The sequence below is a fragment of the Populus trichocarpa genome, chromosome 10 (genome assembly GCF_000002775.5).
Source record: "Populus trichocarpa isolate Nisqually-1 chromosome 10, P.trichocarpa_v4.1, whole genome shotgun sequence".
NCBI lineage: Eukaryota > Viridiplantae > Streptophyta > Magnoliopsida > Malpighiales > Salicaceae > Populus > Populus trichocarpa.
In genome coordinates, this window is record NC_037294.2 from 22,669,203 (window position 1) to 22,799,081 (window position 129,879).

The window sequence follows — 129,879 nt, forward strand, 5'->3', positions numbered from 1 at the left end:
ATCTAGGCAACTTCGTCTCTTCCTTTTTACCTTGTTTCTCTTCTTGATTTTCTTTTTATCACATTCTTGATGCGTTTTGTCTTTAATTTGGGAGAGACTAGGCTTCCAGCAAATGTATAGGCATCAAATAGCCGTTGATAACAAGGAATTTCTGCATCTTCATATGTTCTAGTCTTTAGATCATACCAAATAAACTTTCTTGAATATGTATGCACTTTTAGGAGAAACTCGTGATCACAATCCTTTGAATATGCTGAAGGAGCCATATGTGTAAAAGTGAAGGAGAATGGTCAAGTGACAACAATTTAGCCCATGAATTGTTGATTCCATTTTCTTTCGTCATCTACATGTCCACGCTACTATGGACATGCATAGAAACTAAGCAAAGGCAATGTCCTAGGACACCCAAATTCCTGTAGGAATCAGCAGATCCTCCTAAGCCAGGGAGAGGCCTTGTGCAAAACTCTTCTCTTTGAATATCAAATGCAGCAATATTTGATTCATCCCCTTGTGTTAACGACCATTGAAAAGCATGTGAAGTAGTACATACTGTTGCCTATTCCAGAATCCCTTTTTGTTGATAATATAGTGAAGATAACTAGGCACAACAATTGCCGCCCATGAGTTATCTATAAACCATAACGTGAGGGATACGAGTACCAGATCATCCCTTATAAGATCCTTCTGAGAAATCATCAAAACCTTGTAGTCATCTTGAAGTCAATCATGTCTGAACGCATATTCAACTTCAACACAGTGATCATTCTGAAGCCCTGCAAATTCAATAGGTGCTTTTGATAGGATATGAGATTTTTTGGTTAATGGGTTCCACAACCACAACGCAATCATGGGTAAGATATGGTCTTTGGTGGGGTGTGGATTCTTTGATAGTTCCATACAAAGCAAACCGTTGCAAGAACCCAATATTGTGCTAAACTTGATATATATAATTTTCTTTCTCCTTACCAACTAAGGAATCAAATAGCTGAACTAAGAGAAGGAAATAAAGAACACTTGTAAGGAAAAAAGCCAAGAGTCTCTAGAGGTTTAAAAGACAGAAAAGAAAAAAGACAACTATTATACAGCAAAATTGACGACAGTAGCAAGCAAAATTGTAAATAGCCAAGGCAGCACCGCAGCAGACACTTGAGATCTATGAGCAAGCCTTAGTTGAGAAATTAACAATCTTCCTGATTTCATATAATTGAGCCTTAGATAAGCCTATAACATTTGGATATTTCACCAGCAGATCGGTAGAGACAAACACTGATGATCAGACCTATACTCCAAGCCAACCTTTTGTGAATCCAAATCAAAAAACAATCTTGAATGCAACAACAGATCAATGAACCATCCTTGCAACATAATATATATTTCTTGTATATATACATTCCATATGTGATATAAAACTAAAAGCTTTCACAATGATGAATCGATATAGCCAACAAGAAGTAGAAAAAATCAAATTCTATTTGATTCCATCAAATGTCTTGAAGCTAAAAATGCAGGTGTTTGCTGCCATCTCTGCAAAAAATCTTAATCCTGAACCTATAACTTCTTTCCATAGACAAGAACCTAGAGAAAACACATTGGCCTCCGGTAGCAACGAAGAAGAAGGAAAATCTTGGCTATTTCTTCTCTTCATCTCTTCTCATTGTCTGACTTGTTCTCCAATTCCTGATCCGTATTGCCACTAATTTGGCTGCCATGATTGACTGGGGAAACAAGGCTTCTGTTGAATGTAACAGCTTCAATTATTTTCATCCATAGAAACCTACTTTTGCTTTGTGCTAAGAGACCTTTCCTACTCATCGTCACTAAGGCATATCACCAATCCTCCTCCACGATTGCTTCCTCAAACTATAAACCTTAACCTCAGACTCAAAACTCCTCTTCCCCCACCTCCAAACTGCGCTATCCTAAAAACCTTATAATCATCCCTCACACAATCATAGCCAAATCCAATCACATACACACTACAAGATTTAGTCCCAAAATACCTTTTTCAGATCAATAGGCAAAAAGGAACCACACAATACTTTCTAATTGATGGGTTCCACTCAGCAATATCATCCACAACATTAGAAACACAAAGCAACCCATTAACAGAACCTAAAACTTTGATCCCATGATTATAACACATCAAAGGATGATTCAACTCTTTTAAAGTAAAACAACCACTTGAAACTAAATTTTGATAAAAACCCATGTAGTGAACATGTGAAGTAGTTCTAATGATGATGTACAGATTGGAACTTGTGTCCAAATAGTGCTTTAAATGCAATTCTAATGAAGTTTGGACCATCAATTAAAGCACGCCATGGTTTAGATACAGACCTGAAACAAGGAAGTTTCTGTGCTTGTAATCTGCAGAGGATTTCTGCAATCATTTCAAGAGGGAGACTTGACTTGCTGAGGCTGAGAAAGTCGCTGTTTTTCAAGGCCCTTGACGTGCTCAGTGAGAAAGAAAGTGTGAGCTTCAAGGGTAGTTATTAACGGTAACTTTGACAGTGAAGGGCAGCTTTGTCACTTTAATTTTTGTTAAATGAAGTGTATTTTTTGGTATCTAATGTTTCAGTACTATTACATTTTAGTCCTGTTCTTAAGGAAATGATTCTTGCTCTTTTCCAATAATAATAATAATAATAATAATAATAATAATGAATAGACAGTCACAGCATTCTAAAATTATTAATAATTGTAGTAAATTAACCCTACCTTAAAAAATATTAACAATTTATTTAAATGGGTGTTTAGTTAATCGGTAAAAAATCGCCATTTAACGTTCAAACATATTATGACGAAGTCTCACTTAGATCTCATACAGGAAAAATTAACAGAAACGGAAGGTTATCCTTGTTTTAGTTTTAGTGTTGAGTGTTTGGGAATGTGTTCATTTTTGTCTTTAGACATGTTTTAAAAGTATATTTTATTTAAAAATTTATTAAACTAATAATTTTTAGTATTTTTTTAATGATTTTAATATTTTAATGTTAAAAATATTTTAATATTTTAATGTTAAACTAATAACATGAACAACGCCCATGTTATTTAGCTTATGTGGATTTTTTACATCCACAAATGCTCAAAGTTCAAACATAAGGCGTGACCCAAGGTGCCAGCAAACTTGTGGCTTTTTTATTTAAAAAAATTCAAGGAAGGGACACAACCCCTTAATAATGACACATGTCAATTTGTTACTGGTAGTTAACCTTAAGCCTTTAGATTAATGACAAGTTGATTGATCCACTTGCAAGATGTCCAATACGAAAGCTCACTTTATTATTGCCTAAGGAAGCAGCAACCATCACAAATGGCCCATGATATTACTCTGGAAGCATCTTCTTGACACTTTGCTTAAAGCAGCAGCCTGTAAGTATTGTAGCTAGGCAAAGAAATCGCTTTCCACTTTTGGCATCATTGAGGAAATGGGGGCTTGCCCTAGATAGCAAAAAAAGGCTGAAGCGGGTCTGATGAGTAGTACACAGAGTATTTGTATAAAGAGAGAACCATTCCCTATGGAATGAAATGCGTTCGAAGAAATCTGCAGCATTCGCCAAAAAAAAGCTTGCATTTTGTTCGAACAAGCAATCATTCCATGAATCTTGAACTATTGGGGTTGGCAATTGACATTGTTCAAGTTTGGATTGTCCTTGCATTGATGCTCGAAGAACTGTACACTAAAACCATCTAAGCACATCGAATTAAGCAGCTTGAGAAGGAAGTAACCCAGTTCAATTATAGGACAAAACCAGATGTTTCCCAGAAAGTTCATGATTCCATTTCCACATCACAAGAACAGAATGGTTGCTTCACATCCAGGCCAGTGGATTTGGATCTAATGGTCCTAGTGAGTCCTTTGATATCTTGCTCAAATCCAATAGCCCTAAATTACTTCCCCCAAAATGAATCTACACGGCAAAGTACATGTGAATTGTTATTTCCACAGCAAGTCTCCTGTGAAATGTTCCTATCATGTCCAGTCATCTACCAGATGCCTTGTGAAATTTATAAAGTAATGGTGTTTTTTAAAGTAATTTTTATTTTTTAAAAATTATTTTTAATATTAACATATCAAAATAATAAAAAAAATAAAAAATATTAATTTAAAAAAAAATAAAACACTTGTAAAACGTAAAAACAACAAACCTACCCATAAAGGCCATAACCTTGCAGAAAAAAAACACCATAAATTTATAGGCTAATGACTTCATTTAATCATTTCTGAAAAGTTTCCTACAACTTCAAAAAGTACATAGACTAACTTCTCTGTCTTGAAACACTATACATGAGTTCCAGAGTTTTTCTTGCACCGGTAAGGCATAAAGCATCTGATTTTTCTTATCAGAACGTCCTAAAACCAAATCTAACATTGTATAGTACTTTCAGCATAAGGCACAGTATACACTGCTTGGAGCCTTCTTCTCCACATTTTCTGTTTTCAAATTGGCATGTGTAGTCTTCAGTTTCAACCCTGGGTCCAACAGAAAAGAAAAAAAAGGAGCAAGAATATCTGGCGAAACGGAAGTAGCTATCAGCCCTCTGAAACATGAAAACTTAAATCTAATTGCCTTGATCTTTACATTGCTTAAACCAGACAGCAGAATGAAAGCATTAGTTCAATGGGCCAAGCTAAAAGCTCACCTTCTTCCATTTCGCCTTTGTGCGGCTCTTTCTCTGGTGGTCCTACAACTTCAGCTTGAACCCCACAGACAGGAAATTATCCCTGAGAGACACAAATGACATAAAGTACTAAATCAAAATAAACAAATGACCACATGAAGCCTTTGACGGAACAATACAAAATAAGAATTTAAATTTACACAAACTTGCATAAAAATTATTGCTAGAGAGCCAATCAAAACTGTTATAATGGCTTGTCACCCAAATTGAAAATGTGGACTGACTTTTCATCACTTGCTACTCAAATAAACATAACCTGGAAAAATTATTTAACTTATAAAGAGAGAAAGCAACACCATCCATGAGTCCACGACCATGACTACAAAGTCATTTTTTTGTGAACCAAAATTAAAAACTTAACAGACTACCTATGAACATCACTTGGATTTCTATTTTATTGATGACGATAGGATTAAATGGCTTCAAAAGAATCAAACACATAAAAAAATTCACACTATCTTACCTCTTCTTCCTATCTGCCTTCCTCTTCTCCTCTTCCTCATCTATCTCTTGCTGCTTCTTCCAGCCGTTTCGATCACCATCATTGATCCTAACAAGGCTTTCCACATACATTTCAGAACCATATGAATTCGGTCCACCACGGATCTTTACAACCTTAGCATGCTTATTTTTCCAATCATACCACACAAGCTTTTCATCATTCACTTCCAACAACACCTTACCACCATCCTTAGAATAAATCAAAGGTCTCAAAAACATAAAAGCACCAATCCACTTAATCCCTTGAACAGAAAACATCTTGCACCAAGATTCCTTCATGCCATACTCCCTCATGACCCAAACATCAACACAAACATACTCATAATTACACATTACACACAAATTCCCTTCCAAAACCCCAACATCAACCTGAAAGCTCATACCTTTGCTCTCATAATTGGGTTGCGGTAATTCGAAAAACTTATCGTTCCTAATATCAAACCCAAGAACACAATCTCTAATACCAAGTTGACGCCTTTGAGGGATAATCCAATGCAAAGCATGACCAGCAAAAACACCATACCCTCTCCTATGCAAAACATGAAAAAATTGTTTGCTTAATAACTTGAGACAAATTGGCAAATCCTCAATTTTCTTCCACTTGTCATTCTTCAAACTATAAACCCTAACTTCATATTCACAACCCAAACCACCACCACCATCGCCATAACCTCCGCCTCCGCCACCACCCTCATCTTCTCTAACGAATTGTGCCATCCTCACCACTTTATAATCATCACCAACAGAATCATAACCAAACCCATAATATACATACCCCGTAATCAAATCTCTTCTGGGAGGCTTAATTTCTACCACGAAACATTTCTTCCACTCCCTCGTAGACAAATTATACACCGCAAGATTCCTCTCCGAATGTCTCAAAAACACCAACCCATTAACCGAACCAATCACCTCCGTGCCCCCAGCGGCGTAAAGGGGGTGGTGCTTAACCTCCACAGCGTCTGAAAGGGTGTCAAAATCGACAGTGAAAAGATCCCATTCTTTGAGGATGACACTGTGATTCGATTTAGCGGTGATGGAATGGTATAGATGGAACTTGATGAAATCTGGGCCGTCGATTAAGGAGCAAATCGGCTTTGATAGAGATCTGAACCGGAGGAGAGATTTGACGGGAAGTTGTTGGAAAATATCGGTTATGATTTCGTGTGGAATTTTCGACATTTTCTTAAGGGTTTTTTGAGGTTGGAGAGAAAGAAATTGTTGCCGCGGCGGAGATGTTTGTTGGGCTTCCGCTATCTAGAGGAGATGAGAGAGTGGACAGCTGGAAGGTAAGCAATCACACGTGACAACGTCTTGACGTGTGGCCCTACAAAATCTGTTGTGCTATGGGGCCCATAAAAAAAGGGGCTACATGTATCGATTTATATTTTATATTTTAATTGTTTTTAAAATTTTAATAGTTAAATTATTACATGTTTTGATTTTTTTAAAAGTTATGTTAATAAATATGTTGAAAAGTGACTGAAAATAACGTGTATAATAACAAAAGTGAAAATATTCGATAAATAAAATATTAAATAATATAAAAACCAAATGTTTATATAAAGGAATAAATAATTGGAATAATAATCCTAAACAAGAATAATAGAAAAATAAAACTAATTTTAGCTTGCATATGATTTGATTTCTTCATTTTAATTCTTATTGGATTGGGGGATTCATGAGAAGAAGGATTTTATTCTATTATTTATTCCTTCATTTGTTTTTAACATTTTTAATGTATAATTTCTCATTTATTAATTACTTTTACTTTTTAATTTTGTGCATGTGATTTTCATATATTTTTAACATATTTATTACTGGAATCTGAAAAAATGATGTAAATATAAACATGTAATTAATAGCTCAACTATTAATAAAATAAACTCTTTTGGGGGTGTAAATCTAAATGAGCAATAGTTCAAGGGTTTATTTTGATTTTTTTTTTTTTTTTTTTTTTTGCTATGCTTGTGATTTTCATGTGCTTTTAATGAGTTTATTAATGGAACCTAATAATCTTGGCCACGTGTCCCGTATCAACAAAATCTAAGGTTGTTCGAAGATAATTATTTACGTGGGACACTATTTTTTAATTTTGTAGCATAATTGTTTTAATGTAATATTTATTTAATTATTAATATTTATAAATATTTATTTAATTTATGAATATTAATGTTAATTGGATTCCATTATTTATATAGTTTTCAATAATAATATTTTTTTACAATATTTTAGATTTATGATCGTTGTTTAAGATAATATGATTTACGATTAAGTTTAAGATAATGAATCAAGAAATACTCTATGTGATTAATTAGATAATTAATCTGGATATTCAAGGTTATTGCCAATACTATTTTTCTAATTAATATTGTTATGATAATTGTGGTAGAAAAAACTGTAAAATCAATTGATAAATAAAAAAATATAAAAATCAAGAACGGTCAATCATACAATAGCACCCATTCATATAATTTATACAATTCAGTAATTTAGACCGACTAAATAAATTTACTATGTGAAAATAAAAGATTATATAATTTTTTTTTACCCAAAATCCTAAAATAATCGAAAAATTATTTTTTCTATCCTCTTTATAGCCACAAAAATATAGAAAATAAAAACATTTACAAATAAACCTTGCACTAAAATATAACAGCATTAAAATTTTATATGAACTAATTACATGGCTATTTATTTTCTCCCACTCAAGGACACAATTTATCACAGACCCAACAATAACAGACACGAGTAACAATGTGCCAAGAAAGGAGGCTATTAATGAATTCTACACCAACCACCCTCCATCCAATTTTTTTCGAAGAAATCCTTCCTTCGAAATGTGCCACGTCACCTCTCTCTGCTAATTATTATAGCTGCTTTAGGACGTTGAAATCACTGGTATCCTTGAACGTTTATGCAAGGCATGATTGATGAAGATCAATTCTTTTAAATCATCATCCACATCCTCCCTGCCATGAACGTTCCAGTTTTCCAGGCAAATGCTTGCTAAGAGCCTTGATCACTGGTTTACTAAACAGGGTACTTAGAATTAGGTCATGTTGAGCCATGGATCCTGACTATCTTTTGTGATTCTTAAAAAAACCATTGGTTCCTTAAAGAAAATTACCCGCTATCTGACCACTACTAAGCCAAAGCACTGTCTTGTCCGACCAAAAAAACACGATGATAGATTAACTCTCAAGCAAGACAGCTCCGAGCAGCAACAAGTAAGATAGCATCGTGTCGCTATTAGAATAGACGTTCTTCTTTGTGGTTATTGTTGAGAAGGCAACTAATGCAGAAACAGAGGATAAGAAGGTGATAGAATGGAGGATGATGCGTGGAAAAGAAACCTTTCTCACCTTAGAATAGTGCAGATCATACATGAATATTCCCACCTGGACTTCTATCAACTTAAGCCTTCTTAATTTGGTATATATTCTTTTTGGAAATCAAATCGTAGGTTATCTTTTGATCATCAATGCCAAGAACTACATTTGTGAACAGCATCCTGAACAAAAGACGAGCTTCATAGAGATATCTATCCTCATACGCTGTTGTTGCATGCAAATTCGGAAGCGATGTTCTAACAGAAGTGTGGCTGGAAGAATAATTGATTGTCTGTGTAGTGCTCAAAAGTCTGGGAACTTGCTAATTAACCTGAAAGCCCGCATCCTTTCTCCATACTTGATTATTCCTGAAATAAAGACGGGAATGGCTACTAGCATGATGGCATTCCTGCTCCGTAACCTGAACAAGACATAAGAAGCCACACCGACTTGGACTACTAGCTCAAGAAGGTGCCTTCGCTATAATTCGTTGTCTTCCATAGAATAAGCTGTGACAATTAATCAAGGACCACCAAGCTGAAGAAGCAGGGTTGGAAGCCGAATTATTGGAATCAACTTCGGATTTGCAGAGTTGGCTTGGCTGAGAGCAAGGATACCCAATGATAAAGTTGCCACTGCTGAGGATTGATGATTGTTCAGCTTTTGTAACATGGTTTTAAGTGTTATTTACCCACTGCAAATATGGACGTTATTAGGATAAAACAAATATATTTTGAGGAGTAATAGAAAGATCTCAAGAGTTTTAGATAGTAAAATAATAACTTTTCCAAGAACACTTCAAAGAACTTGTTTAATTTAATGTAAAATGAAGAAAGGAGTTGTTTTAAAACAATGAAGACTTGTTGTATTTATAGTATTGAGTAACCAAAAACTGTTATTTTACCGTTATTTATCAAGAAGGTACAACAATTTCTTCAAAAACCATAATTTTTGGACCAAAAAATATGAAAAAACCACTTTTAAAATCGAAATTTCAGTTAAAATATCAATGTTTGAAACATGTGGTTGAAACTCAACTAGATCTGTTTTTTTATAGACCTTTTGCTTTGCCAAATAATCTGCGACAGATATTTATCCTTTTTTAATCTTATTAACACATCTGGTTGGAGTTTCAACCGTTATGTTATAAAACACAGGTTTGAAAACGTAACTTTTCAAACCTTTCATTCTTCATATATACTTTGTTCTTCAAGCTTTTAAATGATTTTCATTTTGTTTTCTACTTTGTTAGTATTACAATCTAACCCTTGGATTCAATTTTTCTTAAACCTTAAATTTAACGGCAACCCAGTTTGTGATAGGTATACTAACCAAACAGCAGTACCAAGTCAGAATCCGATAGTATTCGAAGAAAGAGATTGCGTAGCTTCAATGCGCGAAGCCCACATCCACTCCATAGTTCCTCAACAGTTTGAGACAATCATGCATGCCCATCTTTGACCACAAGACCCTAAAAAGAAAACATTTTCAAAAATAAATAAATCTGCCAAAATCATTATATGTATATAAAAGAACTTAAATAAACTAGAGAAATCAAATACGATACAGATGTCGGTTTTTTTTTTCTTTTTTCCTTTTTCCTGTTGATATGCAATATATAGTCATTAGTGCGAAGATGTTTGATAGTTTGTCTTTCTATGCAGTTACATTACCCTTAATCATATTCATATGACTTATCAGTAGTCAGTTGTAGGATGTAAGCCCTCGAATTTTATGCTTTCTAATACTTTCTTATCATCACCGCAAGAGAAAAGAATGGTTCCTCGATGTGCATAGTGTGAAGCAGCCATGCACCTTGAGAGATTTAGAGTTCAAAACATGTCAAAAAACAGTTCAGATACAGATACAAACAGAGACATACTCACAACTTTGCAGCCCAAACGTTTGGTGAATGTCTGCGGACTCTGCTTCCGTTCAACCAGCTTATGTCGCCTGCCAATCCTGGTGCCACAAATCTGTGTTTTAGTCATAGAGATTGTGATTTATTTATGGAGATTGTGAAACTCTATAAACTTGAAAATAAAATTCCTACTAGTACCCAAAATGAAGTCAGTCGAACGTTCTTATATACTTGATAGAAGAAATAGGATAAAGTATTGCTCTCATCACAAGCCAAAACTCTATGAAAGGTCTATATAGTGGTTAATGTTTCAAGATAGAATCAACTAATATATATTATCAGAAAAATAATGAACTAACACAAAAGAAATAGAAATGTTTTTTATTAAAAAGATATATGAAATAAATTTATCTCTAAAACAGTTTTGAAGTGGATTTCTATAATTTTAAAATAAAAAAAATACAGGAAAACATATTCCCTCTCTCCATGATCTCTGTTTGTCTAGAGATAGTTTCCCAACGTTATCTAAGCATATCGTAGAGGTTATTGCAACAGCAAAATATATAGAATAAATTACTTTCTGTATTCACAAGTTACACCTTTAAGAAAAGCCTTCGACATGAGCGAAAATAGAAAGAACAGAGTGTTAGGAAAACAGAGGTTTTTCCTCGGATTGACTAAAGTATACAGTTCTCAAATTCTTTGCTTTAAGAAAACAAAAACTGTTTCAAAAGAGATAGATAGCATGATTCACAACATTCGGATGCGTTACAAACAAGTCGTTTAGGATATTTATTCTTAAAATATTTCTCAGGTTAACTTTCATGTTCTTTATTCGAAGATTAATTTTCAAGTTCTCTACTTTAAGTCTCATCAGCGCTCACAAATATTCCAAAGTTTCTTAGACAAGAGCATCAATTGCCCTCCTTGGAAACTAAAGTAATATTATTCCTCGAGCAATTATATTGAATGAAGAAGAATCTTGTAGTTTTTTTTTTTTATTTGATTTCAATAGATTTTTTTATTACTTTATGTAAAAGCATCCCCCAATTTGATGGCAAGGATTCTTAGACACAAATAAGTTGATGTGGTGCTTAAAATTGAAATTAAGAAATAAAATTACAAATTCCTCCCCCAATTTTTTATGGGATTTCAAAAGTTCAAGGTTAAGTAATTTTACCCTAAACCATGATTATCGATCTGACTCAACGCTCGACATCAAGTAATATCACCTAAAGCTGTCCCCCATCGAGAATATAGTGTTTCGAGCCCTTATGCCTCAAAACTGTGCTTTTTTTCTTTTTTAGAGATTTTGCGACGCTATAAACTTGATAATGTAGCATATAAATATAGTAAATTGTTTATTCTCATCACAATTCAAACCTTTATAAAGGGATCTTTGCAAGAAAAAATATAGAATAAATTACTTTCTCTATTCACAAGCAAAACTTTATGAAAAGTTTATGCTATGGATAAGAAAATTAATAAAATTAATCATTTTTTTAGGACTTTAGTAATTTTTATCATGGAGTTAATGCTAGTTATCGCGTTCACATTGCGCTGCAAGAATAATTCAAAGTTAATTTTTAATTATTTCATTAAAATCCTAATTTTTAATTTATGTATTTTTTTTATTTTTATGAAACATGCGCTTTTTTTTATTAATAACGTGATTTTTGGACTACAAACACCTAAATTTCATCTTGTAATAACATAAAAATATATTGGAAACCATAGTAACCTCCTTCTCAACCTTAAAATAGCCTTTAATAAGTCTAAAAAAAATCAAATAAAAAAACTTAATGAACATGAGTTGTTTTAGAAATATTGCTGGTTCCACAAATATTTTACTTTTCCATCGCTGCTCGAAAATCTTGTAAAGAATTCCTGTAGAACGATGATATTTACTTACAAGGTACAAAAGAGAGGAAATGTTGGACTTCCAGAATAAATTACTTTCCCTTTGGTCGCAAGGTAAGCCTTTATTCTGCAGGCATCTACTTAGCTCGTGATTTTCATGGCAACACTTCCTCTTTAATTTGGAATAAAACCCTTTGTACACGTATAATAAGTAAACTGCAGTCGAACAATATTCACTGAGTCCGTGAGTGTATGAATTTGTTTTCATTGTTGAAGCCATTTTTATTATTTAATGTTTTATTTTAGATTTTAAGTTTAATTTCATATTTAATTTATTTATTTATTAATTTAATTTAGGATTTTGAGTTTTCTACCATGTAAAGATTGATTTCCGAACCATTTAAAGTGGTGTAAATTTTTTAAAGAGACAGATTGATTAGTAGATCTTTTCTACGTTCAACTTTTGCAAGTTTTTATGTTAAGCCTCGTGGCTTGTCAAAATACTCCCGGATTTCCGGCAAGAAAATGAACGGAGATGATGAGTGGACGTTGAATTATCCACTGTTCATGTATAAATTTATTTTTTTTGTTAAAAAAATTAAATAGACTTGGACGCTAGCCCAAATTCACCTCGCTAGACAGAGGCGGGAAGCATTTGGGCTCAAGTCTAGGCCCATCTCCTCTTACTTTTTTCATATTAGTATTTATAAATTTTTTCATAATTTAATTTGTTGAATTTCTTTTTTGTGCTTTTTTTTTATTTAAATTATAAATAAAATAAAATATATCATCCTTATTTTTGCGTGTGCCTTTATGTTTTTTTTTTGTTATTTCATTCAAGATTTTATAAATGATATATTGTTTTATTTATTTGTAAACTTAAGATCATATTCAATTAGTTAATGTCACCTTTCCATTATTGAAATTTTGTGGAAATATCCAATTAAGAAAATTGTAATTTTTAAAAAATCATTCTAGTTCAATATATATAATTTAAAACCTCAAACAATAACTTTTTTCTCTTAAAAAATATGACCATTAAATAATCTTTAATGATCAGCTTGGAAAAATAAAAAGAAGCAAATATGGTAGATTTATTTATTTTAAAGTGTTCCAATTATGGGCTTTTCGTGTTATTTTCTTGGTACTGATTGGTTGAGCTTCAACCCTTGTCTGTGGCTTTATGCCTTCTGTTCCCCCAAATCAAATCAGAGTGTTGCAAAAGCTTTTATCAAGTAATTTCTAATACGCTTAAATTTTGCACATCTTCCTTAAGATTCCTGGGTTTTTTTTTTCTTCAAGTGAGTGCTAAGCCTGATGTAGGTCACAGGGCCACATTTTTATTTAAAAAAAAAAATTACAAAATTTTACACAAGAAAATCCTACACCAAACTACAATACTAATGATGAAATGAAATAAAGAGTCCTAAAACTAGTCTCCGTGTAAAGAAGACTCTCAAACTGGATCAAACAATATTTCAAACATAGAAAAAGAGCAACCAACAGGATTCAATATTTCAAACATATTGTTTTATAGCAGCAAGACTTAAAACTATGGATCATGAGCTTCCTGGCGCTTGCACAACTTGCAAACTTGGAATCTTTAGAAAATTCTTCAGCTTTCCAGGAACTGGCGCTTGCACTTGTTAGACACTGCTCGCTTAAACCCAGATGCGCCATGAGAAGGCACACACGAGTGAGGAGCTCCCCGCCACGTGTAAGTGCTTGAGCATGCTCTTTCCATCCACAGTTAGATGCTGCATAAGTCAACATCTCCACCCATATTTGACTTATCATCCTCCACTTTTTTTCGTTGGTCCAATTATTCTCCAGAGATTGTAATTCCTTGGCGAGCTTGCAAGCATCATGTAGCATTGACACATTGCTTCCATTTTTTTTTATCTCCTTCATGAACTCTTCAGAACCCCAATCAGTGGGTGTTATTTTTTCCGATCTCCAGCACCAAGAGAATTCGGTGAGTTGAATGCCGGTTTGCTTGTACCTTGCCTCACCAATCCCTTTAGGCAGCATATTTGGACGTTCAATTAGAAGATACAACATGTAATTAGACAAGGATCTGCTCATTTTGCAATATGGAGGAGGATTCTTTGCATCAACTTTCTTTTTGCGAATATCATCATGATAGCAAATATCAGTGGCAATGTGCCATAAAAGGAGGCTCCCATGAAAGTCTATTTCAACCACAGCCCAACGAAATTCTTCCAAGCATCCCATGCTTTTCAGTGCCTGATCACCTCTCTCTGCCAATATCTCCTTCAAATCATTCATGCCAGGATCAGGATAAGGCATTTCATGACTATATCTCGAACGTTTGTCTTTGAGGTATTCCCAAATTAATTTTTTTAATTCGTCGCTGATAACCTCCCAACTTTGAATGTTATACATGCCTATCAACTTCAGAAAACAAACTTTGGGTGTTGGTTTACATGCCAACGAATTTTTGAACATCTTCCACAAAGCTCCGTTCTTGGTTATTTGAGCACCTGTTAAGTCGTGTCACACATGTATCTTTCCCACCTTTTGTTGTTGTCAGAGTAGATAGCTTTATGGACAGCTTTATAGACAGCATTGGCCCAAGGCTTTTTTAGCAGCAAGCTAAGCCGAAACATAGCCCATTCAGATAAGAGAAGCATGATGACTCCATATATCTCAAGAACCACTCCCCCTCCCAGCAAGATGTATGATATAATTACCTCGGTTTCTGTATAGGCACACTTGTTCGCGACCATCAACGAGAAGGCGACCAATGCAGAAGTAGATGACAGGAAACTGATGGAGCGAAGAATAGTACGCGTTGAACAAACACCTGTCACCTTTGTAAAAAGCACATCGTACATAAACCCCAACTCGACTTCTATCACTTTGAAGGCATCTGTTGCATCCTTGCCTCTCAGGATAAGATAGCTTGCCATATGGCTAGAATGGCTAAGCGCGAGATCTGCATAAAATATCTTGAACATTTTGAACAAAAAATGTGCTTCATGGAGATACAAAGCCTCAGATATTATTTTGTTAAATTTTAAACCTTCATTCAGGTCTTCCTCAGACATGTCAACGAAGGTAGGAGATTGAAAATTCTCGCCAAATTTGCTCTGGAAAGTATCCACTTCTTCACTTTGGATGTCCCTAAACTTCTTGGAGCTTGCTAGCCAGAGAACCAAAACCCTGTCTCCATACTTGGTAATTCCAGCAACAAAGATGGGAATGGCTATATATATGAGTGGATCCTTACCCCATGATTTGAACAGGGAATAAGAAGCTGTAGAAGCTTGAATTGCTAGCTGGAGAAGGTGCCGTAACCACAATTCGTTGTCTTCCAGTGCATAAGCAGTAATAGTGTCAGGACCACCAAGGTGTACAAGGAGAATTGGTGCCCAAAATGCTGGAATATTGTTTGGAGTTGGATTGATGCAATTCGTTCCCGAACCTCCTTGGCTACGGGAAACACTACCCAATGCATAAGTTGTCACCCAATCCGCGGACAAGTATGCTATCCAGACAAGGCCTCCAAGCACGATTCCAGTGTGGTACTTCCGCCGATTTCCAAGGATGATGAGCAAGATTTGGAGAAAGAGACTTAACAAAATCAGTGAGCGAATCTCCCATTCATTCCACAATTCTTGAGCACGTTTGGACAAGTTGTTGATATCCATCTTGTTTCCTTTTGTTCTCCTTCAACACAGGGTGCAATCTAAATTAAGATTTCCAGTAATGAAATCAGCTTTAGTAAAGATTCCAATCAAGCCAGAAATAATATTTAACTAATGCAACAATGAACCGAGTTCTAGCTAGTATTAATCACAGAAACAATCACAAATTATTTGAAAAACAAGATCATTACATTACTGCAAATTATGGAGCTTAACTAATTGACCATTTTCAGCTTCTTGCAGACATAGTGGTTTTGGTTACTTCAGCTAATACCAAAATCACTAAATTAAAAGCATAAATATCATTGGAATTGATTTGTGCTTAGAGCTACTCTAATGAAATTATTACACCCTAAAACTCATGTTAATTGGATGGAAAAAAAATAACAATCTACAAACACATGTATTTCATGATTTTTCAGGCCAACTCACTTCTAGAATAGCCAAAACAATACCTGGAGATTTTATGTGGGAGGGCAATGATGGGGACTGTGCTGCTTAGTTATAATTTCTCCGTCGACTTAGTTGGTTTTAGAAGTGCTGGTTCAACAAATACTTTACAAGTACAAAGTTTTGATATATTCCTGTAGAATGATGATTACTTACAAGGTACAAAAGAGAGGAAATGTTCTTCTTCCAGAATAGTTACCTTTCCCTTGTCGCAAGGTAAAATTTTATTCTTCAGGCATCTACTTAGCCCGTGATTTTCATGGAAACACTTCCTGTTTTTGAAGAAAATTATTTGTACGTACATATATATAAAATAAGTGAAGAAGTTTATGGTGGAAGCTTTGAGAGAAAAAGAAGTTTCAATGGTACTAGGCAATGGATGATTTGTATCCCTAAGTGATATTATTCGGATAGTGGATTGCAGCTGCCCTTTTAATTTGCTCTGTTAGTCTCACGTTTCTTTCTGCTAGCATTTGGAAAAGAAGTAGGAGATGTTGGAGATAGGTGCGTGACAGAAATGAAATATATTTGTTTTGGTTACAGAGAAAGACAAAATTCTCGAGAAAGAAATTTGGTGTATTTCTATACTTTTAATATGAGAGGATAGACGTACGGAGGTGAGGATATACAATATTATGAAATTTTATTCTAAAATTGTTCTTATAAATTAAATTTTCAAAACTACAAGTTATGTCCTTTACTTGTTAATAATGACCATTAATTTTGTATGCATCATTCATGACCATTGGATTTGATTTAACAAAAATTGTAAAAACTATGAAATTCCATATATCATAAAAAAAAGAAGAGAGAAGAAATAAAAAAAAAGAAAAAAAAATTGTTGTCTATATTTTCAAAATTTTTGTTAATTAATATGAAATCAATATTGTTGAAGTATTACCAAATAATTTAAGATTTTGGTGATGATTTAAAATACCATGAGATTCTTGTGGTGATATGCACAAATAGAGTTGTTTTCTGAAATTAAAGAGGGATTTTAAGTATAATCATAAAGTTATGATTATGAATTTCAGGAATCATTACTGAGTATTATTTCAAATCTTAGAGTTTTGTGTATTTTACAATTTGGTCCTAGTTTCTGATTTATTCAATTAAGTTTTTAAATTTTCATCAAACTTCAATATTTTTATTGTAATTAAACTCTCAATAAATTCAATTAAACCTTGAAAAATTTCAATTTAGTCCTTAAACATATAATTTTAAATTTTACTTCTTAAATTGAATTTTCTTTGCTAATAGGATTTTTATTAGTTGAAAATACCTTCTTAAATTTTTTAATTTTATATATTTTAATTCTTCTCAACTAGAACTAGTCTTTTGATAATTTTCTAGATGTTTTACTATTTTTTTTCTTATTTATTTATTAGTGTAGCAAATCTGATCATATCCGAAATTAAAATGCAATGATAAAAGTCCTTAAGCTCGACAGAGAAACACATGTGAGGCACACACCCTATTGGCATGACAGCGCTGTCAGACCAAGCTACTGCCTAGCAGGCAGGGAAAAAAAATAAAAATCACGTGGGTCTGGACTCGGTGAGAACCAATAGCGCGTGAAATGAATAAATAAAAGATATTACTTCAATATTCGTTTCTTTAATCATTTCTAATGCGAACCTTTTCCTTGTCTTCGTCTTCTCTCTTTTTTCTGTGTGTTCAAATCAGAGACAATTTAAAGGAACGAAACACGAGTAGTATAGAATCCAAAAGGCATTACTCTATCCACAAGCAATTGTTACTTTGGTAGCTTTCCTAAAGAAGGCTTCCTCTTCAGTCGCTATCCAATACTTATCAGTACCAAGTCCCCACCTTGACGTAGTGGAATGATTTCATTCATTTGATGAAAACTTCTGGACAAAGAAAATAATAAAGTAGTTAAAGAGAACAAAATATTAGATTCCTCCTTGTTGAGAATCTCTTTTTTCATTAGGTGTGTTTTTATTCATGTGTTTATATAAATATACGCAGTGGCATCCACGTACATACACACAGCACGAAACGCAAACTAGAGGTAGAATTATGTCGAAACCAATAGGTTCTGAATGGTCAGTAATGCTCATCAGTATACTCTTTCTTCTTAACTATCTTCTTCTCTGGCAACTTGGCTCTGGGGCTTCTTTTGATGATCGCATCGACGAAGCCGCACGTAGTGGATCCCTTCCAGATGATGAAGGTAAAGATTAATCGTTTTATTATTCATTCAAAGATGTATCAATACATGTTTAGTTTAATTACTAATAGATGTGGGATAGGGTGGAAGGAATCATATAGAAGGCCTTTGATTTTCTCATGAAGAAATTGATTACGAAAGAAAAGCTATACGAATATGTAGATCGATTACTTTTTTTTTTTTTTACACAGACCAATAAATTCTAACCCATTAGGTATATAATAAGGTCGATTGAGTATTTTTATATTAATATTAGAAGATCCTAGTGGGGTTTAATAAGTTTTTTTCCTCTTTTTTGCAAACCCTCTGCAGTAAGTGCTCTTCGACTCCTTTCCAAGAATTTGCTGTCCAAAGACACAATGCAGTTAACTCTCACGTATCCAATTTGTTCTCCGGAGAAGCATGCCGAGATCCGATGTGATTACTGCCACAGCATAAAAAATCAATCGGTTTGTTCGGTCACTATAATGTATGTACAAAACTTGATAAATTCAAAATCTGATTGTCATTAACAAAAACAAACAATATAATAAGGAATCCATGAAACCTGTTTAAAACAATCCTTTCTATGTGAACACTTCAATTTCTTTGACAGAAACTTGCCAAGCAAAAACTTGGATGGATCTATTGACCCATCAATAGATCTCTTTGAAAAATTGGAAGCACTGTAAGTATCAAAACTCCACATATATTTCTCTTTTCAGTATTGAAACTGCTGTTTTATGTGTTAAAATAAACACCTACAGTTGTCGCCATTGATGAAATTGATGTTTGATCATATTGCCACACCAGTAATCTTTTCAATAATCAGCTTTCTGGTGAGATTCCTGCGACGCTGGGGAATTTACAGTATCTCAAGATTTTGTATGTTAAAGCTTTGATTCCTTGTTCTATATTTATAAATGATGGCATGCATAGGCTATGTTTATTTCTAAATCATGGTACAATGACTGTGCTAAACATCAGGAACCTTTCAAGCAATTCATTGACCGGTTCTATACCTCCAAACCTAACAAAGTTGCACAATCTGGAATATCTGTAAGTCTGTCATGATTGCTTCCATTTAACGGTATTGCAATTCCTTAGAACTCATGGTAGATAACCCTTCTAATGATGACTGAATTGATACATCTCAGCATAGCAAGACAAAACAAGCACCCTCCATCCAATTTGTCATTTGCCATTAGATGATTGCCATCAAATTTAAAGGAAGAACGAATAATATTAAAGAGATAAACTTAGATGAACAGAATGAAGAATTGTAGCACACGCCTCTTGATTGTATTTCTAACGGATTCGATGGTGTGATCTAAAGACAATTAATTATAAATGAATCTAAATTGGAACGAGTTGTTGTGGTGAAAGTTTTTAATATTTATTCTTGTTTTGCCTTTGGTATAATATTTATTTAATTTGCTATAAATAACAAATCTGACCATTGTTTGAAAGTATTATAAACTTATTCCAAAGATTTTGTACACTATTTTAAACTTTTTAATTAAAATAATTGAGAGTTTTGCTAATAAATAGTTATGAGTTTAAATTTTATAAAAATTTAATTTTTTTAAAAATAAAAATATTGTGTTGATGATTTGTTGAAGTTTCAATCCAAAACGAACAAGAGTCCATCAAAAAGTAATATATAAAAATATTGATGAAAACTAGCCTTATAGTTTAAAATTTTGAATTGAAACAATTGTTTTTTTAGTAATATATAATCCTAAGACATTGATCTTATAATGCAATCTTTTTCTAAAATTACTTGTAGATTTTCTAAAAATAAAAATTTTATTAACTTTTTTAAACAATTCCATAAAAATCAAGAATATCTATCAAGATTCGCGAAACAGAGTATATAGCCTCCACATATACTGCATAAAGACCTTTCTACATTACACTTATGCTAATAATTTTGAATTGCTATTTTCTTAAAATTTCCATTAATCCCAAAGTTTAATAAAGTATTAACTGAAAGTTCTTACCTTCTGGGATGTGTCTGCTGATATCACCTGAACAATTTTCTATCCAACAAGTTAGGGCTCAAAAGCGTACTCAAAATGAGATAGGGTTATAAAATGCACTATCCAAGAGATGAAGGCTCAAAGATGCACTTAAAATAAAACGAGAGCTCAACGGCGCACTCGAAAAGGAGGTAGGATTAGAAAACGCACTACCCAAGAGATGGTGGCTCAAAGGCGCACTAAAAAAAGAAGTAGGGTTAGAAAACACACTACCGAAAAAGTGATGATGAAACACCGGTCTATCAATGGTGAAAGCAATGCATGATGATCAATATGCATGTATACTTACCTGAGAAATATAGGTTCTCATTTCTCCATGGTGTCTTCTTTTCTCAAAAGTTGAAGTATTGGTAGTAAACTTCGATGGCTTTTTCGCTCTTGCTTACTCAAGTCATATCTTGTGATCTTGACCTTTAGGAAGGGTTTGATGCCATCATACTTCTTTGTCCTCCAACCTTTATCTCAAGGATTGTCAATCCTGCCCGATATTTTTTCTTAGAAAGGGAATCGTGGAGCCAGCCCTACCATATGGTTTTGATCATGCCCCCCAGTTTGATCATGCCCCCCCATGTAGTCAATTCGGGTTTGTGAATGAGGCTATGTGAAGGAAGGCTTGACAAGAAGTTGTTTTCACGCAGAATTTTTAAAATTTCAAAGCTAATAGACACAAAAATCATTTTGACATCGATTCAAAGCAAACTCGTTAAGAAGAAATTCAAGTGATTCCAATGGAGAGGATTTCAGAAGTGATGAAAACTTTTTGTTTTGCTTTTGGTGAAAAACATAAAATGACATTTGGTTGGTCAAAAATGGTTTAAAACTCAATTTGAGGGCTATAGAAAATCGGTTTTCAAAGCATTCATTTTATTTATATGAATAATAGAACTTGTTCGGCATGAGAAAGCATTGCCTACCAACCAAATGTTACATTAATAATGTTAGATTATTTTTTGGATTAATGTTACACAAATAATTTTTTAATATAAAATTCTCATTCAAATTTAAGTGATAATTATTTTATTTAACTACTTTAAAGTTGAGTCATCAGTTAAAAATTTATTTAAGTGTGTTAATGTAGAGAGGGTGAGGCCTTTTTTTTTTTTTTGAGAGAAAGAGAGATGAAAGGGAGTGTGTACTGGAGGGCATAATTTTTTTAAGGGAATTTGGGTTTTCTTTTTTCTTTAGTGGTGACAGTGGCAGCTTGAAGATGTTGAGTTGTTCTTGTTATTTTTTTTTTAAATGTGTGTGTACTGGACGCTGTGAGGGGTCATGGTTTTTTACTCTGTTTTTCTCTTTTTTGGTTTTTTAAGATAGAATGTTTAGTTTTTTTTTTTATGCTAATCCTCTCTAACTAATTCCCCCCCCCCCCTTTTTTTAGTGTGACGCCTATTTATAATAGTAAAAAAAAAAAATGTTATTTTCACTCTTAGATGTTAATCTATTTCACACACTTTCATAATCTTCTTGTATTTCCCAAGATTTTCTAGTGTCTCCTAAAATTTTCTTAAAAAGAAAACAAAATATATTCTCTTTTTTTTGGTTTTTGGGAAATTCAACTTTTAAAAATGAAATGTGTTCTCTCTTTTAAAAAAAATTCCAAAATTTTTGTTTGATTTTTTTTATTTTTAATTATTTTTTTAAAAAAATTGTAAATATAAGAAAAAAATAAATGATAAAAAATTATAAAATAACCAAAAGTTGATCAAAACATGTCAAAAACGTATTTTTGATCTTTTTTTTTATTTTTTCAAAAATATAAAGGTAAAAAATTATATTATGACAATAGTCATCATGACTATTAACAAATTTAAAATACATCAATCAATTAATGATTATAAAATTAGTTTTCTTGAATGGTGATATTGATAAAGAGGTTTAAAAGGAACAATCCAAAATATTTTCATTTATTAAAATACCAAGTGGAATATAATAAAATAGTCTTAATGAAAGATCACTTATTTAAATGAGAAATATAGTCATTTCTTTAAAAATTTCAAAAATATTTAATTATAAAAAATGCTTATAAATCCTGGAATGGTTGAGGGTCAAAATAAATAATAATGTGAGAACCAAATAAAATCTCTACATAAAAAATTATATGAGTAATATTGTCTTTAATTACATTAAAGGCTAAATAGTTAAAAACATTATGTTCAATATTTAATCGAGTAAATTTAATAGTATTTTACTAAGAAAGATTTAGAGATAAATAATTATTTTTCTATAAATCTTCAAATTTTTATATACCGGTTTCATTTACATGAGACATAGTTAAAAATTTGTTTTAAATAGTTAATAAGTATATTGAAGGATAAATTAAAAGTAAAGCTCATTTATGTTTAGGTTTTATCTTTATTAAAAAATATTTTTCAATAAAGATATTTTAGATAAAATATTAACATGACTGAAACAAATTATAATAAATAAAAAATTTATATGAAACAACCCTTGTTTTTTTTTACCGTCCTACCGATGAAGTCAAATGCAATTGCACTTATGAGAACAACACAGATTGTCACGTCACCAGCCTGTAAGTTCCTCATCAACTCCATCCAATTTTCTTTTATTTTTGTAAGGGAAAGCGTCCTCTTTAAAACTCACTGGTTTCTATGGTGACGCCATTTTTGGGAGGTAGAGATCTCTCGAACCGCGAATTAGACGGACAAATCCAAGCTGAAGCCTTGACTAGTCTCGTTTTCCTAAAAACAATGTGAGTATCATATGACATGTGATGATGAATTATGCTGACCTCAACTAATGGATAACAGACTAACAGTGATTTGTCCAAAACCAACTTTATGGTAGCATCCCTGTCACCATGGGGAACTACAATATATAAATATTCTTTATTCTAAATATACTACAATATTTAAAATAAAACTAACAAAAATAAGATATTCTATGTAACTCGATTCAAGAATCCCTATAATTGATACATTTAGCTTCTGCCTCGGATATTCGGTCTTCGGGCTGTAGTTTTTTAGCTTCGACTATATATATATATATATATATAGTGTCATATTCGACAAGCTGTCCACATGCTCACAACTAAGGATTCTTTTAATATTCGACAAGCTGTCCAAAATGCTCACAACTAAACGATATCGTGTCATATGCATACTGATGTCTAGCAAATACTTTACCTCTATTGGGAAGGACATCTCGGTGATATGTGGGTTAAAATAGAAAAGAAAAGAAATGAAAAGGCCATTTAGTTTTTTTTTGTTTGCTAGAAATTAGTTTTTTTTTGGAAAATAAATTTCAGGGAAAGTGAATTCCAGGAAAGTATTTTTCGATGTTTGGCAGTGTAATGGAAAATAAGTTGGAAAACATTTTCCAGTGTTTGGTTATGTCATGGAAAATGAGCTGAAAAATAACTTATTAATGTTTTATTTTTCTCAAGTTTATTAAAATAATGAGAAAAAAATCTTACAAATTAAAAAGTTGAATGAGAATGAAATTGAAAAAAAAATATAATTTCATAAATTATCTCAAATAAAATAAATAATAATCAAAATAATAGAGATCAAATCTAAAAAATTAAAAAAAAAATAAAAGGTGAAGAAATTAAAATAATAATAATTAACATTTCATAAATTATTTCAAATAAAATAAGTAACAATCAAAAGAATGAGGATCAAATTTGATAGATAAAAAATTTCAATAAAAAAATAATAAGGAAAAAGCAAATAGCAATTATAAAAATAAGGACCAAAATTAATATAAAAATTAAATTTTAAGAGATGGAATTGAAAAATAAATATTCAAAACAAATTATATATAGCAATCAAAAGTTTGAGGATCAAATTTGATATAATCAGCAAATAATGACATTTCTAAATTTTTCACAACTTCCGGAAAATGTTTTCCGCCCAAATTTTCCAGGAAAACACTTTCCTGAAAACCAAGCCAAATTTTCCTTTGACTGGAAAGTGTTTTCCGTTGACCAACTTTTCTAATGGCAAACAAACACAGGAAAGTTTGGAAAGTGATTTTCCGGAAACCACTTTCCGGAAACAACAAACACATCTAAAAGGGAAAACACTTTCCTGAAAACCAAACCAAATTTTTCTTTGACTGGAAAGTGTTTTCCGTTGACCGAAAAATATTTTCGTTGACTGGAAAGTGTTTTCCGTTGACCGGAAAGTGTTTTCCGTTGACCAACTTTCCTAATGGCAAACAAACACATGAAAGTTTGGAAAGTGGTTTCTCGGAAAGTGAATTCCGGGAAACAAACATGGCCTTAGTGTAAATTGCTTTGTTACTTGTTTTAAAAATTAAAAACATTTGTTATTCTAAAAATTTGTCTAAAGTAATGGCGGATGCATGATTTTTTAAATGAGAAGACAAATTAGTAATAAATATTTGACATTATATGCTATATAGACATGTGTTATATAGAGAAATGAATTTAAAATATATGTACCAACTCAAATGAAAAAACTTACATTATAATTATTCTCTTTGAGATTTTATATTTTAAAACTGTTTTATAATGACTTTATTTTTAATCTCATTAAAAATATCTTTCTCAATATATATAACAAAATTTCATTTATCTATTTCTAAATCTTTCAAAGATTAGGGAAGTTCTTGACAACAATTCTATACTGACATATAGTACATAACATCTAAAATCATATCTTAAAAGGATCGTCACAAACTTTCATCTAAAACTTACATTATAATTGCCTCTCTCCCATACACATATTAATTCAGCAAACCCATAAATTATTATAAATCCTAACATTTTCAATAACTAATTATAAAGAAATAAAACTAAAATTAAATAATGAAACAAATAGAAAAGATTAAGAAAACTTCCCTAAAACATAAAGCATATATGTTACTTGTTTAACTAATTAATAGCTTAGGACTTGAAGAGAAATTTTGTAGAAGAAAAAGAGGCAAAGACAATAGTGAAAAAAGAAAAACAAGAGCTTGGATCAATTTATTAGCTAACAAAAAAATTAACCTTGAAAAGGTATTATATTAATATTTTAATATAAAAAAATATTTTGAAAAAAAAGAAAGATTAAGAGGGCAATTGTCCCTTTTTGCCTCTACATGGCTTCACCACTTGTCTAAAATGATATGTTTTTATTTTAAAACTAAACTAAACTAAGAGAGTGGTTCCTGGATTTGAAAATGGCCTAATCCCCCAATGTGATAAAGATTTACACTAGACTTGCAGAATTGTAATCAAGATAATATTGATTGAAATGAATATGAAAAATAGGTCTACATAGTATTTTTCCCAAATTCACTTGCTGTATCAAGAAAATATATCTTAAAACAAGTAAATAATCATTCACACACATTCAAACTAGACATAGAAAATTCAAATGATGAATAAATAATAATTATAATTAAAAAAATAATATTAATGTTTTAAAATATTTATATTTATAATTAAAAATAATATTGTCATGACTCTTCTATTTAAACAATAGTTGACTAAATAACTGAAATAGTATCTTGGAAGGGTATTGCTGAGGAAATTTCCAAACTCACATATATTTTATATATAAAAAATAAACAATAATCGACTCGTCTATTCTTAATGCAACATTCAAGGGAAAACACAAGATTAAAGTCTTACAATCCTTTTGTCTATTTTGTATAAACAACCAAAAAATACAAGACACAATTAAAAGTAAATCTCGTTATTTGAGAAATGGTGCCATCAAAATTAAATTACGTCATGTATTAATTGATTTTATTACACAATAGGCAACTTCCAATTAATAAAACCCAACAAAAAATCTTCTTATTCTAGGTTGATTTAGAAATAAAAAGACAATGAATAACAACATAACAAACCACAAATATAAAAATTAAACATGATAAAAGATGTGTATTAACTAATTAATTTTATTATTTGATAGAAAACATCTAAAGAATAAGACCCGATAATAAATCTTCTTTTCCTAGGTTAATTTACAGATAAAAAGACAATTAAACTGGATAGCATCTTGATGAATTCCAACCATACTTCCAAAAATACCAGCAATGAAATCAATGTTGTGTTATTATATTGTATGTAAAATCAATCAACTGTTCCGTAATGTATTGTTATATGATTAAAATAAAATTATTATTACATTGCTAATTAATAAAATGATCTCCTTTCCATCTTAAAAACCGTGTTCCTTATGTACCTTTTCCATTAGCCATAGGATTAACGATTGTATAATAATCACGAAAATATGCTCTTCAAATATTATAATGTACACAATTTTATTCTAACTGTATATTTTTTTATTTTAAAAAATTTCACAGCCAAGACTTTTCATGTGAGAACAGCATAAATAATATATTCTGAATACAAAATGGTTGAGCTATTTTTTGAATCAATATTGTGTTATTTTTTGTTTAAAATAAAATATAGTTTAAGCAATACCTCAGACGTACATTACCTATCAAACAAAGTAATCTATCAACTTGTGGTGGTGCTTTAGCTTTATTAATTTTTGTTTAAAATAAAATATAGTTTAAGCAATACCTCAGTCGTACATTACCTATCAAACAAAGTAATCTCTGCTGGAAACAAAAGATGCTGAACATAAACAAAGACTTGACCTTAAATTATTACTTCTCAATGTTCAGATTCCATGGATATCAAATCATTTACCAGAGCCGCTAGCTGGGCATAGAAAAGACAGAAAACCATGTCAATGGATATCAAATCATTTACCAGAGCCGCTAGCTGGGCATAGAAAAGACAGAAAACCATGTCAAGTCTTTCATTAATAAGGCCTTACCTTCATTACTTCTCAAGGTTCACATGATTGGACCCAAGAAATGTAAGAAATGTAGAGTTAGCTATCAACTTGTGGCCTTCGTACCGATGCTTTAGCTTTATTAATCTTTCTCTGCTTGACGAGGCAAAAAATTGATGATGAACACGAACAAAGGCTTCACCATAAATTTTAAAGATGCATTATTACTTCAGATTCCATGGTTCCAATCATTTACATTATAATTCTTTCATCAATGTCAAAAAAATCAATTCCACCAGAAAATATTAATATAAAACAAAATAATTATAAAAGTTCACTAGAAAAGTTGTTTTTAGCAATAATATAAAATTATTATTAAAACTTTAAGTTTTAAGTTTATAGTGATTCTTTGATAATAACAATGTGTAAAGGAGATATTAGTTAACAATATATATTGTCATATGTGTGCGGTGTGGTGATAATTATTCTTCCATATCAAAGTTATTGGGATAAATATAGGCGAAAAGGATAAGGAATTCTTGTTTTTTTTATCAATAATAATAATAAAAAAGAGTTGTCACCTAATATTAAATTTAATGGTCTGTGAGAGTTTGGATAAGGGGATTGGTTGTTTTAAGAAAAGACGTATCACTCCTAGTGCAACTTGCTTATGATAAGCTGTTTTGTTATTTGTTTTAAGCTGTGTTTCTGTTTTTTACTCTATTTAAAATTCGAGAAAAGTTGTCTTTGGTAAGAAAATTTTTATCTCATCAAATTAAAACTTAACTCCATTTTAAAGCCCAAAAAAAAGTTTGTTTAAGATTTAAAAGTCCTCATCTTTTAAGAGATTCTTATCTTATCATGTTAAAATCTAACAATCCTAACATGAAAGAAAATAAAAAAAGGTATTTATTTGAAATTTTGATCAAATCCTAATGAATAACCGCAAACTTGTTGTGATACTCATTAAATAATTTTTTTGTATTTTTTAAAGTATGATGAAGATGCAATTTTTATTTTTCGTATAAAAATATGCATGCAAATTTTAGAATCGGACTATATGTACGAAGACAAAAAAATATTTTTATATTTTTGAAATGAAAGTTTTTATTTTTTTTGAAATCAGAGATAATATATCTATGTTTGTTTTCTAAACCTCACTGTGATACATATATGTATTATAATTATCAAGACAAGCTCTCTTTTCTTGATTTTTTTTCCTTTTGGCAGCATATGACTCTTGTATTCCATCTTTGATTTAGAAATGGTAGGGATTAATAGTAGAAATCTTAGTAAAATTATGTGAAAACTCTACTATTTAAATTGGCTTTAATTATTGGAATTAAGATTGGTTTGCGTCAAAATAGGATTTACGAACCATAATTTACTTAATTTAGTCCTTTTAAACTAAACCTATTTAAGATGTGAACTTATTTTGGATATGTTTTTTTTTTTATATGCTTGAGTTTGGACAAATCGGGTCTATATATACAGGGTCAGTTAGATAAATTAAATAAGATAAAAAGTTTTGTATGCTGATACCCATTCATTATTGTTTGTAGTTTTCAAAATTAAATTGCACAAATATGAAAAATTAAGATTCCATTACGCAATAGACAACATTCAAATAATAGAACCCAACAAAGGATCTTCTTATTCGAGGTTGATTTATGAATAAAAAGACAACGAATACACGAAAATATAAAAATTGCACGCGGTCTCTGCTATTCCACGAAAGGGGACCCTACTAGGATAGGCTCAGGCTGGAGAGAGAAGAATAGCTTCTTACACGACCCCTTCAGTGGCGGGCTTCGAGGAACCTACTTGACTTCTTCGTTCCACTGCATCACCTGGAACTGCTCTCGCCTTTAGGACATTTCTCAGATGGGCCCCTACCCTTTCTAATTTAATGAATTTCCTTAATTTCGTAGTTTTGAAACCAACCCGGTCATCGATCTGGTCAAGTAACCGGATCACGAATCAAATAGATTTACCCGGGTCAATCCAATTTTTTTTTTGAAAAAATCATACAGATTCTCTAACCAATAAGCTTAACAAGTTAATACCATCATTTCCCTGCAGTTTCTTTGTCGTCATTATCGATTGCCACCGCCGTTCACTGATGAAGAAAAAGTTATGGCAACTGTGATCAAATATATTCAGAGAGAGGTGGAAAGGGCATTTTCATTTGTTGCTTATGTGCTCATGGCAAGGAGCCTATGATGAATCACGTGCAGCTGTACTTGCTTGGTTGGCAGAGCTCATGGGGTGGACCAGAAGTTGGGATCCTCTTGCTGAAACCAGGCTCTCGTGATTGTGATAGAGAATAAAACCTGAGAAGCGGAAGCTTTTGAGCCCTTGATTAGTTGCCCATTTTGACCGCCTGTTCTCCATCTACGTGCTTCCATGATCAAATTTCTCTGTTCTAATTCTCCTTGCATTAGGTGATGATCAGCCACTGAGATGCAACTAATTCGTCGAATTGGGCCGCTGGTTGGAGGGGATCAATGACTTTATTTCAATAATTATCACTCAGGCAAAGAAAACAGAGACTGAAAGAAGAAGATTCAAACCTTTTTTTGCAGAGAAACAACAGTGATCAAGAGTCCAGACGTCTTCTGCTCCTCTACTCCTCTGCTTCTCAGCTTTTGTTTTGTTAATTCAAATTGATTTCGTCTTTCATTAATTAGGTTTTCATCTGTCTTCAATTCTGCTTCGTTCTTTTCCAGCATTTTGGCGTCAAAACGACGTCGTTTAATGGCTGCTAAAATAGACCGGGTCTCACCCGGGTTTGACCGGGTCCCGGTCGACCCGCCGGGTCGACCGGGTTCCACCGGGCCAACTCCCAAGCGGGTTTTTACCTCCACCCGGACCGGTCCCAGGCTCGGGTCGGCCAGGTCCCGGGTCAACCTGCCGGGCCGGTCCGGGTTTTAAAACAGTGGGTTTGAGGCTGTTATAAAATAATTTTTTAACCTATAAAAAATTATTTTTTTATATAATGAACAATTTGAACAATAATCTTTTACTTTCTAAATAGATATTGGTTATAAAAAATATCAGGTTTTTTTTTTTTTTTTATAGTAGGTAATTAAAACAAAGTAATAAAAACTATTTTTAATAACCACTAGAATTAATTTTTTATTAATTTTGCTTTCAAAAATCAATGTAAAAGGTGGCTGAAAGGAAGATGTTATACACACTTTTCAAACTTTCTTGTTATGTTTTTCTTTTGTCATTATAGAGCTTAAGTTTAGTGTTAAATACGTACAATGTTGCTTGTAAACAACAACAAAGTTTTGTACCGTACATTTGAGTCACAAATTAGATTTTCTCTTCAATTCAAATTAATAATTCATAATTATATAGTATATTCGAATAATTACCGTACATTATGCATGAATGAATTCAAATATGCAAATTTTACAACGTTGTCTGTCACAATTTAAAAAAATGCTGCTTTGGCAGGGAATCATTTGCAATTTACTTGAACCAAAATTAAGTGTTAGGCCTCCATGCATAATATTGCAAGTTACTTTTCTCAGGTATTTTGATATTTGGACAGGGACAATTTCGTAATGTGAGGTAATTGATTCAGAGTTAATAACAGTTTGAATGGTAAAACAATATCTTTATAAAGAATGGATGTCTTAAGGGAAGCGCATTGCAAGCTAAAGTAGTAATGGCTAAGCTTTATCTTAATAAGCTCTTTCCTAAGCTTGCTTCCTCTCTTGCCGTTCTTCTTCTTCTTTGTCAATTTGGCTATGTAGCCTGTCAATCAACGGATTCCTCTGACAGCCCGCTGTTGCCTGAAGATGAAGGTACACACGCACGATATACTTTTCCATCTACATATATCCTTTTCCTACTATATACATAAAAGGAAGAGAATTTGTTTTCAAGAATATAAACTCAATTAACTGTTTAGACTATAAACTCACTCATGTTTGCAAGAAACTGATCCAAGCTAACAAGAGAAAGAAGAGAGAACAGTACTTGAGCTGGAAGGAAGGGTATTAATTAATCTTTATGACCCAAACAATGAAAAGCCTTATGCTTAAACATTGCTCCGAAGAAGAATGGAATGTTGGGTGTGAGGCTCTGCTCAACTTGGGAAGCTGTGGCGGATAAAAAAATAACCAACCTTACTGCTATTTCTCTCTTCCATTTGCAGCACTCTAGTGCTTCCACAGCCTGGCAGAGAGTTCCGTAGTGCTAGCCTACGTACTGCATATCTTAGATATTTTCTGCTTCTCCATCTTTTCCTATAACTATCAAGTGAAGTGATTGGTTAAGGATGAATTGATTTTTACGAGGATTTTAGTAAGGAAATCTAGATGGATTTATATAGTCAATTGACAATAAATTAGCACTAGTTTTTTTTTTCTTTTTTTTCCTTTTAGTTCGGATTTGAAGCTAGCTAGAGGTAGCTTGAGGTTGTGGAAGCTAAAAATATATGGTTTTGATCATGAAGGTATCAGGTATGCTACCTGTTTTAATCTTGCTAAACAAAATATGTGTTTCTTTGTTGAAAAACGTTTGGCAGCAAAGGCTTTGGATGAATTGATGACCACGTTACGGTGGGATACTTTTCAACAAATCTCACGCTCGTCTTGTGACAATAATTATCGAGGCATCAAATGCAATTGCACTTATGAGAACCGCACAGTTTGTCACGTCACCGGCCTGTAAGTTCCTCATCAACTTCATCCAATTTTCTTTTATTTTTGTAAGGGAAAGCGTCCTCTTTAAAACTCACTGGTTTCTATGTTGACGCCATTTTTGGGAGGTAGAGATCTCTCAAACCGCGAATTAGACGGACGAATCCAAGCTGAAGCCTTGACTAGTCTCGTTTTCCTAGAAGAAATGTGAGTATCATATGACATGTAATGATAATCATTCGAATCAGTATGCTGAGCTCAACTAATTGATAACAATCCTATTACATTAATAACAGTGATTTGTCCAACAATCAACTTTATGGTAGCATCCCTGTCACCGTGGGGAACTTGCCTTCACTCACCTCTCTGTAAGTGATCCAGTACCATGGTTACTTACTACTACTGCGGTTTATTTTCTAAAAGAATCAAGATAAAAGTTCGGCTGCATAATTTAACGGCTTGAAAATGGCCTAATCCCACTGTCATAAAGATGTGCATTGGACTTGTAGGATTGTGAGCAATTGAAGGGCTTGAGCACCTTCATGATAATATTGATTGAAAAACATGCACGTTCAAGCTCTATCCCAAATTTATTTATCATATCAAGAAAATGTATTTAAAACAAGTAAACAATCATCACACACATTCAAAATAGACATAGAAAATTCAAAAGATGAATAAATATTAATAAATAATAATTATAATTAAAAAAATAATATTAATGTTTTAAAATATTTACATTTACAATTAAAAATAATGTTATCACTATAGGTAATTCTACTGCTTAGACTATGGTTGACTAGATAACTGAAATAGTATCTTGGAAGGTATTATCAAGGAAATTCCCAAACTCACAGATCCAAATTATAACAAAATATGAAAATAATATTTTGCATATAGAAAATAGGATCAACTTGTCTATCTTTAATGCAGCATTCTCGTGGGAAAGCACAAAATTAAAGTCTTACAATCCTTAGGTCAATTTTCTATAAACAACCAAAAACTTCAATTAAAGTTATATTTTCATTAATGTATTGTGAATGTCTTCCCATTTCTTATATGCATAGCGATCTTTCCGAAAACTTCCTCAATGACTGTCTGCATAGTTATGTGCAAATTAAGAGCTGCTTAGCTTTTGGATGATATACAATAACTAATTTCAGTTCTTAATATGTCTTCATAAAATTTATATTATTGGTTCTTAGTGAGTAATAATGAACTTATTTGGTAATACATATATATATATATATATATATATGCATAGCGATCTCTCTACAAACTTCCTCAATGGCTCCATACCTTCATCTTTGGGGAATTTATCGTCCCTCCAATATCTGTAAGTATCATGCAATCACAGTCTTTTTAGTATCATATAGTTATAAGTATCATCTTCAATATCAATTAAATTCTTTTCCCATAGCTGATGCAAGTTTTGTGTTCTTATTCTTGTGGGTGTTTATATATATATTTTATTAATATTGACTTTTATTCAGAAACATTCCATTTTCAATTTTTAAATATTCTAATTTTTTTCCTAATCAAGTATTTAGATTTCGTGCTTCAAAACTAAATTTATTATTTCTAATATAGTTAAAAGCAAACTATCCATCATCAATTTTTAAAAAATATTTTTGAAAAAATTTGGAATTTTTTTTTAAATAATATATTTTTTATATTTTTAAATTATTTTAATATATTAATATTAAAAATAAATTTAAAAAAATATTATGTTTATCATCCTCACATTTTCCTATTGTAAGCATTATACCATTGCCTTTTTGGCCTTTCAGCCGCATTTTCTTTTAGTTTGTTTTTTTTTAATCATTGATACTCCTGTTCTCTTTGGATTTCGTTTAACGCGTGCATGTGTCAACAATTGTTTTGGTATTTAATTGCATGTTGATTTCATATGGGAAAGTTTAAGATTGTTGGAAATGATGAAATTAAAACATAGGAAATAAAATTTGATATTTATAATAATTCACAATCTTTTTCCCATGTTTACTGTTTGATACGCCCTGTAAATCTACACTTTGAGCCCTCAAGTTTAAGTATTTTTATATTTGGTCTCTCTTATTTATTGATTTTTTTTCTGGTACCAGACTTCACTTTTTTTACACTTTGATTTTTGGATCTTGATATAAGATTAACTGGAGAGAGTTTCTAAAAAAATATGAACAAGCTCTTGGTGCGTTCCTATTATCAAATTAAATACTTCAATCTTAATGTTTATGATTCCCCCTTCATTGATTTTTGAGAAAGTTTCTTAATTGTTAGGACTACATAATTATATTATAATGGTGAAATTTTGAGTTAAGAGCTCAAATTTACTTCATTATAAGAAGAAGATACTGAATAGACAATTGATAGATTAAACTTGTAGTTGTAATAATTACGATTTTTTAATAGTATTTTTGGTGAAACATTTTCAAGTAAAATTAGCTTTGTTAGAAATGAAAATAAAGGCAAGCTGTTTAGGGACTTATACTTATAAATTTCATGTCAAGGTGTTAATGGTCACAAATATTAACTTCTGAGTTCTGTTTCGTTTTTTTCTCTTATGTAATTAGGATAAAAGCCTTGTTTGACTAATTGCTTAACCGTGTTTATCCTTGTTTGGATATATGTATAGTTATGAGCAAAGAGCTTCTTAGCTTTTGGATCATATATAATAACTAATTTAACCTTTTATTGATTCTGATTTTATCTATTAAGTAATAATGAACTTGTATGGTAATACATATGCATAGCCTTCTCTCGAGAAACCTCCTAAGTGGCTCCATACCTTCATCTTTGAGGAAGTTATCGTCCCTCTATTATCTGTACGTGTTATCCAATCACAGTCTCTTCAGTATCATATAATATGAATTAAATTCTTGTTTCATTACTGATACAAGTCTTGTGATCTTATTCTTGTGGGTGTTTTCAGGAGTTTATCGTATAATATGTTATCAGGTCAAATCCCTAAAGAATTGGGCAACCTCTCTAATCTCCAATCGATGTATAGAAACTCGCTCGCTCGCTCTTTCATTCTCCTTGAATTTCCTTTTAACTTGTTAAGTCAGTTTGGTTTGGTTCTTATCTCTTATTTAATTAGGTACTTGGACTTCAATGAACTCAGTGGTCAGCTTCCACCAGAACTTGGAAGATTGCGATCTCTATATTTTTTGTAAGTTTCAAGAAGAAGAATAATAATAATCATACCACCTTGTAAAACCACGGAAGATAGAAAGAGGAGAAATAAAATAGAAAAAGGGTGGATTACAATCCTTTTGATTTGTTGTTGTAGAGACTTGAGCTCCAACAATTTGAGTGGAGAACTGCCGGGAAATTACGCCAACTTTACTTCGGATCAATTGTTTTTGTTGTAAGTGCAACTCATCATGTTATTTCAACCAACAATCTGTTTAATTATTGTTCCAAGGAAAAGCAACTAACTATGGCTGCAGTAGCGTAGCTGGGAACCGTTTGACTGGTCAAATACCAAGGTTCATTGCGAAGTGGACTGCACTCTATATGCTGTAAGATATTACTTGTACTTTCTGTAATTATACACATTTGAATGTAAGCAATATTAGCTGATTTCTCAATGCTGAATGTCTACCTCCAACCATTTGATCAGAGAAACTGTCGATGATCGATGAATATCATTCAATAATTGGTGTTTTTGTGTACTGATGACAGGTCCCTCTCCGGGAATGATTTTGAAGGAGAGCTTCCTCTTGAACTTCTTCTTAACATGCCATATCTCGGATACTTGTAAGTGCTCTATAATTTTAACCGGGTTGAAATAAATGCATGTTTTTATTCTGGATGGTTTTTCTTCCAGGGCGGTTAGTGATGTAAATAGCTCGGCCGGTTTCCCTTTCCCAAAATATGCAAACATGACGAGAATAAGATACCTGTGAGTTTTTCCTTCTTTGCTTTTCTTTAAAGCTCACACTAGGGGCAAAAGCTCACACTAGGAGCGAAAGCTCACGTGCATAACTAAATTGAGATTTGTAATTAAAAGAAAAAGAAAAAGAATGCCTGAAACTTCCTTAGTACTTAACTTGCACCCTTACCACCTAATCCGTCAATGGATGAGGAGTAAGCCAATGAGCTTATAGCTTAGCTGTCACCAACATCACCTCTTTCTGAGCTTGTTGTAATTTCAAATTGGCAAAGCTAAAGTGTTTTACGTGCTCACGCTACATCGATGGCTCCACCTGATATTTGATTCAAAATCACTAAAAAAATCCAGGTTTACTAATTTTTGTTAGAGATTCAAAAATAAAAAAATTAATTATAATTAAAAAAAATATTAACACCCCAAATACACTCTAATAAACTACTTTTTTTTTATCTAAGTTTGATATATAGTTTAAAGATGTTGCAATTGTTGATTAAGGTTTTAAAAATAGTCTTTCTTATTAATGAAAAAGTCTTTCAAAAAATCTCTTTCTTATCAATAATACATAACAAACAGCTTTTTATAATAACAAAAATATATCTTATATGTAAGTTTGTAATTTTAAATATTAAAAAAAAAACAAATAATATCCGCCGTTTGTCCACTCGCGGCCACCAGTGGCGGCGCTTGGGTTCACTATCCGCCGCGAGAAAAACCAGGAAACAGGGGGTGATCTGGATTGGCTTCTTCCCCTCTTCCCTTCCCTGCCGGCGGTGAGGAACACTGTCACCTGCAACAAGAGAAAAACACAAGCAGTTGTTTTATTTTATTTTTTTCTCAGATCTGGATCTTTCGGGTCTGTTTCTCAATTTTTCTTCCTCTTTCTGGCGGCTGACTGCTCTGAGGTCAGGGCATCTGTGGTCGGATTACAGAGAGGCAGAGGTGGTTGAGTGAAGGAGAGAGAGCTGGGTCTCGGTTTAGCAGAGATGGGGGCGGCTGAAAGAGCAGAGGGGTGGTACTACCGGTGGATCTGGAGGGCCTGGTTCGGGTCTGTGGAGTAGTTCAGTAGGGAAGGTTTGGTGAGGGAGAAGAAGATGGGGACGGCTGTGGCTTGGAGAGGGAGAGGGAGAGCAGCAGCTGGAGGAGGGGAGCGGCCAAGGATGAAGAAAATGATATAGGATATTGCCCCTTACCGTGTGTGTTCGTGTTGTGTGACTTTTATTTATAGATAAAATATTGCTAAGTATCGAACTTATCCCTCAACTTTTTTTCTTTTTAATTTTTATATTTTAATTTTTTTAAAAAAACAAGTAATATCAACGTAAATCCAAAAAAAAAATTATTTAATAAATATTATGTTAAAAATCGAACATGTTCAAAAAAAATTTTAAATTTTAAATTTTTTTAAGATAATATTAAAAATGCTAAAAATAATATAAATATATTAAGATCATATTTTTTAAAGTTTTTATTGTTTTCTTGGTTTTTTTTTGTTTTTTTTAATATTAAATAAAAAATTAGATAGTAACAGCATGAATTCAAATTGAATAATAAAAACCATATACACTTAGAATTATATTTGTCTGGGAGCGTTATTGTTGTAGAATTTGGATTATGACCGGTCTTTTACATAACTATTTTTTTAGGCCTATTTTTCTTTATTTGATCTTGAGTTGTTTTTATGAGCTATTATATGCTGTGAAGACTAGTTGTGTTGGGATTCAGGTTTGAGAATTTAAAAATATATATATATATATATATTACGACTATAGGCATAACAGAATCATGAAGTCACAATATTAATTTATGTATGTGACTCTTAATGATATTCTCAATATTTATGTATGTGACTCTTAATGATAAATCCAAACACCAACTTCTTCAATGGTTTGTGTAGGGTGATAAGGAATTGCTCAATAAGTGGTGAAATCCCCCCCTACATTGGTGATTGGTCATCGTTAAAATACCTGTAAGTTTCATTTCTTCTTTTGTAAAGGATTTGTAGTTCTGTCATGGCTATTTAATTTGTTTAGGCCATGCATTATTCATTAGAAGTGTTGATGATTTTGATTATGTGTTTACAGAATCAATCTTTTTAATGATTAGAAAATTAGGGTCTATATTATTAATCTTTAAAAATCTAATTTTTAATATTTTCCCCTAGCTAGAACACAAAAGGAATATCTTGAAACCTTAATGAGCCAATTTTTAGAGTAAACAAATTGTATGCTGTTGAAAATAGTTCGTCTAAGACTTGATTTGATAGCTTGTTTTTTGATTAATAGTACCACTTCATTATCATTGAAGATTAAAAAGCTTTTAAAAGGATGATCCGATGGCCCTTTTGATTATCAACTTAAATAATTAGAGTCAATTGAATAATCCTGTTGTAAAAAACTTGTATATATAAAACTACTCTCATGTGTGGTTTTATATACTTCGTTCTCATTTTAGAATTTTCCACTTTAAGTGAAAATATCAAGTTGTCAAAAAAAAAAAAATGTCAATAGCGAGCTTGAATATTTTAACCTAAAAACTAAAAACAAATCAAATCAAACTAAACTTTCCATTATTTTTTTTTATGAAATTATTAAAGATAACGATTAATTGCTTTCATTTTTTTGATCCTGCAGAGACTTGAGCTTTAACAACTTATCGGGTGGAATACCAGATTCCATGGAAAACCAGACTTTAAGTAAGATGTATGCAAAAGAACTCGATCGATCCATCTTATAATAAGTTCGTTTTGCCACTCTATTAAAAAACAAGTGATGGTTTTCATATTGGTTTGTTTTGTTCAGGTTTCTCACAGGAAATATGCTTAGTGGCACAGTGCCTCCCTGGCTTCCTCATAAAATTGAGGACAAGGCGTACGTTATGGCTTTGTGCTCTTTGCTCAGATGGGTTGTTTTCCCTTTTGTAGATTGCCTCAATAAAATCTTGATATGTAAACAACAATGTTGCAGGGACTTGTCACATAATGATTTTGATGATGGTACGAAGAAAGGAGAAGGAAAGCTGAACATGTAATAACGGCAACTTCATTTTCTTCTTCCTTTTTTTTCACTTGCAAGAATATTATTGTCTATGAAATCCCAACTTCTAATCATTTTGTATCATGTGCACCCACTGCTTGCATGTTGTTCCTGCTCAAGCAGTCAACCGAACAGGTATGATAATATCCTCCATATGGTGTCATTAATTTAGAACAAATGATCATGAGTTATTTCTTACCAATTTTGTTTGCTATTTCTAGGAATTCTATAAGTGATTTGAAAAATAAATGTCGGGGAAAACCAAAGTGTAAGTTCTATTGAGAAGCTCTATAATTTTGCGTAGAACAGATTTTCTGTTCTGATTATCATTTTTTGCAGACGATTCCTTATATATAAATTGTGGAGGAGCAAACACAGTTTTTGATGGGAAAGAGTTTGAAGGAGACAGTGCAACATTAAATTACTATAACACTACAAAAGGAAATTGGGCTTATTCTTGTTCTGGAGACTTTGGTTCGGAAACTTATGATTCCACCAATTACATAAAAAACGTGGAATGTGGAGATTGTGATCCCAGTGATTCTGCTGCGACACAGTTATACAATTCAAGTCGCCTCTGCCCTCTTTCTCTGACATATTACGGCTTCTGTTTATTCGAAGGAAATTACACTGTCAAGCTTTACTTCGCTGAAACTGTTTACCAAAATGATGAAGATTACTCGATTTTAGGGAAACGTGTTTTTGATGTATATATACAGGTAACCGCTATATTTTTCTGCAGCTTCTTTCAAAAATTTCCATCGTTCAACATCCACTTTTGGATACAGGGGAAGAGAGAACTAACAGACTTCAACATAAAAGAAAACGCCACCGGCACAAATAGGACTCAAAATTTCACAGCACATGTCGTAGATGATCATCTATTGACTATCCACTTTTTCTGGGCTGGAAAAGGATCTTTCCAGGTGCCAGGTTATTCCTATTCAAGTACTGCTGCACTGTCTCTAAATGGACCCCTTGTGGCAGGCATTTCCGTAACTGCAAGTAAGGAATTGCATTCTCTTAATTTTGTTGACCAAAGATTTCTATTACACTTTATCTGGATAAATATTTTTTTCTTATTATCTTCCACTATTTGTATCCAGACTTCAAAGTTGGCACGGGACTATCTCCTTCACAAATTGCAGGGATTACTGCAGGTTCAGTATTTGCTCCTCTACTTCTGCTGGCTTTCATGTGGAAAATGGGCTGGCTGCGGAAAAGCGAGTTGGATGGTACCTCTCCATGCTAATCTAAGATCATTATGCATCACACTACCTTAAGAATTCTTACTTTGATTTTTTCTTCAAATAGAAATAATTATTGAGGTAAAAAGAGATGGAACATATTTCACCCTCAAACAAATAATCGATGCTACTCGAAAATTTAGCCCCAAAATGGAGATTGGCAGGGGACGCTTTGGAATAGTATACAAGGTCAGATTTTCTTTTCTGAAACATTTGTTCCTCAACATGCACTTTTTTCTTTCAGAGTTCTGGTAAATTGATTTCACGTGTATACAGGCTGAATTGCCGAATGAGACAAAATTAGCAGTGAAGAAGATTTCTCCTCAATCAAAGCAACATGGAAAAGATGAATTACAAAGGGAAATCTTCAACCTGAAATCTTTGCATCATGAGAATCTTGTTCAATTGTTTGATGGCTATTCTATTAAAGACCTGCATCTGCTAGTATATGACTACATGCATAAAGGCTCCCTTCACCATGCGTTGTTTGGTAATACTGCCATCACCCGATTTTCATCCTGCTCTTTCGGTTCTCAAGTTTTATCTTAATTTTCACCTAATGCATTGCCTTGTGAAATTCATATAATTGTTGAGAACTAAAACACGTACAGGAGTAATAGAATTCTGTTACTTAATGTTTGTGAGAGCTTCTAATTGTATATTTAAATCTTCTTTTAGTACAAGGATAGTGTACTTGCAAATATCAATAACTTAATATCAATAATCTTGATTTGTAGAACCAAATTCCACGACAAAACTTGATTGGAAAGCTAGATTTGATATCTCTCTGGGAATAGCAAGAGGTTTGAAGTATTTACATGAAGAGAAAAGGTTCAAGATTGTTCATGGAAACATAAAACCTAGTAATATTTTGCTTGATAACTCTCTTACGGCCAAGTTGGCAGACTTTGGATTGGCAACGCTTTGTGATGAGGAAGATCCATTTATGACCATCAAAGCAAAAGGGTCGCGGTAAGTATTATGATCATTGGTTAACAACTACTTTCATTTTTTAAATTAAGAGCTAACCAATAAATAATCTCTTATTGCAGAGTTTACATGGCACCTGAGTATTCAATGGGAAAAGCAATAACTGTTAAAGCTGATGTTTACAGTTTCGGAATTGTCCTACTCGAAACAGTTAGCGGGAAAGTTAGTGCAGATTACACACCAAACCAAGAAGCTGAGTTTCTTCTGGATAAAGTTAGTTCAGATCTTACAGGATAAACCCTTTTAGTTTTTTTTTTCCGTAGTTACTATGAAACTCAACATCAAATGACTTGATATATATGTTACATTCAACTCATAAAAAAGCAAAAGCTAATATTTAGAGATATACCAAGAAGAAATTTAGAATTAAAAAAATATTATTATTTGATATATATGTTATATTCATCTCATATGAAGTTTATATAGTATATAACAAGACACATAAGTAAATAAAATAAAATAAATTATAGAAAATATAGTTGATTGTCTCTTTTAATTGGATAATTGAAATAATTTCTTGATTAATTACTTAGAGTAATTTAATTCCTTGATTTTTTTTATTGATTAGAAAATAATTAGGAATATTTACTTGATTATTTCCTTAATACTCAAAGCTAAGCCAATCTTGCTTTGTAATTGCAGGCTGGTGTTTTGCACGATAAGGGAAGAATCCTTGACTTGGTGGACAAGAAATTAGCATCTAGTTACGACAGGAAGCAGGCTCTCACTGTTTTGCTGTTAGCAATGAAGTGTGTTAATCTGTCTCCTACTCTCAGGCCTAAAATGTCCGAAGTCGTCAATGTACTTGAAGGTAAGAAAAGAATTGATGAGATTTTCGAAGGTGATATTCCATCAGCAAATATTGGAGGACTGCGCGGTGTGTGTTCCAATGTGTTGGAAATAGAACCAATTTCTTAGATAATTGGTAATGTTAAGTTTGATGATGAAAAACTTCTGCCTCTTGTTTATTTTGTAATTACTTGGGTCTAATTATGTGGTGGTGACAAGAGAACATTGATGTGTGCGTGAGAGACTCCATGAGAAAATATGTGTGTTTGCTTTGTCTGCTATGATTTATTTATGTTGTATCGACTGCTGGTAATTTCGTGAATTGAATAAGATTATCATTTGCCATCCTTTATATATAGCCTATATAAAGGATAATTTTATGATATTATCTACTTTACAAACTCATAGATTTATCTAAGCTTTTTCTAGCTATGTGCATGCTTTGCTACTTCATTTCCTTCCCTTATGGAGAAATTGCTAACCAGAATGACGCAAATTATCCTAATTTGAAAAGCTCATTTAGAGGTGCCCCTTGTGGGTAGGTAGTTTGATGTTGGAGGATTTTTAGGGATAAAAAATTGCTTTCTTAGTTATTTTTATTTTTATTTAATTTAAAAAATTATTTTTATTTTTATTTAATATATTTTTTTCTATTTCGTTTAGGAATTATTGAGTTTATGAATTTTTATTTTTTTTAATTAGTTTAGAGACTAGTATAAACCAAATTTGTTAGCTTGTATTTTAGGAGATTACCAAAAAAAAATAGATAATAAAATTTTAAATAGAGACTTTTTATGTGTTGACTCCATTTAATAGAATTCTATGTTGTTTATATTTGTTGTTATTGTTGTGCTGTTTCTATCTACATCATAATTATGTTCTGACGATCATTTCATATCTTAGATATCTATTAATATGAAGTTTGATGTTTTTTCGCTGTTTTTTAATAATTGTTTAAGACTTTATTTTGAATAGATTTTTATTTTCATTTCTGTTCTTTTTTGGGGTTCGATTATATTTTTTAATTTTTAAATAATTGAGATTTGTATTTTTCGATAAAGTTTCCAACCCTAACAATATAAGCCCAACTCAAAATAAATACTCAAGGGATTCCTTCTTCCCTTTCTGTAAAACTATGTGTGTTTTGCTCTTTATAATTACATGCTGAACATATGAGCAAGAGGAATAGCAAGATCCTATAGCTTCCGCAAACTTTATGGCTACAAGTAGCGGTACATTCCATACTTCCTACAGTATTAATAATATAGAACAATAGAAGAGAGAGTAGTCAACAAATGAAATATAATTAACAACTATACTTGTACTTAAAAAATAGATATGATTTGTTAAAAAAAAATCACTAAATTGGTATTAATTAACATTGATTGGCATGACCACGATTCTCTTGCAAGGTGATAAATTCTTGGTGTTTTTTCTATAATATAAGATATTTTTAGAGTTTATTTGATATTATGATACTAGTTGTTTTTTAAAATATTTTTTATTTAAAAATACATTAAAATAATATTTTTTTTATTTTTTAAAATTTATTTTTTACATCAGTACATTAAAACGATATAAAAATATAGAAAATTAATTCATTTAATAAAAAATAAAATAAAAAATAAAAATACTTTTAAAACATAAAAAATAATAATAATACTCATCTCCTAGTAGGTTTGATTTTTTTTTTTTCCTGAAGGCATAAACATATTATAAAAACCACGTTTCTTACTATTCTTTCACCTTCTCTAACATAAATTTCTATGTGCATTTTCTATGAAGTTTTTAGAAAATCTTTTAAGATATTTCAAAAAAAGTATTTTCAAATACTTTTTCAAGACATTTTATTTTTCAAAATATTTTTAATAATATGTAATTTCTGTAAAGTTATTAATGAACCTGATTGTGCCACATGTCAAGAGATCAAAGGCTCTAGCAGTTAAAATACTGTTAGACAGTTGAAATTTATTAATATTGTTAGACAGTCAGGAAAGTTTGTTAGTATTGAAGAAAGAAGCTGATATACGTCTACAGCTTTTGATATAAATACATCTGCAACAATGTGAAAACTAAGTAATGAAAAACAGTGATTACATTCATCTTCTTCCTTCAACTGTTAAACACTTTCTTTGAAAAACAGTGATTACATTCATCTTCATAGGGTATCATAGCATAATTCTTGATCCTCTGCTTCCGTACTTCTTATTTTCTGCCTCTGCTTCTATCTTTATCATCGGCAATTTTCTCCAAATTTTTCTCTTTTTTTGCATTCTAAAACAAAAATGGTGATCTCTTCTCAACTTCAGATTGTTCAATCTCCTATAAAATACAACTATAATTTTAATATTAAATATTGGATCACATTTTTATATTGAATATGGATCCAAAATAATCCCGTTATAAAATTTAAAAGGATCGATAAATCTAACATAATTATAAAACTTGATATAGAGTCGACTAGGAAAAGATACAGATTATGAGTCGAAAAGATCATCCTGAGTCAATTTTCAAATGTTTTTTTTTTTTAAAAATACAATAAAACAACATCTTTTTTTATAAAATAATTCTAGAAATCAAGGTCGGGTGGTGACCCGATCACTAGGTCAACTTAAATTTTTTTATCAAATCAACTAAATTATTTATTTATTTATTTATTTATTTATTTAATTTAAACCACTTCAGATTCTAGATTAATCATATTTCAGTTCAACCCATAGGGTCAATCCAAGTTTAATTACTATCTATTTAAGTGATGAGCAGTAGTATTGTACTGTCTATTTATGAATAACTCTTAAACTTGGACCAGTTAGATACATAGGTAGATATAAAAGGTATACTTTACTTTTTTTTATAACGAAAATAAATACAAATAAATTTGGCATACATAAACATTAAACGTCTAAAGAGACCTTTTTGGTATAAATATTGCATCAATGTCGAAGCTAAATGATTGTCTGAGGATACTTTTATGAATAAGACTAATTAAAAATAAATTTGCCAATGATTGTTTCCAAACCTTAAGAACTTTGAATGGAATAAGTCCTTTATATTACAATCTGAACTTACCCCATGATATTCCCTGCACATATAGCTGTTAATATTAAATTTTTCTAAATGGATTAGTTCGATTACTGGATAATTACGTTATGCTACTAGCCTAACAAAAAAATATTTAATGTATAAAAAAATGTTTAGGCAACGAGTAATATTTTGATAATATTATTAAATTTAGATAAACGATCTAATTTGAATTCTTCTAATTTGATTTTTTATTTAATTTAAATTTAAAATAAAAAAACATGTTAGAATTGATTTAATATAATATAGTGAACTTGATATGTCTAATAATAACTTAAATATCACGTAAAAATATAGTTTGATTTTGAAAATCTATTTTAAAATGATAATTTATTTTAAAAAATTAAAATAATAATATATATAATTAACCTAGATTAATTTATTATTATCAATATTGTTTTAAAACCTAGACTACCCGATAAATCAACTTAGACCCAGTTAATCTATGACTGGAGCAATTTGAGTTGAAAAAAAAAATCAGCTGACCTTGAAAACTTTGGCTGACCTGTTTAACTAACTGTCACACCGTTGGTGATTTTATTTTTTTTTATTTTTTTATTAAACTAATATTTTTAAAACTATAATAAACAGTGCTTTTGTGAGACGGTAATAGTGAATTCCCCTCTCTTGTAATTTTCTTTTATAATAATAATAATAATAATAGAGAAAATGAATACGTAAGAAAAAAGAGCACTGTACTGTAAGTATTTAGCGGTTAGTGACACGGTAACGACTGGCAATCTGTTTATGCAAAAGCCCAAAAAACCATAACCGTCGAATCAAGCACACATTTTTACCAAGATCCCATAAAAACCCAATAATCCAAAAGCAAAATTGGTGGCTGAAATCAAGTAAACCGTGAACCCTTTTCGTAGATAGAACTTAGAAGGCAAAATCGCTTTCTTGTGTTTTTGTGGGGTTTATAAAGGGAGGAAAGATAGGAGTCTGCGTGTCAAAACCAGCTGCCGCAGCAGCAGCAGCCCGGGAGGAGGTAGTGGTGAGGAGAGTATCGCCACCGCCACAACCACCGGCGCCGGCAGCGGCAGCGGCAGTAGCGGCAAAGGGACATTCTGGGCTGTTGAGTAATTCGAAATCGGGACATCCAGTGCTGTTGAGTTCGAAATCGGGGCAGTTAGTGGGTGATTCGAAGAGGATGAAGGGGCTTTTCAAGTCAAAGCCGAGGACTCCTGTCGATATAGTTAGACAGACTCGCGATCTTTTAATCTATGCTGATCAGAGTTCAGCTTCTTTATCAGATTCAAAACGAGAAGAGAAGGTTGGCAGTCTCTTTCTATTCATTTCTATATATTTTATGTGTGCTTGTGTTCTTTTTCTGTTGTTTTCTTTTAATTAGGTGGATTTTGATTGATTTGAGATTGTTTGGGGTCTGGGTTGCTTTTCTTTTTTTGCTTTGGATGAGAAAGGTTCAATCTTTATGAAAAATTGCGTTTTTTAGGGTGATTCTTGATGTCTGCTTGAGGTTTGGATTAGAGTATGCTATAATATGCTGTGATATTTACATAGATAGGAAGAAATAGTTAATTTGCTGAGTGCTAATGTGATTGCAAAGAGGTTAGTTTGCTGGCCAAGTTTAACTTGAATGTGGTTGGGTGTGTTGTGAGAGGAATCTGATATTACTGGCAGTGGGTTGCGTGTAAAGGTTTTAGCTTTTTAGTAGGTTTAGTAGTCAAGGGAGTAAAAGTGGAAACTTTGATTGTAGGTTTGTGAATTAGTTGTGATCTGTGGTGCTATATGTGTCATTGATTTGTTTCAACTAGTTTGTTCACAATAAAAGAATTAGATTAGTGTTGTTGAATTTTGGTGAGTGTAGATGTAAGATTGCGATGAACATGCATTAGGGTCGCTGTATAATTTCTTGCTTTTGTTGCATGTTTTGATAAGTTATTTTCTTGATTTGGGCTACTGGGGCATTTAAGCTTCTGTCAAGCATTTTATTTGTGGAATTCGAATTTGACAATTGTATTTTCTAATACAGATGGCAGAGTTAGCTAAAAATATCAGGGAGTTAAAGTCAATTCTTTATGGCAATAGTGAGTCTGAACCGGTGTCAGAAGCGTGTGCACAATTGACTCAGGAGTTTTTCAGAGAAAACACACTTCGTCTTTTGATCTTCTGTCTATCCCAATTGAACTTAGAGGTAACCACTGACGAGTTTATTGGTTGAGAGCTATGTAGATTGCTATCTTGAATTTGCTATCAGATTTATGAGGGAATACTATTCTTATTCATTGTTCTTTCATAATGGATCGGTTCAGTGACATGCTTTATACTTTATACTTGTCCTGCTGAATCTGTTGGATTAGATTCCTATCTGGAAAGAATTTTCATTTAACTGCCAGTTTCTCTTTTTTGTCATTTAGCATGAAAATGTTTCTTTTTGCAGGCCAGAAAAGATGCCACTCAGGTTGTTGCAAATCTACAAAGGCAACAAGTTAATTCAAGGTTGATTGCATCAGACTACCTGGAGAAAAATACAGATCTTTTGGATACTTTGATAGCAGGGTAAGCCATTATTGCTGGGGAGTGTTGGGGATTGAGAATATAATGATTCCATTCAATAGGTTATCTAATATTTTCAAGATGATTAATGGGTTAAATTTTTTGTTTGCTGCATCGTTTCTGACATCTTGTGGGATAACTTTTTGTACCTTAATTATCACATATATATTTTGTTGACTGTCCATTTTTCTGTTTCAAGATGCCATTAGTGATCTGTTTCACAAGTGATGCCTTTCTTTTTCTCGGATGTCTGGAAGGTGTATTCAGCTGTTCTTTTTTTTTTACATTTCTATAATGTAAGAGGATGGCTGTTTACAGAATTTTTAAATGGTTTTGTCATGTGAACTATACTTCTTGGGATCTTCTAATTACGGTATCTTGCTTCTTTAGTTATGAAAACACAGATATGGCTTTGCACTATGGTGTAATGTTGAGGGAGTGCATACGTCACCAGACTGTTGCCAGGTGAGCAAAATCAACTATGTGGTTTAATTTATATCAGACTATCAATATTGTCTCTGGTTAGGAGAGTAATCTTTTCCTTAAAAATCCTGAAAAAAATTTATGTTTAGACTTTTAATTATACTAAAATATGTGCTCCATTTATCTTTACATAAACATGTTAAAGTGTGATGTGAAGTCAATATCTAGAACAGTCACTTTCATTTTTTTTTTGCTTCGGGATTGCTTTTCTCAACTATCAGCTTCCATAATTTATTTATTTATTGTTTTTTTTTTATGGTGTGCTGCCAATGTTTTGTACACTCATTTGTCGGGTTTGACTGCAGATATGTCCTGGAATCACCAAATGTCAAGAAATTCTTTGATTATATACAACTTCCATATTTTGACATTTCTGCAGATGCTGCTGCAACTTTCAAGGTTAAGCATGATTGAAAAAGATATTAACAACAAATCATTTTCTCATCCCTCTTTCCTCTTTCTCTCTTATGCAGTTTGATTTTTCCATAAAATGCAATCTTTTTGTGGGTATACATATCATCCACTGTTAAATGTTAATTCCAAATGACTTTCAAAACTCTGCTCGTTGGATTAGAGATTTGGCAAGAATATCTTCTGTACTGTAATGCAACTGTGCTGGACATGCTCGATACTGTACTGCATCTTTGCACAGCTATTATCAAATGGTTAAGTATATTCAGCTTTTGCAACTGCTGACAACCCTTGATTCCCCAAATTTCAATTTAAATGCTCTGGCAGATTATTATCCAGGAAATTTTATTTATCTTTATTGCATGTTTATGAAGTTTTTATGTTTCGGCCTTGTATTTGCTATTAGTTGAAGTGTGAATCTGAGACTTTTATATTGTTTTGTTGCAGGAACTATTGACAAGACATAAATCTACAGCTGCCTCAACAGCAGTCTGCAAGAACTCTGAAAGAGAATCTAAAACATCCAAAATAAAAAACAACATGCAGAAATCATCAAGATCTCATACTGAAAATGAACCAAGAAATCAAAAACAAAAAGAGAAAGAATGCAATAAAAAAACTTGATGGGGTCCTACCATTCTGTGCCATGTTTTAAAATCTGTATGTAGAAAGACGAGAGTGACAGAGGGAAGTAGATTGTGGTGGAGGTGATGGTGATGAAAGGCTCTGTGTCTTGAGTTTTTTTACGTCTAAAAGGAAGCAGCAGGCAAACCACAAAATGGACCGTTTGATTTCTGTTTTTTTCTCTCTTTACATATATATATATGCTGAAGAATCTGCCTTTTCACTCAGTCTGTGCACTTCTTGCATCAAATTCCTGGTGAAAAAGAAAGTCCTTTAATGTGCCTTTTGAGTCCTTTTAACCCTTTTTTATGGCTACTCTTCCCCTACGTCATATTGTTACTCTTGAGTTTTCCTATGAAATTACGGAAAATATTAACATCCAAATGATGGGGAAAGAGATTTGCTAAATTTCGATTGATTGAGGGCATCATTGCTGAGCCTAGGAAGAGAGGGAGCAAATTGAAACCTCCCTAATAACTGGGGGTATATTTGTAGTTTTCCTAGAACAAAAATACCTAAAATCTTACATTTCTTTTTTTTTAAAAAAAATAAAAAAACCTAGCATCAAACTCAGTGATTGCTGATGAGAGCATTAAAATCAGATACGGTGAGAATACGAAATGAATATGATGGAAAGTAAATTCGGATGATAAAGGCATCTCCTTTTTATGGCAATAAAAACATAGTTACAGTAACGAATCGAGGATCAACTTAGTTGAAGGTTAATGTTACCAGTTGGATGGATTAATCTATATTAATAAATAAAATTTGAAATAACATTATTTTTTAATTAAAAAATAAGTTTTTCCAGCGATTTAACTCGGATTACGAGGTCAGCCTATATACTGAACAGGGTCTTATAAGTAGGATAAAAAGTGATAGCAGCAGAGAACCATCTGGTTTTGGAATGAAGTAGATGCTTGGAATATGCTGGTGCATACATTCATTCACTCGTGACTCACGCATGGAAACCTCATCTTTAATAATAAAGAAAACGACTCCTTTCCTGGCAAGAAGAAAAGAATTTTGGTGTGAATTCTCTATCCTTTGGCCCACGAAACGAAGCTTCCTATCATATCCTCCTCAGTAGGTTCTGCTCAGGAATGTCCTTTGATACTATGTATATGGTCAAATGGTGTCATGGAGGACCCCTAATGGCGGTGGAATTTAGTAACATGCGACTGCTGCCTACTCTCCTCACTTGAGATTTGGTTCTGACTCCTACCGTTGACAAGAGTTATAGCGACTTTACGTCCTCACTCCCTCGAACAAGGACTCGTAACTTGTACATATGAAGTCTCTGTACATATGGAGAGGGAGACCTATATGGCTTCAAGTAGGTTACCATGGGGAATGAACATATGGTGAAGCTGAATAATGACGGCATCCAATAGAGGACATGGTTCACAAAAACATGAACATGCTCTCTAACAGGGTTCATAAAAGCCAAGTATTGGATTGAACTCGATTCATGTCTCTTTATTTCTATCTTCCTTTCAAATACATGTAATTTTACCACAGATCGATGGATACTGATATTGTCATCAGGTTTGGCCTATGAGAGCTACAATTTATGTAAAATGATTACAATAAACAACCAAGCTCATTCATGACTACTCTCTAGGCTCAAGGGCAGCTATTTCTCTCACAACTTGAGCTTTGTCTGCCTCAAATTGTTCATCCTCTGCAAAAGAATACACCAATGAATGTCAATACAGCATCAAAGACATTAAATGTCACTAGAGATGTATTTCTTTTATACCTTTGTCTATCTTGAAATCAGCAAACAAACGAAGAAGCTTGCTCCTATTTGCAACAAGTATGTTGACGATGTCAGGAGGTTTATTTTGATTTGCAGCAAAGAGCTGGAGGAAGGGGGAAAACAATAAGAGAGGTAGAAAATAAGGCACGTTAAGTTAAAGAACCAAAGAAAAAACTCAAATTCTTTCTTTAAGCTATACCTTGAAAACATGAAATGCTTCTATCTGGATGCTCTTACTTGATTCCTGCAAAGGAGGATTCATCACATAAAAGTTGAAGTCCAATTATGTATGAGATTGATGTTCTAACAATCTATTTAGTGGCCATCACATATGCCATAATGGTACATCAATAGTTTCCTAAAAATATGACAAAGCATGAAAACAAGCAATCTCAAAGGAGTCATACCCTGAGAAGATTCATGAGAATCCTCAAGTTATCCCTTGAGCTCACATATCGTGTCATCACAACTGCATTAGAACGATCCAATAATATATCTCCCAACAGCTGTCACAATTAAAGAAGCCTTTTTAATAAATAGTACAATTACCAATAGCAATAACAAAGCACATTTTAATGAAAGCATTTTCCTAGGTTCAGATGCCTAGAGAATTGCTTCATTGAATGTTCTAATGATATATGAGCGGGATATCATAAGTTTCCCTACCTTGACAGCTTGTCGTCTTGTAATGTAATTGGTGGATTCTAGCAGCTTCAAATTAAATTCAGCAAAAAACTGAAGTCCATACAAAGTTAGACAATGTCAAGCTCTGACCAACATTTAGCAAGCATGGCCACAACAGGAAATAAAGACACATTTAGAATGTTGCAATTCATGTTTTTGTCATAGATATGCAGCTACCAACATGCAGTTTAAAAAAGCAAAGAAGAATGCTATAAAAATGAGATAAAGCTGCTCAATTCATCAGAGAGTCAAGTAATAGATTCTACTTTATATGCCCCATCATTGCAGAGCCACAATATTTGATATTAATGCATTCCCAGAAAAATAAATTTGCAAACCGTCTTTCTCTAATCTCACCCAAAGGTTTTCCGGCTAACACTTTTGTTGGCCTTCAAATTCTTTGAAAAAACTATAGAGGATCAGGTATGCCCCATTATACAGTGTCAGTGCGTGCATAACTGAGGCAATATATGCGCACATATGTATCTATCGGTATATAGGATTTGAATTTGGGTGTTCAAAAAAACCATTAGTGCTTAAAACCTTTACATTGCTTTTATAGGATTTTGGTTTAGATTCTACTTTATGTCTCCATCATTGCACAGTCACGATATTGTGTTATTAATGCATCACCAGATAATTAAATCTGCACATCATCTTTCTCTAATCTCAGCCACAAGTTTTCTCACCAAAATACTCGTCTGCCTACAAATTCTTTAGAAAACAAGAGGATTGGGCATGCCTATCATCCACCTTGTGTGTGTGGGCTGACCTAAGGCATACATAGCAGAAACAAGTATAAACCTGTACAAGTATACATAGCAGAAACAAGTATAAACCTGTACAAGTATGCATCTAAACATAAGTGACAGCAGACCTCACCCAATCATAGTTCTTAGAAAGAAATTCAGCTACTGTAGATTTATGTCTTGTCAATAGTTCCTGCAACAAAACAATATAAAAGTCTCAGATTCACACTTCAACTAATAGCAAATACAAGGCCGAAACATAAAAACTTCATTAACATGCAATAAAGACAAATAAAATTTCCTGGATAATAATCTGCCAGAGCATTTAAATTGAAATTTGGGGAATCAAGGGTTGTCAGCAGTTGCAAAAGCTGAATATACTTAACCATTTGATAATAGCTGTGCAGAGATGCAGTACAGTGTCGAGCATGTCCAACACAGTTGCATTACAGTACAGAAGATATTCTTGCCAAATCTCTAATGCAATGAGCAGAGTTTTGAAAGTCATTTGGAATTAACATTTAACAGTGGATGATATGTATACCCACAAAAAGATTGCATTGTATGGAAAAATCAAACTGCATAAGAGAGAAAGAGGAAAGAGGGACGAGAAAATGATTTGTTGTTAATATCTTTTTCAATCATGCTTAACCTTGAAAGTTGCAGCAGCATCTGCAGAAATGTCAAAATATGGAAGTTGTATATAATCAAAGAATTTCTTGACATTTGGTGATTCCAGGACATATCTGCAGTCAAACCCGACAAATGAGTGTACAAAACATTGGCAGCACACCATAAAAAAAAAACAATAAATAAATAAATTATGGAAGCTGATAGTTGAGAAAAGCAATCCCAAAACAAAAAAATGAAAGTGATTGTTCTAGATATTGACTTCACATCACACTTTGACATGTTTATGTAAAGATAAATGGAGCACATATTTTAGTATAATTAAAAGTCTAAACAGAAATTTTTTTCAGGATTTTTAAGGAAAAGATTACTCTCCTAATCAGAGACAATATTGATAGTCTGATATAAATTAAACCACATAGTTGATTTTGCTCACCTGGCAACAGTCTGGTGACGTATGCACTCCCTCAACATTACACCATAGTGCAAAGCCATATCTGTGTTTTCATAACTAAAGAAGCAAGATACTGTAATTAGAAGATCCCAAGAAGTATAGTTCACATGACAAAACCATTTAAAAATTCTGTAAACAGCCATCCTCTTACATTATAGATAGAAAAAAAAAAAAAAAACAGCTGAATACAACTTCCAGACATCCGAGAAGAAGAAAGGCATCACTTGTGAAACAGATCACTAATGGCATCTTGAAACAGAGAATGGACAGTCAACAAAATATATATGTGATAATTAAGGTACAAAAAGTTATCCCACAAGATGTCAGAAACGATGCAGCAAACAAAAAATTTAACCCATTAATCATCTTGAAAATATTAGATAACCTATTGAATGGAATCATTATATTCTCAATCCCCAACATTCCCCAGCAATAATGGCTTACCCTGCTATCAAAGTATCCAAAAGATCTGTATTTTTCTCCAGGTAGTCTGATGCAATCAACCTTGAATTAACTTGTTGCCTTTGTAGATTTGCAACAACCTGAGTGGCATCTTTTCTGGCCTGCAAAAAGAAACATTTTCATGCTAAATGACAAAAAAGAGAAACTGGCAGTTAAATGAAAATTCTTTCCAGATGGGAATCTAATCCAACAGATTCAACAGGGCAAGTATAAAGTATAAAGTATAAAGTATAAAGTATAAAGCATGTAACTAAACCGATCCATTATGAAAGAACAATGAATAAGAATGGTATTCCCTCATAAATCTGATAGCAAATTCAAGATAGCAATCTACATAGCTCTCAACCAATAAACTCGTCAGTGGTTACCTCTAAGTTCAATTGGGATAGACAGAAGATCAAAAGACGAAGTGTGTTTTCTCTGAAAAACTCCTGAGTCAATTGTGCACACGCTTCTGACACCGGTTCAGACTCACTATTGCCATAAAGAATTGACTTTAGCTCCCTGATATTTTTAGCTAACTCTGCCATCTGTATTAGAAAATAAAATTGTCAAATTCGAATTCCACAAATAAAATGCTTGACAGAAGCTTAAATGCCCCAGTAGCCCAAATCAAGAAAATAACTTATCAAAACATGCAACAAAAGCAAGAAATTATACAGCGACCCTAATGCATGTTCATCGCAATCTTACATCTACACTCACCAAAATTCAACAACACTAATCTAATTCTTTTATTGTGAACAAACTAGTTGAAACAAATCAATGACACATATAGCACCACAGATCACACCTAATTCACAAACCTACAATAAAAGTTTCCACTTTTACTCCCTGGACTACTAAAGCTACTAAAAAGCTAAAACCTTTACACTCAACCCACAGCCAGTAATATCAGATTCCTCTCACAACACACCCAACCACATTCAAGTTAAACTTGGCCAGCAAACTAACCTCTTTGCAATCACATTAGCACTCAGCAAATTAACTATTTCTTCCTATCTATGTAAATATCACAACATATTATAGCATACTCTAATCCAAACCTCAATCAGACATCAAGAATCACCCTAAAAAACGCAATTTTTCATAAAGATTGAACCTTTCTCATCCAAAGCAAAAAAAGAAAAGCAACCCAGACCCCAAACAATCTCAAATCAATCAAAATCCACCTAATTAAAAGAAAACAACAGAAAAAGAACACAACACACATAAAATATATAGAAACGAATAGAAAGAGACTGCCAACCTTCTCTTCTCGTTTTGAATCTGATAAAGAAGCTGAACTCTGATCAGCATAGATTAAAAGATCGCGAGTCTGTCTAACTATATCGACAGGAGTCCTCGGCTTTGACTTGAAAAGTCCCTTCATCCTCTTCGAATCACCCACTAACTGCCCCGATTTCGAACTCAACAGCACTGGATGTCCCGATTTCGAATTACTCAACAGCCCAGAATGTCCCTTTGTCGCTACTGCCGCTGCCGCTGCCGGCGCCGGTGGTTGTGGCGGTGGTGATACTCTCCTCACCACTACCTCCTCCCGGGCTGCTGCTGCTGCTGCTGCGGCAGCTGGTTTTGACACGCAGACTCCTATCTTTCCTCCCTTTATAAACCCCACAAAAACACAAGAAAGCGATTTTGCCTTCTATCTACGAAAAGGGTTCACGGTTTACTTGATTTCAGCCACCAATTTTGCTTTTGGATTATTGGGTTTTTATGGGATCTTGGTAAAAATGTGTGCTTGATTCGACGGTTATGGTTTTTTGGGCTTTGCATAAACAGATTGCCAGTCCTTACCGTGTCACTAACCGCTAAATACTTACAGTACACTGCTCTTTTTTCTTACGTATTCATTTTCTCTATTATTATTATTATAAAAGAAAATTACAGAAGAGGGGAATTCACTATTACCGTCTCACAAAAGCACTGTTTATTATAGTTTTAAAAATATTATTTAAATAAAAAAATTCAAAAAAAAAAAACCATCAACCGTGTGAAAGTTAGTTAAACTGGTCAGCCAAAGTTTGCAAGGTCAGCTGATTTTTTTCTCCAACTCAAATGGCTCCAGTCCTAGATTAACTGGGTCTAAGTTGATTTATCAGGTAGTCTAGGTTTTAAAACAATATTTTTTTATAGTTCATAATTTAGATTATAAATTTAATAAATTAATTTAGATTAATTATATATATATCATTATTTCAATTTTTAAAAAAATAAATTGTTATTTTAAAAAATATTTTTAAAATTAAATTATATTTTTATCAGACATTCAGGTTATTATTAGACCTATTAAATTCATTATATTATATTAAATTAATTCTAACACGGTTATGATTTTAAATTTGAATTTGATAAAAAATCGAGATAGAAAAATTCAAAACTAAATTATTTATCCAAATTTAATAATATTATTAAAATATTACTCGTTGCCTAAACATTTTTTTATACATTAAATTTTTTTTTGTTCGGCTAGTAGCATAACGTAGTTTATTTTTAATTAGTCTTATTCATAAAAGTATCCTCAGACAATCATTTAGCTTCAACATGGATGCAATATTTATACCAAAAAGGTCTCTTTAGACGTTTAATGTTTATGTATGGCAAATTTATTTGTATTTATTTTCGTTATACAAAAAAGTAAAGTATACCTTTTATATCTACCTTTGTATCTAAGTGGTCAGGTTTAAGAGTTTTTCATAAAAAGACAGCACAGTACTACTACTCATCACTTAGATAAATAATAGTTAAACTTGATTGACCTTACGAGTTGATCTAAAATATAGTTAATTTAAAATAGACAATACAATACTACTACTCACACTTAGATTGACCCTATAGGTTGATTTGAAATATGATTAATCTAGAATCTGTAGCAGTTTAAATTAAATAAATAAATAAAGAATTTAGTTGATCTAATAAAAAAATTTAAGTTGACCTGCTGATGGGGTCAACACCCGACCCTCAATTTCTAGAATTTTTTTTATAAAAAAAAGATGTTGTTTTTATCGTATTTTAAAAAAAAACATTTGAGAATTGATTCAGGATAATTTTTTTTACTCATAACCCATATCTTTTCCTGGTTGACTCTATATCAAGTTTTACAACTATGTTAGATTTATTGATCCCTTTAAATTTTATAACGGAATAATTTTGGATCCATATCTAATATAAAAATATGATCAAATTGTAGTTTCATTTTATAGGAGATTGAAAAATTTGGAGCTAAGAAGAGGATACCATTTTTTGTTTTAGAATGCAGAAAAAGAGAAAAATTTGGAGAGAATTGCCAATGATGAAGATAGAAGTAGAGGCAGAAAACAAGAAGTCAGAAGTAGAGGATCAAGAATTATGCTCTGATACCACATGAAGATAACATATTTTTCATAGAAGAATGCTGGTGAATTAAGCAGAAATATGAAGAAAGCAGAGAGAGTGTCTAGTAGTTGAAGGAAGAAGATGAATATTGTTGCTACCCAATTTTTGACCCATGTTTTGATAATTTTTCAGAAAAATTCAAAAATAGCGAAAAAACATTGAAAATCCAAAAAATACGTTTTTAATACATTTGCATCGTTTTTATCATTTTTAGCATCGTCTCAAAAGAATTTAAATTTTCAAAGATATTTGGAACGCGTTCAACTTTTAACGCATCATTTTTAAAATCATTGATTTTCCACATTGAGTCGATGTTGATATTTGCTCGCTTTCAAAAATACAAAAAAAATAATAATAAGAAAAATCAAAATTTACAAAAAAAAGAGGAAAAGAGAAGGAAAGGAAAAGTTGAGGGACTAATTTGAAAACCTAGCAAAACGTTTTCTATAAATACCATGCTACACTGAATTTTCAAAAGGGGATCAATTTTGGAAAAATACAAAAAAGCAACCTAAACCTAAACCTATCTCTAACCCCAAAAAGAAGAAGCCGCCGGCCCCCTCCAGGCTTTGGATTTTTTCTTCCTCATTTCGAGCTTCTTCTCCCTCAACCAGTGACAGCCGGCCATAGTCCAGCCCCCCACAGAGCCTCTCCACCCTCACAGTAGACCACCACACAGCCGCTCACCCTCCTTCCCCAAAGAAGGAGAACCGGCCACTCCCCTTTTCTTAGCCAAACACAGCCCTGAACCCTTCCCTTTTGATTTTCTTCTTCCTCAGCCGGTTCCACCATCTCCTTCTCCCTTTGAAAGTAGACCACCACACAGCCGCTCACCCTCCTTCCCCAAAGAAGGAGAACCGGCCACTCCCCTTTTCTTAGCCAAACACAGCCCCGAACCCTTCCTTTTTGATTTTCTTCTTCCTCAGCCGGTTCCACCATCTCCTTCTCCCTTTGAAACCGAAAGCCAGCAGTTGTCTCCAGCTCCTTCCCTCATCTTCCTTTCCCCAGCGTCTTCAACCTTCAACGAACGGAGCCCACCACATGAGCAGCCGATCTCCTTCTCCCTCTCCTTCTCCTAGCCATCAGCAGAACTCACGGCTCCCACTCCAGCTTTCCCACAGCCGGGTCTCTCTCACCCGACCCCTCACTTCCCTCTCCCAGCCGGCGACCCCAGCCTTTACAAGGGAGGAGAGCCACGACAGATCCTCCTTCTCCAACCGGCTTTCAACAGTGCCCACAGACCGGCCACTAGCAGCAGTAGCCGATCTCCTTCACCGTCGGTCGCCAGCCTCCAGCACTCCTTGCTGCCAGTACATGGAACAAGGGAGAAGAGGATGAGCAGCAGCAGCTGATCTGCAACGAAGCAGACCCAAAAGAGGCCGTGGCAGATCTGAAAAAAGGAGAGCCGGAATTGTTTGTGTTGTTGGTTTACTTTGCAGGTGACTGGGAGATGCACCGCCGGTACGGACGAGAAGAGAAGAAGGAGACGATCCTGATCTACCAGCTTGCTGGTCTTCACCGGCGGTGGCGCGTGAGGTCCACGCGCCGCCACTGGTCCCGCTCCCAGAAATCCTGCTGAACACTGTTCCGGCTTGCAGAAGGTGTTCCCTGTAAAATCCAGATTGTTTTGGGGCTGTTATTGTAATTTTAATATAATTTTTTTTGTTTATTAGTTGACTTTTTGTATTTTGTATTGTGGATGTAAAAAGAAAAAGAAAAAGAAAAAGAAAGAAAAGAAAAGAAAAGAAAGAGAAAATAATAATAGAAAAAGAGATGTGTGTTTGTGTATTGTTTTTTATGTATGCTATTGAATAAAAAAAAATGAATTTAATATTTTAATTTATATGCACAAATATCTAAAGGACAGATAAAAATTATGTTGTATTTTCCATAAAAATGTAGAACATGTATCTACATATATTTTGGGAACTAATAACTGATTTATCAAAGCCTTAGAATTGGGCTAAAATTTTATTTTTTTAAAAAACACATCAAGTCCATGAAGCAGCTTACCTCAGGTAGGGTGCGTTAGGGGTGCTAATACCTTCCCTAACCACAACCAGTCTCTTTCCCATGAATCTCTGACAAGATCAGTACATCAGGTTTTCTAGTAGCCCTCAATAAATTACTAGGTGGCGACTCCAACGAACCAATCAAATCAACGAACCAATCAAATCAACACAACGGAAAATCGCCAAGTCGATGCCGCGCTGATTTTTTGACGTGCGACAAATATAATCACTCTTTTTCATTACTTAGTTTTTACATTGTTGCAGATGTATTTATATCAAAAGTTGTAGACGTATACCAGTTTCTTTCTTCAATACTAACAAACTTTCCTAACTGTGTAATAGTATTAACAAATTTTAACTGTCTAACAGTATTTTAACTGCTAGAGCTTTTAATCTCTGACATGTGGCACAATCAGATTCATTAATATCTTTACAGAAATTATATATTATTAAAAATATTTTGAAAAATAAAATGTCTTAGAAAAGTATTTGAAAATACTTTTTTCAAATATCTTAAAAGATTTTCTAAAAACTTCATAGAAAATGAACATAGAAAGTTATGTTAGTGAAGGTGAAAGAACAGTAAGAAAGGCGGTTTTTATAAAAGTACACTGATACAATTTCAATTTTAATATGTTTGTGCCCTAAAAAAAAAAAAGTAACCTACTAGGAGATGAATATTTTTTTTTTGTATTTTAAAAGTATTTTTATTTTATTATTTTATTTTTTTATCAAATGAATTTTTTTATATTTTTTTATTGTTTTGATATTGATGTATTGATGTAAAAAATAAATTTTAAAAAATAAAAAAAAATATTATTTTAATATATTTTTAAATAAAAAATACTTTAAAAAACAACCTCTATCATAATATCAAACAAGCTCTAAAAATATCTTATATTATAGATAAAACACCAAGAATTTATCACCTTGCAAGATAATCGTGGTCATGGCAATCAATGTTAATTAATACCAATTTAGTGAAATTTTTTTAACAAATCATATCTATTTTTTAAGTACAAGTATAGTTGTTAATTATATTTCAGCATCTTGTTATTTCTCTTGCTCATATGTTCAGCATGTAATTATAAAAAGCAAAACATACATGGTTTTACAACTTATAAGTATCTGTAAGTAGCTAGGATTGAGAGAAAAAACAGAAAGGGAGGAAAGAATCCCTTGAGTATTTATTTTGAGTTGGGCTTATATCGTTAGGGTTGGAAACTTTATCGAAAAGGTCAAATTTCAATTGTTTAAAAATTAAAAAATACAATTAAAAATTAATCAAATCCAAAAAAATAGAAAAAAAATAGCAGAAATGAAAATAAAAATCTATTCAAAATAAAGTCTTAAAAAATTATCAAAGAATAGCAAAATAACATAAATCTAGAAAAATAAATGCCTCAGATATAAAATAATCATAACATAATTATGATGTAGATAGAAACAACACAACAATAACAACAGGTATAAGCATCATAGAATTCTACTAAATGGAGTCAACACACAAAAAGTCTCTATTTAAAATTTTATTACCTATTTGATTTTTAGTTATCTTCTAAAGTACAAGCTAACAAACTTGGTTTATACTAGTCTTAGGCCTAAACTAAGTAAAAAAATAAAAATTCATAAACTCAATAATTCCTAAAAGAAATAGAAAAAATATATTAAATAAAAATAAAAATAATTTTCTAAATTAAATAAAAATAAAAATAACTAAGAAACCAATTTGTTTTTTCTAAAAATCCTCCAACATCAAACTACCTACCCACACATCATAAAATTATAATTTTATTCTTTATATAGGCTATATATAAAGGATGGCAAATGATAATTTTATTCCATTCACAAAATTACTAGCTGTCATAACAGCACAAATAAATCGTAACAGACAAAGCAAACACACATATTTTCTCATGGAGTCTCTCACGCACACATCAATGTTCTCTTGTCACCACCACATAATGAGACCCAAGTAATTACAAAATAAAAAAAGAGACAGAAGGTTTTCATCACCAAACTCAACATTACCAATTGGCTAAGAAATTGGCTCTATTTCCAACACCCTGGAACACGCACCGCACAGTCCTCCAATATTTGTTGATGGAGTATCACATTCGGAAATTTCATCGATTCTTTTCTCACCTTCAAGTACACTGACGACTTCAGACATTTTAGGCCTGAGAGTAGGAGACAGATTAACACACTTCATTGCTAACAGCAAAACAGTGAGAGCCTGCTTTCTGTTGTAACTGGATGCTAATTTCTTGTCAACCAATTCAAGGATTCTTCCCTTATCGTGCAAAACACCAGCCTGCAATTGAAAGGCAAGATTAGCTTAGCTCCGGGCATTAAGGAAATAATCAAGTAAATATTACTTATTATTTTCTAATCAATAGAAAAATATCAAGAAATTAAATAACTCCAAACAATCAAGAAATTATTTCAATTATCCAATTAAAAAAGATGATGAACCATATTTTATATAATTTATTTTATTTTATTTACTTATGTGTCTTGTTATATAACTATATAAACTTTATATTAGTTAAATATAATACATATATTAAATTATCGAATAATAATATCATTTTTTATTCTAAATTTCTTTTTGATATCTAAATATTAACTTTTGCTTTTTTTGAGTTGAATGTAACACATGTATCAAGTTATTTGATGTTGACAGAACATGTTTGGTTTGATAATAACTATGAAAAAGAAAGAAAACTAAGAGGATTTATCCTGTCAGGTCCACTTACTTTATCAAGAAGAAACTCAGCTTCTTGATTTGGTGTGTAATCTGCACTAACTTTCCCGCTAACTATTTCGAGTAGGACAACTCCAAAACTGTAAACATCAGCTTTAACAGTTATTGCTTTTCCCATTGAATACTCAGGTGCCATGTAAACTCTGCAATAGAAGATTAATTATTGGTTAGCTCTTAATTAAAAGAATGGAAGTAGTTGTCAATCAATGATCATAATACTTACCGCGACCCTTTTGCTTTGATGGCCATAAATGGATCTTCCTCATCACAAAGCGTTGCCAATCCAAAGTCAGACAACTTGGCCGTAAGAGAGTTATCAAGCATAATATTACTAGGTTTTATGTTTCCATGAACAATCTTGAACCTTTTCTCTTCATGTAAATACTTCAAACCTCTTGCTATTCCCAGACAGATATCAAATCTAGCTCTCCAATCAAGTTTTGTCGTGGAATTTGGTTCTACAAATCAAGATTATTGATATTAAGTTATTGATATTTGCAAGTACACAATCCTTGTACTAACAGAAGATTTAAATATACAATTAGAAGCTCTCACAAACATTAAGTGACGGAATTCTATTACTCCTGTGTTTTAGTTCTCAACAATCATATGAATTTCACAAGGCAATGCATTAGGTGAAAATTAAGATGAAACTTGAGGACCGAAAGAGCAGGATGAAAATTGGGTGATGGCAGTGTTACCAAACAACGCACGGTGAAGGGAGCCTTTATGCATATAGTCATATACTAGCAGATGCAGGCCTTTATTTGAATAGCCATCCAACAATTGAACAAGATTCTCATGATGCAAAGATTTCAGGTTGAAGATTTCCCTTTGTAATTCATCTTTTCCTTGTTGCTTTGAATGAGGAGAAATCTTCTTCACTGCTAATTTTATCTCGTTCGGCAATTCAGCCTGCATACACGTGAAATCAATTTACCAGAACTTCAAAAGAAAAAAGTGCATGTTGAGGAACAAATGTTTCAAAAAAGAAAATCTGACCTTGTATACTATTCCAAAGCGTCCCCTGCCAATCTCCATTTTGGGGCTGAATTTTCGAGTAGCATCGATCATTTGTTTGAGGGTGAAAGATTTTCCTTGGACCTCAATGGTTATTTCTATTTGAAGAAAACATCGAAGTAAGAATTCTTAAGGTAGTGTATGGTGCATAATGATTTTAGATTAGCATGGAGAGGTACCATCCAACTCGCTTTTCCGCAGCCAGCCCATTTTCCACATGAAAGCCAACAGAAGTAGAGGAGCAAATACTGAACCTGCAGTAATCCCTGCAATTTGTGAAGGAGATAGTCCCGTGCCAACTTTGAAGTCTGGATACAAATAGTGGAAGACAGAAAGAAAAAATTATTTATCCAGATAAAGGGTAGCAGAAATCTTTGCTCAACAAAATTAAGAGCACGCAATTCCTTACTTGCAGTTACGGAAATGCCTGACACAAGGGGTCCATTCAGAGACAGGGCATCTGTTGAATAGGAAAAACCTGGCACCTGAAAAGATCCTTTTCCAGCCCAGAAAAAGTGGATATTCAATAGATGATCATCTCCTACATATGCTGTGAAACTTGCAGTCCATGTCTTATTGGTGCCGGTGGCGTTTTCTTTTATGTTGAAGTCTTTTAGTTCTCTCTTCCCCTGTATCCAAAAGTGGATGTTGAATGATGGGAATTTTTGAAAGAAGTGCAGAAAAATATAGCGGTTACCTGTATATATACATCAAAAACACGTTTCCCTGAATTCGAGTAATCTTCATCATTTTGGTAAACAGTTTCAGCGAAGTAAAGCTTCACAGTGTAATATCCTTTAAATAAACAGAAGCCGTAATATGTCAGAGAAAGAGGGCAGAGGCGACTTGAGTTGTATAACTGTGTCCCAGCAGAATCACAAACTCCACATTCCTCGTTTTTTATGTAATCACTGGAATCGTAAGTTTTCGATCCGAAGTCTCCAGAACAAGAATAAGCCCAATTTTTTCTTGGAGCTGAATGGTAATTTGATGTTGTACTGTCTGCTTCAAACACTTTCCCATCAACAACTGTCTCTCCTCCACCACAATTTATATATAAGGAATCGTCTGCAAAAAATGATAATGAGTACAGAAAATCTGTCCTGCGCAAAATTATGAGCTTCTCAATTGAACTTACACTTTGGTTTTCCCCGACATTGTTTTATGAAATCACGTATATAATTCCTAGAAATAGCAAACAAAATTTGTAAGAAATAACTCATGATCATTTGTTCTAAATTAATGACACCATATGGAGGATATTATCATACCTGTTTGGTTGACTGCTTGAGTAGGAACAACATGCAAGCAGTTGGTGCACATGATACAAAATGATTAGAAGTTGGGATTTCATAGACAATAATATTCTTGCAAGTGAAGCAAAAGGAAGAAGAAAATGAAGTTGCCGTTATTACATGTTCAGCTTTCCTTCTCCTTGCTTCGGACCATCATCAAAATCATTATATGACAAATCCCTGCAACATTATTGTTTACATATCAAGATTTTATTGAGGCAATCTAGAAAAGGGAAAACAACCCATCTGAGCAAAGAGCACAAAGCCATAACGTACGCCTTGTCCTCAATTTTATGAGGAAGCCAGGGAGGTACTGTGCCACTAAGCATATTTCCTGTGAGAAACCTGAACAATACAAACCAATATGAAAACCATCACTTGTTTTTTAATAGAGTGGCAAAACGAACTTATTATAAGATGGATTGATCGAGTTCAAGGAATCTCTTTTGCATACATCTTACTTAAATTCAGCTTTTTCATGGAATCTGGTATTCCACCAGTTAAGCTGTTAAAGCTCAAGTCTCTGCAGGATCAAAAAAACATGAAAGCAATTAATCGTTATCTTTAATAATTTAATAAAAAAATAATGGAAAGTTTAGTTTGATTTGATTTGTTTTTAGTTTTGAGGTTAAAATATTCAAGCTCGCTATTGACATTTTTTTTTTATTTTTATTTTTTTGACAACTTGATATTTTCACTTAAAGTGGAAAATTCTAAAATGAGAACGAAGTGTATGGGAAAGGTTCTTCTTTTACTGGATCATCCTTTTAAAACATGAGAGTAGTTTTATATATACAAGTTTTTTACAACTTAATTGACTCTAATTAAGTTGATAATCAAAAGGGCCATCGGATCATCCTTAATTTTAAAAGCTTTTTAATCTTCAATGATAATGAAGTGGTACTATTTTCAATAGCATACAATTTGTTTACTCTAAAAATTGGCTCATTAAGGTTTCAAGATATTTCTTTTGTGTTCTAGCTAGGGGAAAATATTAAAAATTAGATTTTAAAGATTAATAATATAGACCCTAATTTTCTAATCATTAAAAAGATTGATTCTGTAAACACATAATCAAAATCATCAACACTTCTAATGAATAATGCATGGCCTAAAGGCCCTAAACAAATTAAATAGCCATGACAGAACTACAAATCCTTTACAAAAGAGGAAATGAAACTTACAGGTATTTTAACGATGACCAATCACCAATGTCAGGGGGGATTTCACCACTTATTGAGCAATTCCTTATCACCCTACACAAATCATTGAAGAAGTTGTGCTGGGATTTATCCAATGCATACATATCATTAAGAGTCAATAACGCTCCTAGACAAATATAATTCTAAGTGTGTATGGTTTTTATTATTCAATGTGAAATTAATCTTTATACCACAATTTGAATTCATGCCATAGCTCATTGGCTTACTCCTCATCCATTGACCGATTAGGTTGTAAGGATGCAAATTAAGTACAATAGCAATGTTAAAGTTTGCCGTACCAAGGAAGTTTCAGGCATTCTTTTTTCTTTTCTCTTTTCCTTTCTAATTACAAATCTCAAGTTAGTTATGCCCTTAGTGTGAGCTTTTGCCCTTAGTGTGAGCTTTAAAGAAAAGCAAAGGAAGGAAAAACTCACAGTCGTCTTATTTCCGTCATATTTGCATTTTTTGGGAAAGGGAAACCGGCCGAGCTTCTTACATCACTAAGAAACCTGGAAGAAAAACCATCCAGAATAAAAACATGCATTTATTTCAACAGTTAAAAAGAGGCAGCTATCCTTCAAAATCATAGAGCACTTACAAGTATTTGAGTTTTGACATGTTAAAAAGAAGTTCAAGAGGCAGCTGTCGTCCTTCAAAATCATTCCCGGAGAGGGACCTGTCATCAGTACACAAAAACACAAATTATTGAATGATCGATATTCATCGATCATCGACAGTTTCTCAATCAAATAATATTGCTTACTTTCACATGTACTGTATGAAAGCACAAGTAATTTCTTACAGGTAATAGAGTTCAGTCCAATTCGCAATGAAACTTGGTACTTGACCGGTCAAACGGTTCCCAGCTACGCTACTGCAGCCATAGTTAGTTGCTTTTCCTTGGAACAATAATTAAACAGATTGTCGGTTGAAATAACATGATGATCAGTTGCACTTACAACCGCTCCAATTCCGAAGTAAAGCTGGCGTAATTTCCCGGCAGTTCTCCACTCAATTTGTTGGAGTTCAAGTCTCTACAACAACACATCAAAAGGATTGTAATCCACCCTTTTTCTGTTTTATTTCTCCTCTTACTATCTTCCGTGGTTTTACAAGGTGGTATGATATTATTATTCTTCTTTTTGAAACTTACAAATAACCAAGAGATCTCAATCTTCCAAGTTCTGGTGGAAGCTGACCAGTGAGTTCATTGGAGCCCAAGTACCTAATTAAATAAGAGATAAGAACCAAACCAAACTCAATAAGTTAAAAGGAAATTCAAGGAGAATGAAAGAGCGAGCGAACGAGTTTCTATACATCAATTGGAGATTAGAGAGGTTGCCCAATTCTTTAGGGATTTGACCTGATAACATATTATACTTCAAATTCCTGAAAACACCCACAAGAATAAGAGCACAAAACTTGCATCAGCAATGGAAAAAGAATTTAATTGACATTATATGATATTGAAGAGACTGTGATTGGATGACACGTACAGATATTTGAGGGACGACAAATTCCCCAAAGATGAAGGTATGGAACCATTGAGGAAGTTTCTCGAGAGACGGCTATGCATATGTATTACCATATAAATTCATTATTACTCAAATAAGAATCAATAATTTAAATTTTATGAAGACACACTAAGAGCTGAAATTAGTTATTATATATGATTCAAAAGCTAAGCAGCTCTTTGCTCATAACCATGCAGACAGCCAAACAAGCATCAACACGGTTAAGCAATTAGCCAAACAAGGCTTTTATCCTAATTACAAAAGAGAAAAGAACCAAACAGAACTCAGAAGTTAATTTTTGTGACATTAAGGCATTAACACCTTGACATGAACATTTATAAGTATAAGTCCCCAAACGGCTTGCCCTTCTTTTCATTTCTAACAAAGCTAAATTCTATTAAAAAATCTTAACAATTACAGCTACAAGTTTAATCTATGTAACTTCTTCTTTAATTTAAAGAAGGAAATTTGAGTTCTTAACTCAAATTTTCACCATTATAATATAATTATGTAGTTCTAAACACTTTATTCTCCGAATGAAAATGAGATCTTAACTATTATTTGATGGAATATATATAATTTAAAAGAAGTGATTTTAGAAAAAAAAATGTTAGATATAATTTCATAGAACTCTTAAAAACAGAAGTTACTAATTGTATGCTCTTTTCTTACCATTATATATTATTTTTTAAAAGAACAACAATGGTATAAAATCAACCCCAAATATCCAAGATGTTCTCCTATAATTCATATGATGGATAGTTTTGGTTAATTAGTGCCATTTGTTTTTTTTTTTTTAAATTGATGATGGATAGTTTGCTTTTAACTATATAGTTTTGAAGCATGAAATCTAAATACTTGATTAGGAAAAAAAAATAAGAATCTTTAAAAATTGGACATAAAATGTTTCTGAATAAAAGTCAATATTAATAAAATACATATAAACGCCCACAAGAATAAAAGCACAAAACTTGCATCAGAAATGAAAAAAGAATTTAATTAATTGACATTGAAGATGATACTTATAATTATATGATATTGAAGAGTGCATGATACTTACAGATATTGGAGGGACGATAAATTCACCAAGGATGAAGGTATGGAGCCTTTGAAGAAGTTTGTGGAGAGATCGCTATGCATATGTATTACCATATAAGTTCATCATTACTCAAATAAGAACCAATAATATAAATTTTATGAAGACACGCTAAGAACTGAAATTAGTTATTGTATATGATCCAAAAGCTAAGCAGCTCTTTGCTCATAACTATGCAGACAACCATGGAGGAAGTTTTCGGAGAGATCGCTATGCATATGAGAAGTGGGAAGACATTCATAGACCATTAATGGAAATATAACAAAAGATTACAAACATTAAATGATAAATCAATACAGATTTCATTACCAGCTCCCTTGTTTCTAGAGGGCACTTATTTTTTTTTACCTTTTCAAACACACATCTAAATTATACTTGTAATTATATATTTTTACTCTTTAATGAAACAATAGAAAAAAAATTATTCTAATATTTAATTGAACATATCTACATATATTAATATTAAAGATTAAAATATTATAAAATTATTTGTGATAATTATATTTGAGATGAATATATATATATATATATGCTTTTTTAATTAACAATTGAAATTAATTATTTTAAATAAACACTTTAATTTAATAAATTTATTAATTAATGATCAACATCTAATGTATTTTTTTATGCAATACGACCTTGGATCACAATTTTAAGATTGCCTTTACAGACTTGATCCAAGGAATGCTACCCAGTTTAATTGTTTTTTTTTTATCTATAAATTAACATAGGAAAAGAAGATTTATTATCAAGTCTTATTCTTTAAATGTTGTCTATCAAATAATATAATTAATACATATTTTTTATATTCGTTGTCTTTTTATTCATAAATCAACTTTGGATAAGAATAATTTTTATTGGGTTCTATTCTTTGGATGTTGTCTATCACATAATAAAATCAATTAATACATAACTTAATTTTTGTCACCATTTCTCCAAGAACAGGATTTATTTTTAATTGTGTCTTGTATTTTTTGGTTGTTTATACAATATTGACCTAAGGATTGTAAGATTTTAATTTTGTGTTTTTCCATGAATGTTGCATTAAGGATAGACAAGTTGATTAATGTACAATGCCTATTTTCTATATACAAAATATTATTTTCATAGTTTGTTATAATTTGGATCTGTGAGTTTGGGAATTTCCTTGGTAATACCCTTCCAAGATACTATTTCAGTTATCTAGTCAACCATAGTCTAAGCAGTGGAATTACCTATAGTGACAACATTATTTTTAATTATAAATGTAAATGTTTTAAAATATTAATATATATATTTTTAATTATAACTATTATTTATTAATATTTATTCATCATTTAAATTTTCTATGTCTAGTTTGAATGTCTGTGAATGATTATTTACTTGTTTTAAGATACATTTTCTTGACATGTTAAATAAATTTGGGATAGATCTTGAACGTGCTCAAGCCCTTCAATTGCTCACAATCCTACAAGTCCAATGCACAAGTCCAAGCACTTCGATTCACAATCCTACAGTTTATATTTTAAATTCTCTAACCGTTATATTATGCAACTGGAACTCAATAATTGCACCCTCAAAGGCTATGTGTATCTAGTCGAAGCTAAATAACTACAGCCCAAAGACCGAATATCCAAGGCAGAAGCTAAATATATCAATTATAGGGATTCTTGAATCGAGTTACATAGAAAATCTTAATTTTGTTTAAATATTGTAGTATATTTAAAATAAAGAATATTTTTGGACAAATCACTGCAACAAAATAAACTGCAGTAGTAGTATATGACCATGGTACGTACTGGATCACTTACAGAGAGGTGAGTGAAGGCAAGTTCCCCATGGTGACAGGGATGCTACCATCAAGTTGATTCTTGGACAAATCACTGTTATTAATGTAATAGGATTGTTATCAATTAGTTGAGGTCAGCATACTGATTCGAATGCATGATTATCATCACACGTCATATGATACTCACATTCTTTTTAGGAAAACGAGACTAGTCAAGGCTTCAGCTTGGATTTGTCCGTCTAATTCGAGGTTTGAGAGATCTCTACCTCCCAAAAATGGCGTCACCATAGAAACCAGTGAGTTTTAAAGAGGATGCATTGCCTTAATAAAAGAAAATTGGATGAAGTTGATGAGGAACTTACAGGCCGGTGACGTGACAAACTGTGCTGTTCTCATAAGTGCAATTGCATGTGATCATGCCTTGAAAATTATTGTCACAAGACGAGCGTGAGATTTGTTGAAAACCTAACGTGGTCATCAAGTCTTCCAAAGCCCTTTCTGCCAAACGTTTTTCAACAAAGAAACACATATTTTGTTTAGCAAAATCAAACAGGTAAGCATACATTCATGATCAAAACCATATATTTTTAGCATAGTATTATATCAATCACCACAACCAGGCTACTTCTACCTAGCTTCGAATCCGAACTAAAAGAAAAAAAAAAACTTGTGCTAATTTTATGGATGTGTGAATTGACTCCATATAATTCCATGTTGAAAATCCATCTAGATTTCCTTACCACCTCCCTTGTTTCTAAAATCCTCGTAAAAATCAATTCATCCTTAACCAATCACTTCGCTTGATAGTTATAGGAAAAGATGGAGAAGCAGAAAATATCTAAGATATGCAGTACGTAGGCTAGCAAGATAAAACTAAAGCACTACGGAACTCTCTGCCAGGCTGTGGAAGCACTAGAGAGTGCAAATGGAAGAGAGAAATAGCAGTATCTTGTGAGTGTCTAGTGATATGCATTAACTAATCAGGCGCGTGTAGGAATAGAGAAAACATATATAGTGTGGATGTTAACACCATACTTGGCGTGTGTCGTAGTTTATTACTTAGTACAAAGATTAGTTTATGTTTTTATCCACCACAGCTTCCCAAGTTGAGCAAAGCCTTCCACCCAACATTCCATTCTTCTTCGGAGCAATGTTTAAGCATAAGGTTGGTTATTAGCAAGGCTTTTCATTGTTTGGGTCACAAAGATTAATACCCTTCCTTCCAGCTCAAGTGTTCTCTCTTCTTTCTCTTGTTAGCTTGGATCAGTTTCTTGCAAACATGAGTGAGTTTATATTCTTAAGAATTTCACATCTATGGTTAGGATTTACATTCATCCAAAGATGGTTGCTATTCAAAATCTGAAAGAGAAGAGGATCTGCTTGGATCGATAGGGATCAGAAGATATTGAAGGAAAAGCTCATATTTAACAGATAAACAAATTTTCTTCCTTCTTTTGTATATAGTAGGAAAAGGATATATATGTAGATGGAAAGTATATCGTGTGTACCTTCATCTGCAGGCAACCGGCTGTCAGAGAAACCTGTTGGTTGACAGGCTACATAGCCAAATTGACAAAGAAGAAGAACGGCAAGAGAGGAAACAAGCTTAGGAAAGAGCTTAAGATAAAGCTTAGCCATTACTTTAGCTTGCAATCCCCTTCCCTTAAGACATCCATTCTTTATAAAGATATTATTTTACCGTTCAAACTGTTATTAACTCTGAATCAATTACCTCACATTACCATATTGTCCCTGTCCAAATGTCAAAATACCTGAGAAAAGTAACTTGCAATATTATGTATGGAGGGCTAACAATTTTGGTTTAAGTAAATTGCAAAATGATTCCCTGTGATCCAAAGCTTTTTTTAAAAAAAAAAAAATTGAGACAAACAACGGTGTAAAATTTGCATATTTGAATTCAATTCAATGTCTAAGATTTGAATTCATTCATGCATAATGTACGGTAATTATTCGAATATAATATATAATTATGAATTATTAATTTGAATTGAAGAGAAAATCTAATTTGTGACTCAAATGTACGGTACAAAATTTTACAAACATGATGATCTATCATTTGTTGGGTTTGGATTTTGAGCAAAAGCTCTGATGACACTTACTCAGATTTACAAGCAACATTGATGGAAAGGAAAAAAAATGCTGACCTTTCATTATAAAAACAAATACAACAATTATGCAAAAATGAATTTGAAACTATATTGTTGTTTACAAGCGACATTGATGGACATCTTGTTGTCAAAAAATAAAGGGATAAGTGAACCTAATGTAAATTTAGATTAGATGTTTGTTTAGTTTAACTCCAAGTAAAGCCAAAAATTATTGCTCATTGGTCTTTTAAAATTCTAACAACATCACCTTAATTAATTGCATTTCACATCAATATTATCCAACAATAAAAATAAAAAACTCAAAAGCTATTTTATAATGAAAGGTCATCATTTTTGAATATTTTTGAAATTCTCAAAGAAATGACTATATTTCTCACTTAAATAGGTGATCTTTCATTAAGATTATTCTATTATATTCCACTTGGTATTTCAATCAAATGAAAATCTTTGGGATTGTTCCATGTAAACCTCTTTGACAATGTCACCGTTCAAGAAAGCTAATTTTATAATCATTTGATGCATTTCAAGTTTGTTAATAGTTGCAATGACTATTGTCATAACCCAATTTTTGATCATTTTATTTTAATTATTATCATTATTTTATTTACTGAAAAGGATAAAAAAATGATGATGATGATAAAAAAATAATAATGATAAAAAAAACAAGTAAAATGAGATAAATGAAGAATGGATTAAAATTTGGGTTAAGGGCAACATGATTAGAAGTTTTGGGGTTTAATTAAACTTTGAAATTAATCTAATTAAGTTTGGAATTAATTTAATTAATCCAATTAAGGGTTTAATTGGAGAATTGATAAGTTTTGAGACTTAATTGAGCTTGGAATTAATTTAATTAATTCAATCAAGGGTTTAATTGGAGAATTGATAAATTTTTAGACTTAATTAAGCTTGAAATTAATTTAATTCATCCAATCAAGGGTTTAATTGGAGAATTGATAAGTTTTGAGACTTAATTAAGATTGGAATTAATTTAATTAATCCAATCAGGGGCTTAATTGGAGAATTGATAAGTTTTAGACTTAATTGGACTTTGGATTTAATTAAATTAATGAAATCAGGGACTTAATTGAAGAAATAGCAAAGTTTGGGGTTAATTGGGGACACGATTGCAGCAGATTAAAGTCCAAGGACTAACTTGTAAAAGGCGCCGAAATGCAGGGAAAATTACTGTCTAAACCAGGGGCTTAATTATAAAATTTGCAAAACTTCACGGGTCAAAGTGAAAATGGCCACTGTTTATCTCCAAACGGCGTCGTTTTGAAGGGACGTTGTTCATCTTCCTCTTTAAACCAGCGACCGTTTTCCACAGTAAAGGCCGAGAGACGTTGCAGTAGTAAATCGTCCGTTGGTTTCAGTTATGGGTGCCTTAATGGTGGCCGACCCTCAGCCTACCGCCCGTTATCAACCCGCCGAGCCCTATATAAACCGAGCAGCACCGAAGAGCAGAGGTGGGTTAGAGGGAGAGAGAGGGACGAACGAAACCAAAAGAGAAAAACACAAAGATACCAGCTGAATTTTTAAGTGTTTTTTTAAAACCCCATACCATAAGTGAACCCTTTCCTTACCAATACCGGCCTTAAAACAACGAAAACAGAAACAAACCGAGAGAGAGTAGAGAGATTTTAAAAAACAGAGCACTTGAATAATTTTTCAGACGAGAGCAGACGAAACAGAGACCCAGGAAAGGAATACAACGTGAGATACAAGCATAAGGAGTAAGAGGCAATTCGAAAACAGAAGTGTCATCTTCGGCAACCTCGCACAAATTCTCTGCAGGTAAGTCTGCTCTGTTTTCCCTTGCGTTTCGTTAATTCATTTTTGCCGCTTATTTTGAATTAATTAACAAAGGCCAGGCACGCGTGATTTGGATCACGCGTGCCTCATGTGGCCCAGCCGGGTCACTGGTTTGGGCCAGTGACCAGGCTGGGCTGGGCTGGGTGGGTAGAGCTGGGCCCAGCCCAAAAAAATAAAAAAAATAAAAAAAATAGAAAAGTAAAAAAGGGTAGAAAAAATAAAAAAATGTGTATGCATGAATAAAAATAATGTAAATTTACTGGTTTATTCACTGACGCCAGAGTCAGGAATAAAAATACCGGTTTAAATTTATATTATTTTTATTCGGTGTATTTTATTTTATTTAGCTAGAAAAATAAAAAATATGTGCATGCATAAAAAATCAATTTATTTTTTTTATTTATTCACTGGAGCTAGAGTAGGGAATAAAAAATATTGATCTAATTTTTCGTAGCTACGAATTTTTACCAACGCCAGAGTTGGAATTATTCGAGCTCGAATATTCACTGGCGCCAGAGTCAGGAATATTATAAACAAATCATCATAGCATAAGCGAATAAATGTTTAGCAATTGAAGACAAAACCAACAATGCAGTTTGCCTTAGGCAGAACGTTTAAGGGGTGATAATATCTTCCATTTTACGTAACCAATCCCGAGCCATAGAATCTCTGTTGACCAGTTAGGGTTCCTAGTGACCATAATACTAGGTGGCGACTCCTTAAACAAGACCTTTTTTTCTAAAAGAACCAGATGCCAGAAATCTGTTCTTTTTTCCATATTCAAGAATTAATTTTCGAGTCGCCGCAATGTCGGGTGCGACAACTATTGTCATAACATAATTTCTTACCCGTATATTTTTGAAAAAATAAAAATATCAAAAATACATTTTCAACATGTTTTGGCCAACTTTTGGTTATTTTATAATTTTTGATCATTTTTTTTCATATTTACAAATTTTTCAGAAAGTCTCGAAAAATACAAGAAGATTATGGAAGTGTGTGTAATATATTAGCACCTCAGAGTGAAAAGAACATTTGTTTTACTAGTATAATGGTGCGGTTGAGAATTCCTCAAAAAATTGAATTTGTTTTATTTAAAATTAATTTTTTTATATTTTCAGATCGTTTTATTTGATGTGCTGATGTTAAAATAATTTTTTAAAAAATAAAAAAAATATTATTTTAATACATTTATAAATAAAAATTAAGTACTTTTAACCACAACCGCTATATATTATATTCTCAAACACAAGGCCACTCTAAAAGAAAGCGGAGAAATTAGTTAGAAAGAATTAGCATAAAAAAATACTAAACATTCTATCTTAAAAAGAGAGAGAAAAATACACTCCAAAAATAGAGAGCAAAAAACGATGGCCCATCACACCGTCCAGTACACCCTGTCACTAAAGAAAAGAAAAAACCCAAATTCCCTTGAAAAAATTATGCCCTGCACTATATCAAAGTACCTCCATAACTAGCCATCCCTTTCTCTCTATCAAGCAACAAAAAACAAACGAGCCATCATCGGCACAACGCCCTTTTTATCTTCCACACACACTCTACACAGTCCTTAATTTTAGTAATAGTCCTTTATTACACTCTAGTGCCTAATTAAATAGATGTTGGTATCACCTCCACAAAGCTACACTTGGACAGTTTGCAAGTAAATTAATTAATATTTTTTAATTGTTTGGGATTACAGGTGGATCGTATTTTAAAAAAAAAATTAAATTGATATTTTTTAATTGTTTTGATATTCTGATATTAAAAATAAAAGAATTATCACTTAAATCTGTATGAGAATTTTATATTATAAAATTATTTGTGTAGCCTTAATCCGGAGAATAATCAAATATTGTTAATTTTAAGATGAAAACAAGTATGATTATGATAAAGTACTATCAAGACGTTAAGGAAAGCAAAATCCAAAGGCAATTGAAAAGTGAATGGAAAAGCGTCAGACAGAAGATAGTGAAAAACAAAGAAAAAGCAAGCTGTCAACACAGGCCTTTGGAATCTCAAACGTGTATCACATGAAGTTCTTAATTCCATGGAAGATTTGTAGTGGTGACTAATTTGTTAGATAATTACCCTCTCCATTTTGTATATGTTCTTCACTGTCGCTTCTGAATAGGCAGCAGGAAATTGTAGCAAAACAAGATTGAGAACAGAATCACACTGTCAACACTCATGCCACTGCTTCTAAACTGCATAGAAAGGGTACTGTAGTGGCCCATCTGAGAAATGAATGATTCATTCTGTCTGTACTGTAGTGGTCGGTACTCCTAAAGGCAAGAGCAGTTCCAGGTGATGCAGTGGATTAAGCCATTGATCTAACTGGCCCTGTATATATAGACCCGATTTGTCCAAACTCAAGCATATAAACAAAAAAAAATAAAAAAACATATCCAAAACAAGTTCACATCTTAAATAGGTTTAATTTAAAAGGACTAAATTAAGTAAATTATGGTTCATAAATCCTATTTTGACGCAAACCAATCTTAATTCCAATAAAGTCCATTTAAATAGTAGAGTTTTCACATAATTTTACCAAGATCTCTACTTTTAATCCCTACCATTTCTAAATCAAAGATGGAACACAAAGAGTCATATGCTGCGAAAAGAAAAGACAAAATCAAGGAAAGAGACATACTTGTATCACAGTGAGGTTTAGAAAACAAACATAGATATATTATCTCTAATTAAAAAAAAATCTCTCATTTCAAAAATACAAAAATATTTTGTCTTTTCATGCATATAATCAGATTCTAAAATTTGCATGCATGTTTTTATACAAAAAATAAAAATTTCATCTTCATCATACTTTGAAAAATACAAAAAAATCATTTAATGGGTATTACAACAAGTTTGCGATTATCCGTTAGGATTTGATTAAAATTTCAAATACAAACCTTTTTTTTTATTTTCTTTCCTGTTAAGATAGTTAGGTTTTAACATGATAAGATAAAAATCTCCTTACTGAAGAGAACTTTTGTTAAACCTTAAACAAATCTATTTTTTAGGCTTTAAAATGGTTAGGTTTTAACTTGATGAGATAAAGATTTCCTTACCGATGACAACTTTTCTCAAACCTTAAATAGACTAACAAATAGAAACACATTTTAGAACAAACAACAAAGCAGCTTACTATAGGTAAGTTGCACTAGGAGTGATACATTTTTCCTTTGCACAATCAGTTTCTTGCCCAGACTCTAGCAGACCTTTAGATTTTCTAGTGACCATAATACTAGGTGATAACTTTTTTTTTATTAATAAAAACAAGATTTTCTTATCCTTTCCATTTATATTTATCCTGATAACTCTGATCTTGAATGATGATCGTCGCTAAAGAATAATAATGTAAATGACTGGAACCATGGAATCTGAAGTAATAATCCATCTTTAAAATTTATTGTCAAGTCTTTGTTCGTGTTCAGCATCAATTTTTTGCCTCGTCAAGCAGAGAAAGATTAATAAAGCTAAAGCATCAGTACGAAGGCCACAAGTTGATACCTAACTCTACATTAATTTCTTGGGTCCAATCATTGGACCCACGGAATGTGAACATTGAGAAGTAATAAAGGTCATGCCTTATTAAGTGAAAGACTTGACAAGGTTTTCTGTCTTTTCTATGCCCAGCTAACGGCTCTGCTAAATTGCTTGATACATCATAAAATGAATTGATTTTTTGACGTTATCAGAAAAATAATGATGTATATGATTGAACCCATGGAATCTTTAAAATTTATGGTCAAGTCTTTGTTCATGTTCAGTATCTTTTGTTAATCTTCTGCATTTAATAAAGCTAAAGCATTAGTATGAAGGCCAAAAGCTGATAGCTTAACCTCCATTTCTGGGGTCCAATCGGAAAGTGAACATTGAGAAGTAATAATGCATCTTTAAAATTTATGGTCGAGTCTTTGTTTATGTTCAGCATCTTTTGTTTCCATTATGTCGATCTTTTGCATTGTCGAGCAGAGAAAGATAAATAAAAGCTAAAGCATCAGTATGAAGGCCAAAAGCAGATAGCTTAACCTCCATTTCTGGGGTCCAATCGGAAAGTGAACATTGAGAAGTAATAATGCATCATTAAAATTTATGGTCGAGTCTTTGTTTATGTTCAGCATCTTTTGCTACCATTATGTCGATCTTTTGCATTCATTATGTCGATCTTTTGCATTGTCGAGCATAGAAATATTAATAAAGCTAAAGCATCAGTATGAAGGCCAAAAGCTGATAGCTTAACCTCCATTTCTTGGGTCCAATCAGAAAGTGAACATTGAGAAGTAATAATGCATCGTTAAAATTTATGGTCAAGTCTTTGTTCATGTAATTCAGCATCTTTTGTTTCCATTGTCAAGTAATAATAATAACCACCGTCAGGTAAAGATCATTCTGTAATGCTGCTTTGAAAACCAAAAATTTAATGTTAATTTCAGGATATAAATTTCATTGGATCTACTTTCGTATAAAAAACAAACAAACAACTTCATTTCATGTGGATATAAATTTCAGCTCAAATATTATAGCCTTCTGCACTTGTAATTGCTCAACCGTTTTGTATTCAGAATATATTATTTATGCTATTCTCCCATGAAAGGTCACTACGTACAGAAACTGTCGCATGTGTGCGGTGTCGCGGCGAATATTCCACTTCAATCTAATGTATCTATCTGACAAATATGGGGAGACAAGAAATTCTTGTCTTTTATCGGTGGAAAATGGAATGGGAGTCGCCACCTAGAATTTTGGTCACTAGGAACCCTAACTGGTCTCAGAGATCGGGTACAGGGATTGATTGCTTAAAGGGAAGATATTAGCACCCCAAATACATCTTACCTAAGGTAAGCTGCATTATTTGATTGTCTGATAAAAAGCTAAGGTGTTATTATATTTCTAATTGTTGGTCCGTCTATGGTTCAAGAAAAGTCCTCCTCAATAAGGAGGTCCTTATCTTATCGGGTAAAATCCTAACCGTTCTAATATCTATATAAAAAAACTATATTTTTAATATCAGGAATACATTTTACGTATAAATTCGTAATCCCAGATACTAAAAGAAGACAAAAATATTTTTTTGGAATTTTTGAAATATTGGCCTAGTTCTCATGGCTCTAACAAACTTGTTATTAAAGCTAAAGTGCATGCTAAAACCTTTTTTTGAATTTTTTTTGTGTAAAAAAACAATATGATTTTTTTGTTTAATGAAAATACGATACGATGATTTTTTTTTATCTTTGAGAGACTTGACTGTATGCATGAAAAACAAAATATTTTTTTTAAAAAAAAAATTTTGCAAATGTTTTGACAAAAACCAGATATCAAAGTAGAAAACGTACAATCAACACGTTTTATTTTCAACAATATAAAAGTTCTCAAATTACAGTAGGGGCCACAAGATAAATCGAAATTTCTTTGTAAGTTCCTGCTGCTCCTACTGCCCCAAAGTCCTCACTGGATTCACTGAAACCATCGTGTTAATTTTGATATCTACCAAATTAACTAATATAATTTGTTTATGAAAATAGTTGCTGTAAGTATATGTTTCTAACGTAATTTCAAAATATGTTTTAATGAAAAACAAATATTAGTAAAATTTAAAATTAATAAAATACAAATAGTTTAAAATGTATAAATAACTTATATTTGGATTCTCTCTATGAAGTTCTTATTCCTTGACATGATTTTTAAGAGTTGGGAGTTACAAAAAGAAATTAATTTTTGTACTAAAAGTTTCTCTATATTGTTGGCAACTTAAATATATAAAGAACCCATATGTATTATATGAGGATAAGTCAAATATCAAAATATTTATTTTATTTTCCATGCCCTTGTGCATGCTTACAATTATTTTCATTTTAAAAAATTCTTTAACTTGGACTTTTGTTTTGAATTATAATAAATAATAAAACCATGCATACAAAAGAGAAAAAAAATCGTATTTCACTTTAATTATCATGTATTGATATTCAAATATTCCCAAAATAAATTAGTTAGTGTGCTGCTTCAATCAGAAGATTTGAATAATTTTCACTTGAATTTTCATAATTTTTTAATAATTAATAACGTGTAAGTTTAAGATTAATTTCACAATTGTATATTTTAATTTTTTTATTATCATGAATTTATTATTTGAATTTGATTAGTTACTAAGTGGTGCATAAATAATGTTTTTAAAATGCTAAAATCATATTTAGATTAGTCCAACGATTTAGAAAGGTTTATTCACTTTAATTGATATTAAAATTTATCTTCATTTTTTTTATTATTTTAAAGTATTATAAATTTTATCAATTTTAATTAACATTGAGAAAATATAATTTGTAATTAAAACAATAATCTAATAATATTTTATTAATTAAACATGATTATATATATATATATATATATATATATTTTATAACCTTTAGGCTATATTTGTATAACATCATAATTTAAATAATCTTTAAAAATTAACTAAGTGAATAAGCTTTCATAATTGTTATATATATATAATTTTTTATAATGAAGATCAATAAAGTAAAAAACTATAATGAATCTACAAAGTCAACGAAGATAAACTTTTAAAGAACCATCTTAATCTAAAAATTTAAACTATTAGATAAAGTTCTAAAATATAATTTATATTATTCTCTAACATACTTTCTCAAATAAAAATCTTGTGGGATTGATACTTTCACATGTTCAAACTACTTTGTGCTATTAATTAATTTTGATCTTAAGAGAGAACAAAGATGGTGAGTGTCATAACCCAATTTTTGACCTTTTTATTTTAATTATTTTATTTACTAAAAAAAATAATGAAAAACAAGTAAAAATAAAATAAATGAAGAATGAATTAAAATTTGGGTTAAGGGCAACATGATTGGAAGTTTAAAGATTTAATTAAATTCTTGACTAGTTTAATTAATCAAATTAAGGGTTTAATTGGAGAATTGATAAGATTTGAGACTTAATTAAGCTTGGAATTAATTTAATTAATCAAATTAAGGATTTAATTGGAGAATTGATAAGATTTGAGACTTAATTAAGCTTGGAATTAATTTAATTAATCCAATCAGGGGCTTAATTGAAGAATTGATAAGTTTTAGACTTAATTGGACTTGGATTTAATTAAATTGATGAAATCAGGGACTTAATTGAAGAAATATCAAAGTCTGGAGTTTAATTGGGGTCTAAATTGCAAAAATTAAAATCCAAGGACCAGCTTGAAAATGGCGCGGAAATGCAAGGATCCAATTACATTTTAACCAGGGGCTTGATTGCAAAAGTACAAGAATTACAAGGATTACATTGAAAGCAACCTTTAGAGCTGGAAAACGGAGTCGTTTCGCATTGACTGTTCACCGTCTTCTTCCTCAGCAACGGCTCCGCCATTAATGGCAGAGACGTTTCATCCGTTGGCAGTCACCGCTTACGTTTCATCATTGATGGTGCCTAAAGGGTCGGTTGCAGGGCGTTTATGAGGCTGGCTGTTACCACCGATTTTGGTCTTATAAAAGGAGAAGTAATGACAGAACAAGGGGGGAGGGAGAAAGGGAAAAACTGTGAGCGACCGAAAAGGAAAAAAAAGAAAAACGGTGAGCGACCGAAAAGGGGAAAAAATACCCAGAGGCTAAAAATCCCAGACGGAAAAAAACCCAGTAGACAGGGGGAAAGCTAAGCCCAGACACGAAAAAACCTAGTATTATGGTCACTAGGAACCCTAACTGGTCAACAGAGATTCTATGGTACGGGACTGGTTACGTAAAAGAGAAGATATTATCACCCCTTAAACGTTCACCCCTCTGGGTATTTTTTCCCCTTTTCGGTCGCTCACCGTTTTTCTTTTTTTTTTCCTTTTCGGTCGCTCACAGTTTTTCCCTTTCTCCCTCCCCCCTTGTTCTGTCATTACTTCTCCTTTTATAAGACCAAAATCGGTGGTAACAGCCAGCCTCATAAACGCCCTACAACCGACCCTTTAGGCACCATCAATGATGAAACGTAAGCGGTGACTGCCAACGGATGAAACGTCTCTGCCATTAATGGCGGAGCCGTTGCTGAGGAAGAAGACGGTGAACAGTCAATGCGAAACGACTCTGTTTTCCAGCTCTAAAGGTTGCTTTCAATGTAATCCTTGTAATTCTTGTACTTTTGCAATCAAGCCCCTGGTTAAAATGTAATTGGATCCTTGCATTTCCGCGCCATTTTCAAGCTGGTCCTTGGATTTTAATTTTTGCAATTTAGACCCCAATTAAACTCCAAACTTTGATATTTCTTCAATTAAGTCCCTGATTTCATCAATTTAATTAAATCCAAGTCCAATTAAGTCTAAAACTTATCAATTCTTCAATTAAGCCCCTGATTGGATTAATTAAATTAATTCCAAGCTTAATTAAGTCTCAAATCTTATCAATTCTCCAATTAAATCCTTAATTTGATTAATTAAATTAATTCCAAGCTTAATTAAGTCTCAAATCTTATCAATTCTCCAATTAAACCCTTAATTTGATTAATTAAACTAGTCAAGAATTTAATTAAATCTTTAAACTTCCAATCATGTTGCCCTTAACCCAAATTTTAATTCATTCTTCATTTATTTTATTTTTACTTGTTTTTCATTATTTTTTTTAGTAAATAAAATAATTAAAATAAAAAGGTCAAAAATTAGGTTATGACAGTGAGATTCGAACTAGTGATCTTTTGATCGACAATGCTCTAATATTATATTAAAACATCATCTCAATTTATAAAAATTGAAGCTATTAAGTAAGATCTCAATATATTATTTATATTATTCTTCACTATGGAAGAGGTGTGATTTCTCATCTTAGAAGTTATTAAATTTAATGAAAAATTCACTCCATATTGATTCCAAACTAAATAAAATATCACATAATATCGACGAGCTAGGTCTCCAATTTCCAGGGCCATAATTCTTAAGAACCAGTACATAATATCGACATGTATGAACTGAAAAGGCATTGAAATGATAGATCAAATAATAACAAATCGTAACTACGTGGAGATATTCAAAATACTCTGGTGACATGTATGAATTGCTACTGGAACCAGTTTTTTTCCATATAAAATGGTCAAGTCAATTTTTTTAAATTGATTATCTCGTAGTTTTTAAAACGTTGTAAAATTTGCATATTTGAATTCAATTCAATGTCTGAGATTTGAATTCATTCAATCTCGTAGTAATTATTCGAATATAATATATAATTATGAGTTATTATGCATTATTAATTCAACACTATTTTTGTTTCTATTATCCTCTCCCATGCATCTTATTGAATATATTACACTCAAAGAAACATCTCCCAAGCAATGTGAGAGCTTGTGTTTTATATCTTTTATCTCACAATTCATAGAAAATTAAATATCCATCACACTTTTTATATATATATATATAATAATGGAGAGAATTATATATAAAGCAGCCCATCAATTAAGTGGAGCTGAAAGATAAGACAGAATACAAAGAATCTGAAAAGAAAAAAAAACAAACTATTTGTGTGCCTCACAACTAGCCACCAGTCTTCACTCATGATACAATAAGCACGCCCTTCTGGTGTGTTGAGGAAAGATAGCAATATTTTGTTTAACTCAAATCTGGTTCAAGTTGGAAGTTTACTTGGCAATTCATCTTGGTGTGTGGCACCAATTCAGCATCTTTTAGCTGTTATTTTGTTATTTTGGCATCAAATTTACTTTTTTTAGCTGCTATTTGTAATTTTAGTTTCTTGGTTTGTTTATCATTTTATTTCATAAATCTGCTAAACTTGAGCTGTAAACAGATTTTTTATGTTTTATATGTCTCCTATCTTCGCCAAATCTTGACGTATTCTAATGCAATATTATACTTCTAAAAAAAAATAAGCATACCCATCTTCCACTTTGGACCACAAGATGTCACTTTATAAGCATACATTTTTTTTATATATAATAATGGAGAGAAATATTCCCTCCATATTGATTCCAAACTAAATAAAATAAACTTTAGGAAATAATTTATTTCTAATTGATATACAAACTTTTAAAAAATATGTATAAAAGAATGTATTGTATATACAATCTAACACCAATAGCAATAATAATAAAAAATTAAAATGAAGATTACTTTCAAAATGTAAGATTTAAATTAGAAAACAAAAAGATACAAAAGTCATTCAGTGGAATTGCCAGCAGAAATAACCATTATTATAAAATCATTTATTAAAATTTACATTTGTTTTATTAAAACTTGATATATTATCAAATAATCTTTTATATTAATAATTTATTTATCTAAATATTAAAAAAAAAGTGAGTCACGTGCAGAGCACTTCATGTAATTACTAGTGTCTCCCAAGATTTAAGTTAAGTTTCGAAACGAGCGTGTTTGAATAATCCTTTCAGATACACAAGTGCAAGAAGACTGAACATAAATAAGGTGTTAATTATAATTGAAAACATGAAACAATTTATATAGATCTCACATAATATCAACGAGCTAGGTCTCCAATTTCCAGGGCCATAATTCTTAAGAACCAGTACATGTTTTTCCTTCAATCTTTACTAGGAAGATTTAAATCAAAAGGAGGATCAAGGGAAACAAACCAAAAAAAAAGAAAAAAAAAGAATCAATAGATATGGAAACATGGCAAAACACACAAGAAATTAGCGGCCTGAAATTGTTTGAACTTGTAAGAAATATGCCCAAAAGGAATGTCATAACTATACACTTTTAATGTACAAAAAGTACTAAAAATTGTTAATTAATCCCTATTAATCATGTTTTAGCTAAAAAAATTTAACTAAGTACGTAAAACAACAATCGATCCAGCTCTCACCGTATCTAGAAGAACAACAGTTTCTTCCTTTTCTCTGGACTCAGCATTATTTCTCCCACTAACGATTTCAAGGAGAAGGATCCCAAAACTGTAGACATCGGCTTTCGCTGTCATGGTTCTCCGGATTGCATACTCTGGTGACATGTATGAACTGAAAAGGCATTGAGAAATGATAGATCAAATAATATCAAATCGTAACTACGTGGAGATATTCAAAATATTTAATTTAATTTATCCAAGTTGTTGTACAAATACAACCTATGTAATCCTATTAATTCTATTCTTAAGCCTAAACTCGGTAAAAAAAAATAAAAATTCCTAAGTTAAATAAGAAAAAAAAAAAAAAAAATGAAAAGCTAACCCAATTTGGGTTAAATACTCTGGTGACATGTATGGATTGCTACAACAACGAAATCATAGTTTAAACTGGAACCAATTTTTTTCCATATAAAATGGTCAAGTCAATTTTTACTTACAGATCTCCTCCTCCTCCTCCTCCTCCTCCTCCTGCTGCCCTAACCGCAACATGTGGATCCTCCTCCTCGTAAAGCTTTGCCAATCCAAAATCTGATATTTTCGGATTACAACTTGCATCAAGCAGAATATTATTGGCTTTTATGTTTCTGTGTATTATTTGAGGATTCCTTTCATGAAGATACTTCAAACCCTTCGCTATTCCCTTGCATATTATAAATCTTTTCGGCCAATCAATTCGCACTGTGGAATTTGTACCTGCAAATCCCCAAGTCAATAGTCAGCAGTCTGCCATGTTCTGGTTGTGAAAAAATGGTTGACTAAGGATCACCATAAGGTTTAATTAGTCCTTCGATTAGAACTAAACTCAACTAACACGTTTAATATGTAAGTGTAGTGCTTGAAAGATCAAACTATTCAATGAAAATTCTAAAGATTCAGAGCACTTGAAATATAGCCGGTCCAAACTACATTTCTAAAATTTTTAATTTTTTTTTATTAAAAATAATTATTTTTTATTTTTTTAGATCGTTTTTACGTGTTAATATCAAAAATAATTTTTAAAAAATAAAAAAATATTATTTTAATACATTTCTAAGCAAAAATCACTTTAAACCGTTATGACTACCACAATTTCAAATAGAGCCGTACACTATACAAGCGAAGGATAATGCTGTATAAAGAAAATAAAGGGGAACATAAAACCATATAAACTTTAAAAATTAACATACCATCCATCCTAAAATAATTTAGATGTGACATTTTATTGGTTATTTTTTGGATTGACTTTGAAAAATAAGACAAACACAATAAAATAAAATAAAATAATAAAATCCATGATTTATTAAAAATAATAAATATATTCACCTGCTCTTTGTATTTTTTTTTTAATGAAGTACTGGAAAATAACTATAAAATATTATTAGATACTCTTCTAGTACCATAAAATTTCACATTAAATCGGTATATCAGCTGGACATGTAATACTTATTAAAAAAAAACATTATTCTTTAACTCAAAAGTGTCAAAAGTTTTTCTTAATGGACCATGACTTTGTGTAAAAACACTTTATTTTTATCTTTTCAAGTATATTTACTGTTCATATTTACCAAATTAGAAGCAACATATATGGTTAGCAATATTTGCAAATGCCAAAATGGATCGATACTGAGAGATAAAGGAAATTACCAAATAAAACTTGTCAGAGCGAGCCAACTTCCATAAATTCGTAGATGAGTAAATGTAGGTGCCTTCTTGAATAAATATAAAGCAATTTAACAATGTTGTCGTGTTTCAAATCCTTGGCTTTCTTGACATAAACTTCAGTTGCTATTTCATCGACTGCATTTGATTGAGCGAATAGCTTCTTCACTGCTACAGTCAGATCTGTTAGAGTACAGTGAATGACAAGTGTAATATTGGTTAATAAATCTGTTAGTTAGTTAGTTAGTTAGAAAAGTTAGTTACATGCAGTTAAGTTGTTACAGTGCATTTATATATAAATAACTAACTAACTATAGAAAGTAATTAGATTGAATAACAGAAAAGAAGAAGGTTAATAAGGTTTTTCATTTTTCTCTCGTCTCTCACTCAACCTCTCTGTATCTACTACTGAAGTTACATGTTAACATGGTATCAGAGCTTATAGCTCACGCTTGAAGATCCTTTCTGATTGCTTCCGCATTCTATCTGCTCCTTCTCCACATTCTGATCTCTGATTGATAATCTGCTAATCTTTCAATGGTGACTGCTTCACAACTTCAACTTCTGCAATCTCCAATCACAGCTCTCATTTCTTCTATTCCTACGTCTGTTAATGTCAAGCTGGATGATTCAAACTACCTCAATTGGAACTTTCAGATGCAACTTTTGCTTGAAAGCAATGGCATTATGGGATATGTTGATGGATCAATTCATTGTCCACCTCAACTCAGCTCAGCTTCATGCGAGTCTGGAATCGCTTCTTCTCAAAATGATGAATTCATAGTCTGGAAAATGCATGACCGAGCCATCATGCAATTAATCACTGCTACATTATCTCCTATTGCTATGTCTTGTGCAATTGGTAGCACCAGCTCCGAGGATCTGTGGAATCGACTGAAGGAGCAGTTTTCAACAGTATCTAGAACCAGCATTTTTCAGATGAAATCTAATCTACAAACAATCAAAAAAGGAGCAGATTCGATTTCACAATATCTTCATCGTATTAAAAAAGCCAGGGACTATCTTTCAGCTGCTGGTGTATACTTTGCTGATGAAGATATAGTTATTCTGGCTCTCAATGGCTTGCCTATGGAGTATAACACATTTAGATGTGTTATAAGGGGACGAGAGAGTGTGATCTCATTGCATGATTTTCGTTCACAATTGCTTGCAGAGGAAGTGATTGTAGAGGCATCACCTCATGCTCCTCTAATGACAGCAATGGCTGCAACTACAGGTTTTTCTATGAATCATAGTTCATCTCAGGTTGTTAACAGAGGATTTAAGCCTTATAGTGGAAATAGAAACACTGGTAGAGGTCGTTTTCCTCAAGGAGCAAGACACTTTCACTCTAGACCAGTGTTTCCTTCTATGGCAAATGAACATCCACACTCTAATCCTGGCGTTCTTGGTCCTTCACCTAATCAGCAATTTCACAGTCACCCTGCATCCATGATGCCAATCTGTCAACTCTGCAATTCTGAGGGACATACTGCCCCGTTTTGTGATGCTTCTTCTTATAAGAAACCTAAATGTCATATATGTGGCAGACCTAATCACACTACCTGGTTCTGCTTCTATAATGACAAAGGACCAAACTATATTGGCATGCATCCTACTCCTGCTTATCCTTCTCAGCAGTCCTATCCCACACAATCACCAACTATGCAGCATTCCTCATATCGAGCCCCATCACCACATCTCTCATTCTCCTCTGCTCGTTTTCCAGACTCACAGCCTACTATGCAAGCCATGCACACCATGGTCAACTCTGCACCGCCAGCATCCAATGCTTCAGGATCCTCTCAAGTATGGCTCACTGATTCTGGTGCCACTAATCACATGACAGCAGATTTGAATAATCTGACATTGGCCTCACCATATCCAACCACAGACACAATTCAAACTGCCAATGGTGAAGGTTTGACAGTATCTCATGTTGGTCAGTCTGTCATTAATTCTTCTATGTCTTCACTCAAGTTGGCTTCTGTGCTACTTGTTCCTCAATTAACTCAGAATCTATTATCAGTCCATCGGCTTTGCCTTGATAATAATTGCTGGCTTATTTTTGATGCATTTTGCTTTTGGATTCAGGACAAAGCCACCAGGAGGATTCTTTACAGAGGCTTGTGCAGTAATGGCCTATATCCTATCCATGCTTTTTCACCAGCGTCTTCTACTCAGCCATCACCAGCTCAGGCATTTCTTGGCCAACTTGTTCAGTCCAATCTATGGCACCATAGGTTAGGACATCCCACAAATTCTGTCGTTTCTCTCATGCTGAATAAAGCTCATATTCATGTTCCTAAAACTTCTTCCCCTATGATGTGTCATCCCTGTCTTGCAGGGAAAGTTAGCAAACTGCCTTTCCCTAAGCATCATCATACATTCGTTTCTCCATTTTCCACTATCCATACTGATTTATGGGGACCTGCACCATGTATCTCAGTGGATGGTTATAAATATTACACTATCTTTGTTGATGAATGTACACGTTATTGCTGGTTATTTCCCTTGGTCAATAAGTCTGATCTGTTTTCTACATTTGTTGCCTTCCATTCCTATCTTGTTACACAACACTCTGCCACTGTTAAAACTCTGCAGACTAATGGGGGGGGAATACACCTGCAATCGTTTGAAACAATTTCTCACTAACAAAGGCATTGTCCATCACCTCTCATGTCCACACACCCCTGAACAGAATGGGGTAGCTGAGAGGAAACATAGACATATTATGGAGACCACAATAACTCTATTGCACACTGCCAAATTACCATCTCAATTTTGGTCTTATGCATGTTTAACAGCTACATACCTCATCAACCGAATGCTCACTCCAGTTCTTCTTCACAAGTCTCCTTTTGAGATGTTATTTGGGTCTTCCCCAGCTCTTAATCACCTTAGGATTTTTGGTTGTGCCTGTTTTCCTCTCCTTCGCCCTTATAATCATAGCAAACTGCAGCCAAAAACATCAAAGTGTGTGTTTCTTGGATATGGCATCAAGTACAAGGGTTATTTGTGCTATCATGTGCTTACTCTGCGATTGTTTGTTTCAAGACATGTTATATTTGATGAAAAACAATTTCCATATCCTGAATCCTCCCATATCTCCTCACCCACAGTTCAGTCCTCACCATCATATTCCTCCTCCACATGTCCTGTGCTTCTTGTTAATACAGAGAACACAGTTATTCCTTCCTTCCCTGGTTCTCCTTCCTACCATACACCTGCTTTATCTACAGTTTCTCCTAGTCCTCGATCCATTACTGCTTCTACTCAAGCTTCTTCTCCTCCTCCTGTGGCGCCTGATATTAGTATCAGTTCTACTGCATTTACTCCTGACAACTTGCAAGTGGTCCTGTCCATTCCTTCTCTAAATTTGCATCCTATGCAAACCAGAAGCAAAAGTGGCATTAATAAACGGAAGGCCTTCTTAGCCAGTATTCAGGACTCCAGTGCAGTTGATCTGTCTTTGATAGAACCAGCTACTTACAAATCTGCTATCAAAGCTCCTGTATGGTTACAGGCCATGCAAGATGAAATTCATGCCTTACATACTCAAGGCACCTGAAGTCTTGTTCCCTTACCAGCAAAAAGGAACTTGGTGGGATGCAAGTGGATTTTCAAGATTAAACGTCATTCGGATGGATCTATTGCTAGACACAAGGCACGGCTGGTTGCAAAAGGGTTTAGTCAAGAACCTGACTTGGATTATGGTGACACCTTTAGTCCTGTGGTGAAACCTGCCACCGTCCGCCTGGTTCTTGCACTTGCTGCTCATTTCAGTTGGCCCCTCAGACAACTAGATGTCAAAAATGCATTCCTGCATGGCATCCTTCAAGAAGAAGTTTACATGTCTCAGCCCCCTGGCTTTGAAGATATATTGCATCCTCAGCTTGTATGCAAACTGCATAAATCCCTCTATGGCCTAAAACAGGCGCCTAGAGCCTGGAATGATCGATTTACTCAGTTTCTGCCTTCCTTAGGTTTTGCCACAACCTATTCTGACTCTTCCTTGTTTGTCAAGCATGTTGGTCCTCATATTGTAGTGCTGCTACTCTATGTGGACGATATTATCATCACAGGCAGTGCATCTGCAGCAATCTTACAGGTTATTTGCGCTCTCACTACTGAGTTTGATATCACGGACTTAGGCTCCCTTCATTATTTCTTGGGCATACAGATTACTCACACCTCTACTGGTCTGTTTCTGTCCCAATCTAAATACGTTGAGGATTTGCTGCTTAAATCTGAGATGGTTGATGCTAAACCATGTGATACTCCATGTCTCCCTTATCATCGCCTACTCAAAGAGGATGGGGAACCATATCCTAATCCTACAGTATATCGCAGCATTGTAGGGGCTCTGCAGTACTTGACCTTTACACGTCCTGACATTGCATTTTCTGTGCATCAAGTTTGCCAATTTATGCAGAATCCAATGGTGTCTCATTTCACTGCTGTGAAACGAATTTTACGTTATCTTAAGGGCACACTGCATGTTGGTATTTCTTATACAAAGGGAGATTTGCAGTTAAAGGCTTTCAGTGATGCTGATTGGGCAGGGGACCCTAATGACCGACGTTCCACAACTGGTTTGGTGATCTTTTTGGGAAACAATCCTATATCATGGTCCTCCAAGAAGCAACAAACCGTGTCCAGATCATCCACAGAAGCTGAGTATCGTGCGTTATCTTTTACTGCAGCTGAGGTGGATTGGCTCAAGCAGTTACTAGTCTTCCTGCATATTACCTTACCTCATGTTCCTGTTATGTTCTGTGATAATCTCTCTGCCATTGCTCTATCCTTTAATCCTGTTCAGCATCAACGGACCAAACACATTGAGGTTGATGTGCATTTTGTTCGTGAACGTGTTTCACAGAAGCAATTGTCAGTCCAATTTGTCTCCTCACGGGAACAGTTTGCAGATATCCTCACGAAGGGGTTGAGTGCCCCTCTATTTCGCACTCATTGCTGCAATCTCAGGCTTACTTCTTCACGAGCCTGATCTTGAGGGAGGATGTTAGAGTACAGTGAATGACAAGTGTAATATTGGTTAATAAGTCTGTTAGTTAGTTAGTTAGTTAGAAAAGTTAGTTACATGCAGTTAAGTTGTTACAGTGCATGTATATATAAATAACTAACTAACTATAGAAAGTAATGAGATTGAATAACATAAAAGAAGAAGGTTAATAAGGTTTTTCATTTTTCTCTCGTCTCTCACTCAACCTCTCTGTATCTACTACTGAAGTTACATGTTAACAAGATCTTGCAATATTTGAGCCTGCAGTTATGCCAAATCAAAGTGAAGAAAGGTTGAAGAACATCAAAGTTATTCCTTAAAAGAAAAAAATTAAGGAACAAGAGATTTGTTTTACCCTGTATACTATCCCAGAACGTCCGCTACCAAGCTCCATCTTGGGACTAAATTTTTTTGTTGCATCAATGATCTGCTTAAGGGTGAAAGTTCTTTCTCCAATCTTCACTGTGGTTTCTATATGTTCCAATAACACATGGGTTAAGTGGATCAAACCACAATTATTTAAGAATTATTCAGACAGAGAACACATTATGTTCATAGATTTTCTTCACTTCGTGTTTACCTCGCAATTCTCTGTCTCCTATCCAGCCCATTCTCCACATGAAGGCCAACAACAGCAGCAGAAACAAAATACAGCCTACTGCAATCAACGCAATTTCCCAATCATGCAGTTTTCTGGGAACTTGGGGAACATATAGAAAACAATGGTTGTCAGCCAAGCAATAAACTATTCTCACACAGATAGTGAAGTGAGCAACAGAATCCTGGGTTTTAGCAGACAAAATGAAAAGTATTGAAGTTTGCGCTTCCTACCACGAGTGATCGAAACAGCTGATATGAGAGGTCCATTGAGACCAGGTGGGTTGTATAGAGATCCCTTGCCAGCCCAGAAGAACTTGATCTCTAACGAACCATCATTTATTTTAACCTTGAATTGTAGTCGTCTTTCTTCATGTTCTTTCCCAGGGATTTCCTTTATGTTGACATCTTTCTTTACAATCATTCCCTGCAACCAAGACTTCCTTAAGAGTGTGTCATTAGCACGTAAATTAGTTTTCTGGACAAGCGAAATACTTACCTGAATATATATATCAAACACTCGTTTTCCTGATGTGCTGTAATCTTCACTCTTAGAATATAATGCTTTAGCAAAGTGAAGTGTCACAATGTACTTGCCTTTACGCAAGCAGAGGCCATAATACGTTAGAGAGACGGGAGCAAGGCGAAAATTGTTGTCTATGTTTGCCTTAGAGTTAGTAATTTCACACGTCAAGTTTCTTACTAAAGTACTGGCATTGACTTTTGCCCAGAGGTAGTCCCCAGCATAGCTATAAGCCCAATCCTCAGATGGACTAAGATTAAAACTTGATAATGAGGTATCGTTATGATAATGATTTTTTCCGTCATCTACTTCCTCACCACCACTATTTATAAACAAGGAATTACCTGCAAGAAAACTTATTTTGAGTACAAACATGATTATTTACCATAAGAAACTCAGCCAGTATAATTAGAAGAGAGAAATTCTCTATCTAATAAAAAGAATGAACTTACGCCTTCGATTTCCTCCGCATCTCATCTATGAAAGACCTAAGAGTTAACACCCAGAAATTTGTTAGACATGCTTCAAGAATATCACTCTTATTGCAGAAAATTATGGTACCACATACCTAGTCGGGTGACTTAAATTAAGCACCAAGATCATGAAATTAAACCAAGGAAATAAATATCAATGAGAAATATTCATTAGTGATTTATGAAAGTCAATAAATCTGTTAAAAAGGAAACAAAATGGATAGGAGTTTGGTCCGCTCCTTGCATGTTTACATCCTGCAATCCCAAGCATGTTATATTTTCACATGTCACGTTGAAGTTATTGTATGAAAGATCCCTGCAAGTTAACAATTCATAAAATTGATTTGAAATTGATCTTCATGAATTGGCAAGTTAACAATTCATAAATTACACTAAATTGGCATTAATTAATTAAATTGATTGGTCTTTTTAATAAAATTCTCTTAATCTTCTCATCTCCCAGAGTTGACTAAATATATTGAAATTGCCATTGCACTTTTTGCAAAAGCAGTGTTTTTTTTTATGAGTCTTTCACCTTCTCTTACATGCTTTTCCAAAACTCTTTTTTCCAAAATATCTTTTTATAGTATGTCATTTTATTAAAAAAAAAAAACAGCTATTATCATGACTAGATTCCATAAATTACTAAATAAACAAAGATTGAATCTTATAGTGTAGTTATTAAATATAATTTGATAAATTGATATAGAAAAACGCATAATCTAAAATCTTACCCGAGCTAAAATTCATGTTAAACTAAAAAGAAATCTTGATTAGGTGAAGTCCAATTGATTCACCTATATTTTTAGTAATTTTATTAACTTGAGGTTAATTTAAAGAATTTTCTTTAATAAAATAAAACAATGTTGTCTTATTTAAAAATAACTTAAATTAACTGGGATATATATATCTCTCAAATTAATTTGATAATTTAAACCATTTTTCGAGTTAGTTTCCGATTTCGAATCGATAACTACAATCATTCTACACCTATACACTCTCGGAAAAAGATAATGATATTCATTTTTCTCGAAGGAAACTGTTGGTCCACCCATGTTCACCCTAGCTATGAACAGTCTCCAGAGCCTGCCAGGACAGGCCTTTGAATCTCCGCACTGGATTAAAAGTTTCAGCATCATCTGTAATGAGCTCATCAGGAACTGAAACGACTTCCAAGGCATTTAAGAAGGCAAATGAATTGCCTGAAGGAGTGATTGTAGAAACACAAATTTTCTACCAATCAAACTTCGCCATGTGTTATTTTATTCTTTAAAAAAAAGAATAAAATAAAATTGAAATAAATGACATGAAAAATAAATGAGCCTTCATATATTTCTTGGCCAATGAAAAGTTGACACTTGGGATGAGATATTCAAGATATCTTATCATAAATGCAAGATCACGTCAGATATCTTGTCATAAATGCAAGATTCCGTCAATAAATATCAACCAATAAAATTATGCCATGTGGCATTGGAAAAGGACATGAGAGCCCCTACAGATCTCTATAAATAGAGGGCCTCAACCTAAAGGCAATGGACCGCGAGAGATACAAATTTCCTTCAAGACAAGCTCTTTAAGCAAGGAAGCTCTCTCTCTCTCTCTCTTCAAACAAGGAAGCTCCTCTTAAAGAGTTCTCAAGCCTCCTTAATCTACGCTTGAGTCTACAAAGAACGAAGCTCTGTTGGATCAAGTCTAAACGCCCCATAAGAGTTCTTCAACAACACTTTGAAGACACATCAAAGGTACTCTTCAAAGCATCAAATCACCAAATCTCGCTTCGCAATACACGCCCAAATTCGTGTTCTTGCAAAGCACAAATCTCGGCTTGATTACTCAAATAAATCAAGTCGCCATACATCAAATCCAAGGGAAGAATCAGAGGATTGTCTTGTTCTTTTGAAAGAATATATTACATAGAGATTGTACCCATTCATATATTTAATAAAATCATATATTTGTACACGTGTGCTTGTTTAATTTCAGGTGCTCAAAATTGTGTCTACAAATTTCTGGCGACTCCACTGGGGAAATCTCTACCTCTCATCTCTTCCCTTCAAGAAAGAATTTTCAACAAACTCTCAATGGCAACTAGGAGGAACATGATCACCATTGTCGCTTCGGAAAGCAACAAGGCTACTTGTTCAAGTCGCTGACATACCATTGAAGATTCTTCAACTCCGCCATTGAAAACAAAATCCATCGTTGAGTTGTATGCACAAACTAAGCCGACTCTCAAGTTGAAATCAACTTCGAATGTAAGAGGGGCACAAGATCTCGCCTCAAAGATGAAGCCACAAGTAACTCCACTACAAAAGTCAAGTGGGGCACGTGAAATTCTCTTCGACACGCAATGTGACTTCGACAATTCACTTATAGAAGCTTTTCCATGTCAATCACCAAGTAAGGCTTCGGGTTTTGGCACCATGTCAGTGATGATGATCGAGACAACATCTTTGGAGGATCAAGTGACTAACTTGACAAAACTCGTCGAGGGGCTTTCGACTTCACTCAAGGAAAAAGAACACGAGATAGCAAAGTTGATGAACAAGCTTGAGAGCATGAACGAAGGAGGCCAAACCTCGGCTACCAAGGCTTTACAAGTAGATCAATCAGATGTCATTGAGGATTCTACAATTAGAGCTGCAAGGAATATACGCGGTATTTCTGATGGTATCTTCACCACAAATCAACTGAAAGAACTCATCAAGGAAGCCATCACAGATCAGGTGGAAAGCTCAATTCAACCTTCGTATTCGTATGCGAAGCCGTACACCCAAAGAATCGACCTGTTAAAGATGCCTCTAAGTTACCATCCACCAAAGTTTCAACAATTTGATGGCAAGGGAAATCCTCGGCAACATGTAGCTCACTTCGTGGAGACTTGCAACAATGCCGGAACTAATGGCGATCTCATGATAAAACAGTTTGTTCGTTCCTTGAAAGGTAATGCCTTCGATTGGTACACTGACTTGGAGTCTGGCTTGATCGATACTTGGGAGCAACTGGAGCGCAAGTTTCTTAACAGATTTTACAGCACTCGTCGTGTGGTTAGTATGATTGAACTACTAATGCACGTCAATGGAAGGAAGAGCTTGTCATTGACTACATTCATCGATGGAGAAACCTTAGCCTCAACTGTAGAGATCGGCTCACAGAAACTTCTGCGTTAGACATGTGTATTCAAGGGATGCATTGGGGACTACGCTATATTTTACAAGGTATCAAACCAAAGTCTTTTGAAGAATTGGCTACTCGAGCACATAAAATGGAACTTAGCATCGCGGCGGCTGAAAGCTCATCATTACCTATGCAAGAGCCAATGAGAAATAAGCTTGAAGGTCATAGATTTGAAAAGAGCACTGCAAAGGTCGAGGGAAAGCAATCTTTAGTACTTAACTCGACGACCATAAGGGTACCAGCTGGAGTTAAGAGGAATGATCGGGCGACATCAGCTACTTTTCAAAAAGGTGAAAGAAAGAAACCATCCCTGAAAGAACGACAAGAAAAGGTGTATCCATTCCCCGACTCAGACATATCTAGGATGCTGGATGATTTGCTTGAGGCAAATATCATTGAGTTACCAGAGGTGAAGCGCCCCGATGAAGCAAACCAAGTGGACAATCCAAACTATTGCAAATACCATCGCTTGATCAGTCATCCCATAGAGAAGTGCTTTGTGCTAAAAGATAAGATCATGAGGCTACACGAGAATGGAGATATCGTTTTCGATAATGAAGTAGCAGCCTCTAATATCACAACCATGGTCAATTTAGGACCACACCAGTCACTCCCTACAATAAGTTTTGGCTCCTTTGAACCTATAAAGCTTGACATCATTTTGCCTACGAGCTTCACTGCATCCTCAAGTCAAACTCCATGTATAACCCTTGCACCTCATGTTGACAACTCGAAACTTGATTCATCTGAAAATTATGATGACAAAGGATGGACTTTAATCATGCATAGAAGAGGAAGGAAGAGGCACATACAGATGACAAAGCCAACTAGAATGAGGATCTCAATGGTAACGAAGCTAATTGATGAGCCGATACGCCGAAAGATTTAACAAAAATCCATACCAGTTAAAAATGAGGGTTTTTCAACTCAAAGTCTAAGGAAGCCTGTTACACTGAATGGGTACATGCCAATAGAGACGAGAAGGATTGAAAATGCACTTGCTGCTTGCTATCATATTGATAAAGAGAAAACTCTTATTGAACCTGTCATGAAGGAAAGTCATGCTCACTCTTCAAACTTGGCTCATGGTGTTTGCATAACAGAGATATCCTTCAACGATGAAAACTTGTTGCTTGGATCAAAACTCCATAATCGGTTGTCGTTCATTAAAGGATATGTTGATGAAAAGATGGTGAATCGTATCTTGATGGATGATGGCTCGGCGATCAATATACTACCTCTTAAGACTATGAAAGAGCTGGGGATTCCTATGGATGAACTCTTCCCAAGACATCTGATGATTCAAGGTTTGAATCAAGAAGGGCAAAACGCCATAGGAAAGATAAGGCTTGCGATACACATGGAAGATATGAAGTTCAATGCACTTTTCCATGTCATAGATGTCAAAACTACTTATAATATGCTACTTGGACGACCATGGATACATGAAAATGGTATCATCTCCTCAATGCTCCACCAATGTTTTAAGTATTGCCAAGATGGGGGCAACAAATTCCTCTCCAAATGGGATGACCCTTATATGGTTCAAGAATTCTACACCAACGGAGCTTACAAAATTGTTGATGAGAATGGATTGAGGATTGGGCCTATCAACGGCAAATTCTTGAAAAGATATTATGCTTGAAATCTGATGTAGCTCCTGGCCTGCATGAGCTAAAACTGCGAAAGGCAAAAAAAAAAAAAAACAAACAAAACAAAACAAAACAAACAAAATTGAACTACATTATGACTTGATCCTTTATCCACAAAGATACGTAGGCAACTTGGAATTTGTTCCAAGTATAGTCACGCAAAAAAAAAATACCTCTTTGACAAAAAAAAAATATTTTGAAATATGTTGTGACTTGATCCTTTATCCACAAATGGAAAGAAAATAATGTGATGATCTCTGCTCAAATGCTGAAGGTTATGATTTCTCTTAAGAAAATTCTCCATCATACGCCTTGAGGAATTACTCTAACTCGGTCTTCCTGCGCTGCAACATCCAAAGCTCACCTTCACTGTCAAAGCAAGAAAAAAAAAAAAGTTGCCTTCTAATCGTTGAGATGTTGCTGTGCATAAGAGAACGATTTGGAATATTGCTATAGGTCAGTCACCTGCACAAGTCTTTAAGATCATGTTAAGATCTTTCTTGTTTCAAAACGCGACATAAGCTGGAGAGATGTCTCTTGACATGTTCGTTTAAGACTACCTCAAATATGATCAACGAGATGACCTGAAGAGCTTCAAAGTATGCTTCAAATGGCTTCAGATTTGGTATGGTTCCTCCAAACATGAGCAGGTGATATAATGAGTAAGATGTCACCAGAAGTGCTTCAGAAAATGTTTGAAATGGCATCTTCTTCGAGAGGAAATGACTTAGTTCCAGCTGTTGCTTCAGCTTTAAACACTGACGGATCAAGTTCCTTTGCTGGGGCAAAACCAATAGAAACTCGAGGAAAATTTACAGTTAATAAGAATGGTGGCATCAGTGGAGTTAGTTCCTCATTGGATTTCTTTTTCAAGTTCGAGAAATATTCCTCCGTCAAGCTTTCCTGCCTCAACTTCTGATATGCAAGAACAGATAGGGACCAAATGAAGGATCCAACGATGCAGCAGATGTTCATATCAATGATGAAGTATCTAAGCCCAGAGAACATGGCTACCATAAGTGAGCACCTCGGAATAAACTCTCAAGAAGATGAAGATAAAGCTCAACAGGCCATGTCATCTTTCTCACCAGAGGACTCGGATAAAACGATGTGATGGGCTGATAGGATCTAAAGAGAAGCTGAAGGTGCAAAGAAGGCACACGTTGCTGATGCAACTGTCGCAGATAAAACCCAATAGGTTAATGCAACGTTTGTTGAATTTGCTACATGAAGTGCTTGAGCTTGCATAAAAAGCATTAATGTAGATTAACTGAGCCAACTGCAATGCATGCTTTGTTAATTGTTGCTGCTGATGATGAAGAAGAGTTGTGAGGATAACCAAGGATTGATGGAATATTTTTTCTCCACCAAATGGAGAAGAATTTAATTTGCACAGGCACTAAAACAGAGCTCTTGGATTGCTGAGATGATTGGCCGCCTTTGTTACTTGTGCAGCTGGGTGTCCTTGGAGTTCCACTGCACTCTTAGAAATCGACGTTGTAGGGGAACCATTCACCATTGGAGGAGACGAGGATTGGTCACTACTGGGACCTGGTTGCCCTTATGGAGAAGCATATAATTTTTAGCTGGCTGCAAAAGATATCTGTGTATTACCTTGTTGGGTTCTGCCTTGTTGCTGAGGAAAGTTTGATGATGATGATGATGAAATGTGGTCTGAATAAACACTTCCTTTACAAGTTGCTGGTGTTTTACTACGAGTGGAAGCTGCAGCTACAACTGCAAATTGTCGCTACTTTTAAGACTGAAGGATTTGTTGATTCTGTTGCTACTGCTGCAACAGCTTCGTGTTAATTCAATGAGAAGATGAAAGTGAGTCCATGCAAAATATTACTATGATCATCAGGGGGCAGGACTTGCTGAAGAAAAATCTGCAAGGACATAGATACAAAAAAAAAAAATCATACAGGGACATATATCTTTCTTGTCACCGATGCTTTAAGAGATTATACAAGGATGGTTAGTGACTTGTCGCTCCTGCTATCTGAACCAGAGAATGGATTTCCAATCCACACTCTAAGAATAAGCACCTGAGATCAGGAGAGAAAACTAATGCACTTCGTAAAAAAAAAAAAAGACATGATGCATGAGTAGAACAAGAAATTAGGTACTTGTTAGAATTGATGCAAACAAGGAGACAGATATGAAAGTGCTTCAGAATGCTAATGAGGAGCTCCAATCAATTACGGGTGGTTTTGAGTTAAAGCTGCATGGTCTTTCCGACCAATTGAAATTGAAAGAGCATCAGATAGAACATACGTTGATGAATCTAAGGATAAATCCAGATTGCTTGAATGGCAGAAGAAGCTGGATGAAGAACATGGGTGCAAGAAGCATTGGATCCGACAAATCAGTGCAAGGTCACCCTCGTTTAAAAAAAAAACATTATATATGTTGACGTGAAATGGACTTCTGTAGAACTGAGATGGTAGAATTGTTTTGGCCTTCATGTGTGAATTCTAGGTCCGTGAAAAAAAAGAGGCGCCTTGAACTAGCAGCTTTCACAGAAGTAATCCAGAGCTGGGAGAACATATATATCATAACTCATCAAATTCAGGGCTGATAGTATATCATAATTTGTGGTGCCAATGATTAGAGAGCATTGATGACAAGGATGTTGAATCTCTTGCAGCAACTTCAACCGTAAACACGCCTGATGGACAAGGAAATCATAATTCTAGACCACTGGTTGGAAGATCACGTATACTCACGCATCATGAAGCCTTGGAAACTGTGGAAGTTTTTCCACGGTTGGTTTATTATACACACAGTTGAAATCCAAGTTGAGATTGCAGTGTTGACAATGGTAAAAAAAAGAATAATCATGTGAATCCGCCTACAGCAGACGTTGCTTCCAATTTCATAGACGTTCGAATCAAGATAATTTGATCATAATAAAGGTTGTTTTACGAGCTTTGGTTAAAAGTTTACAGATTACTTCACCTGCATAAACTCAGAATTGTGTCCTGCATATATACAAAAAACAAAAGGAAGGAAACCTGCAATTGTAAAACAAATACTGGAGAGCTATGCATACCTGCTAGGACCGTCGGTGATGTTGAGCTGCTAGGTGGATGCTATATAGTTAATGAAGGAACAGAAGGACTGCTAAGTTGGTGACAAAAAAAAAAGACAATGTAGTGGCCTTTTATAGCCACACCATAGACCGTTGCCTGATTACAAAAGAAGAAAAAAAAAACTCGTATTCTGTGATAGAAAGGTCGGCTATGCAAGTTGCTTTTCCTCTTCTAAAACAAGAGCAATAATTCCTGTTCAGTTCTGCAAATTTTTCTTATTCAAGTCATAGCGAAAAAAGCGATAATTCCTGTTCGGTTCTGCAATCTTCATTTACCCTCTCTCAGCAGTTCATTCTGGAAACAAAGGATGCGACATGCTACCCAAGACAAAGTTTTCCTATACTGTTGAAAAGGCAAACTATCTTTCCTAACTTGAAAAGCATTTGATTAGTCTGTGCTCTCAATCGGTTAAGAATACAAGGAATTATAAAGGAAAGAACATTTAAACGGGAATGAAGCAAATAATTCATCAAACAATGAGTGCACGCATATCAATAGAAGAAAGAGAATATGAATCAAAATCTTTAATATGTGATAATTCATTAACTGCTACTCGAAGTCACAAACGGATTGCGTCATTGGATTCAGAACAACAAGATCTTTAAAACAAGATGTTACAGTGACCACTTCCAGTGAAAAAAAAAAAAATCCTGCAGCCCGGTCAAAGTGTTGGTTGCTATTCGGGTATAAAAATAAATTTTGTTTGGTCCTGAATATGCAGCAGTTTCAAATGAGGTATTGGACCTGAATATTCTATCATCTGATTTGATAAAGCTCAATCAAGATTCATCCGTAAATTTTTAATTTTGACTATTATATTTTATTTTCATAATAAAATTTATCTGTTTGTTGTGAAAATCTAATATAATCAAATCAAATTTTAGTCGGAAATACAAAACCCTTTCAGCTATATTTTTCGAGACATGCCCACTTGTTTCAAAATTCAGTGAACTTGTCTCGAGGGGGCATCTGTAGAAACACAAATTTTCTACCAATCAAACTTCGCCATGTGTTATTTTATTCTTTAAAAAAAAGAATAAAATAAAATTGAAATAAATGACATGAAAAATAAATGAGCCTTCATATATTTCTTGGCCAATGAAAAGTTGACACTTGGGATGAGATATTCAAGATATCTTATCATAAATGCAAGATCACGTCAGATATCTTGTCATAAATGCAAGATTCCGTCAATAAATATCAACCAATAAAATTATGTCATGTGGCATTGGAAAAGGACATGAGAGCCCCTACAGATCTCTATAAATAGAGGGCCTCAACCTAAAGGCAATGGACCGCGGGAGATACAAATTTCCTTCAAGACAAGCTCTTTAAACAAGGAAGCTCTCTCTCTCTCTCTCTTCAAACAAGGAAGCTCTCTCTTAAAGAGTTCTCAAGCCTCCTTCATCTACGCTTGAGTCTACAAAGAACGAAGCTCTGTTGGATCAAGTCTAAACGCCCCATAAGAGTTCTTCAACAACACTTTGAAGACACATCAAAGGTACTCTTCAAAGCATCAAATCACCAAATCTCGCTTCGCAATACACGCCCAAATTCGTGTTCTTGCAAAGCACAAATCTCGGCTTGATTACTCAAATAAATCAAGTCGTCATACATCAAATCCAAGGGAAGAATCAGAGGATTGTCTTGTTCTTTTGAAAGAATATATTACATAGAGATTGTACCCATTTATATATTTAATAAAATCATGTATTTGTATACGTGTGCTTGTTTAATTTCAGGTGCTCAAAATTGTGTCTACAGTGATGGTGATAACAAGGTTCTTTGAGGTTACATTAACTGAAAATTCTTTAACAACAGAAGCCTTCACACTGAAATTGCTGAGGAAGGCATAGTTTAGGGTGGAAACACCAAAACTCGCATTGCTCATGTTGTAACTACCACTAACAAATGGATAAATATATAGACGAATCCAATGCCTCCCAGGTTGGTTAATCAAAAAGGTGTACTTTGAGGTTCCATCAAAAGATTCTTGCTGTTTGATAGAGCGGTGAATCATCCCCAGAAGTGACAGATATTGAAGCATTTGCAAAAGTGTTAATTTTTCGGGGTTGAAAGAAAGTTGGAGGCAGAGTTATCAGCAACAAAAACACGGTTACCTGCTGTAGTATTGGTGAGTGATCCGCAGTCTATAAGATAATTGTCTACAAGAGTGAATCCACTAGATAAACATACCAAGCTTAAGATTGACAAAAGTACACAAATGAAACGCCTAGATCCTACACTGCCCATCATTTCGAAATCTGGAACTTTACTGGGGAAATATGGAAATATATTTTAATCAAGAAAAAAATATATTTTAATCATCTAATAATTTTAATCATCCAATCAAATATATTTTTCTATAGTTTATTTTATTCTATTTTTTTTATGTTTCTTGTTATATGATTATATAAATCTTGCTTGAGTTGAGCATAACATATATTTCAAATTATTAAATAGTAATATCCTTTTCTATTATAAATTTCTTTAATTGGCATTTAATGTTGGCAAAATATGTTTGGTTTGATAATAACTACGAAAAAAAAAAAACTAAGAGGGTTTATCCATCCACTTACTTTATACAGAAGAAACTCAGCTTCTTGGTTTGTTATGTAATCTGCACTAGCTTTCCCGCTAACTATTTCGAGTAGGACAACTCCGAAACTGTAAACATCAGCTTTAACAGTTATTGCTTTTCCCATTGAATACTCAGGTGCTATGTAAACTCTACAATAAGAGATTAATTATTGGTTAATTAGCTCTTAATTAAAAGAATGGAAGTAGTTGTCAATCAATGATCATAATACTTACCGCGACCCTTTTGCTTCGATGGTCATAAATGGATCTTCCTCATCACAAAGCGTTGCCAATCCAAAGTCAGCCAACTTCGCCTTTAAAGGGTTATCAAGCATAATATTACTAGGCTTTATGTTTCCATGAACAATCTTGAACCTTTTCTCTTCATGCAAATACTTCAAACCTTTCGCTATTCCCAGACAGATATCAAATCTAGCTTTCCAATCAAGTTTTGTTGTGGAATTTGGTTCTACAAATCAAGATGGGTTATAGGCTTTATGGCTAGAATGCTAGAGCTTGTGTTATCTTTGTCAATTCTTATGTCTATGATTTTCTCATCAACTGCCCAGTCATGCAAGAGCTATGCTTTCTCTAGTAACAAAACCTTTAGGGCGTGCAATGATCTTCCATACTTGAACTCATATCTTCACTGGAACTATGATTCATCATCAAACAAGCTTCAAATTGCTTATAGAGACACAGGAATCACTTCCTCTAGATGGGTTGCATGGGCTATCAATCATACCTCAACTGGCATGGCTGGTTCACAAGCCCTTGTTGCATACCAACAAACTGATGGAACTATGAGGGCTTACACATCACCTATCAGTAGCTACCAAACCTCATTGCAAGAAGGGAAACTTAGTTTTGACGTTTCAGATTTATCAGCTACATTAGCAAATAATGAGATAATCATATATGCTACCATAGGACTTTCAAACACTAGCACTACTGTTAACCATGTCTGACAAGATGGCGCAGTTTCTGGTAATGCTACTCAGGTACATGCCACTAGTGGGACTAATGTCCAATCCATGGGGACCTTAAACCTTCTTTCTGGAGAATCTAGTTCTACTGGAGGGAATGACAGGATTAGGAAGAGAAATGTAAGCCCTAGAATCAGTATTTCATTTTTCATATAAGGTTCATTGTTTTCAATTTTGAGTTTAGTTTTGGCTTAATTCTGTTACCATCTGTTCTGTTTTTCACCCTGTTTACGAGTGTTATGAAATCAGACCTTTTGCCCCTCTTTTTTTAATTTTATGAACAAGAACTATTTCTGATTAATACTTGATAAAAATTTCAGATTCATGGGGTGCTAAATGCAGTCAGTTGGGGTATCTTGATGCCAATTGGGGCTTTAATAGCAAGGTATTTGAAGGCATTCAAATCTGCAGACCCTGCATGGTTTTACCTCCATGTTGGTTGCCAATCCATAGCTTATATTGTTGGGGTTGCTGGATGGGGTACTGGTCTAAAACTTGGTAGTGAATCAGCCAGTATTCAATATGATGCTCATAGAACAATTGGCATCATCCTTTTCTGCCTTGGAACCCTTCAGGTAATCAAAAAAACTCTTTTTGTGTCACGTAGTTTTTTAGTGTGTCATACTTGTGCTAGCGAATCAAAAGAAAGGCTTGGTTTGGAATGGATTTCAGGTGTTCGCTTTGCTTCTAAGGCCAAAACCTGATCACAAGTACAGATTTTACTGGAACATCTACCACCATTTAGTTGGATACAGTGTTATCATCCTCAGCATCATCAACATATTCAAAGGATTCAGCATTTTGAACCCTGATAAGAAGTGGAAGAATGCATACATTGGTGTGATTGCTGCTTTGGCCTTCAATGCTGTCTGGTTGGAAGGCTATACATGGTATCTTGTGGTGAAAAGGAAAAGGTCAGAGATTGCTGGAAAGATGCCTCATGGAATGAATGGATCAAATGGGGTTAATGGGTTTGGTGCTAGGCAGCGCCAAGGGGTGTGAATGAGATGATGGGATATGAGCTGTGGTTTTCTGTTTGTTTTCCCTCTTTATGTTTTGCTTTTCTAGAGTTGGTGCGCCCTTACGTATATTTATGGAGGCCCCATATGAGGATGGAGATTAAATTCATAAGTTATTCTTTCACTGGTTAGTCTTAGGAAGTTCGTGCCTGCGGAAGATCCTTGAGATCTCATGTATCTACTTTTCTGTTTATTTATCATGTAGCCCCCTTTTCCTTTGTTTCCTTGATGGTTTCCTCTCAATTTGCAACGAATTTCTTGATGTCAAACTCCCTTATAAGTTTTCATGGCAAAAGAAAAGAAGATCAAACTGTATTTTTTATATTTGATACCTCCATGTAGGAGATTTTGGTAAAATGCACAGCCATACTCATACTAACTATATAAATTTTAAATTTTGATCCAACTATTGATCCATCTAAAATAAAATCTTACTAGGAGATTCTTAGAATTCCTGCTTTCTACACGGCCAATTTTTGTATTTATCGGGCTAATTTTTATATTTATCATGAATTATTATTCAGAATTTATTATATTTTTCTAGTTGATTTATGATTTTTTTTCTATTTAGTTTAAAAATCTTTTATTATTTTTCTAATTTTATTAAAATTGTTTTTTCTAATATATAAATAGCATATAATAGCTGTGATACTTTTTATTGGAAAAATATTGAGTAATAAAAATTAGAATTAAAATTAATTGAAACTTTTTCTGCAAAATACTGTATTTCTGTGTTTGTTGTCTTTCTTGTTTCTTGTTTCCGTCTGCATCATGAACCTTTCAAATAATTCATAAATTCAATCGAGAATTCCCTGTCTGCATTTTGCTGCAGTCAGCTGTGGTCGCTTTTTGCCAATTCTGGCTGTAGAGAACTTTGCAGCTACGACGAAAGATGCAAAAATCTTATTTGGAATTCAGTTCTGTTTGGAGGAGAATCAAGCTAACAGGTTCAGGCAACACTGGGAAAGACAGAAAGAAGCAGCTATGGTTCAACAAGGCACGATCCTTGCTCAACGCGAAGTGTAGAAAAACTGGCATATAAACCACACAATCTGTGTAACATGGTGGTCTGCATGATCAACAATGGTAGTTGTCTTCTCAATTAGAGTATACATATAAGTAGGCATTGTTTAGAAACCACAACAAATTGGAAGAATCATTTCCATTATTGATGTTGCCACTCTCTCAGTTTCTTTAAGCCTTAATGACGATATCGACTGAGCTCATCACTAGATACTGTCTATAAGATCAAAGGATATTGAATTGTCTCATTCTGATTGCTGCAAAACCTCAACAAATGCTTCCTTCAAAAGCGGGTTTGAAGCTGCGACTCTTTGAGAAGTGATGTCAAAATCTTTACCAGATCTGTAGCCGAAACAGCAACCATCAAAATATTAGAACACGCATTATATTCTCAACAAAATGTAAGCATATGCTTATATTCTTAATATCTTTGACCTAATGCTTGCCCGGATGACAGAGTTGAGGATGTCACAAGACAACGATTAAATCATGTTGACATTTGATAAACACTGTTCTTTCATGTCCATGCATGAGACTATCCTCTCTATATCCCACACTACCCCCAGCTAAGTAGTGGAAGGGATAAAATATAAATAGCATCACTTACGGGTCATAAACGATTCCTCCAGCTTCTTTGACAATCACAGCACCACCTGCCACATCCCTGAGTTCAAGAGTAGATTATATCAATCATGCGTCCAGATGAACTTTTCTTGCATCAATCACAAATACGTACCATGGGCCTCCATATCCGGTTTCGTAAAACAAATCAATCCTTCCACATGCAATTCCGCAAAGATTCAATGCACAGGAGCCAGTCATCCTAAGGGATCTCACCTGATAACAAAGATAATCAGATATGAATTTTAAGAACACCAACACATTATACCAAAGCACATAGCTTCCACAGCATGTTCTGGTCTCACCTTGAAAAGTAGGCTGTTAATTCTGTTCGTAGTGGCATCCACAGTAGACTTGTCACGTTTTGTTCCAGCCTGCTCTTTGAAGAATTTAGTTTGGTCAGTTCTTAACATGATTCCTTATGAAACATAAAGGAGTGGACTTGAAGTAGAAAGGAGTTTTAACCAGATTCCATACAGAGCATAACAGGGGTGAACTTAAAGCACTCCTTTTGCAGGGTATTTGTAAGTGCAACATGGTAAAAACAAAATACATTCACAATGCATAGATCTGCATTTCAAATACAGGGCGTTGGATTTCTAGAGTCTACGAACAATATTTTAATATAAACGAGTAGGGTTAGAATGCCAGAAAAATCAATCCAGGGTTAAAACAAGCTACCCTTACTCAGCACTTAACATTTCTGACACTATCTGGAGTTAAAACTGAAATCGATTGTGCCCAAGGCAACTTTAACACCCTTCAGAAACCGATCCAATAAGAAATCAATTAGTAGGATAGAATTGTACCAAAAAAATATGAGACAGTAGGGCACCAATTCATCTCAGGTTTCAAAACTGATTCCCGGTTATCATTTCAGTTTAAGCTATCTAACACCTTTAGGCTCGTTGTAATCATTAATTTATTAAAAAAATCATGACAAGTTTGCTTCATGTTTACAAGCACTTCTCAGTTACCCTTATAGCAACTTTGGGCAGATAAAGATGATGCTGAAAAGCATACCTCTGTTGCAAGAAGAGATTTCACAAGCTCACTTTGAGATGATACTGCAATCGAAACACAAGTAGGCAGTTGCTTAAGTGTCATGGAAAGATTAGCATGCAAAAGTACCAAAATATGGAAACTGACAATAGTCAACTCAGAGACACACCTTTTATGGGTTTTCCATTCAGAAATGCACCTTTTCCATGGACACCTGTAAAAAGCTGCATTTATAAATCCAAAATCTTTTAGCAAATTACTAGAGCACATTTCAAATTCTATAAAATTTTGACAGAACATCCTTATAGTAACTTTGATGTTAAGTGGGACAATATACGACCACATATCTGAAGTGAAAGCAAGAAGTGTTCAAGAAGGCAGACAAAAGTTTGATGGACTAACTGCTTAGATATAGCTAGATACTTGTTTTCCCGATATTTAAATATTGACAGACTCAACATCATAAAGCAGACATTTATCTGAGTAGAGGACCATGAAGCCGAAAACTAGTGGTCACTGGTCAGTGTTCATTTTGTGAGGAAAGATGCACTAACATCCAGCATACATGTAGAAGATCACCAGGTTATATGAAAGGAGGTAAACTCTGCATGTTCTACATAAAATTTTAATCATTTAAAGTTCCAAGTAATATCTGGCCACCTAAAACTAACATGCAATTTATAAAATCTCACCTCATCCATTATTGGGTTGTAAACAACACCTACTGTAGCAACTTTTCCAATTGTAAGACCAATAGAAATGCACACGAAGGGAAACCTACATCCAAACATGTTGCGACAAATTGAAGTGACGTTACATGTATAAAAAACAAGAGGAAATTGCCTTCACCAAACAATGTTAAAAAAAATTGCATTTACCCATGGACAAAGTTGGTTGTTCCATCAAGAGGATCAACTATCCATGTCGGTTCATCAGTCAGTTCTGTAATACCACAGGCAGCAGTAGTTTCTTCCCCAATGAACTAAGAAAACCAGCAAAAGAGAATTTTCAAGAGAATAACAGTGGCACTTTTTAGGAGACAATATTCCCCTTACAGATCAATAATGCTCAAATTCATCACCTACAAAGTAGAAAATACTAAAGTAATTTGTTAACCTTATGTGAGGGGTGCTGCTGTTTGAGATAATTAAAAATAAGATCCTCACAAGCCTTGTCAGTCTCAGTAACTAAATCCACCTGCAATTGAGAAATAAAATAAACAATTGTCAGTAATTACACGCATATAGTCAAGTGTGTTTAGCCACAGCACTTTTATCTGGGCTAAATTAACACAAATGGGTTAGCAACTTATAATTTTTTAATTTTCTCCTCTGCTCCACAGTTATGATGATACAGTCCAAAGGAAACATGCTAGCATTACAAAATAGAAAAAGCACTTTCAATTTTGTTACAAACTCGATGAACTCAACGCGAAGATCAAAACTTTGTTTCCAGCAGCTTTACGAACAAGGATTTTAGCACCTCATGCACGATGAATTCAATTACCGTTAGCTTTACAGACGTTGATGCTAAATTCAATTGCCATTTTAAAGCTCCTCCGGCATGTTAAATTCAATTCCCAGTTTTGTTACAAAACAAGATCACCTCAATGCCAAGATTAAAACTGTATTTCCATTAGCTTTACAAACTGGGATCTTAAAGCTCCCCCTTGCATTCTAAATTCAATTTCCAATCAGATATAATCAATAACTGATCTGAATTCAAGATTATTTAGCAGCATTTGATCAACAATTCTCCTTTCTTTAGGGGAAAAAAATTGCTAAGCACTACACAAACTCTACATTCAAGATCACATGATGCAACAAGTCCAAGATAAGACTACCTTGATTAACGACCAACAAGAAAAAGAGATATAAAAAGAACCCAAGAAAAGCAAATATGGGTACCAGGCCTTTATGCTCCACATGCTTGGTCTGGTAGAATCCTTCACGGATTATCTACAAAGCACACAAGAAATGGAAAATGAGACTAAATTTGAGACCCCAAAAAAAGGAAAAACAAAATCTAAAATTTATAACTCGCCTCTCCAGCTCTCTTTGCTGCCTCAACAGCAGTCTGCAAGAACTCTGAAAGAGAATCTAAAACATCCAAAATAAAAAACAACATGCAAAAATCATCAAGATCCCATACTGAAAATGAGCCAAGAAATCAAAAACAAAAGGAGAAAGAATGCAATAAAAAAACTTGATGGGGTCCTACCATTCTGTGCCATGTTTTAAAATCTGTATGTAGAAAGAAGAGAGTGACAGAGGGAAGTAGATTGTGGAGGAGGTGATGGTGATGAAAGGCTCTGTGTCTTGAGTTTTTTTACGTCTAAAAGGAAGCAGCAGGCAAACCACAAAATGGACCGTTTGATTTCTGTTTTTTTCTCTCTTTAAACATATATATGCTGAAGAATCTGCCTTTTCACTCGGTCTGTGTACTTCTTGCATCAAATTCCTGGTGAAAAAGAAAGTCCTTTAATGTGCCTTTTGAGTCCTTTTAACCCTTTTTTATGGCTACTCTTCCCCTACGTCATATTGTTACTCTTGAGTTTTCCTATGAAATTACAGAAAATATTAACATCCAAATGATGGGGAAAGAGATTTGCTCAATTTTGAATGATGGAGGGCATCATTGGTGAGCCTAGGAAGAGAGGGACCAAATTGAAACCTCCCTAATAACTGGGGGTATATTTGTAGTTTTCCTAGAACAAAAATACCTAAAATCTTACATTTCTTTTTTTTTTTAAATAAAAAAACCCAGCATCAAACTCAGCGATTGCTGATGAGAGCATTAAAATCAGATACGGTGAGAATACGAAATGAATATGATGGAAAGTAAATTCGGATGATAAACGCATCTCCTTTTTATGGCAATAAAAACATAGTTACAGTAACGAATCGAGGATCAACTTAGTTGAAGGTTAATGTTACCAGTTGGTTGGATTAATCTATATTAATAAATAAAATTTGAAATAACATTATTTTTTTTATTAAAAAAATAGGTTTTTCCGGCGATTTAACTCGATTACGAGGTCAGCCTATATACTGAACCGGATCTTAGAAGTAGGATAAAAAGTGATAGCAGCAGAGAACATTCTGGTTTTGGAAATGAAGTAGATGCTTGGAATATGCTGGTGCATACGTTCATTCACTCGTGACTCACGCATGGAAGCCTCATCTTTAATAATAAAGAAAATGACTCCTTTCCTGGCAAGAAGAAAAGAATTTTGGTGTGAATTCTCTATCCTTTGGCCCACCAAACGAAGCTTCCTATCATATCCTCCTCAGTAGGTTCTGCTGAGGAATGTCCTTTGATACTATGTATATGGTCAAATGGTGTCATGGAGGACCCCTAATGGCGGTGGGAATTTAGTAACATGCGACTGCTGCCTACTCTCCTCACTTGAGACTTGGTTCAGACTCCTACCGTTGACAAGAGTTATAGCGACTTTACGTCCTCACTCCCTCGAACAAGGACTCGTAACTTGTACATATGAAGTCTGTGTACATATGGAGAGGGAGACCTATATGGCTTCAAGTAGGTTACCATGGGGAATGAACATATGGTGAAGCTGAATAATGACGGCTTCCAATAGAGGACATGGTTCGCAAAAACATGAACATGCTCTCTAACAGGGTTCATAAAAGCCAAGTATTGGATTGAACTCGATTCATGTCTCTTTATTTCTCTCTTCCTTTCAAATACATGTAATTTTACGACAGATCGATGGATACTGATATTGTCATCAGGTTTGGGCTATGAGAGCTACAATTTATGTAAAAATGATTACAATAAACAACCAAGCTCATTCATGACTACTCTCTAGGCTCAAGGGCAGCTATTTCTCTCACAACTTGAGCTTTGTCTGCCTCAAATTGTTCATCCTCTGCAAAAGAATACACCAGTGAATGTCAATACAGCATCAAAGACATTAAATGTCACTAGAGATGTATTTCTTTTATACCTTTGTCTATCTTGAAATCAGCAAACAAACGAAGAAGCTTGCTCCTATTTGCAACAAGTATGTTGACGATGTCAGGAGGTTTATTTTGATTTGCAGCAAAGAGCTGGAGGAAGGGGGAAAACAATAAGAGAGGTAGAAAATAAGGCACGTTAAGTTAAAGAACCAAAGAAAAAACTCAATTTCTTTCTTTAAGCTATACCTTGAAAACATGAAATGCTTCTATCTGGATGCTCTTACTTGATTCCTGCTAAGGAGGATTCATCACATAAAAGTTGAAGTCCAATTATGTATGAGATTGATGTTCTAACAATCTATTTAGTGGCCATCACATATGCCATAATGGTACATCAATAGTTTCCTAAAAATATGACAAAGCATGAAAACAAGCAATCTCAAAGGAGTCATACCCTGAGAAGATTCATGAGAATCCTCAAGTTATCCCTTGAGCTCACATATCGTGTCATCACAACTGCATTAGAACGATCCAATAATATATCTCCCAACAGCTGTCACAATTAAAGAAGCCTTTTTAATAAATAGTACAATTACCAATAGCAATAACAAAGCACATTTTAATGAAAGCATTTTCCTAGGTTCAGATGCCTAGAGAATTGCTTCATTGAATGTTCTAATGATATATGAGCGGGATATCATAAGTTTCCCTACCTTGACAGCTTGTCGTCTTGTAATGTAATTGGTGGATTCTAGCAGCTTCGAATTAAATTCAGCAAAAAACTGAAGTCCATACAAAGTTAGACAATGTCAAGCTCTGACCAACATTTAGCAAGCATGGCCACAACAGGAAATAAAGACACATTTAGAATGTTGCAATTCATGTTTTTGTCATAGATATGTAGCTACCAACATGCAGTTTAAAAAAGCAAAGAAGAATGCTATAAAAATGAGGAGATAAAGCTGCTCAATTCATCAGAGAGTCAAGTAATAGATTCTACTTTATATGCCCCATCATTGCAGAGCCACAATATTTGATATTAATGCATTACCAGAAATAAATTTGCAAACCGTCTTTCTCTAATCTCACCCAAAGGTTTTCCGGCTAACACTTTTGTTGGCCTTCAAATTCTTTGAAAAAACTATAGAGGATCAGGTATGCCCCATTATACAGTGTCAGTGCGTGCATAACTGAGGCAATATATGCGCGCATATGTATCTATCGGTATATAGGATTTGAATTTGGGTGTTCAAAAAAACCATTAGAGCTTAAAACCTTTACATTGCTTTTATAGGATTTTGGTTTAGATTCTACTTTATGTCTCCATCATTGCACAGTCACGATATTGTGTTATTAATGCATCACCAGTTAATTAAATCTGAACATCATCTTTCTCTAATCTCAGCCACAAGTTTTCTCACCAAAATACTCGTCTGCCTACAAATTCTTTAGAAAACAAGAGGTTTGGGCATGCCTATCATCCACCTTGTGTGTGTGGGCTGACCTAAGGCATACATAGCAGAAACAAGTATAAACCTGTACAAGTATACATAGCAGAAACAAGTATAAACCTGTACAAGTATGCATCTAAACATAAGTGACAGCAGAACTCACCCAATCATAGTTCTTAGAAAGAAATTCAGCTACAGAGAGCTGGAGAGGTGAGTTATAAATTTTAGATTTTGTTTTTCCTTTTTTTGGGGTCTCAAATTTAGTCTCATTTTCCATTTCTTGTGTGCTTTGTAGATAATCCGTGAAGGATTCTACCAGACCAAGCATGTGGAGCATAAAGGCCTGGTACCCATATTTGCTTTTCTTGGGTTCTTTTTGTATATCTTTTTCTTGTTGGTCGTTAATCAAGGAGTCTTATCTTGGACATTCTTGTTGCATCATGTGATCTTGAATGTAGAGTTTGTGTAGTGCTTAGCAATTTTTTTCCCCTAAAGAAAGGAGAATTGTTGATCAAATGCTGCTAAATAATCTTGAATTCAGATCAGTTATTGATTATATCTTATTGAAAATTGAATTTAGAATGCAAGGGGGAGCTTTAAGATCCCAGTTTGTAAAGCTAATGGAAATAAAGTTTTAATCTTGGCATTGAGGTGATCATGTTTTGTAACAAAACTGGGAATTGAATTTAACATGCTGGAGGAGCTTTAAAATGGCAATTGAATTTAGCATCAACGTCTGTAAAGCTAACGGTTCTGCATCAACGTCTGTAAAGCTAACGGTAATTGAATTCATCGTGCATGAGGTGCTAAAATCCTTGTTCGTAAAGCTGCTGGGAAACAAAGTTTTGATCTTCGCGTTGAGTTTATCGAGTTTGTAACAAAATTGAAAGTGCTTTTGCTATTTTGTAATGCTAGCATGTTTCCTTTGGACTGTATCATCATAACTGTGGAGCAGAGGAGAAAATTAAAAAATTATAAGTTGCTAACCCATTTGTGTTAATTTAGCCCGGATAAAAGTGCTGTGGCTAAACGCACTTGACTATATGCGTGTAATTACTGACAATTGTTTATTTTATTTCTCAATTGCAGGTGGATTTAGTTACTGAGACTGACAAGGCTTGTGAGGATCTTATTTTTAATTATCTCAAACAGCAGCACCCCTCACATAAGGTTAACAACTTACTTTAGTATTTTCTACTTTGTAGGTGATGAATTTGAAGCATTATTGATCTGTACGGGGAATATTGTCTCCTAAAAAGTGCCACTGTTATTCTCTTGAAAATTCTCTTTTGCTGGTTTTCTTAGTTCATTGGGGAAGAAACTACTGCTGCCTGTGGTATTACAGAACTGACTGATGAACCGACATGGATAGTTGATCCTCTTGATGGAACAACCAACTTTGTCCATGGGTAAATGCAATTTTTTTTAACATTGTTTGGTGAAGGCAATTTCCTCTTGTTTTTTATACATGTAACATCACTTCAATTTGTCGCAACATGTTTGGATGTAGGTTTCCCTTCGTGTGCATTTCTATTGGTCTTACAATTGGAAAAGTTCCTACAGTAGGTGTTGTTTACAACCCAATAATGGAAGAGGTGAGATTTTATAAATTGCATGTTAGTTTTAGGTGGCCAGATATTACTTGGAACTTTAAATGATTAAAATTTTATGTAGAACATGCAGAGTTTACCTCCTTTCATATAGCCTGGTGATCTTCTACATGTATGCTGGATGTTAGTGCATCTTTCCTCACAAAATGAACACTGACCAGTGACCACTAGTTTTCAGCTTCATGGTCCTCTACTCAGATAAATGTCTGCTTTATGATGTTGAGTCTGTCAATATTTAAATATCGGGAAAACGAGTATCTAGCTATATCTAAGCAGTTAGTCCATCAAACTTTTGTCTGCCTTCTTGAACACTTCTTGCTTTCACTTCAGATATGTGGTCGTATATTGTCCCACTTAACATCAAAGTTACTATAAGGATGTTCTGTCAAAATTTTATAGAATTTGAAAAGTGCTCCAGCAATTTGCTAAAAGATTTTGGATTTATAAATGCAGCTTTTTACAGGCGTCCATGGAAAAGGTGCATTTCTGAATGGAAAACCCATAAAAGGTGTCTCTGAGTTGACTATTGTCAGTTTCCATATTTTGATACTTTTGCATGTTAATCTTTCCATGACACTTAAGCAACTGCGTACTTGTGTTTCGATTGCAGTATCATCTCAAAGTGAGCTTGTGAAATCTCTTCTTGCAACAGAGGTATGCTTTTCAGCATCATTTTTGTCTGCCCAAACTTGCTATAAGGGTAACTGAGAAGTGCTTGTAAACAAGAAGCAAACTTGTCATGATTTTTTTAATAAATTAATGATTACAACGAGCCTAAAGGTGTTAGATAGCTTAAACTGAAATGATAACCGGGAATCAGTTTTGAAACCTGAGATGAATTGGTGCCCTACTGTCTCATATTTTTTTGGTACAATTCAATCCTACTAACTGTACATCTCGAATTGATTTCTTATTGGCACAATCGATTTCAGTCTTAACTCCAGATAGTGTTAGTGATGAGTAAGGGTAGCTTGTTTTAACCCTGGATTGATTTTTCTGGCATGCTAACCCTTCTTGTTTATATTAAAATATTGTTCGTAGACTCTAGAAATCCAACTCCCTGGATTTGAAATGCAGATCTATGCGTTGTGAATGTATTTAGTTTTTACCATGTTGCACTTACAAATACCCTGCAAAAGGAATGCTTTAAGTTCACCCCTGTTATGCTCTGTGTGGAATCTGGTTAAAACTCCTTTCTACTTCAAGTCCACTCCGTTATGTTTCATAAGGAATCATGTTAAGAACTGACCAAACTAAATTCTTCTAAGAGCAGGCTGGAACAAAACGTGACAAGTCTACTGTGGATGCCACTACGAACATAATTAACAGCTTACTTTTCAAGGTGAGACCAGAACATGCTGTGGAAGCTATGTGCTTTGTTAAAATGTGTTGGTGTTCTTAAAATTCATATCTGATTATCTTGTTATCAGGTGAGATCCCTTAGGATGACTGGCTCCTGTGCATTGAATCTTTGCGGAATTGCATGTGGAAGGATTGATTTGTTTTACGAGACCGGATATGGAGGCCCATGGTACGTGTTTGTGATTGATGCAAGAAAAGTTCATCTGGACGCATGATTGATATAATCTACTCTTGAACTCAGGGATGTGGCAGGTGGTGCTGTGATTGTCAAAGAAGCTGGAGGAATCGTTTATGACCCCCGTAAGTGATGCTATTTATATTTCATCCCTTCCACTACTTAGCTGGGGGTAGTGTGGGATATAGAGAGGATAGTCCCATGCATGGACATGAAAGAACAGTGTTTATCAAATGTCAACATGATTTAATCGTTGTCTTGTGACATCCTCAACTCTGTCATCGGGGCAAGCAATAGGTCAAAGATATTAAGAATATAAGCATATGCTTGCATTTTGTTGAGAATATAATGCGTGTTCTAATATTTTGATGGTTGCTGTTTCGGCTACAGATCTGGTAAAGATTTTGACATCACTTCTCAAAGAGTCGCAGCTTCAAACCCGCTTTTGAAGGAAGCATTTGTTGAGGTTTTGCAGCAATCAGAATGAGACAATTCAATATCCTTTGATCTTATAGACAGTATCTAGTGATGAGCTCAGTCGATATCATCATTAAGGCTTAAAGAAGCATCTCTAACTGAGAGAGTGGCAACATCAATAATGATTCTTCCAATATGTTGTGGTTTTTAAACAATGCCTACTTATATGTATACTCTAATTGAGAAGACAACTACCATTGTTGATCATGCAGACCACCATGTTACACAGATTGTGTGGTTTATATGCCAGTTTATCTACACTCCTCATTGAGCAAGGATCATGCCTTGTTGAACCATGGCTGCTTCTTTCTGTCTCTCCCGGTGTTATCTGAACCTGTTAGCTTGATTCTCCTCTAAACAGAACTGAATTCCAAATAAGATTTTTGCATCTTTCGTCGTAGCTGCAAAGTTCTCTGCAGCCAGAATTGGCAAAAAGTGACCACAGCTGACTGCAGCAAAATGCAGACAGGGAATTCTTGATTGAAGTTATGAATTATTTGAAAGGTTCATGATGCAGACGGAAACAAGAAAGACAACAAACACAAAGAAATACAGTATTTTGCAGAAAAAGTTTCAATTAATTTTATTTCTAATTTTTATTACTCATTATTTTTCCAATAAAAAGTATCATAGCTATTATATGCTATTTATATATTAGAAAAACCAATTTTAATAAAATTAGAAAAATAATAAAAGAGTTTTAAACAAAATAGAAAAAAAAATCATAAATCAACTAGAAAAATATAATAAATTCTGAATAATAATTCATGATAAATATAAAAATTAGCCCGATAAATACAAAAATTGGCCGTGTAGAAAGCAGGAATTCTAAGAATCTCCTAGTAAGATTTTATTTTAGATGGATCAATAGTTGGATCAAAATTTAAAATTTATATAGTTAGTATGAGTATGGCTGTGCATTTTACCAAAATCTCCTACATGGAGGTATCAAATATAAAAAATACAGTTTGATCTTCTTTTCTTTTGCCATGAAAACTTATAAGGGAGTTTGACATCAAGAAATTCGTTGCAAATTGAGAGGAAACCATCAAGGAAACAAAGGAAAAGGGGGCTACATGATAAATAAACAGAAAAGTAGATACATGAGATCTCAAGGATCTTCCGCAGGCACGAACTTCCTAAGACTAACCAGTGAAAGAATAACTTATGAATTTAATCTCCATCCTCATATGGGGCCTCCATAAATATACGTAAGGGCGCACCAACTCTAGAAAAGCAAAACATAAAGAGGGAAAACAAACAGAAAACCACAGCTCATATCCCATCATCTCATTCACACCCCTTGGCGCTGCCTAGCACCAAACCCATTAACCCCATTTGATCCATTCATGCCATGAGGCATCTTTCCAGCAATCTCTGACCTTTTCCTTTTCACCACAAGATACCATGTATAGCCTTCCAACCAGACAGCATTGAAGGCCAAAGCAGCAATCACACCAATGTATGCATTCTTCCACTTCTTATCAGGGTTCAAAATGCTGAATCCTTTGAATATGTTGATGATGCTGAGGACGATAACACTGTATCCAACTAAGTGGTGGTAGATGTTCCAGTAAGATCTGTACTTGTGATCAGGTTTTGGCCTTACAAGCAAAGCGAACACCTGAAATCCATTCCAAATTAAGCCTTTGTTTTGATTCGCTAGCACAAGTATAACACACTAAAAAACTACGTGACACAAAAAGAGTTTTTTTGATTACCTGAAGGGTTCCAAGGCAGAAAAGGATGATGCCAATTGTTCTATGAGCATCATATTGAATACTGGCTGATTCACTACCAAGTTTTAGACCAGTACCCCATCCAGCAACCCCAACAATATAAGCTATGGATTGGCAACCAACATGGAGGTAAAACCATGCAGGGTCTGCAGATTTGAATGCCTTCAAATACCTTGCTATTAAAGCCCCAATTGGCATCAAGATACCCCAACTGACTGCATTTAGCACCCCATGAATCTGAAATTTTTATCAAGTATTAATCAGAAATAGTTCTTGTTCATAAAATTAAAAAAAGAGGGGCAAAGAGTCTGATTTCATAACACTCGTAAACAGGGTGAAAAACAGAACAGATGGTAACAGAATTAAGCCAAAACTAAACTCAAAATTGAAAACAATGAACCATATATGAAAAATGAAATACTGATTCTAGGGCTTACATTTCTCTTCCTAATCCTGTCATTCCCTCCAGTAGAACTAGATTCTCCAGAAAGAAGGTTTAAGGTCCCCATGGATTGGACATTAGCCCCACTAGTGGCATGTACCTGAGTAGCATTACCAGAAACTGCACCATCTTGCCAGACATGGTTAACAGTAGTGCTAGTGTTTGAAAGTCCTATGGTAGCAAATATGATTATCTCATTATTTGCTAATGTAGCTGATAAATCTGAAACATCAAAACTAAGTTTCCCTTCTTGCAATGAGGTTTGGTAGCTACTGATAGGTGATGTGTAAGCCCTCATAGTTCCATCAGTTTGTTGGTATGCAACAAGGGCTTGTGAACCAGCCATGCCAGTTGAGGTAGGATTGATAGCCCATGCAACCCATCTAGAGGAAGTGATTCCTGTGTGTCTATAAGCAATTTGAAGCTTGTTTGATGATGAATCATAGTTCCAGTGAAGATAAGAGTTCAAGTATGGAAGATCATTGCACGCCCTAAAGGTTTTGTTACTAGAGAGAGCATAGCTCTTACATGACTGGGCAGTCGATGAGAAAATCATAGACATAAGAACTGATAGAGATAACACAAGCTCTAGCATTCTAGCCATAGTGGCTATAGAAGAACCAAAACCAAAGAAACCAAGGACTTGCTTTCTTTCTTATGTGACAAGACACAATCAAGAAATTGCAAGAATGCTAACAATGAGATGCTTGAGGGGAGAAATGGGGTTTAATGTATAAAGAGTCTTGGTGGGTTAGGTTGTTGGATTGTCTTGAGCATGATGCCTCAATTTATAATTTACATAGAGTAGTTACATATTTTCACATTCTTAAAAAAAAAAAAAAAAACTCAATTATAATTAAAATAATCAACATCATTATATTTAACCTTCATTTATTCATTTATAGTGCTAATATATTATAAAACTCGATTTAATCTAACAAGTTAATCCAAAATTTATTTACTCGAGAACTCGCTCGAGTTTAGTTTCACAAAACATAAAAAGAGATATTTGGTGTGACCTGGTTATAAATCAGGATGGACTTGCGGCCTAGTCAATCTGGGCAAAACCCAATTAAAAATAATATTATTTTGATTTTTTAAAAAATAATTAACTTAAATTATCTTAATTTTAATCAGTATCAACTCAAATAAGATATAATAACTATGTAATATACATAGAATAATGGGTTCTTCTCTATCAATTCTATCATATTTTTTTAAAAAAAAAAGGTAATTTATTTTTATTTTATCTTATGGTTTTGTTGGTTGTTTGTTACCACCATTACTTCTCACACCTACACCTGCCCAACTCCAACAAGATGGAGCTATAAACGTAACTCTCATAGGTGACTTTTGGTTAGTGATGAGTCGTTGGTCGTCTATGCCAAGATTCTCTCCAAGGAAGCTAAGCTCTTGATCAATGCCATATGTCTATCTTCAATCTTCAATCTTCAATTTTAGGGTGCACGAGAAGGAACAACTTTAAGGTTTCTTGATTTCTTTTGTCAACAAACAAAGCAACTCCAAAAATGGGATGCCAAATAAATCGTTTGCCTAAGTTCTTAGTGGTTGACAATAAATTTCATTAGGCCATTGCTAATTTTATGATTATGCAACACTCAAGCTCAATATCAAAACTATTTGTGTCATTGTTTGCTACATAGTGTGGTGACCACCACACGACTACTAGTTGTTTTTTCACATATATATTTAATTTTAAAAAAAAAACATGTAAAAGATGATACATTACCTTAATTATTTTGTAAAACCACCTTTTATATAATCATGATGGTTATATGAGACGATGTATCTTGCTAGTAGTGATAAATAAAAATAAAAATACATCTTACTAGTAGTGATAAATAAAAATACACTAAATCTATATTTTCTTCACTATTAATTATAATTATAGTTATAAAATCTTACATGTAAGTAGATATAGTTCAAGTCATTGCTCGTGGATTCGGAGTTAATTTCGAGTTAATCTAGTCTTTTATTTTTCTAGGAAAAAACCCTAAAATAATGTTTTTCAATTAAAAAAGTATTTCTTTACTCACTCAGCCTATATCAGACTTCAAATCAAAGAGTTATTGAATTGTCTTGTTAGATCAGACCGGATATTATAACTAAGCTATTAACTAATTTTAGTGTAAATAAACTCGATAATTCACAAAATTAACATGATTTTTAAATGAGATATCCTATCTCTAACTAAACAATATTGTATGATAATAATCCAAAGATTGGTATGAATAAATGCAACAAATCCAAAAGGAATAGAAATTTATAAAACAAATGGAAAAGAACTCAATTGGTCAAAGTGGCAAATGAGTTGAATTGCTAACTCGAGTCAATGAAGCTGGACAACAAAAACTCATGCTATTTAATTAGAAATTAAAATTCCTTAAACGAATCGTTTAAGCTACAGAATATCAAAAGGAGAGAGGACAGGTTGGGGTTAGGTGTACGGGTAATCAAATAGGGGACCTATTTCCTGGTCAAGCCAAATCTCTGCTGGCCACGTGTCTAACATTTGCTGGCCACGTGGAGCTTACCTACGAAATCAAAAGTTTGGTGATCTGATCAAGGGACCCACAATTTGTAGCCTTCAAGGCATACCTGCTCCACCATCAGCATTTGTCCTCATGCATCGCCGCATTATTGAATCCTTCTCTACGCGTTTCATCATTACTTGATTATAAGTTTCCTTTTTTGCACACCTGAAGAACAACCCTCCAACTATATAGATAGTGTCAATTGCATCCTCAAATTATTTTTTATATCACTTTTATCTTTTAGATTTTAACGATTCTCTTCTCAACTATACTTCTTATGACAAAAATCGACGTTTTTTCATAATAAATTTAACTTTTCTTTGTTAAATAATTTTAATAGAACGGTCAGATTGAGGAATCCAAATTGTCTTGAAATAACATTGGAATATAAATCTTATGAGAGCAAAATCAATACTACCCCAATACCTGGGGGTATACTTGAGATTTGACCCTTTTTCTTTTCCCAATCATATTGAAACTCCGTACGTAATAATTTGATCTTGATTGATGATTGTGTGATGATTGTGTTTTAATGTATGCTTTGATTAAGCATATACGATCTTGATTAATAAAAATAATTAATTAGATTTAATTCAATAATCTACAAGTTGGATCAATAATTCAAACTCTTTTCCAAACCAATCCACACGTATCAAGTCTGATGATTATTGCTACACGAATCCTTCCATGGACACATGGTAATGTAAGCATGATGTTAACCTTGCGTCACAAATTGAACATGGAGAAGTCACATCAAGGTAAGGAAGAGCTACAATAAATTGTCCGTATAACACATCTAGTAGCAATACTGCCAATATATATACTTTGTAGTTGATGTTATTTCGAATTAAATGATGCAAAATAAATTCCAACCCAGAGAGCATAGCTGCCTAGCCTTTAACAAAACACTATGAGCATTCTTTTCAACTTGCTAGGGTTTAGACTTTAGAGTACTACTTTTCTTCTTCTTTTTTTAAACTCAATTTGATATTTTAAATAAAAATCAAAACAATAAATTTTTAGTTTTTTTTTTAATAAAATAACAATGTTATAATTAATTCAGATTAATTTATTTGACATGTCATCCATACCTTTAGACTTAAGGAAGAGGCTACACTGGAGTTAATAAGAATGAAGGTTAAAAGTTTGAAAATGAAGATGCATGTAATCATAACTTTTCCTTCACCTATTTAGACGTTTAGATTCAACTGTAAAGTTCCATGTCGTGTCACCATCACTTTCCTCGGATCGGTGGATCTTCGATCTAGGGTTTTCATGCAGAAGCAATGCAAGATATATATAAAATAACATTTTTGGATATATTACCGTCCATTTTTTTCACGAAGAAAGAAAAATAAATCAATTATGCGTTCTTACATGAAACTTCAATGTACACTTCAAATTGTATGAGTGGCCATCCACGTCAATATTAGTGGTTCGCATAGGTCAATTGTCTTACAAAGAAAGGATTCAACTTAGTTGCCGTAATTTTTATAAAAAAAAAAATTATTTATTTACTATTAAAAAAAATTGTAATGAAAAATATTTTCAGTTAAAGAAAAATTTAATTTGAATTTCATCAAAGCGTTTTTTTGGGTGTTATTTTTTAAAAATTATGAAAAAATCAAAAATATCTTGTTATTTATTGATTATATCAAATTTGATCCTCAATCTTTTGATTGCCATATATTTTTTTTAAATTTTTTAAAAATATATTTCTTTTTAGTTTTTTCTCTTCAATTTCATCCCTTAGAATTTGATTTAATTTTATTTTTATATCAACTTTGATCCTCATTTTTTGTTTTTTACTTATTCTTTTTTAATTGAAATTTTTTTATCTATCAAACTTGATCTCTATTCTTTTAATTTCTATTTATTTTATTTGAAGTGATTTATTAAATTAGAAAGTTTTTCAATTTCATCTCATTTTAGCTTTTTTATATATGAAATTTGGTGTTCATTTTTTTGCTAATTTTTTTATTTAAAATAATTTATAAAATTGAAATTTATTTTCAATTTCATCCTCCTTCAACTTTTTTATATATCAGATTTGATTCTTATTTTTTTAATACATCTAAAAAAAATTATTTTTCATCTTATTTTTCATGACATAGTTAAACATTGAAAAATATTTTTCAATTTATTTTTCATTACACTACCAAACATTATAAAAAAATTCACTTTTCAAAAATTTATTTTCTAAAAAACACTACATTTTAATAAACAAACAAGGCCTTAACGAGCAAGAGATCATTGCAATAGAAAGCTAGCTAGTTTAGAGAGATGTGGGGCAATTAGTTTGCTTCCTACAGTTTAATTTATTTTTTATCTAAAAAAATATTAAATTAATATTTTTTTGATATTTTTCAATAATTTTAATGTATTAATGTTAAAAACTTAAAAAATATATAAAAAACATTATATTATTATATTTTTAATTAAAAAATATTTTTATAAAAAATATTATACACCGCATTTTTATAAAAATACATTTTCTTCCTCCTCTTTTTTCCATTCACGCCTCACCATATCATGACAGATTATGATGCTCTTTTTGGCAGTTATGGTCTTAAAGAATTAAGACATTGCTCCTGTAATGTCTTAAATAGATAAATATCTTCTTAATACTTTAATAATCTTAAGAGCAATTATGATAATACACGTTTAACGCCGCCGTCGCTAATACTCGATTCAAAGCATGTTTTAGATTGAATTTTTAATAAAATAAAATAAAATATGGACTAAATTAAATGTAATTGACCATTTTAATGACTTGGTTAAACTCTATGTGTTCAAGTCAGATCAATTTCTTGTAAGAAAATAGTTTCAAGTTGAGTATGACAAAAATAGAATGATGATGATGGAGTCTCCTCTAATTCGCACTGTAAAAATCAGTACTGTAGAAGAAGAAAGCATATCCATTCCAAGCAAATAGATTAATTAATGGGTTCAGCAGACTGAAATGTTATTAATTAATTCCATTGTGTGGTGGCTTCCACACCAAATGTAAAGGCAATGTTTTCAGAGTAGATTTGTGAGATAACTTGTGAAACTATAAACAAATTGTGAGGGTTAATACTTTAATAATATTGGTGTGTCAATCTTTAGCAAGGTTGGTAAGATTACGAACAACTGAGAATCTCAATTAAGCTAATCTATTAGTTAATTATAAATATAAACATACCATATAAAAGTATTTAATCTATTATTTGCGAAAACTGACCATAACATACATTCAACACTAAAATATCAAATTTTTTTAAAGAAAGATATATGTTTGAGGAGTAAAAAATGAAAAGTCAAATACAAGTCATGAAATCTCTATCCCAATCTAACCTAGATCCAAACTCTTCAACAACCTCTTCTACTCTTTCTTCTAAGGTCAATCTTCTCTTTTCATTATACTTGGAATTAAACACGTCTAGAAGCTTTTGTGGAACCATTCATTTTCTTAATTTGAGAGACTACTTTTAGGTCCAACCTAGCCATCTATATATGTTTCTATCTTCCCCCCCTCTTATATTACACATAGCATAGAGGAAAATCCATGAAAAGAAGAAAAAGGTCCAAAAATTGTATCCTTGACGACTTCCTTAGAATATTGTGTCTCACGGCATTGATGTTAGCCAGAATATTGCCCCTTCCTAGTTCCTGCTGGATGTTCTTGAAGATTCTTCTTCTAGTTGGTTTTTTATGGGATCAAGCAAACAAATGTACACACACACACACACACATCAATTTTCAGATAATTGTTAGTCGAAAGAAATGCAAACGTACCATAAATTTATAATATGCATCGCTAACAATTGAAAGTGTTGACATCATGACATTAATTGAACTAGATTTCAGTACAGTTGGAAACATGTTAAGGCACGTCTCAAGGATGAAGATTTGGAAGTTCTATTAAAAGCCTGATCATGCTTAGATTGAAGAAGGAATAGGGTAGCGATTTGGGATCTAATGAAGAAGGGCTACCCTCCATGTGTATTGCAAGACCTGCTAAACCTCCCAGGGAAACAAAAATAAATTGTAGCCTTGAATATGACATTAAATATATATCCTCTCCCCTTTTTTCCTAGTAAGCCTTGATTTCAAGTGCTAGTAAGCCTTGATTTCAAGTCATTTGATATCATAGAACTGACACTTCATTTTGCTAACATCCATACAAAAATTGCTAATATTTCTAAGCCCATGCTCTTAAAAATAGAATGAAGATTGCGTACGCGCATAATAAAATTATACTAACGATGTGACTTGCATTTCGCTACAAATTAGATATTTTTAATTTTTATATATATAAATTTTTGTAATGTATTTTTGCACATACAATTCAATAAACTAATACAATTCAATAAACTGAAAACTATGTGCGTTAATAAATAAATAAATAAAAATTATTAACAATTTCTAAAAATAAAACTTAAAAATTGCGAAATAGATGCAGATTAAAATATTTAGGTTATTAACTTTTTCTTTCATATAAATAACTGAAATCTTAGATTTTTTTTTCCGATGATAATAAAATAAAATATATTTTTAGAGCTATCTTGTGTATTAACCAAAATTAAATTACTTCTCGGAATATATCAAAGACACCCCACGTCAACTTAATTTATTCAAATCTCTTTGTCTTAATGAGAGTTAGAAGCCCAAATGTATTGGACATAATGTTAAAGTTTCCCAATCAAACTTGACAATCTTAGCCTAGCATGGTCCAACAATGTTATGCCAACTATAACTTATAATAGGCCCTAACAACATACTAGGGATTTAAACGTAGAATGGTCCGACAGCTTTTTAAATCCCTAAGGAGCCTGATTTAGACAAGGTGAGGTAGTGGACCCTTGCCAGCAATGAAAATGAATGATGTCTCTTCTGCCAAAAGTGCATCAAAGTTCACAAAAAGAAATTTTGCAAGAATTGGATATGCTTTCCTTCTTCACGCATGCTAAAGCCAGCCAAAAGGTAGATGCCAACTGGGAGTCGCAGATGCAAAGAACTGTGTCGTTTTTGTTCACCATCGGTATTTTGAACATACTAGAATTATGTATCTAATATCTATGCCCAAATAATGTGACCCAAAAGTTTGTGTCCCCTACCCTACATCATCACTATATCTTTATAATAATTATTTTCATTTTAACTTCCATTCCCTCTCTTTGTTTCTAAAGCTTATGAGAAGTTCCTATCACATCACCACTCCTAGCCCCACTATGAATATAGCCACAAATTTACCTCTTGTTGCACCACATGCAAAGTTATGTAATTTTCTTCTCTCTTTTTTTTTTATTCGGGTTGAAGCTTTACTTCAAAATTATTAATCTCAGTCTGATTTATAACTTATATATTATATAGATCATGAATTGAATAGATTTATCTTGATTGATCAAAATTATATTATTTTAAAAAAAATTAAAAGTAAAATTTAGTTTTAATCAAGTTAATCAATTAACTCGCTGAATATCTCAAGTTTAATTGGATCGATTAACATCTAGTTTTTTTAAAAATTAAAAGTTAAATTTGATTTTGATCAGATTAGCTAATTAACTTGCTGAATAGCCCAAGTTTAATTGGATAAATTCGCACCTAGTTTTTTTGAAACCAAGCCTAGGTAAATTCTAGATGATCGTGATTCAAACTGGATCGTCAAATCCGACCAATTTTAATGACATTGCTTTGCTTGTGGGTGAAGAATCTTAAAAGAAGATCACTATGCTCATGAGTACATGTCATGGACAAAGTTGCTGTCAAGAAAAGAATTTTAGCACAGAAAATAAAGGAAGAAGAAGAAAGATTTTAGCAAAACAGAGCGTGGTGGTCTAGTAGTTGCTTTCACTTCTACTTAACTGGTATAAATTCTTTTAATAAATAAAAAAAAAAAGTGGTATAAATTCTGTCTTTCAAGTGATAAGAATCTGGTGACAACGAATCCTCCCGACCAGGGAACTGTTGAGCTGGTGTATAGGTCAAATATCTAGGGATGAATTTGTGAAGAAGAAACATTGCTAGGGGAGATAGAGCTGCCGACAATAAATTAAATGGATTGGATTTTGATTTCCTTTTAGTGAAAAGGCATGCAACTCTACATGCCAAGTACTGTAATACGGGAACAATGCATGGCAAGTGACAAACAACAGGCAATTTTCTTGCAACAGTCCTAGCACAATTCTGTTTATTATTGTTGTTATTGAAGCATGAAATTAATTATTTACACTAACATGTAACTATAGTTATCGGAAACAAATAAAATCGTGAAGTTATTCATTATATATTTGAAGGAAAAGTCAATGATATATATAATGAAATTTATGAAACCACTTGAAAAGGAGCAGAGCAAAAGAAAATATTGAGCAAGCCTATTATTGCAAATACAAGGACATGGTAATTAATTTCTGGGTTTTATGTTTTTTAACTGGACAAATTTTACGTTGAAATGTGAATTACGTTAATCCCCCCCCCCCCCCCAATTCAGATTACACACACACACACAATTAGTTAGTCCATAATCTTATGTTATGAATCAGATTTGTCTTATAATTTCCCTTTCTCGACTTCTATCAAAGTAACTCTCGTACTTTACAAACAAAAAAAAAAACATTTACTTACGCATTATTCTTTTTAATGTCATGTCTCATTAGTTATTTGCAATAACAAATCCTATATAATTTATACCCCTTCAGTATATTGTTCCTGTGGTTTTTGCACAAATTTCTAGAAATAGAAAAAAATTAATCCCTAAATATATTTATAAAGTTAAATATTAGTTTGTTTTAAATATGTTATTGTACCTTTATCCCTAAATATATTTATATAGTTAAATATTAGTTTTGAGTAAGAAGGATAACAAACAAGAGTGAGAAAAAGTGAGTAATGCTTATAATTTAATTTTTAAAATAAATATTTAAATTGAGACTGCTAAAAATATAGAATATAACACTTAATATAGAAGGAGGGAGTATAAATTAATCAACAATGAATGACTAAGATTTATATTAATAATGCATATGTAGCAACCGGAAAGCAGGCAACCAGAAAGGATTACAATTTTCTTTTCTTTTGTCTTTGCATTCTTTCCTTTTCTTTCATCCATTCAAGCATAGCTATAAAATTTTATTGGCTTTACGGAATCTGGCTGTTCGCCAGGAATTAGACTAATTCAAGTTAAAAAAATAAAAAAAACTTGGTTGAATTGTTTATAAACCTCAATTAATTTTGATCAATTCCGTCAAAACCTGATCTCAACTTATCAATATTTTTGTTTAAATAATATCATTTTATTTTTTTAAAAAAAATTAAATTTTACTCGTGTTGATCATCTCGTATCAAAAACTTTATAAATGATTGGGTTGTACATGCTTCATAGAAGCCCAATAACTTGAATTTTGGTTATATAATGAAAGTAAATACTGTTATTTTTTCAAGATTTTATCTAATAATTTAAATTTTTAAACTGAATTAATTTTTTAATGTCAAACAATTATCTTAATCAAATAATTTATTTTATTTTTTAACAAATACAATTTGCGCGTAAAACTAGAGTTAGAAACAATCAAGTGAAACGTCCAAGTAAAAAAAAAAAAAGAGAAATGAAATCCACCGCCATTGGATGCCATTCATTTCAAGAGTTGAAGTTTCAAGCAATGACCAGTGACCGTTTCCTAATTATCAAGAAAAAGAAATTGAACCATAAATATATGATTGAACATTGGACAGCAAGATGCTAATGGAATAATAATTTGTCATCTCGAGGCTGGCAGCCACAAAACATCATGTCTATCATAGCAAGAAAGTGATGCTTCTCTTACTATAATTTAAGATTAGTCTTCCAACCCATCATTAGTCTCGTGAATTTGAACATACAAAGTAATGAATACAAATAAAATCCAATGCTTATATCTTAATTAATTAACTCTTAAGTACTCCCACTCTTACGGATGCTGGAAATGGCATCGTTTTCCATGCCACAAAACTATTGCAATGTTTTACATGAACTTCTTTGCTTTTTTGCGACGAAGGAGCAGCACTCCGAAGGTGAGTGAATATTTCTTCTGTCAAATACGCGTAATTAATCATGGAGGACGCTAGCTAGTTGGTAGTTGAAGCTTGCATATTTTAACACGG

General features: G+C 33.3%; 11 protein-coding genes, 1 long non-coding RNA gene and 2 pseudogenes across 25 annotated transcripts; 5 read left to right on the forward strand and 9 right to left on the reverse strand.

Moving 5' to 3' along the window:
* The window catches only part of LOC18106042 (F-box protein CPR1-like), a 5,014-nt pseudogene extending 360 nt beyond the window's left edge, over positions 1 to 4,654 (reverse strand).
* Positions 4,194 to 6,667, reverse strand: LOC7455824 (F-box protein CPR1). Of its 3 annotated transcripts, none has more exons than XM_002322486.4 (3): positions 5,147 to 6,667; positions 4,645 to 4,726; positions 4,194 to 4,513 (listed from the first exon to the last, which is right to left on the reverse strand). In XM_002322486.4, exons 1-2 carry the CDS (start codon positions 6,364 to 6,366, stop codon positions 4,687 to 4,689), a joined length of 1,260 nt encoding a protein of 419 aa, XP_002322522.1. In that variant the 5' UTR covers positions 6,367 to 6,667; the 3' UTR covers positions 4,194 to 4,513; positions 4,645 to 4,686. The 3 variants fall into 3 exon arrangements, with proteins under 3 accessions (XP_002322522.1, XP_024467103.1, XP_024467102.1); XM_024611335.2 differs by having other exon boundaries at positions 4,194 to 4,542; XM_024611334.2 differs by having other exon boundaries at positions 4,194 to 4,726.
* A 1,163-nt stretch (positions 6,668 to 7,830) lies between these two features.
* Positions 7,831 to 11,088, reverse strand: LOC112328918 (uncharacterized). 5 transcript variants are annotated; one of them, XR_002984251.2, is made up of 4 exons: positions 10,977 to 11,088; positions 10,399 to 10,478; positions 9,849 to 9,987; positions 7,831 to 9,210 (listed from the first exon to the last, which is right to left on the reverse strand). It is a non-coding gene; the product is annotated as an uncharacterized LOC112328918 (long non-coding RNA). The 5 variants fall into 5 exon arrangements; XR_008060267.1 differs by lacking the exon at positions 10,977 to 11,088 and adding an exon at positions 10,576 to 10,947 and having other exon boundaries at positions 10,190 to 10,478; XR_002984249.2 differs by lacking the exon at positions 10,977 to 11,088 and adding an exon at positions 10,576 to 10,929.
* Positions 11,089 to 18,373: 7,285 nt separating this feature from the next.
* Positions 18,374 to 19,895, forward strand: LOC112328765 (leucine-rich repeat protein 2). Of its 2 annotated transcripts, XM_024609254.2 has the most exons (5): positions 18,374 to 18,552; positions 18,862 to 19,018; positions 19,145 to 19,216; positions 19,342 to 19,413; positions 19,516 to 19,895. In XM_024609254.2, exons 1-5 carry the CDS (start codon positions 18,399 to 18,401, stop codon positions 19,589 to 19,591), a joined length of 531 nt encoding a protein of 176 aa, XP_024465022.1. In that variant the 5' UTR covers positions 18,374 to 18,398; the 3' UTR covers positions 19,592 to 19,895. The 2 variants fall into 2 exon arrangements, with proteins under 2 accessions (XP_024465022.1, XP_024465021.1); XM_024609253.2 differs by having other exon boundaries at positions 19,342 to 19,895.
* An 11,049-nt stretch (positions 19,896 to 30,944) lies between these two features.
* On the forward strand, positions 30,945 to 39,359 carry LOC18106040 (LRR receptor-like serine/threonine-protein kinase GSO1). Of its 2 annotated transcripts, XM_052456035.1 has the most exons (18): positions 30,945 to 31,110; positions 31,836 to 31,977; positions 32,083 to 32,157; positions 32,247 to 32,318; positions 33,215 to 33,286; positions 34,701 to 34,772; positions 34,880 to 34,951; positions 35,048 to 35,119; positions 35,240 to 35,317; positions 35,400 to 35,471; positions 35,635 to 35,709; positions 35,780 to 35,854; positions 37,740 to 37,811; positions 38,476 to 38,544; positions 38,644 to 38,712; positions 38,809 to 38,868; positions 39,001 to 39,145; positions 39,217 to 39,359. In XM_052456035.1, the coding sequence occupies exons 1-17, from the start codon at positions 30,972 to 30,974 to the stop codon at positions 39,047 to 39,049; spliced, it is 1,335 nt and encodes a 444-aa protein (XP_052311995.1). In that variant the 5' UTR covers positions 30,945 to 30,971; the 3' UTR covers positions 39,050 to 39,145; positions 39,217 to 39,359. The 2 variants fall into 2 exon arrangements, with proteins under 2 accessions (XP_052311995.1, XP_024465448.1); XM_024609680.2 differs by lacking the exons at positions 39,001 to 39,145; positions 39,217 to 39,359 and having other exon boundaries at positions 38,809 to 38,992.
* LOC18106039 (probable LRR receptor-like serine/threonine-protein kinase At1g53440) lies at positions 39,061 to 42,255 on the forward strand. Its single transcript, XM_024609678.2, has 9 exons — positions 39,061 to 39,145; positions 39,217 to 39,596; positions 39,666 to 39,882; positions 39,984 to 40,112; positions 40,192 to 40,313; positions 40,401 to 40,614; positions 40,862 to 41,096; positions 41,177 to 41,327; positions 41,757 to 42,255. The coding sequence occupies exons 1-9, from the start codon at positions 39,061 to 39,063 to the stop codon at positions 42,030 to 42,032; spliced, it is 1,809 nt and encodes a 602-aa protein (XP_024465446.2). The 3' UTR covers positions 42,033 to 42,255.
* Positions 42,256 to 45,740: 3,485 nt separating this feature from the next.
* LOC18106030 (putative MO25-like protein At5g47540) lies at positions 45,741 to 117,318 on the forward strand. The gene is made up of 14 exons (XM_024610642.2): positions 45,741 to 46,260; positions 46,981 to 47,142; positions 47,389 to 47,507; positions 47,895 to 47,969; positions 48,293 to 48,386; positions 114,488 to 114,568; positions 114,704 to 114,807; positions 114,909 to 114,993; positions 115,462 to 115,516; positions 115,619 to 115,662; positions 116,282 to 116,350; positions 116,439 to 116,539; positions 116,612 to 116,670; positions 116,936 to 117,318. The coding sequence occupies exons 1-14, from the start codon at positions 46,138 to 46,140 to the stop codon at positions 116,992 to 116,994; spliced, it is 1,230 nt and encodes a 409-aa protein (XP_024466410.1). The 5' UTR covers positions 45,741 to 46,137; the 3' UTR covers positions 116,995 to 117,318.
* LOC7453697 (putative MO25-like protein At5g47540) lies at positions 50,476 to 55,562 on the reverse strand. 4 transcript variants are annotated; one of them, XM_024610644.2, is made up of 11 exons: positions 55,013 to 55,561; positions 54,132 to 54,293; positions 53,746 to 53,864; positions 53,284 to 53,358; positions 52,870 to 52,963; positions 52,351 to 52,410; positions 51,451 to 51,519; positions 51,192 to 51,290; positions 50,984 to 51,028; positions 50,785 to 50,887; positions 50,476 to 50,706 (listed from the first exon to the last, which is right to left on the reverse strand). In XM_024610644.2, exons 1-11 carry the CDS (start codon positions 55,133 to 55,135, stop codon positions 50,636 to 50,638), a joined length of 1,020 nt encoding a protein of 339 aa, XP_024466412.1. In that variant the 5' UTR covers positions 55,136 to 55,561; the 3' UTR covers positions 50,476 to 50,635. The 4 variants fall into 4 exon arrangements, with proteins under 4 accessions (XP_024466412.1, XP_052312624.1, XP_024466413.1 ...); XM_052456664.1 differs by lacking the exon at positions 50,984 to 51,028 and having other exon boundaries at positions 55,013 to 55,562; XM_024610645.2 differs by lacking the exon at positions 51,451 to 51,519.
* On the reverse strand, positions 60,972 to 64,306 carry LOC127903919 (probable LRR receptor-like serine/threonine-protein kinase At1g53430). Of its 3 annotated transcripts, none has more exons than XM_052456661.1 (10): positions 64,209 to 64,306; positions 64,076 to 64,122; positions 63,635 to 64,005; positions 63,347 to 63,566; positions 63,117 to 63,245; positions 62,920 to 63,035; positions 62,631 to 62,832; positions 62,141 to 62,375; positions 61,910 to 62,060; positions 60,972 to 61,464 (listed from the first exon to the last, which is right to left on the reverse strand). In XM_052456661.1, exons 1-10 carry the CDS (start codon positions 64,289 to 64,291, stop codon positions 61,189 to 61,191), a joined length of 1,830 nt encoding a protein of 609 aa, XP_052312621.1. In that variant the 5' UTR covers positions 64,292 to 64,306; the 3' UTR covers positions 60,972 to 61,188. The 3 variants fall into 3 exon arrangements, with proteins under 3 accessions (XP_052312621.1, XP_024466409.2, XP_052312622.1); XM_024610641.2 differs by having other exon boundaries at positions 62,619 to 62,832; XM_052456662.1 differs by lacking the exon at positions 64,076 to 64,122 and having other exon boundaries at positions 62,619 to 62,832; positions 64,209 to 64,260.
* Positions 64,271 to 71,487, reverse strand: LOC18106035 (LRR receptor-like serine/threonine-protein kinase GSO2). The gene is made up of 16 exons (XM_024610640.2): positions 71,321 to 71,487; positions 70,175 to 70,310; positions 70,000 to 70,074; positions 69,835 to 69,906; positions 68,009 to 68,080; positions 66,931 to 67,002; positions 66,752 to 66,823; positions 66,588 to 66,659; positions 66,394 to 66,468; positions 66,237 to 66,308; positions 66,033 to 66,110; positions 65,869 to 65,943; positions 65,417 to 65,488; positions 64,687 to 64,755; positions 64,509 to 64,577; positions 64,271 to 64,412 (listed from the first exon to the last, which is right to left on the reverse strand). Exons 1-16 carry the CDS (start codon positions 71,448 to 71,450, stop codon positions 64,349 to 64,351), a joined length of 1,275 nt encoding a protein of 424 aa, XP_024466408.2. The 5' UTR covers positions 71,451 to 71,487; the 3' UTR covers positions 64,271 to 64,348.
* On the reverse strand, positions 85,066 to 92,836 carry LOC7453691 (probable LRR receptor-like serine/threonine-protein kinase At1g53430). The gene is made up of 7 exons (XM_052456663.1): positions 92,370 to 92,836; positions 92,105 to 92,297; positions 91,854 to 91,973; positions 91,629 to 91,744; positions 91,515 to 91,534; positions 86,236 to 86,429; positions 85,066 to 85,305 (listed from the first exon to the last, which is right to left on the reverse strand). Exons 1-6 carry the CDS (start codon positions 92,766 to 92,768, stop codon positions 86,249 to 86,251), a joined length of 1,029 nt encoding a protein of 342 aa, XP_052312623.1. The 5' UTR covers positions 92,769 to 92,836; the 3' UTR covers positions 85,066 to 85,305; positions 86,236 to 86,248.
* On the forward strand, positions 103,895 to 105,647 carry LOC127905887 (cytochrome b561 and DOMON domain-containing protein At5g47530-like; annotated as a pseudogene).
* Positions 106,367 to 110,512, reverse strand: LOC112323239 (inositol monophosphatase 3). The gene is made up of 12 exons (XM_024610646.2): positions 110,245 to 110,512; positions 110,068 to 110,123; positions 109,932 to 109,982; positions 109,141 to 109,221; positions 108,903 to 109,006; positions 108,717 to 108,801; positions 108,194 to 108,248; positions 108,046 to 108,089; positions 107,328 to 107,396; positions 107,138 to 107,238; positions 107,009 to 107,065; positions 106,367 to 106,743 (listed from the first exon to the last, which is right to left on the reverse strand). The coding sequence occupies exons 1-12, from the start codon at positions 110,255 to 110,257 to the stop codon at positions 106,647 to 106,649; spliced, it is 813 nt and encodes a 270-aa protein (XP_024466414.1). The 5' UTR covers positions 110,258 to 110,512; the 3' UTR covers positions 106,367 to 106,646.
* A 712-nt stretch (positions 117,319 to 118,030) lies between the features above and the next one.
* LOC18106031 (cytochrome b561 and DOMON domain-containing protein At5g47530) lies at positions 118,031 to 119,977 on the reverse strand. The gene is made up of 3 exons (XM_024610046.2): positions 119,199 to 119,977; positions 118,744 to 118,998; positions 118,031 to 118,646 (listed from the first exon to the last, which is right to left on the reverse strand). The coding sequence occupies exons 1-3, from the start codon at positions 119,805 to 119,807 to the stop codon at positions 118,317 to 118,319; spliced, it is 1,194 nt and encodes a 397-aa protein (XP_024465814.1). The 5' UTR covers positions 119,808 to 119,977; the 3' UTR covers positions 118,031 to 118,316.
* Positions 119,978 to 129,879: the final 9,902 nt, after the last annotated feature.

Bases quoted from the DNA above. Each gene is read 5' to 3' on its own strand.
- LOC7455824 (XM_002322486.4), bottom strand. From the start codon at position 6,366: ATGTCGAAAATTCCACACGAAATCATAACCGATATTTTCCAACAACTT. The intron at 4,727-5,146 runs GTAAGATAGTGT...TGTGTCTCTCAG, and splicing joins AAGGCAGATAGGAAGAAGAG to GGATAATTTCCTGTCTGTGG.
- LOC112328765 (XM_024609253.2), top strand. From the start codon at position 18,399: ATGTCGAAACCAATAGGTTCTGAATGGTCAGTAATGCTCATCAGTATA. The intron at 19,019-19,144 runs GTATGTACAAAA...TTTCTTTGACAG, and splicing joins GTTTGTTCGGTCACTATAAT to AAACTTGCCAAGCAAAAACT. The intron at 19,217-19,341 runs GTAAGTATCAAA...TTGCCACACCAG, and splicing joins TTTGAAAAATTGGAAGCACT to TAATCTTTTCAATAATCAGC.
- LOC18106040 (XM_052456035.1), top strand. From the start codon at position 30,972: ATGGCTAAGCTTTATCTTAATAAGCTCTTTCCTAAGCTTGCTTCCTCT. The intron at 38,545-38,643 runs GTATGCAAAAGA...TGTTTTGTTCAG, and splicing joins AACCAGACTTTAAGTAAGAT to GTTTCTCACAGGAAATATGC. The intron at 38,869-39,000 runs GTAATAACGGCA...CTGCTCAAGCAG, and splicing joins GGAGAAGGAAAGCTGAACAT to TCAACCGAACAGGTATGATA.
- LOC18106039 (XM_024609678.2), top strand. From the start codon at position 39,061: ATGAGTTATTTCTTACCAATTTTGTTTGCTATTTCTAGGAATTCTATA. The intron at 40,615-40,861 runs GTAATACTGCCA...CTTGATTTGTAG, and splicing joins CCTTCACCATGCGTTGTTTG to AACCAAATTCCACGACAAAA. The intron at 41,097-41,176 runs GTAAGTATTATG...CTCTTATTGCAG, and splicing joins ATCAAAGCAAAAGGGTCGCG to AGTTTACATGGCACCTGAGT.
- LOC18106030 (XM_024610642.2), top strand. From the start codon at position 46,138: ATGAAGGGGCTTTTCAAGTCAAAGCCGAGGACTCCTGTCGATATAGTT. The intron at 114,569-114,703 runs GTTAACAACTTA...TGGTTTTCTTAG, and splicing joins AGCAGCACCCCTCACATAAG to TTCATTGGGGAAGAAACTAC. The intron at 116,351-116,438 runs GTGAGACCAGAA...TCTTGTTATCAG, and splicing joins TTAACAGCTTACTTTTCAAG to GTGAGATCCCTTAGGATGAC.
- LOC7453697 (XM_024610644.2), bottom strand. From the start codon at position 55,135: ATGAAGGGACTTTTCAAGTCAAAGCCGAGGACTCCTGTCGATATAGTT. The intron at 53,359-53,745 runs GTAAGCCATTAT...TTGCTTCTTTAG, and splicing joins TTGGATACTTTGATAGCAGG to TTATGAAAACACAGATATGG. The intron at 51,029-51,191 runs GTATGACTCCTT...CCTCCTTTGCAG, and splicing joins TTCTCATGAATCTTCTCAGG to GAATCAAGTAAGAGCATCCA.
- LOC127903919 (XM_024610641.2), bottom strand. From the start codon at position 64,291: ATGAAATCCCAACTTCTAATCATTTTGTATCATGTGCACCAACTGCTT. The intron at 64,123-64,208 runs GTATGATAATAT...TGCTATTTCTAG, and splicing joins TCAAGCAGTCAACCAAACAG to GAATTATATACGTGATTTCA. The intron at 63,246-63,346 runs GTAAGGAATTGC...ATTTGTATCCAG, and splicing joins AGGCATTTCCGTAACTGCAA to ACTTCAAAGTTGGCACGGGA.
- LOC18106035 (XM_024610640.2), bottom strand. From the start codon at position 71,450: ATGGCTAAGCTTTATCTTAAGCTCTTTCCTAAGCTTGTTTCCTCTCTT. The intron at 66,824-66,930 runs GTACGTGTCATC...GGGTGTTTTCAG, and splicing joins TTGTCGTCCCTCAAATATCT to GAATTTGAAGTATAATATGT. The intron at 66,309-66,393 runs GTAAGTGCAACT...CTATGGCTGCAG, and splicing joins ACTTCGGAATTGGAGCGGTT to TAGCGTAGCTGGGAACCGTT.
- LOC7453691 (XM_052456663.1), bottom strand. From the start codon at position 92,768: ATGTTTGTACTCAAAATAAGTTTTCTTGCAGGTAATTCCTTGTTTATA. The intron at 91,745-91,853 runs GTAAACACGAAG...TGGAACATATAG, and splicing joins AGGAGACAGAGAATTGCGAG to AAACCACAGTGAAGATTGGA. The intron at 91,535-91,628 runs GTAAAACAAATC...GCATAACTGCAG, and splicing joins GTTCTGGGATAGTATACAGG to GCTCAAATATTGCAAGATCT.
- LOC112323239 (XM_024610646.2), bottom strand. The intron at 109,983-110,067 runs GCGAGTTATAAA...TGTGCTTTGTAG, and splicing joins CAGCAAAGAGAGCTGGAGAG to ATAATCCGTGAAGGATTCTA. The intron at 107,397-108,045 runs GTATGCTTTTCA...TTCAAAGAGCAG, and splicing joins AATCTCTTCTTGCAACAGAG to GCTGGAACAAAACGTGACAA.
- LOC18106031 (XM_024610046.2), bottom strand. From the start codon at position 119,807: ATGGCTAGAATGCTAGAGCTTGTGTTATCTCTATCAGTTCTTATGTCT. The intron at 118,999-119,198 runs GTAAGCCCTAGA...TAAAAATTTCAG, and splicing joins ACAGGATTAGGAAGAGAAAT to ATTCATGGGGTGCTAAATGC. The intron at 118,647-118,743 runs GTAATCAAAAAA...AATGGATTTCAG, and splicing joins TCTGCCTTGGAACCCTTCAG to GTGTTCGCTTTGCTTGTAAG.